Genomic DNA, 144,179 nt, shown 5'->3' with positions numbered 1-144,179 from the left:
CAAATACTACTACAGTTCCAAGTGTACACTGGGGCTTTTGGACATCTCCCCATAGCCTCAGCAGCCATTACTTCTTCCTCATTTCTTGGGACCATTTTCTCTTTTTCCATCACACAACCATCCTTAACTTCATATGCTCTACCATTGGTGTCAACTGCATGCAACAAACTATTACTTTGAAGATAACTCTCTTTATTAGAAAATGGTTCAGTACTTGAACTGTGCTTCCATTCTCCCAAGAACACTTTACAAAAGTTACTTTTTTCACTTCTCTTTTCCTTTTGCTTTGTGACTTCAGTGCATTGACTAATTTATCTAATCTACGCATCCTATTCAAAATTAGAATAAAAAGTTTTCTTTTTATTTCCAAAGCCTTACTTACAATATTTTCTATACATTTTTTTTTCTTAATGAATTTAGATGTTTTCTTATATTTTTTCACATCCTTTAGCAAATTTAACATCACTCTTCTCTGAAACATTTTTCGACGAATGTTTTTAAAATCTAATTTTCGTGTTAAATCAGTTTTACATACTTCTGATTGTACATTAGCTTTTGTTTTTTGCTGTTGACTCTGTTGTTGCTTTGTACATAAAACACTGTTTGTTTTACATTTATTTTTGCCATTTTCTTTTTTTTGAAGATATTTTTAAAGAAAACTTTTGTTTTCTTACCAGTAGAGTTTTTCTTTTTTCCATCACAAGCTTCTCCTCCTATTTTTTTTTTCCCAGTTTTGTCCGGATATACTTGTTGTTGCTTTTCTTTCCTCTTTGTCCTTAAAGGCATTTTTTTTTTCACTGTTGCTCAGCAATACCTGCAAGAAACTTTAAAAAAAATCTTTTTTGTAATTATAATTCATTAAAATATTTTTTAAGCTTTTCATTAATTTCAAATGTTTTACCATTTGCCTCTCATTTGTGATTTACTAATTTGTGCAGAGTGCTAACCACCACAGTTGAAAAAAAACAAGCTGCCCCTTTCCTGCAACTGCAAGTCTTTCAGAACAACTGCAACAGACTTTAAATCTCTGCCCACAATTCCTGTGCGCACACAGCCTCATGGTGTGATTCTAGGCAGAAAACAATATTTGATTGGCGATTTCAAAGCACATTTACTACTGTGGTAGAGCAAGTGATAATTGCTGTTACAGCCCGACACATTTTCCTTATAGTTTACAGAGACAGAAAAGAGCACATTTCCTAACAGCTACTTCATACCATGAGCATCTGCAACCTGGGTGAGTGATTAGACTAGAGCAAAGAAAATGAGGCCTTGATGATGTTTTTATATGTTTGCGTTATACACTGCTATCTGAAACATCACACAGAGCTTAGTACTACGCATGGGAGTGTTGGAGAAGCTGCTGCATGTGTGCCAAGAGTGTGTTTCTTGAGACTGTGTATTCTCTGGTGCAAGAGAGATGAGCAAGGAGACTTCCAGAACTACATGAAGACTGCAGGGATGTATGTAACAGTGCATGTGTGCTAAGGGATAATTTGAGTTTAGAAAACAGGCTGCCCCTTTCCTAGGACTGCAATTCTTTCACAACAACAACTTCACAAATTAAATCTCTGCCCACAATTCCTGTGCGCACACAGACTCATGCCGTCATTTTAGGCACATAACACAGGCTGCCCCTTTCCTGGGACTGCAATTCTTTCAGAACAACAACTTCACAAATTAAATCTATGCCCACAATTCCTGTATACACACAGACTCATGCTGTGATTTTAGGCACAAAACAGTGTTCCTGGATAGTACCAAATTACTGTTACAGCCTGACACATTTTCCTTATCATTTAGAGAGGCAGAAAAGAGCACATTTCCTAACAGCTACTTCATACCATGAGCATGTGCAACATGGGTGAGTGATTAGACTAGAGCAAAGAAAATGAGGCCTTGATGATGTTTTTATGTGTTTGCATTACACACTGCTATCTGAAACATCACACAGAACTGAGTACTACGCATGGGAGTGTTGGAGAAGCTGCTGCGTGTGTGCCAAGAGTGTGTTTCTGGAGACTGTGTATTCTCTGGGGCAAGAGAGATGAGCAAGGAGACTTCCAGAACTGCATGAAGACTGCAGGGATGTATGTAACAGTGCATGTGTGCTAAGGGATAATTTGTGTAAAGACAACAGGCTGCCCCTTTCCTGGGACTGCAATTCTTACTGAACAACAACTTCACAAATTAAATCTCTGCCCACAATTCCTGTGCGCACACAGACTCATGCCATCATTTTAGGCACATAACACAGGCTGCCCCTTTCCTGGGACTGCAATTCTTACTGAACAACAACTTCATAAATTAAATTTCTGCCCACAATTCCTGTGCGCACACAGACTCATATCGTCATTTTAGGCACATAACACAGGCTGCCCCTTTCCTGGGACTGCATTTCTTTCAGAACAACAACTTCACAAATTAAATCTCTGCCCACAATTCCTGTATACACAGAGACTCATGCTGTGTTTTCTGGCACAAAACAGTGTTCCTGGATAGTACCAAATTACTGTAACAGCCTGACACATTTTCCTTATCATTTAGAGAGGCAGAAAAGAGGACATTTCCTAACAGCTACTTCATACCATGAGCATGTGCAACCTGGGTGAGTGATTAGACTAGAGCAAAGAAAATCAGGCCTTGATGATGTTTTTATGTGTTTGCATTACACACTGCTATCTGAAACATCACACAGAACTGAGTACTACGCATGGGAGTGTTGGAGAAGCTGCTGCGTGTGTGCCAAGAGTGTGTTTCTGGAGACTGTGTATTCTCTGGTGCAAGAGAGATGAGCAAGGAGACTTCCAGAACTGCATGAAGACTGCAGGGATGTATGTAACAGTGCATGTGTGCTAAGGGATAATTTGTGTAAAGACAACAGGCTGCCCCTTTCCTGGGACTGCAATTCTTACTGAACAACAACTTCATAAATTAAATCTCTGCCCACAATTCCTGTGCGCACACAGACTCATATCGTCATTTTAGGCACATAACACAGGCTGCCCCTTTCCTGGGACTGCATTTCTTTCAGAACAACAACTTCACAAATTAAATCTCTGCCCACAATTCCTGTATACACACAGACTCATGCTGTGTTTTTTGGCACAAAACAGTGTTCCTGGATAGTACCAAATTACTGTTACAGCCTGACACATTTTCCTTATCATTTACAGAGGCAGAAAACAGCACATGTCCTAACAGCTCCTTGAGACCATGACCATGTGTTACAGGGTGAGTGATTAGACTAGATCAAAGAAAATGAGGCCTTGGTGACGTTGAATGTGTTTGCGTTACACACTGCTATCTGAAACATCACACAGAGCTGAGTACTACGCATGGGAGTGTTGGAGAAGCTGCTGCGTGTGTGCCAAGAGTGTGTTTCTGGAGACTGTGTATTGTCTGGTGCAAAACAGATGAGCAAAGAGACTTCCAAAACTGCATGAAGACTGCTGGGATGTATGTAACAGTGCATGTGTGCTAAAGGTTAGTTTCAGTTTTGAACATATGGCAACTACCTGTGCCTTTGCTATTTTGAAAGGGAAATCTACCCTGTTGGTTTCAAATGTTTTAGCTTTTGCCTCTCATTTGCGATTTAGTGATTTCTGCTGACTGCTAACCACCACATTTCAAGAAAACAAGCTGCCCCTTTCCTGCAAGTGCATGTTTTACAGAACAACTGCAACACAAATTACATCTCTGGCCACAATTCCTGTGCGCACACAGCCTCATGGTGTGCTTCTAAGCAGAAAACAGAATTTGATTTGCAATTTCAAAGCACATTTACTACTGTGGTAGAGCAAGTGATATTTACTGTTACAGCCTGACACATTTTCCTTGTAGATCACAGAGGCAGAAAAGTGCACATGTCCTAACAGCTACTTCATACCATGAGCATGTGCAATCTGGGTGAGTGACTACACTAGAGCAAAGGAAATGTGCCTTGGTGACGTTGAATGTGTTTGCGTTACACAGTGCTATCTGAAACACCACACAGAGACTGTTTTTTGTCTGGTGCAAGAGAAATGCATGAAGACTGCTGGGATGTATGTAACAGTGCATAGTTTCAGCACACCTTTGAAACATCTCTGTCAACAATTCTTCTCTGCACACAGACTCATGGTTTAATGGTAGGCACAAAACAGTATTCCTCATTGTTACCAGAACATATGGCAACTACCTGTGCCTTTGCTATTTTGAAAGGGAAATCTACCCTGTTGGTTTCAAATGTTTTAGCTTTTACCTCTCATTTGCGTTTTAGTGTTTTCTGCTGAGTGCTAACCACCACATTTGAAGAAAACAAACTGTCCCTTTCCTGCAAGTACATGTTTTACAGAACAACTGCAACACAAATTACATCTCAGACAACAATTCCTATATGCACACAGACTCATGCTGTGTTGGTAGGCACAAAACAGAGGCTGCCCCTTTCCTGGGTCTGCAATCCTTACAGAACAACAACTTCACAAATTAAATCTCAGACAACAATTCCTATATGCACACAGACTCATGCTGTGTTGGTAGGCACAAAACACAGGCTGCCCCTTTCTTGGGACTGCAATTCTGACAGAACTACTGCTAATTTCAAATGTGTTGCCATTTTCCTCTCTTTTCTTTCAAAGTGATTTCTGCTAAATCCTAACCATCACAATTAAAAAGAAGCTGTCCTTTCCTTTCAACTGCAAGTCTTACTTTTCAACAGCAACACAAATTAAATCTCTGTCAACAATTCTTCTCTGCACACAGACTCATGGTTTGATGGTAGGCACAAAACAGTATTCCTCATTCTTACCAGTACACATTAACTTATGGTGAAAACATACTCCAAAATATCTTACAAGTTCAAAACAGTTAAATATCTCCCAAACCTCAAAATGTAAAACATAACTTTTGAAGAAGATTCACAATTCTAATATTTATCTCAAAAATCACCACATACATCCTCTCTCAAACTCATAACTCACCTTTAAAAATAGTTAGTTGAGAAAGAAATGTGCCACTCAAACAGCAGACTATCAGAGTCAGAATATCAGAGCTCCACACCTCTCTCCTCTCTCCAGAACCAGTAAATGGCAATGTTTCCCTCTCTTTTTTCACACATATACATGTTAATTTCAAATCTCAGTGCTTCCCACTTTTTTCAAATGAAATCACACATTTCTATTGGTTGAAAACTTCAACCCCTTTCCAAATGTACCCTTCCCCCAACTTGACTTCTGCCTGCTTCCATAGCAACAGCTCATGGAACACTGCTGTGAGGAGAGAGGTCAGAAGTTCAGCAGACAATGTTTCATATCCAAAGAGCAAGAGTGCTTGACTTTTCAAACCTAACAGCAAATCCATAGAAATGTTCTGTGGTAACACATTTTTCTGAACCAATACAAAACATGCTTTTAAAAATTTAAACATACAGCCTAGTTTTAACTGTAAAATGGTTTGAATCTGCCAATGAGTTCTTTTTATAAAAAAAAGTATGTGTGCCTCCATATTTCAACTGTCTTTCATTTCATATTGCCTTTCTACTGAAAGACACCTCCTGAGTGCATCCAGATGTCCTTGGAAGATGTTCACAGTGTGGATTGTAGGTCACAGCTATGTCTTCTGGAGTGAAATGTTTGCAGAAAAAAGAGGTATGGTGAGAGACCTTGCTTTGCCAAATGTAGACATTAAATGGATTGGTCAGAGAGGGTTAAAGTGGCACCAATTAATGCCTTTGGTGAAAACCTTTCTACATCTCCCACAGCCTAACCTTTTTATTGTGCACTGTGGTGGTAATGACCTAGGCACTTTAACTGGGGTAGGTCTGGAAATGCTTATTAAGGACACCTTTGTGCAATTGATGTCGCTTTTTCCACAAACTGCCTTTGTATATTCAAATATATGCCAAAGGCAAAAGTGGAACTGGTCCAACCAATTTTGTCCACAGATTGACAAAGCAAGGAAGCACGTCAACAAATCTATTTCTGCTTTCCTCAGAGACTATGGTATAGGTTCTATATACCACAACAACTTGCGTTACAACATGCAAGACATTTATAGAGGAGATGGTGTACATTTCACTGATGAAGGCAACAGAGTCTTCCTCTTGAACTTTAGACTCTGCATCGGTACTCACTTGTAGGTACCAAAAAACATACAATAAACACAAGGGCTCTTTTTAGAGCCACCTTATATCTAATCACTTAAATGCGATTTTTAAATTCTTTTTTAAAAAAAAAAATTCGGGTGCGCGCTGGGTGCGCGCACTCGGCGATATTTAAAAAAAAAATATAAATCTATTTTTTTGCCCTACAAGGTCCTACTGTGACCCCCTTACAATGCCTAGTGGGTCAATATCTCCCCACTCTGCCCCCTTTTCACGTTCTCCCCCTTTGTTTATCACCCCCTCTTTATGCGAGAGACAAAATGGCGGCCGCCGCTTCCTGACTTCCACCAATTCGAATGTTTACTGACATCTAACAACCAATCAGAAGTGCGCTCGCGCACGGCAGGGTGCGCGCACAGGACTTGCTCAGTGCGCGCACGCTGCACGCATATAGATATATATATTGCTTTAAATGCTATTTTCTCTGGAAATACTGAACACATTTACACCAAACCTGCAAAAGGCACTTCATGGACCTTATGGCTACCTCTCTGCCAAATTTCACATAATTCTATTCAGCCGTTCGGGCTGTAGCTGCGACTAAAGTCCCTATGGAAAAATCCATGGGGAAAACGTGTTTTGGGACCCCCCCTTTTTCTCTGCCCCCACTTGACGAATCACCCCGAAACTTTCAGGGTAGGAGCTGAGCGGAGCGCCCCATTAGTTTTGAAAATTTTGCAAGGATTCGTCAACCGGCGCCAAAGTTATTCAAAATAGAATTTTGAGATTTCCTATGGAAACACGGTCCTAATTATAACTACCTACTGGCGGTAATATATATATATATATTCACTGAAAAAACCATAGGTTTCAGACATGTTATAGTTAGCGGAAATTTTACTGATAAAAAACCAATGAAATTCCCCCGTTATAGTTAGTGCAGGCAACTATAACTCACGCGACCGCAAACTTCTGCTGATGACATATGTGTCTTTCTGAAAAAAAAATATTTGTAATATATGTATAGCTAAAAATTTATGGAAGAAGACATGGGCAAATAAGTGTCTAAATACAGTATTAGCATCAGCAGAGGATTGCGGTCGCGTGAGTTATAGTTGCCTGCACTAACTATAACGGGGGAATTTCATTGGTTTTTTATCAGTAAAATTTCCGCTAACTATAACATGTCTGAAACCTATGGTTTTTTCAGTGAATTTGCAAGGTTTTTTAAATGCTAATTCCTAACTATAACGTGTGTGAAACCTATGGTTTTTTCAGTGAATTTGTACGGTTTTTTAAATGCTAAGTTACTTTACGCCATTCGTGGCGTGCACGCCCACTTAACGCAGTTCGTTCCGTGCGCGCACGGTGCGCTTCGCGCACCGTGCGCGCACAGTGAGCACGCGGTGCGCTTCGCGCACCACGCGCCCACTTTACGCAGTTAGTGCCGTACACGCAAGGTACGTTACGCACCGTGCGCACATGGAGGACATATTATGCGCTTCCTTGTGATAGGTAATCTGTTAAATTTAATTTGTAAGTGATGACAATAATATGCCATGCACAGAGAGTGTTTTTTTTTTTTTTATTAAAATTTTTAGCGTAAGCGCACCGTACGCGTACGGTAAGCGTAATCGGCGAAATTTTCAAAAAATAAAAATTTACCGTTTTTGGCCTTGGGGGATCTTTGAGGACTCAACTAACATGGCTATGTGCATGGGCGCTGTCTAAACAGCCCCTTTATATGTTTTTTGCCTTTGTTTACAGCCCCCCCCTCAGAGTGCGAGAGAGAAAATGGCGGCCGCCGCTTCCTGGTTTCGGCCGATTCGAATGTTTACTAAGATCTAACAGCCAATCAGAATCGCGCTCGTGCACGCCACCGTACGCGTACGGTAAGCTTACGGTACGCGTACCGTAAGCTGGCTCAGATATATATATTGAGTTAAAGGCTATTTTCTCAGAATCTACTGAACAGATTTACACCAAACCTACAAAAGGCACTTCCTTGACCTAGGGACTACCTCTCTACCAAATTTCTAGTAATTCTGTTCAGCCGTTCGGGCTGTAGCCCTGTCTAAAGGTCCTATGGAAAAATGCATGGGAAAAACGCGTTTTGGGACCCCCCTTTTATCTCAGCCCCCGCTTGACGAATCCCCCCGAGACTTTCAGGGTAGGAGCGGAGCGTAGCGCCCCACCTATTTTGAGAAATTCGCGAGGATTCGTCGACCGGCGCCAAAGTTATTCAAAATAGAATGTTGCGGATTTCCTATGGAAAAGGGGTCCTAACTATAACTACCTACTGGCGACCGCCAGTAGGTAATATATATATATATATCGAAAACTTTTCAACTCCTGCAACTTCCAGCCTCCAGGAGGCGAAGAAGGAGACCAGACCCCGCAGTATTTCAGGCAAGATGTTTTTTAGTTTTAAAATCTCCAACCCACGCACGACGCGTTTCGGGCTTCAAGAGCCCTTGTTCACATGCGGATTAGCAGATCGCCATTACATTTTTAAAGTGCTTGCTTAGTATCCACCCACATCCACTGCTCCGTGTCACATGATTGCTACCTTAGAAGAAAGACTTATGTTTCAAAATGCTTCTCTGTGGGGCTATGCTTTGTTCATTGTTTTGACTGGATATTGATAAAAACCAGTTAAAAACCAGAGGGCAACACAAACTTTTTGTGTAAATACACGCTATTAAATGTCACATAGCAAAATATTTAAGAAAAAATGCATCATATTTATACAAAGCATGTTTCTTATGGGATAATCCCTATACATAAAATACATATGATGGAAAAGCAATTGAAATTGGTCCTCTTCATAAAGAAAAAATTATTTTCTGGATAAATCCAGTGAGACATTGGAGTAAAGTGCATATGTGTTTTAGCAGCAAGAAAAAATTATTATTGACGTGCAAAATGGTGCAATGTGCAAAAAAAAAATATATATATATATAAAGTGCAATCGAGTATATATCTAAAAACAGTTTTTAGTATAATTTAAATACATATCTTATAAATATTAATAATTGTAAAATCCAATAATGGAAAATACCACTAAAACGCATATAAATAAAATCTGTTATCTAAAAGTCATTATACTAGAAAAAATTGGTTGGACTTGGGAAACATGATGATTATCTTGGTAGCAGCTGCTGCAATTATTGTACACACAGTTTTCTGTTGCCATTCATTGCTATCATTATACATTTCATTATTTCTTATTTTAGCCAAGTACACAATGGGTAACAAAGAGGATTTAGTTTTGTAGATCTTACTTAACAACTCCAGAATACTGCTGTCATACTTTACTATCTGTTTAAAGAAAGTTATACATGTCTTCCGTGTTGTTTAACCCATTGGGCTACTTACTGTCGAATTCCAGAATAATTTTTGTTTCTAATTTTCTAAGTTGACGTTCCCTATTGCCTCCCCTTCTTGGTTTTGGGATGGCATTAATCACAGAATAGGTAAGACAATTTACATCATTATCATGGATTCTTTTGAAGTGTCTTGCCACTGGGTAGGCTGAGTCGCTATGAATAATGGCTCTTATATGCTGCAATATTCTGACATGCACCTGTAGCTTCGTACTACCAATGTAGTTAAGGCCACAGGTGCACGTCAGAACATAAACAGCATATTCTGTTTTACAGTTGTAATTGCCATAAATGGGGATTTGAGATTCACCAAAAGGGGTAGAATAATGTGTCATATTACGGCCAAATTTACACGCTCTACAGGAAGAACATTTCTTAAAACCACGTGCTGGTTGTAACCAATTTGCAGCTTTTCTGATCTCCGGAGAGTTCTTATCAAGGATAGACCCCATTGTCTTCGCTCTTCTAAAAGTAATCATTGGGATTTCTGCTATTTTATTTCGAAACACGCTGTCCGTTAGCACGGTGGGCCAATGTTTTTTTATGATTGATCTAATTTTACGTTCTTCATTACTATATGTAGTGATCAATCTAGGAGTATCCAACTTATTTGGCCTGGATACTGTTCCTTGTTCTTGCTCCTGAGAGTCAATGTTATCACTTTTAAATAAGCTGTCTCTAGGTCGTAAACTAGCCTTTTTCATTGCTTCACTGATGATTTTCTCGCTATACCCTCTAGCCTTCAGCCTGGTAGACAGATCAAATACGCATTCATTAAAATCTGTAACATCACTACAAATGCGCTTGAGTCTTAATATTTCTCCATAGGGTATAATTGAACTTAGATGTCTGGGATGCGCACTATTTGCATGCAGCGTGATGTTCCCAGATGTCGGCTTTCTATACAAAGTAGTTTCAAGCCTACCCTCTTTGATGTGAAGCCTCACATCGAGAAATTCAATTTGGGTTTTGTGAATGTGAGACGTGAAGGCTAGGTTCATGGTATTATCATTGATGATTTCAATGAATTGTAGGGCTTCTTTCTCATTGCCCGTCCACAGGATAAAAAGATCATCAATGTATCTGAGATAGCTAAGAACGTGTGACTCAAATGATGCCTGATGTGTCTTCTTAAGAACCTGTTCCTCCCACCATCCAACATGCAAGCATGCGTAGCTGGGGGAGAAACAGGCTCCCATAGCTACTCCTCTCTGTTGTTTAAAAACATCCTTATTAAAAAGGAAAAAATTGTTATTAGGGCACCATGTGATAAGCTCAAGAATTACCTTGTTTTGTTCGTAAAATTCACACAATCTTGTGTCTAAAAAGTGTTTGACTGCTCTCAGACCTAAGCTATGATCTATGCTAGTATAAAGTGACTCTATGTCCAACGTGATTAAGTATAAGTCATCAGTCCACACTAGCCCGTCCACTTTCGTTAAAAAGTCACCAGTGTCTCTAACATAACTGGGCAAATCCTTGACCAAGTCCTGTAAAAAATAATCAATATATTGACCTAATTTTTCTCCTACACTGTTTATGGCAGAAATAATAGGCCTTACAGGAACGGGCATAACATTTTTATGTATTTTTGGGATCAAGTATAGTACAGGTAACACTGGGAATTCGTGATACATAAACTTGTACTCTTCAGTCGATATAATATATATATATAACCAGCTTCGCCTCCTGATATCCAATTTCGCTGGAACAGACGAACGCGGACCCAAAGATATGGTGCAAAATAATTTTATTTACTGCCCTGCACTAATGCCATAACGCGTTTTGGCCTCCCAAAGTCCTTGATCACATGACGCGTTGCGAAGTGCCTTCAAATATTCAAAGTGCCAGTGCAAAAACTTGTTATCACACAGGTGACTGGATTGTAGACATAGAAGAATCATAAGAGGATTCCATAAGAATGCAGAGCAGTTACAATATACAGGTAAAATCAATTATTATTTCCTAATCAAAAAAATATGAACATAGATAAAATACCGATGCTTTTGACAACTTAATTTCTGTCGTATAAATGCAACAATCCGCTATGACCTGCATAGTTAAAAACTGTGTAAAAAGATTGTTATACAAGTGGTCACGTGAGCGGAGCAGAGCGAGCGCAGAGCGGAACGGAGGAGAGGAGAGGAGAGCTGCCGCGAGCTGGGACTGAACCGCGGAACGGAGGAGAGCTGCCGCGAGCTGGGACCGAACCGCGGTACTGGATCTGAGCCATGAGAGCCACGAGAGTGGAGCGGAGCGTGGAGTAGAGCGGTAGCGGCAGCGGAGCAGGGGAGAGCTACCGCGAGCTGGGACTGAGCTGTGAGAGCGTGTGTCTTCGCCGACAAACACCGGCAAGTACACCCGACGCCAGAGCCGAGCTGAGCTGAAATCTGCAGTAACTGCGTGTGCCCCCAATTGCCGGTACCGTAGGTGGCGGCTAGGTGCAGAGGTTGCCATGGACAGTCATTCAGCGGTGGGGGAGTGGCGGTCGGGTGGTCCTATCCCACAGCTTGTCCCTCCCCCCCCGCAGGAAGAGCTTTTGCAGCGCGAAGACAGCACGTTGTTTCAAATCAGTAAAAAACTTTACCACAGAGCCTTACAGAGTCCCTCGTTGCTGCATTCCGGACCAGTTGACCTGGTCCTGTGGACCTATTGACCTGTGGACCTGTTAATGATAATTACCAGCTATTTACCAAGCTACAGTGTGCTGAACCACTGTCTAATGCTTTATGCTGTAGTGGGAAAATAGCCACCAATTTGCTGATAACCTCTAAGGCGAGACCGAGCACTTGGGTCTCAACAGAGTGAAACGCAGAATGGCGGCGGCCGCAGCGGCGAATACGGCCTGACCAGCTAAAGGCCTGCCGTCGACCAGCGGTGCAGAGGAGATCAGGGAACAGTCTGAGGCGGACTAGAGTGTGAGCAGAGGACCAGAGTCGCCAACGGAGCCCCAGCACCAGAGTGGCTAGAGGCGTCGGTGAGGAGCCTTGGGAACTGGTGTACTCAGAGGAAGGAGGCGGTCAGCTTGAGTGGAGGCCTCCGGCAGTGAGACGGTGAGAGGGGTGCCTGGGTTTTGGGGAAGGGGGTTGAGGTTCTGGACTTTTTAAGAGTCCAGAGGTGTCAGGGAAACAACACCCGAAGACCCCTGAGTTCCTCCTGTCTCGGTGCACAAATAAACAGAGACACGGGCTTCCCGATGGCGGCGTCAAAGACCAAGGTTTATTTACTGCAGGGATACAGAAATCATAGGAACCACACAGAGGCAGAATCTACGAGGCTGTTCAAATTGCATTAAGTGGGTTGCTTCTTAAATACAAGAAAAATGTCTTGGGGCAACATTACACGAATATTTCTCATGCCTAACCCGGTATCCCAAACAGACAATAAATAAATATCAAACAATGATTAGTTGTGGGTTTTCGGTGTTCAATCAGATCCTCTCGACAGTTTTTCATTCTCTACTTGATCCTCCCCATCATAAAAATCGTAACCTCCCCATTGTAAAAGCCCAGAAAGAAAGGAGCAGAGCCAGGTGCAAAGGATTGAAATGTAGGATAAGAGGTGTTTATGGATCATAAACGGGCAGGGCAATCGTCTTCGGCCTTTCAGTCAGGACAACGGACACGAGAACTAGTATAGCAGGACTGGCCTCAGGCAAGGGAGGCAGCTTGATTCTGCCTAGTCATGTAGCTTCAGCCTTTCTCGGGGCTCGAGCTTACGTGTCCTTAACAAGGTGACTCTGCCGGGGTCATCGTCCGTTCATTGACTATGTGAGGGCAAGAAACAAGATGGATGCCGTAACTAAAATGGATGCCGTGACTTTTAGAGAGAATGCCCTAGTTTCCAGTGAATTCGTGCTAGTTGCGCAGCGAAAACACTGTCACGTACACAATGGATCGTTTGCGGTTCATTGGTACCAAAATCGTGTCAGTACTATGATATCGAATTCACAGGTTCGAATCGCTACAGAACCTCAGACCGTCCTTTTGCCCTTACATAGGCAACAACTCACTCTATGTCAATGTCAGAGTCCAGTTCTATGTTCATCAGGTCACTGATATGTTGTTGTAGCATTACTCTATCCTGTGGCGTATCTCTGAAAACAGGTGGTCTTCTTACGCATGATGAAACACAAACGCTACATAAGGCAGGGCCACACTGAATAATGAGACAGCACGAGAATAAGAATACTAACGTAACACCAATGACCATGAGAACCTTCCACCCCATGCAGATAACAGGTTCCAGAACCATCCCATTAGTGACCAGTCACCTTCCTCTATGTGGATGGAGTCGGAGATTTTGTGTAACTTAGAGATGGCCTTGTATACTGTTGGCGCATTATCTGGGATAAAAATGCAGCAACTTGATTGGATCATTTTGCATACCCCACCTCGATCTGCAAGTAACACGTCAAGAACCATACGGTTCTGTAACGTCATGAGGCGATCCGCTTGAAGCTCAGCTGTCAGGTTACTAAGGGCACCTGTAGTTTCAATAATGGTGGATTCAACTACTCGTGTTAGTTGACGCAGGTTTCTACTGTTGACCATAGGCCCCCAGAACGGGAGGAAACCTTTGAAAAAGTCTCCTGCTTCTTGGCCAGCAGTATCCTCTTTACTGAATACACCTCTCACAACTCTCGTTTTGTGATAATCCGGTGCAGCAGTGTATGTCGGAGGTAACAGTTGAGCGATATAACATGAGCCTGAGAAGTCAGCGGGCAGCCATGTATATGCTCTGTCTTGACAAACAAAATAAGTACCCTTAGCGGCTAAGAATGCAGGGGAAGATTGTGACGGGAACACGTATGTTTCAATGCAGTCACTCTTCCCCAGTTGATCCTTCGGATTCCTCCCATTCCCTTGCAAACAGACCTGACCTTGGTGGGGTACGACCCAGATCGGAGTTGAGCTCTTACGTTTGTTCTCACCCAGAGTAATGCCATATTCTGTAATGTTCCACCCCATGTAAACTCGCAACTCATCCTTGGGAATGTACGGAGTATTAGTGACATCTCTCACCATATCAGTGATTCCTTTTACCAAGGCTCTATTAGCAGAGTTATACCGGGTGGAACGCGGAGGTCGTGGAGGGTAGGTCTCTAGAGCATAGGCGAACATGGTCTGAAATGCCCAGAATGATCCATTATAACTGAAAGGCAGAACCAAATAAGGGATGCCCTTGTCCATGGTATGTGGTATCTGTCAAGAATTCCTGTCATACAAGGGAAACACGCCCTTATGTAAACAGGAGAGCTGTTACATAACTCAAGGGAAACACGCCCTTATGTAAACAGGAGAGCTGTTACATAACTCAAGGGAAACACGCCCTTATGTAAACAGGAGAGCTGTTACATAACTCAAGGGAAACACGCCCTTATGTAAACAGGAGAGCTGTTACATAACTCAAGGAAAACACGCCCTATAAAGGGAGGAACCGGGAGGTACAAGGCGGTCGGATATTGTGTTTACACCGACGTACCTGCTTCGTGAAGAGCAGTGTTCCGGAGTGGTGCTCCAGTAAGGCAAGAACGGAGGTAGGTCGAGTCGTTACTCCCTGGGCCGTGTCTTGCCCCATCGTCACCTGTGAAGGACCCGGAAGCTCTACCGGTCAACCATTGAGCTTCGCTTTTTGACTCGGCTGAGTCCAAGCGCAGTGGCGCTTTTGCTGGTTGGAGTCGTAACTCCCAGCCCGACCAGAGACACAGGGACTGCCAGCTGTAACGCACACCAGGAGGTGTTTGCCGCGTTACAGACTCGGAAGTCCACAGGATCGATCGAGCGGCTGCTCTCGGTTCAGTCTTCTTGCTTGTGATTGGGGTATCGGTGACGCATCACCAGGAGGTGACTCCGCGTCCCGGTGCAGTCTGAGGAAGAGGTTGAGCGGCTGCTCCCTTCAGGTAGAGACCCCGGCTGGGTGTTTCCCTGACTCCTCGATTCTCCCCAACACTCTTCGTGCCCCTCACAGCCTACCGATTGGCATTGTCGGCCATTTCATTTCTGCCCTCTGTTGGCATACGCCGGGATCGGCGTACATGCAGAGGACGGTTAGGACCATCCGTGCTGTGGGCTGGTAACGTACTTAGCCTGGAGGATTCCAGTGACTATAACTTTTGTTTGTTCTTTGTATTTTATTTGCCTTCATTAAAAGAACTCACCCTTCACAAGTGGTTGCGTCCTCATTGTCGTGTCTGTTAAACGATCCTGAGACGTTCAGGGCGTTACAGTATCAGGCCACATACCCAGCAGTTTGTTGTGTTAACCACTAGTTGATGTTGGTGCAAGAGCTGAATGAAAGTGTTATTTATAAACTCAGAGCGTCGAGCTTGCTCGTGAGCAGGAAAAGGGTGGAAAGAGTGAATAGTACCAATAGTTGGGGAAACAGAAATATGGGGAGATACTGTGGACGTAACAGGTGCAAAGATCAATTGAATACCAAAAATAATTCCGCCTACTAGAGTTATAAAAACAATCAGAAGTGTTAGGGCACATTGCATTAGGAAACATTTACTATACAATATGTCATATAATTTTGTCTTGTGCACATTTATGACTTTAACCCGTCGTAATTCAGGAAGCTCCATCTTCTACAACCGTTCGCAACGGATGGTTTGTACCTGTTAGAAACTTACCTCTGTTTATCCTGGGAGTTCCCAAGACAAACAGAAGAAACCGACCTAATGTCTGATTCCCTGTAAATTAAAACAAGGCACACGTTACGACCCTACGGTAACCCAGATGGCAAGGTGAAAGAAACAGAAATAAAAAAATAAAAATTCTAGCAAACTTCCTGATTGACTGGAATGCAGTATGATCAAAACAGTTTTATAGTCTTTAAACAGAAGGGCAATAATGCAATGTCATTAGTTCATAACATGAGAACGTAGATTATATCTGTACTTTCCGGGTCTTGTTTGGTCTTGAAATAGCTGGTCCACAGGTGCAGAAATGTTCGATTCCACAGGAGACAAGTGTTCACTTAGTGCAATACTTGGTTCAGGATTCAAAGGAGCGGTTTCTGCTGAGGTGCCAAAGTTCTGCGTTTCGGTTCGTGGATGGTCCGTTAGGTACTCTGCATCACTGAAAGGGATGTGCCTAGGAACAGGTTCTGTTTCGGACACACCAATTCCTCGTCTAACCCAGTTGTCATAGGGGAGTGGAAGAGGGACACGCTTTGTGTGGCTGGCGTGCACCCAATTCTTCCTTCCAGCTAGCCGTACTGCAGTTCTGGTTACGAGGAGGACCTGAAACGGGCCCACGAATCTTGGCTGAAGGTTTCGGGTGCGTTCAAAGTTCCGCACCACAACCTGGTCGCCGGGTTTCAACGTATGACCTGGACTCTCCAGCAGTTTAGGCAAGGATTCGAATACCTGTTGATGAATAAGGCTTAGTTTAGCAGTCAAGTCATAAAGGTAATCAATCAACATTGGGTATTCGATCTGTTTAAATTCCTTTGGCCTAGGGACTCCCCAAACATTAGCAGGACGACCGAACACAATCTCATATGGGCTAAGCCCTACTCGAGAGTGTACAGTCGCTCTGGTGGACAGTAAAGCTAGAGGCAGTGCGTCTGGCCAAGAGAGGCCAGTGGAAGCTTGAATTTTCGCAAGCTTCAGTTTCAGGGTACCATTGTATCCTTCCACCAAACCTGCTGACTGTGGATGATTCGCACTGTGGAATTTTTGTACAATTCCTAGACCTGCACACACAATCTTCATAACTTTCCCTACAAACTCACTCCCGTTGTCTGACCAAACAATCCGTGGCATACCATACCTAGGGAAGTACTCTTTGAGGAGGATTTTGGCAGTGGACATGGCAGTGTTATCCTTTAATGGGTATGCCTCAATCCATCTTGAAAAGGCACATACTACCACTAGGACATACTTAAGATTGTTACACCTGTCCATGTGGATATAGTCTAATTGAATCACTTCAAAGGGACAAGAAGGGGGAGCAAAATGACCAGTTGGGGTTGGGGTTCCCTTACCAGGATTATGCATCAGGCATACCATGCAGTTTTTCACCACTCTTTCCGCACACTTAGTAATTCCATCGTTCTTCCATACTGGAGCTAACATTTTACAGATCCCTTTCGAACTGATGTGCGCCGCTCCATGTGCCATCGTGACTACCGCAAGTACATACGCGTCAGGTAACATCCAACGTTGCTGCTCAGACAGATCAATCCAACATCCACTTGGATCCATTTTACCCGTTTTCTCCTTCCATTCATTCTTCTCATTTTCAGTTGCCTCATTTTGGATTGCTTTCACACTGTCAATCGTATTCTCACACATTCCTGATTCAGCAATCCATATTGCAGACGTTGCAACATACATTCGGCTCGTCATGTTCTTGGCCGTCTCTTTGGCAACCTCATCGGCAAATGCATTCCCTCGGCCAACATCATCCGTAATCTTTCGATGAGCACTGCACTTCACAATCGCAACTTCATTCGGTAGGGTCAGGGATTCCAATAGATCGCTGACTAGCTGTCCATGTTGGATCTTAGTTCCATGGGACGTGAGAAAACCTCTTTCTTTCCAGAGACGCCCAAAATTGTGTGCGACGCCAAAGGCGTACTGGCTATCAGTAAACACATTCACTCTCTTTCCCTCAGCTAAAACACACGCTCTTGTCAATGCAATTAATTCTGCTGCTTGGGCAGAATTCTGACTCACTCTTGCAGCCTCAACAATCGTACTCAAAGTCGTAACTGCATACGCGGCCGTCACATCACCATTCTGGAGTTTAAAGCAGGACCCATCGACATATAACGTGCCGTCTGGGTCTGATAATGGAGTATCCTTTAAATCAATTCTACCTTTTGTCTCTTCTTGAGTTCTGAAACAACAATCATGGGGTGTCAGGGTTCACGGGAGGTTTCCTCCGCGTAATTCGGAACCCACCACTGTGAATACCATCTCCTCGGTTAAACCGAGTGATGGAATTCATGGGGCTCTCAGTTGGCGTATTTGTTGGCGCCGCTGGATTTCCAATATGGCCGCTGACGCATTCATGGGTCGGCGTTCTAGTCTTTACTGAATTCTAATGCAGCAGGTGAGGCGCGCCTGCCAACGTTCTCGAGCGCACTTCACCAGAGAAATTATCGAAGCAACACGTACCTCACCGTCGTGGAAGTTAGGGTAGGTCGCGTCGAAGAATTTCGTCGTGCTATCCTTCGACGGTCACCTTACATACTCAGGTTAGTGTATCTCGTTGTAACTTGAATAGTATGTAGAACCTATTCCTGACAAGTAGGAAGCCCGAATTCTAGTCACGAGAGACAATGAGTAGTTCGGAGTCCGGTGACAATTCTGAGTTTATTCCGCAGAAGGAATAAGACTCTCTCAGAGCATTCATTAAGACTCTCTTAGAGTATTCATAGTTTAAACCTGAACAACGCGAATCCCTCCTCGCACTGTTCTTGTTTAATTCCATTGGGACAAGACAGATAGTGCATTAGTCTTAGAGTTTCCGAGTAAATCTACCATAGTACCCAAGCAGCGGAAAGTACCTCAGACATTATAGATAAATAGGTTATCAAAACTAGGAAGTCTATTTACACCTAGCTTACGGTGCCCTGTTCCTAAGGCTGTAGCTCAACGAAAAAGTACAACATGCTCACGGCTAGAAGATGAAGTAAGTTATCAGTTTCACAACAGCAGTGTAGTTATACTCGACAGAGAAGATTCACGTTACTCAACTGTTTAATTCTATTTCCAAGACCCGACACCACCTTCACTCCAGTAAGAAAAGAAGCAGAAGAAAGGGTTAGCAAGAGCCAGAGCAAGTCAGTTGTTACACACTCAAGCAACTGAGAAATAGAAGAGAGGTTTGGCCCTGAATACTTCCTGGTAAGACAAGCTAATTCATTACCTCATATACAGTAAGTTAATGCTTAAGGAATTGTGTAGTGAACAAATGCTAATTGTTGCAGAATCGTTTCTCTACAATGACGAAGATATCCAGGGCTGTCTCTTCTCTGTCCAATTCCCCTTTCCCCCGTCGACACTTGCCCGTAGAGAGTTATACCTATTCTCGCGGAAACGTTCCGATGGGGGCATTGGGAAATTAGCATCATTCTGCTCCCGTGTTAGTTGAAGACAGTAAACGCCTCTGACAGAGTGAAGTGCCCACGTTGTCATCAACACCTGAGCAGAATGGCGGAAGGGTTAGATCTAAAAGATTTGAGTGAAATACTTGGAAATATACAAAGGGATCTAGGAGCTGTTAGAGAGGAGAATCAAATCTTAAGACAGGAGATACTGGTTATCAAGGGAAGGGAGACCATTTCTGGAACAAATGTAAAATCCACAGCCTTTGAAACTCTAGGACAAAACATAAGTTCAAGCTCTGTACCCTTGGGTACCACTCAGGTGGTGCACTCCTTGTCCCCAGTAATTCCCCTTGCTCCTCCGGAGCGATTTAATGGAGACACCCAAAAGGCCCAGATTTTTCTGACTCAATGCTCCCTACATTTTATGTGCCGTCCGGCGATTTTCCCTGATGCTCAATCTCGGGTAGCGTTCATTTTATCTTATCTTAGTGGGGATGCTGCCTCCTGGTCTATGCCCTTAGTAACACAAGATGATCCAATCCTTTACAATCTTGAAGATTTTAAGAAAGAATTTCTTCGTATATTCGATAGGAGGAAAGCTTCACAGGCCACGGATAATGAATTGCTAGAGCTTCGTCAGGGTAATAGAGAGTTGGTAGCTTATTTGGCTCAATTTAATAAGTTGGTAGTGGAGACAAATTGGCCAATGAGTAAAAGAGCAGCAGTGTTTTACAGGGGATTGAAAGATGAACTAAAAGATGCCCTGTCTCAGGTTCCAAATCGACCCTCTGAAATCTCAGCCTTAATAGACCTGGTGTTAGAGATTGATTATCGCCTAAATGAAAGAAAGGGAGAAAGAAGAAGGGATTTTAGATCAAGTGTCCCTCGGTTTGATCGAATCAAGTCAGAATCAACACGAACTGTTGAGCAAACCACTCGAGAGGAACCTATGCAGATAGGTGCCATTAGAGGCCCATTGTCGCAGGAAGAAAAAGAAAAAAGACGTCAGAACAAGCTTTGTATGTACTGTGGAGGAAGTGGTCACTTTGTTAAGGCCTGTCTGAAGAGACCTAAGTTACAAAACAAGGAGAAGGAAAACTCTCAGCACCACCAGTAGGCGGAGTTGGACTGGTGGATGCAAGTAAAGACACAACTCCAGTGTTTCATCAACTGGCGAACACCCAGAAAGTCTCCACACCTCACCTGACCTTAGCTGTTACTTTGAAATTTCAAACAGTGATCTTGCAGGAAATCGCAATCATGATAGACTCTGGGGCAACTGGTAATTTTTGCGATCAAAAATTTGCAGTTCAGATAGGTTTACTGGCAATCAAAAAGGAGAAGAGCGAAAAGGTTAAGGCAGTTGATGGGTCGGACTTAACTTCAGGACCAATAACCAGCCACACTGAATCTGTACAGATAATTACCAAGGAGGGTCATCAAGAACTAATGCAGTTTGATCTAATAGATGCTCCTCAATTTCAATTCATTTTAGGAATTCCATGGCTCACAGAACACAATCCGTCAATTGATTGGGAGGCCAGAACCATAGCCTTAGATTCAAAATATTGTGCCCAACATTGTTTCTCTGAACCAGACACACTAGCTGAAAAAAGCGTGGCTGCGCAACTTTGTGACAATGGACAGACAGTATGCGTAATTCAAACTACTGAAATTCCTAAAAACCTTCAGGATTTCAAGGATGTTTTTGGCGAAGCTGAAGCAGAAAGATTACCTCCACATCGGTCTTATGACTGCAAGATAGACCTGGAACCGGGGGCGAATTTACCATGCAGCCGAGTTTACGCCCTCACTGAAAAGGAGAATCTTCATCTAAAGGAATACTTAACGAAAAATCTGGATAATGGTTTCATTAGACCTTCCCAGTCACCAGTATCCTCCCCTCTCTTCTTTGTGCCCAAGAAAGGAGGGGACCTTCGAACCTGTATAGATTTTCGAGCAATCAATAGAATAACAACAAAGAATCGTTATCCTTTGCCTCTGATCTCTGTGTTGATTGACCAAGTTAAAGAAGCCAAGATTTACACCCGTCTTGATCTTCGGGGAGCCTATCACCTAATCAGAGTGCGAGAAGGTGACGAATGGAAGACAGCCTTCAGGACTAAATGCGGTCTTTACGAATATCAGGTGATGCCGTACGGCCTATGCAATGCGCCAGCGGCATTTCAGTACTTCATAAACGATGTTCTGAAGGACTTCATTGATCTATGTGTGATAGTATACATAGATGACATCTTGATTTATTCTAAGTCTGAAGAGGAACATCACGGACAGGTCCGAGCTGTTTTACAACGTCTCAGAGAAAATTCCTTATATGTGAAGCTAGAAAAATGTCTGTTCAACACCACCACAGTAGAGTTCCTGGGATTCGTGTTGTCACCTTCTGGAATCACCATGGATGAACACAAGGTAAAGGCAGTTGCGGACTGGCAATCTCCAACCACCATCAAGGAAGTCCAGAGTTTTATAGGCTTTGCTAACTTCTATAGAAGATTTATCCATGGTTTTTCTCAAAAGATTCTACCTTTAACCAGATTATTGAGAAAAGGAGTTCCTTTTAATTGGTCAGAGGAAGCTGAGCAAGCATTCACCTTATTAAAGAAAAGTTTTACTTCGGCACCTATTCTTCTACATGCTGACCCCACAGAGCCATTTTATCTAGAGACTGATGCCTCCGACTTTGCCATAGGAGGCATTTTATCTCAAAGGCACAAAAACACCGGCCAGCTGCACCCTGTGGCGTATCGTTCTCGTAAACTCAGCCCAGCGGAATGCAACTACACCATCACAGAGAAGGAGCTTTTAGCCATTAAGGATGCTTTTAAAGAATGGAGGCATTACCTTCTGGGTGCTGAGCATACGGTGACGATATTCACTGACCACAGAAATCTGAAGTTTTTACGTTCTGCAAGAACTCTTACACCACGCCAGCTTCGATGGTCCCTCTATTTTGCGGAATTCGACTTCGTCATCACATACAGGCCTGGTTCCCAAAATGGGAAGGCGGACGCCTTGTCCAGATTGGATACTGACCATCAGAGTATCAAGGTCGAAAATCAGCAAATAATTCCGGCTGACAGAATCATTGGAACCATTTCCTTGGAACCTTTTGAAGATCAAATTCGAGAACACATGACCACTGCTCTTATCCACGACTGGGCCGCTGAAGACCCTTTACGAACTGTCCAGAATGGATTACCCTATCACGGACAAGCACTATTCCTACCCACCACAGACCTTCAAACTAAAGCCTTACGTGAATGTCACGATCACCCTCTAGCAGGTCATAAAGGTGTCCACAAGACAGATGAATTAGTTAAACGAAATTTCTGGTGGCCACACATGACAAGTGACATTCGACAATATGTTTTGGGATGTGAGATTTGCACTCGGGGAAAATCGGACAGGCAAGCACCAAAAGGCCTTTTACAACCTTTACCAACTCCCCCATATCCCTGGCACACAGTATCTTTAGACTTAATTGTCGATCTCCCATCCTCTCATGGTTTTGACACTATCCTAGTCTGTGTGGACACTTTTAGTAAAATGACACATTTTGTACCTATTAAAGGCACACCAACATCACTACAGTTATCACAGTTCTTTAACCAACATGTCATTCGCCTTCATGGCATTCCTAAGGTGTTAATCACTGACAGGGGGTCCCAATTCCTATCTCGATTTTGGAAAGCTTACATAAAAGGGTTAGGTATCGACCACCGCTATTCCACTAGTTTCCATCCAGAAACGGATGGACAAACTGAACGCACAAACCAAGAGTTAGAACAATACCTACGGCTTTATTTGCTTGATGAGGAAGCAGATTGGCCTGATTACTTGTGGTCTGCTGAATTTGCTCACAATAATGCTCAAAATGTTTCCACTGGGTACTCCCCCTTTTTCATAACTTCTGGCAGGCATCCTAATGCACATATTCATTTGTCTAACATCGAAGTCCCTGTAGTTCAGGATTTTGCCCAACGCCTAGTCAACATCCATCAATCGGCTACACGAAATTTGACTGCTGCTAAGGCATCTTATAAACGTGGTGCTGATCGGAAAAGACGACCTACGCCCATGCTTAATGTAGGAGACCTTGTTTGGTTGTCTACGAAGAATTTACGCCTTAAGGGCACCCGTAAATTCCAACCACGTTTTATGGGTCCTTTTCCTATTGAAAAAATCATAAATTCTGTCACCTATCGTTTGACATTGCCAGCTACTACTAAAATTCACCCGGTTTTTCATGTTTCCCTACTAAAAAAGGTGCAACCCACTTTACGTCAAACATCTCCCCCTGCTCCCATTATTGTTGAGGGAGACCCTGAATATGAAGTAAAGAGAATTTTGGACTCAAAATGGAGTCGCAATCACCTTTTTTATCTCATTGATTGGAAAGGTTTTGGACCTGAAGAGCGATCCTGGGAGAAAAGCTCGGATGTCCACGCGCCACATTTGATCCAGACCTTTCATGCCAAGTATCCTAATAAACCTCGCTTGGAGGAAACCCCGTTGAGAGGGGGTACTGTCAGGGTTCACGGGAGGTTTCCTCCGCGTAATTCGGACCCCACCACTGTGAATACCATCTCCTCGGTTAAACCGAGTGATGGAATTCATGGGGCTCTCAGTTGGCGTATTTGTTGGCGCCGCTGGATTTCCAATATGGCCGCTGACGCATTCATGGGTCGGCGTTCTAGTCTTTACTGAATTCTAACGCAGCAGGTGAGGCGCGCCTGCCAACGTTCTCGAGCGCACTTCACCAGAGAAATTATCGAAGCAACACGTACCTCACCGTCGTGGAAGTTAGGGTAGGTCGCGTCGAAGAATTTCGTCGTGCTATCCTTCGACGGTCACCTTACATACTCAGGTTAGTGTATCTCGTTGTAAGTTGAATAGTATGTAGAACCTATTCCTGACAAGTAGGAAGCCCGAATTCTAGTCACGAGAGACAATGAGTAGTTCGGAGTCCGGTGACAATTCTGAGTTTATTCCGCAGAAGGAATAAGACTCTCTCAGAGCATTCATTAAGACTCTCTTAGAGTATTCATAGTTTAAACCTGAACAACGCGAATCCCTCCTCGCACTGTTCTTGTTTAATTCCATTGGGACAAGACAGATAGTGCATTAGTCTTAGAGTTTCCGAGTAAATCTACCATAGTACCCAAGCAGCGGAAAGTACCTCAGACATTATAGATAAATAGGTTATCAAAACTAGGAAGTCTATTTACACCTAGCTTACGGTTCCCTGTTCCTAAGGCTGTAGCTCAACGAAAAAGTACAACATGCTCACGGCTAGAAGATGAAGTAAGTTATCAGTTTCACAACAGCAGTGTAGTTATACTCTACAGAGAAGATTCACGTTACTCAACTGTTTAATTCTATTTCCAAGTCCCGACACCACCTTCACTCCATTAAGAAAAGAAGCAGAAAAAAGGGTTAGCAAGAGCCAGAGCAAGTCAGTTGTTACACACTCAAGCAACTGAGAAATAGAAGAGAGGTTTGGCCCTGAATACTTCCTGGTAAGACAAGCTAATTCATTACCTCATATACAGTAAGTTAATGCTTAAGGAATTGTGTAGTGAACAAATGCTAATTGTTGCAGAATCGTTTCTCTACAACGACGAAGATATCCAGGGCTGTCTCTTCTCTGTCCAATTCCCCTTTCCCCCGTCGACACTTGCCTGTAGAGAGTTATACCTATTCTCGCGGAAACGTTCCGATGGGGGCATTGGGAAATTAGCATCATTCTGCTCCCGTGTTAGTTGAAGACAGTAAACGCCTCTGACATGGGGCTCTGAATCACTCGACTCTTGAGTAGTCGGCAACAGTGTTGCTGGATTCAATATGTTGCATCGCTTGATCTGAATGTGACTTGCCAACAGTGTCAGCTCGTAGCCTGATAATCTAGCACTGGTGAGGTGCTGAGTTTTCGTTCGATTCATGAGTGTATCCACAGCATGTGGAACCATGACTACTAGCATGTTGTTCATGACTAATCCGGCAGACTGTCGAATAGACACTGCGGCTGCTGCCGTGGCTCTCAAACAACTTGGCAATGCTCTGGCTACCGGATCTAACGTGGATGAAAAATATGCACAAGGCCGCTGTTTGTCGCCAAATTAATACACTCAATGCACAACCTTCTCTTTCGTGGACATATAGAGTAAACGGCTTACTGTAGTCAGGAGTACCCAACACAGGAGCTGAACACAGCGCATTACGCAAGTCGGAGAAGCTCTGTTGACATTCATCAGACCATGGCAAAGGGCTTGGGACACCTTTTCCAGTCAGGGCTACCAGTGGTTTCGCCATGAGAGAAAAATTTGGGATCCATTGCCTACAGTAGGACGTAATACCCAAAAACGCACGCACTTCTCTTTGTGTGCTTGGTACAGTCATCTGTGAAATTGCTTTGATTCTCTCTGGGGTCAACCTTCTTCCCTCCTTTGACAAAAGATGACCTAAGTAGGTCACTTCTTGGCAACAATATTGTAGTTTAGAAGGTGACACCTTGTGATGTAAGTCTGACAAGTGACGCAATAAAGAAATTGTAGCCGCTTTGCAAGTTTCCTTGTCGTCAGCGGCTAATAAAAGATCGTCTACGTATTGGATCAGAGCAACACCATGAGGAAGTACAAGAGCGTCTAATTGACTTTTTAATGCTTGGCTATAAATTGAAGGGCTTTCACAATAACCTTGTGGAGCGCGTTTGAATCTGAAACTGCGTCCTCCTAAGGAGAAACCAAAAATGTCTCTACTTTCTTCTGCTATGGGAATGCTGAAAAAGGCATTTTTCAAGTCGATCACTGTAAACCATGATGCCGATGCGGGAATCAACGTTAACAATGCGGTGATATCTGGTACCACTGGGAACTGTGGAATCACAATTTTATTTACCTCTCTGAGGTCAATCACAAATCTGTAGATTGGAGGTTTGGAAGGGTCAGTGCGTTTCAAAATCGGCAGGACAGGACTATTGCAGACGTTTCCTCTAGTTTCCTCAATCACGTCTTTCTGTATCAAGTCTTTCACAATCAGCAAGAGTGCTTGTTCACCTTCGTTTGAAATCCGATACTGTGGGATTCGTGGAAATTTAACATTAGCTTTCAGACTTACCACGTAAGGGGGAATTTCCAAGAGGCCTACATCGTTTGGACCAGTTGCCCAAAGAGTATCAGGGAGAGAACGTAGCTCCGGTGGGAGCTTGTCCATCGACATGTACATCGGAGAGATTACTCTTTTTCCTAATGTGAGTTGTACTCCCAAAGGAGAACAGTACAGTGTCGCATGCAGGCATTTCAACAGGTCTAAACCAAGGAGATTCTCATTACAACCAGTAGTTAGGATAAGGGGTGCTTCTAACTTGCATGGCCCAACAGAGATAGATAAAGGATTGGACACAGGATTGTGAACAGGGGCGCCTGAGAAACCTACTGAAGTGTTCGTTAAGCCGGAAAAAGGTGCGCCAGGGAGTTTCGCATGCATGATTGAGCTTTTTGCCGCACCAGTATCCAACAGAAACGGTTCGACCACGCCTGAGGTAGCTACTGCGACATAAGGTCCACTCTGATCAACTGGAACTGATACTACTCCCTCTCTCTGCCTGCGGCTGTCCTATTGCTCGCTTTTATGAATCTCTGCATTATGATCGTAGTAATCTTCAACATGGTACTGCAGAGATCTACCTGGCTGCGTAGGTTGTACATTTCGCTGGTCGAAATAATTCGATTGGCGATCAGCCTGTGGTGTCATTGTACCACGTCCTCTACCTCTAGGAGCTTGCATAAACCCAACATGACCTCTCTGTGCTGGGACACCACTAGTTTGTGGGTGTAGTACTGGACACTCATTCTTATAATGACCCTCCTTTTTACAATAGGCACACTGATTCCATGCTAACTGTTGTCGGGGTAAACTATAATTAAATCTCTGGGCCGTCCCTTGCTGGAATTGTGGCTGCTGTTGAAACTGGGGTCGTTGCTGTGAATCTGACTGATTTGAACGAGGCGGATATGCCTGTTGCAAAAGGACTTTGGTTTTTAAATCTTTCGTTTTCTTTTCTGACTTTTCCTTTTCTTCTTTCTCTCTATTCTCATAATACTGTGCAGTTGCAAGTATCTGTGCTGTCGTCGACACTGCCCATGCACTTTCAGAATCCTTTAACTTGTTACTAAGCTCAGGTAGTAAATTAAACACGAACTTGTCAACAAACAATCTCTGACCTCCCTCGGTACTCATATCTTGCCCACTGTGGTCTACGAAAGTCTCTTCAAATCTAGTGAAGAAGTCAGAGACGCTTTCGTCCTTCTTTTGCTTGCATGCTGATAGTTTATCTCAATTTACTCGTAACGCTGGCATCAGCGTTTTCATCAGGTTAATTATTCTGCCAGGTAAGTCAGCAATCAGAGGTTCGGGTTTAGCTCCGCCAACCTGCTGTGCGTCTGCCGCTACGATAGCTGCCCAATCACCTCCTAAGGCGACTGGGTGGTTCTCTTGTCGAATCTTACCCCATAGAGGCTGTGGTACTACATTACCAAATAGCATTTCAATGTCTGCCAAATTCATGATACACGCTTGGACTGTCTGCGTTAATTCTTTGTAATAACCAGCAGGATTCTTACGAGGGTCTGGTAATGCTTGTTTTACTGCTAATACTTCAGCCCGTTTCCAAGGAATGTGTATCCACACTCTCTGGAATTGTGCCGGAGCAGCCAAAATACCCAGAGCCGCATCAGCTTGGACTGCATCACGCCATATCGGTGGAACTTCCCTCATCGGATATTGACCTCGTCTTTTCCTAGTTATCGGTGTACCATCAGGGTCTCTTGTCGCCCTAAAAGGGGACTCATCCCGATAGGCTAAAATCAATTCTATCGCTCTCCCTACTTCTGAACCTATCACCATTCCTGCGGCGAATTTCTGCTGAATATTTATTAAATCCGAGGGGACGGAATCTAATTCATCATCTTCCCATTCTTCACGCACAAGAGAACACATCACGTCAAAAACATAACGTTGAGTCGGTTCATTCCATTGCATAAATGTGTCTAATACTCTTCGTGCATCATACTTCGCAGCTTTCGACATCCACCTAAGAGCTGTCGAATCTAACGTGTCTCGTTCCTCGGGACCAGGAAGCTGGCTACGTCTCTGTATAGAGTCAGAAACGGGGGTCCCAATTAAAGACCTGTAGAGAGGAGTTAAGATATTAGTTACAGAGTCGGTTATCTTCCGACGAACGGAAAGCAGAGTCAGAATGACAGGGCTCGGGGACAGGGCAGCTGAAGCAGATGAAGTAGTAAGGGTAGGAGTAGTAGGTAAAGCAGTTTGCGAAACGATAGGCAAAGGCGGAATAGGCGACCCAGGGAGAGGGGGTGCCGTAGGATCATTGATCACGGGAAAGACAGGAGCTGGATTCAAAGGAAGTGGAGCACCTATTCCATGCTGACCAGCAGCTGGCTGTACAACAGGTAGTAACTGTGGTGCTGTAATACCCTGTGCATACGGTGGAGGTGAACTCAACAGATAAGATAACAGAGGGTCCTTTTCAGAGTCCTCTATCGGCTTAGCAGGACAAGATGGCAATACAGGGTAACATTTATCAATCGCCAAATTGTGTTTTCTATTTTCTATCTCTATTGCTTTCTCGGTCTCGTTGACATGCAGCTGCCTAGCAGACTCCATCAAGGTCAACCCTTTCTCTTTCTGTTCTTTCTTCGTTTTCCTAATTTCTCTCTGTTTGGCTTCTTTGCGCCATACGCGAAAAGAATCAAACATTGCCGGCCGGGCTTTTCTCTTAAACAACTTTGTTTCTAAATTATCTAGAATTTCTGTTTCGAAACTACCATGCGGTGGCCAACTAAGGACACCATCTTTCTTGGTATAACGGACCCATACTTCATTATACGTAATAGGACCCACACCATGTTTACAATAGAGCTCATATGTAGGAGTCCCAATCGGAGGAACCAAACACGAGTCCTCCAACCGTGAATCCCCGTTGCAACGTAACCAGGTCAAAAAACAATTGTTACCCTTAGTCATGACTACAAGGACAAATTCCAACCAAAAATGCGCAGAGAACTTAGGCCTACCAAAATGAACCAATACCAAATACAAAGATTATCTTACCAAGAGCAACCAATGATAATCTACAAATCCAAAACAAACGTATCCAAATAACCAAACTGAGCACAACCCACTTAATACTTAACTGAAATGTGGAAGACGTCACCAAGGAGAACCCGTCTACGTCTCGCCGTACTAAGGTCTGCACCTCGGGTCCAAGACAGGGCGACAGTCAAGGCAGCGGTCCTCTGTAGCCGTCTGGGAACGGGAACCCTCGTGGAAGAGATCGTCGGGCCACTTTTACGACATGCAGGGATTGATGAAGCGGGGTACCTCCCTCCGGAATCTTCACACGAAACTTCTCGAACTTTTCAGGCTTTGGACCGGTACCGGATGACGTCGCCCTACGTTGGGCGCCAATTTGAGGTTCTGGACTTTTTAAGAGTCCAGAGGTGTCAGGGAAACAACACCCGAAGACCCCTGAGTTCCTCCTGTCTCGGTGCACAAATAAACAGAGACACGGGCTTCCCGATGGCGGCGTCAAAGACCAAGGTTTATTTACTGCAGGGATACAGAAATCATAGGAACCACACAGAGGCAGAATCTACGAGGCTGTTCAAATTGCATTAAGTGGGTTGCTTCTTAAATACAAGAAAAATGTCTTGGGGCAACATTACACGAATATTTCTCATGCCTAACCCGGTATCCCAAACAGACAATAAATAAATATCAAACAATGATTAGTTGTGGGTTTTCGGTGTTCAATCAGATCCTCTCGACAGTTTTTCATTCTCTACTTGATCCTCCCCATCATAAAAATCGTAACCTCCCCATTGTAAAAGCCCAGAAAGAAAGGAGCAGAGCCAGGTGCAAAGGATTGAAATGTAGGATAAGAGGTGTTTATGGATCATAAACGGGCAGGGCAATCGTCTTTGGCCTTTCAGTCAGGACAACGGACACGAGAACTAGTATAGCAGGACTGGCCTCAGGCAAGGGAGGCAGCTTGATTCTGCCTAGTCATGTAGCGTCAGCCTTTCTCGGGGCTCGAGCTTACGTGTCCTTAACAAGGTGACTCTGCCGGGGTCATCGTCCGTTCATTGACTATGTGAGGGCAAGAAACAAGATGGATGCCGTAACTAAAATGGATGCCGTGACTTTTAGAGAGAATGCCCTAGTTTCCAGTGAATTCGTGCTAGTTGCGCAGCGAAAACACTGTCACGTATACAATGGATCGTTTGCGGTTCATTGGTACCAAAATCGTGTCAGTACTATGATACCGAATTCACAGGTTCGAATCGCTACAGAACCTCAGGGTGGTGGTGATTTGAGCGGTCAGCGCTGCCATTCCCCACCCCAGTGCCCCCCAAAACGTCCTGTGCCCTCGATAGAGAGTCCATCCAACAATTTGTCTTGCGCCAAGAGGGATTTTGACGCCTCCTCACAGCCCGCACTTCGCCTCGTAACACGTGGGGAAGCCCAAAATAACCATCCCCCCGGGAAGGCGGAATAATCTACCGCCCCAGGATAAGGATATGGCTTTTAAGAAACTGAGGTCGCGAACCATTTTTATGAAACGAATGGGAACTGAAGAGGCAACCAGGAAGTCCTCCAATAAAGCGGTGAAAAGTGGACGGATAACAAGGACTCCCTAATTATTTTTCCACACTCACCAACAAAGACCAAATAGAAAGTCAACTGCAAAATAAAGGAACTAAACCCGAACTTAAGGAGGGTGGTAAAGACATATCCGGAGTATTACATGACCAATCAAGTGAACAAAACCTAACAAACCCTGAATTTGACCCAGAACAAAATTTTAGCCCTCCTGTTATAGAGGAATCCCCTCTGGAATTAGACTTATCTGGTCTAATCATTCCGAATCTATTAAACATCCAACGCAGTACTGATTGTAACAACTTATGCCCAGAAACAATTGTCAAGGAGGACGATAAGAAGCTCGAACCGCAAATAAGGCCAGAGGAGATACTTACTAGTACACTACAAAAAGCCCCGGACCGAATAGTTGAACTCGAATACTCACTAGGGGCCTCATGTAGGTAGCGAAATACCGGTCGGTAACGGCCGATTTTCGGTAAATATGCCGTTACCGACCGGTATTCAGACAAGTGAGATGTAGGAGTCCAAAAACCACTTTTCGGTAAATATGAGGCGGTAAATACCGATTCATAGTTACCGAATTCTAAAATACCGATTCATATTTACCGAATACATAATTAACGAATCGGTAAATATGAAGTGGTAAATATGAAGTGGTAAAAATTTAAAATGACATGTAGGAGCAGTCGGTAATTAAGAAATCCAGGAAAATCGGTAAATAAGAGTCGGTAATTAACACGGATTGAAAGCAGGTGGTAACCATCAACAATGCACATAAGCAATCCCAAAATGCAACAGCGTGGACAACATGGCCGCCATGTACGTCATTGCAAGGCGCCTACGTCTACAGGCAGCAGGACTGAGGGTGTGGCGACGGGAGGAACAAATCTACAGACAGCGCATCACACTATTACAGCTGACTGATGCAGAGATACATGAGAGGTACAGGCTACACCCCGAAACCATCATGGACTTAATCAGGGACCTACACCCACTCCTGGACCAGCCAATAAGAAGGGCGCACGCCATACCCCCACATGTGCAGGTGCTCTGCAGCCTACATCTGTTGGCATCCGGCAGTTATCAGGTGGTGATAGCTGCGGTGGGTGGTGTATCCCAGAGTTGCCTGTCCCGTTTCTTCAGGAAGTTCCTGGATGCCATGATGCAGAGAATGCACCACTACATAAGCTTCCCGAACACACAGGCTGCACTGCAGAAAACAAAAACAGACTTTTATCACATGGCACAGTTCCCCCATGTCATCGGCTGTATTGATGGTACACACATCCCAATCTGTCCACCAGCTGATACAGAGCACATCTACAGGAACAGGAAGTCCACCCACTCCATCAATGTGCAGGTGATCTGTGATGCAGGGAACATCATCACAGATATTGTTGCAAAGTTTCCTGGGAGCACCCACGACTCTTACATCTTCCAGAATAGTGGGATCTACACACGACTGAGTGCCGGCGAATTCGGAGAGGGATACCTGCTGGGTAAGTAACAGTGACGCCCCTTGAAACCTGCAAATCAGAGTGTATAGAGGCATGTAACTGATGGTTCCCTTTTACTCATCCAGGCGACAGTGCATATGCATGCCGTTCATTCATCCTCACTCCCTACCTACACCCAGCAACCCAGAGTGAGAGACGATACAACGTGGCCCACAAAACAACACGCAATGTGGTGGAGCGCACGTTTGGACTACTGAAGAGCAGGTTCCGCTGCCTCCACAAGAGCGGAGGCGCACGCCAGTACAAACCCATCACCTGCTGCAAGATTATTGCCACTTGTGCAATGCTGCACAACCTTGCCACGAAAAAAGGTACAGATGTGGAACTAACATATTTTGAGGACAACGAGGATGAGTCAGGCCAGCCAGAGGGCAGCGCAGCTAGAGTGCCAACTGCAATCGATGGGAGAGAGAGACGGGCAGAGATCACATGCAACTATTTCTGAGTAAGTGAGGGGACACAGCGAGTTATGAGAAGTCATGACGTAGTTTAATGTGGCACCACGCCATGAACACATGAACAGGCCTATCTGGCAATATACCATCTATACAAGGAGTATGTCCAGGGTTACGTCACCCAATGGGAAGTGGCTAAGCAGGGCCACATCAATGTTTGCGCATACGCGCTGCAGTGGTGGATTGCACGGCCTGTGCATCCTCACTAGAGCCAACCCCAAGCCGCCTGCTGCTCCTGCGTGCTTCGGGGACGGGGGGTGTGATGCTGCTGCTGGTGTCGATGCTCTCCGCAGCATCCCCTGCAGCAGTTGTCGACGCCTGACTAGTCAATAGCACCCCTAGTGCACTTGTCACCTGCACCATCCCCCGAGACAGGTCGCTGCAGCACTGTGTTAGGCCCTCCTGCATCGTCACAGAGCACCGGCAAAGTAGGGAAGTCGCAGTTGCCAGACGGTTTAGTGCCCTGCTGGTAGTGTCCCTTCTCTGGCGTTCCCGGCGCCGTGCTTCGATGTCAGCATCTAATTTGCTGCACAACTGCTGGATTGACTGGGACATGTCCCAAATGCCCGCAGCCATGCCGCCAATGTTTGTGTCCATGTTGACTAAGCTTGTCTTCATCACCCGCATGTGCCTCTGGACTGACATAACTGCCTTTGATTGCAGGCGCTGTTGCTTCAACATTTGGCCCTCGAGCCCCAAGAAGACACCATGGCCGTCAGTGGGTGCTGGTGGACTCTGGACACGCGACCTGCGGCGCCCTCTTGCTCCCGTCTGTGCTGCCTGTGAGGTGTGGGGCACAGTGGGATGGCTCCCTTCCTGGGGCCCGGTGCGGTCTTCTGGGCCCATGCTGTCGTCTGACGAGGTGTCGAAGGCTCGTAGCCTGGCTGCTGGACGCCTCCTCATTCTCACACCTGCAAGCGGAGATGTGGCCGGTGATTCGAACAGGAGTGGCGATGCTGGCTGTGGTTGTGGTGATGCTGGCTCTCGGTGAGGTGATGCTGGCTCTGTGTGCGGCGCGGCTGGCTGTGTTGGTGGTGCGGCTGCCAGTGGGCCTGCTCCCTGGTCTGAACTCGTGCTGGCTAGAGGTGATTTTTGTGGCCGGTGTGCCGTCTCCCCTGCAGCATGCCCTGTACTGCATGATGTCACATCTGTGGACAGAAAAACAACATTGGCTCAGTGTCCCCGAAGGGCTGCATTGCAAGCGTCACAATAAATCATTTCACATTCCAATCTGTCCTCTGTCTCCTTGTGCCTCGAGTGCGTGACATGCCTTGTTGCCCTGTGACATTTACGTCATGGTTAGTGTTGCCCTGACTACATCTCCCGGAATGCATTGCCTGTCTGCACTGGCACGTGTGGACTGCAGTGTGATTCTCGTTTCACAATGGGGGATGTGGGATAGGGGTAGGGGAGGCTACATTGCTGTGCTTTCGTCTTACCTTGCTGTGTTGCGGCTCTGGCAGAGCTGTCGGCGTCCCCAAGACCCACGACGCTCTCTTGCTCGATTGTGGCCGCCACCAGCTCCTCCAGTTCGGTGAGGGCAGGTGCCCTGTTGGTTCCACCTCCGGTCTGGCTGGCCTCCTTCTGGATGTCGCCCATCTTCCTCTTGGTCACAATCCTCAGGTCATACCAGCGCTTTTTGAGGACCTCAATGTCCCTGTGGGTCACTCCCACAGCATTGACCTGCGCCTGGATGGCCAGCCATATGTTGCGCTTTTCGGCCTCAGGCACTTGCAGGGATTGCCTCCCAAACAGCTTCTGGTGCTGCTTCACCACCTCCTCCACCAGCACCTGGAGTTCCTTGGGGCTGAATTTGAGCTTCCTCCTCCTTTCCCCTCCGTCTTTCTGTGTTCTCTGGCTGGACATGCTGTTCGTTTCCCGCTCGCACATGCAACTGCTCCCTGCCTCTCCTCTGCACTCCAAGCCTCTCCAGGGTCGGCTAATTATGTACACCTGCCTGGGTGTGGCCACTTCGGCTAATTGTGTACACCTGCCTGGGTGTGGGCAGTTCCTGGTTGGGTGGGCTGTCGTTGCACAGGATTAGCTGTTTCGTCAAGTCATGTGATGTTATTTACCGAATCCGTACATACCGATTCGGTATTTTCCGATTCGGTAGATACCACCTCGGTATTTTCCGATTCGGTAGATACCACCTCGGTATTTTCCGATTCGGTAATTATCACCTCGGTATTTACCGAATCGGTGATTTCCGATTCGTATTTACCGAATGTTACCGAATCGGTAACTGTTACCGAATTTTTACCTACATATAACTTACCGATTCTAATTTACCGATTCGGTACGGCTCGGTATTTAAGAACCGGTAAAATTTATTTACCTACATGAGGCCCCAGATCTTTATATGTTTAAATCCTCCAGCATAACTAATCACAACACTCCTGTGTCCACATCACTCTTTATCTTGCAAGAAATTTTAGAATCAGTCCTCTCACTCTTAGGCCATATTCTGGAGAACTCAGACCAAACCCTTGACGCTCAAATAGGAATACTAAAATTCCTAGTAGAAGAAAAAAGAAAAAAAGATCACTCCGAGTCAACAAAAACACAAGAAAAGCCAGTAAACCCTCAAGAGTCAACAGGTAATAATAATAATATCACCAACATGCTGCAAGCTCAGGAAAAAAGCGACACCGGTACTCAAACGAAAGGTACTCAAACGAAAGGAAGACCAAATAAGGGAACCCAGAATAACCACCAGGAACCAACTATATATTCCCTAAAGAAACTCTTCAGAGAAGACACAATTGACGCTCACAACCTATATCCTATTTTCACAAACACCAAAAATAAATCATCAACGCCCGGTTCGGTGAACGACCAAGGAAAGAAGGCAAACATCATCCCCGACGGTGAACAAGCGGGAGGCACACAAGAAATCAAGAAGAACCAAGAAGGAGCTAGGAAAAAAAGAGGAAAACCACAACGTAGAATTAAAAAGAAGAAAGTGCGTAGACTCAAATTCCAGAAAGTAATAACTCCCCCGCATCCCAGTACGAGCATGAAGAAAGCACAAAAACACCTACTCCCACAAAGGGAATACACCGAAACGCGGCGGAAAACACAGACAATAAAATTCCTCGACAACATATCACTTTAAATCCAAGAGCTGAAGAATTTCACCTCAATCTAACAACTACAGGGTCAAGGGAGCGCTTTAAAGGGCCAGCTGATTACGACAAAAAAGCCCCTTTAGGGGAAGAAACATCGTCAAAACTTGTACAAATAACAGAGCTTTTTCCTACAGACAGTATTCCCCTAAATCGAGGCAGAATAGTCAACCTTCTTCAACGCATAACTCCGTTACAAACTCTAACAAGAAAAGAGATCGACTTAGTAATATTCCCAGACAAAGAAAATACCAAAATAGCGGTGGTAGCATTTCGGTCACCGGTGTTACCAGGGATCATCCTAAGAGAACAAGAGACCTTACAAAAATGTGGCTATGATCTTGTTCCCTACACAGGAAACCACAGTCAACGACCCGAAAAAATTGTCCAAAGGACCCTTACGGGAAAACCCCCAAATTCAATACAAAACTTCCTACAGCATTGAAGACTCAGAAACAAACTCAAATTCAGACAAAAGTTTAAGGATCTAAGTAAAGAACGGAGAAAGAGAAGTTTGGAGCCATGATGCAGAAGCAAAGAAAGAAGCAAACTCGTTCCAGTCATGGTCATGGATTTCAGAGTCACTTAACGGTAGGAAAATCGCAAAGTACCCGACTCAACCCATTTAGCAACGGCCTTTCGATAATATCCTGGAATATGGCAGGGAAAACCACAGAAAAAATGACGGAAGCCCTAAAAAATCGACCGGACATACTGGCATTACAGGAAACTTGGTCCATAAAAACTTTTTACCAGGACGGATATTCCGTTTATGACACCCCTGCGCAGGAAGCTAAACGGGGACACGCAAAGGGAGGGATAGCTATCCTACTAAGGGAAGAGTATCTCTGGGCTCAAGAGATCATTGACACCAATTCTAAGCTATTCCAGTGTATAAAAATCAGGTTGGAGATTCACTCCTCAGACCCTCAAAAAGGTTTATTACTCTTCAATGTATATGTCCCTCCCGGACCAAAGAACGATGTCCAATTTGAGGAAACCTTTGAAACTATTCAACAAATAATCGAAGCTCAATCTTACACGCCATTCCTGATAATGGGTGATCTCAACGGAAAAATATCAAACAACGAAATCTCCAACTGGGCGAACTGGTACAAAGATGAAGTTCTAGAAATACCGGCGCCGACATTCCCGATTAGAAGCAGGGCTGATAAAAGGGGGAAAATGCTATTAGCGTCACTCCCAATACTAAATGGAATTATTTTGAATGGGAACGTGGAAGGTGACATTCCAGCATCGCATACCAGACGGGTAAATAGTACCCTCTCAATCCTAGATTATATGATCAGTAGTATGGAGTTATTTGAGTCCGCCTCACATCTACGCATCTACTTCACTGAAGAGAGTGACCACGCAATCCTGCTATTACATACGCAATGGAAGATAAGCACCTGCTCTCCTAGTCAAATCATGTATAAACATAGCACTGTGGAGGCAAAAACAAACCAAAGGAGGCTCTACTGGAATTCATCTGTGTTAGATAAAATAACTACTCTAATCGATACAAATCATCTCCTAACTACAGAATTCTCCGCTGATGTAATAACAAACTTTGAATCCATTATCGAGATCCTAAAGCAATTTTTTCGAAACAAATTGCAACAAGTCGTACCAGTAATGAATAAAAACAAAAATAAAACTTCAAATTCCGTAACTGCAAAAAGATTAAACAAACTCATCAGAGCGCAATATGTGGACCGCTCAATCACAAGACAGGCAGAAATTAACAAACTGAAAAATCAACTTAAATGAGAAAAGTGTCGCTTAAAAAGAATAACACAGGACAAAAACTGGGTCGATCTACAAATTGCGGCAAAACAGCGCAACCAACGATCATACTGGTCATTAATCGCAAAGGAAACCGGAACAAAAAAGGCCCTGTATCCCATTCCAGTTCCACCCCAAGAATGGGAAATCTACCTGACAGCTTTGTACAGAGCAAACACGAGTAATGAAGAGGCTGTAAATCCTGGGAATAACAGCGAAGGTAACAACGTTCTGATCGGAACCGCCTCCCCGTTCTCAATAGAAATGCACATCCGAAAGGCGAGATCCACAGGAGCCTCCGGCCCAGACCAAATTCCACTCAAGGTCTTGCAGGCAGATCCTAAGGGTTGGAGTAAGATGCTCTCTCCCCTCTTTAACTTCATTTTCAAAACAGGATCAGTGCCAAAATCCTGGAAGGGGAGTATCATAATACCGATCTTCAAAAAAGGGTCAAGACATCAGGCTGGCAACTATCGCCAAATAGCATTACTAGATGCCACGGGGAAAATCTTCGCTACCGAAGTGTTGGACCAACTTAAAAATTGGGCATTTTCTCAGGATTTAATCCCCTTATATCAGGCCGGCTTCAGGCCTAACCATTCGGTTATCGATAACATCGCGACACTACAAACAATCCTCGACAAATACGTTGTAGGAAAATCCCAACCAGTATACGCAGCATTCATCGATTTCTCTACCGCATTTGATCGAGTAGACAGACCATCACTCTGGAAAAAACTGAGGAAGTTAAAAATCCCTGAACAATTATTACAAATTATAATTACACTGCATTCGCACACGTGGTGCAAATGGGGAGTGAAAAGGGCCTGACCAATATAATTCCAACAGCAAATGGTCTTAAACAGGGGTGTCTCTTAGCCCCCTTGTTATTTTCACTATATCTTAGTGATTTGCCTCAGCACTTGCAACAAACGCCAAGTCTGCCTCCAAAGATCGCAGCCCATAAAATTCACGCCCTCTTATATGCAGACGATATCGTAATGTTAGATCTTACGCCCTTTGGCCTGCAAAGACTTCTAGACACTCTGAACAAATATAGCGAGGAAAACTTCTTAATCCCGAATCTTACCAAAACAAAAATAGTCTCCTTCTCAGGAAGAAAAAGAAGCACCAAATTTTGTTGGAGACTCGGCGCTGGAACAATAGAAGAGACAGAGGAATACACATACCTGGGTAGGATTTTTACTAAGACATTAAAAAACAATTTACAGGTTAATAACCTGACTAGGAAATCCGAGGTGCATGCCGGTGCCCTTCAAAGACTATACGTGGCTTCAGGCAACAGGCATTTTTCATCCCTTCTCAAAGTATATAGCACAAAGATACCTCCAGTTTTATCATTTGCTTTGGAATATATTCCAATAAAACAGTGGTCATTCCTGGATCAAAAAGAAGGGAAGATATTGAGAAAAATGCTGAAGGTATCACATTCCACCCCGGTGCAAGCTCTTCGCCTTGAATTCTCTATCACGAGCTCCTATTCAAGAGCTATTGCAAACGTCATCAGGTGGGCATATAATCTGCTGCACGCAAAGGCTGGAACTCTTCGTTCACTACTTAAAATCGAGACCTTTGACTGTGACGCTCCGAAACAAGTATTCTTCAGCAACATGTCCACTGTATTTAAACTAGCTGAGAATCTGAGATTAATGTTAACCTGTTGCTCACGTGGACTTCGTCACAATTGAAACTCTTTTTAAAATGTTTCACCCCCAGACTCAGTTATGACCTTGATTTTTCACACTGTGCGAAATTGACTCTGTATAAAAGTTTCACGGAAACAATCGCACCTAAGCGGGGAACAACCTTTACAACGCAACTTTTACAACGCACTACCTTTACAACGCATTTTTTACAACGCATAATCCATTACAACGCATGACATTACAACGCATGACACTACAACGCATTTTTAAAAACTACCTTTACAACGCATTCCATTACAACGCATACTACCATTACAACGCATACCATTACAACGCATAATATTTCACTACACTATCCAACACTTACCCTACTGTTGCACCCCCTGGAGTTAGAATAGTAATTTTTACCCCTATACTATCCAACACTTACCCTACTGATGCACCCCCTGGAGTTAGAATAGTAATTTTTACCCCTATACTATCCAACACTTACACTACTGATGCACCCCCTGGAGTTAGAATAGTAATTTTTACCCCTATACTATCCAACACTTACCCTACTGATGCACCCCCTGGAGTTAGAATAGTAATTTTTACCCCTATACTATCCAACACTTACCCTACTGATGCACCCCCTGGAGTTAGAATAGTAATTTTTACCCCTATACTATCCAACACTTACCCTACTGATGCACCCCCTGGAGTTAGAATAGTAATTTTTACCCCTATACTATCCAACACTTACCCTACTGATGCACCCCCTGGAGTTAGAATAGTAATTTTTACCCCTATACTATCCAACACTTACCCTACTGATGCACCCCCTGGAGTTAGAATAGTAATTTTTACCCCTATACTATCCAACACTTACCCTACTGATGCACCCCCTGGAGTTAGAATAGTAATTTTTACCCCTATACTATCCAACACTTACCCTACTGTTGCACCCCCTGGAGTTAGAATAGTAATTTTTACCCCTACACTATCCAACACTTACCCTACTGTTGCACCCCCTGGAGTTAGAATAGTAATTTTTACCCCTATACTATCCAACACTTACCCTACTGTTGCACCCCCTGGAGTTAGAATAGTAATTTTTACCCCTATACTATCCAACACTTACCCTACTGTTGCACCCCCTGGAGTTAGAATAGTAATTTTTACCCCTATACTATCTAATACTTACCTTAAATGTAATTTAATATAATGCGTTGTAATGGTATGCGTTGTAAAGGTAGTATGCGTTGTAATGGCAATGCGTTGTAAAGGTATTTTTTTAAAATGCGTTGTAGTGTCATGCGTTGTAATGTCATGCGTTGTAATGGATTATGCGTTGTAAAAAATGCGTTGTAAGTGCATGCGTTGTAAAAGTGTGCGTTGTAACGTCATACATCCACCTAAGCAAGTGCAACAATACACATACTTCAATCTCTCGCACGGAGCAAGGAGATCAATTATCCTGTTAAGGCTCGGCATTTTACCAGTGCTAACCACAACATCAAGATGGCACCCAAACGGATCTTCATTATGTAACTTCTGCCACGGAGGGGAGCAGGATGTATAACATCTTTTATTCATATGCCCTAACCCAAAAGTAGTGGCAGCTAGGACAAAACATCTGTATCCTATTTACATTAACTGCCGTATCACCACCGTAAAGGATTTGATCACAGTATGCAAATTTCCTCCTAATGAATTAGTTTGTTATAACTTTTATACATTTTTAAAACCTTTTTTAGCTTTGTATTAATATGAAATTCTAAAAGTATATGTAACTGAATTTTATTGTATAAAATTTGTGGTCCTCAGTAGAATAACAAATAAAATAAAATAAACTAGTGACTATACAAGTGTTAAAATATTGAAATTGTAAAAACATAGCTCAATGTCAGTACATCTTGTTTACCTTAGATATCAATATCATACATTCTTTCACTGTTTCCTGATATTATGCTCTAAACACATTAAGCTGGTGCTTGTTGTTATGTCCTAAGTGGGCCTAGAATCTCCTCCAGGTCTTACTGTGATAGAGTGTAAATGCATTTCGGTGTCACCCTATTGAATCCACAAGGCTTCTGAAAGTGCAAAGTGCTATTTCTATGAAGACAAAGAAATATGTGACTGAAGGGCTGAGTAGTTTAAATAGGATGTTAAAACCAGAATGTGAAAATTTGCTAAAGGAGAATCTAATCACAGGCAAGTGAAGAAATCTTCACTTGCATTGAGCCCAAATGGTGTTTTTGTATTGAGCTCTAGAATGTACCTTGTTTCCAATAGGTGTAGTTGGGCCTCGCGGTTGCCTCCCCTTCTAAGTGATGGAATTATGTCTATGACAAAGTAATTAAGATGTTCCAGGCTGCCGCCCTGAGTTTCCCCAAAATGTCTAGCCACTGAGTATGCTGGATCGCTATTAGAAATAGCCCTTATGTGCTGGAGTATCCTCTTGTGTACCGGCAGTTTGATACTGCCTATGTAGCGTAGGCCACAAGGACACTCCAGAACATAAACCGCTAATTCTGTCTTACAGGTCATCCTTTTCTTGATGGGTACAGGGTCTGGTTTAAATGGGCTGCTATAGCATGATTTGCTGTTGGCAAATCTACATGCTTTACATGTGGGACATTTAACAAACCCCTTGCATGAGTTAAGACAATTCTTAGTTGTTCTCAATTCAGGGCTGCTCTTTACCAGGCTATTGTTCATGGATCCTGCCTTTCTGAAGGTTAAGTCAGGTGTTTTGGGTAATCGATCTCCCAAGATTGGATCACTTTGCACTTATCCCCAATTTCTGTTGAATATTATACGCAAAGCTTTATGTTGTCAGTTGTAAGTGAGGATCATTCTGATGGGTTGAGATACTTGATCAGAGATTGTAGGTTGTGGACTAGGTTTGTAGGGAAGAGCCTCTTCTCTGACAAAAGCCTTGGTTTTGCTGATAGGTTTGTCGACAATATTAGCAGCATAGCCCCTAACCAGGGACCTATCTCTGCTTGCTAGCTGCGCGATGATAAAGTCTTCCTCCATGCTGCAAATACGTTGGATACGCATCATTTACCCGTACAGAATGCTTTATATCAAATGTCTGGGGTGATGACTCTTTGCTTGGAGCACTGTGTTTCCTGCAGTAGGCTTCCTATACATCCTAGTCTCAAGTTTGTCTGGTTTTATAAATACCTCAGCATCAAGACAACATACTGCTGCTCTGCTGATGTTTGTAGTAAAGTGGAGATTTAGATCATTATTATTGATCTGTTTTATGAATTGAAGGGCCTGTTCCTCTGGGTGTCTCCAAATCAAGAACAGATAGTCAATGTAACAAAACCAGTAAGGCACATGTTGTTTCATTATGCCTGCAAATTTCATCCTAAGGACCTGCTCTTCCCATAGACCCATGTGCAAACAAGCATAACTAGGGGAAAATCAGGCCCCCATAGCAACACCTATGGTTTGCTGGTATACTTGATTTTCAAAGCGGAAAAAGTTTTGTCCAGACATGTCAACACCATTCTGACAAGCATTCTGTTGTGCATGTATAAACACATTGGCCTTCTGTTTAAGTAGTGTTCAATAGCCTTAATACCACCATGATGGCGAATGGAGGTATAGAGCGAAGTCACGTCCAAAGTTAATTAATAGTGAATCTGGGTCCCATGTGACCTCACTGATCTCACCGGTATCCTGCAGATATGAAGGCAAGTATTTTACGTGTTCTTGAAGAAAATAATCCACGTATCGTGACGTATTCTCCATAAAGCTATTGCACACAGAAATTATCGGCCTGCATGGAGGTTTGGTTGCATTTTTGTGGATCTTTGATATAAAGTAAATTGCAGGAATGACTGGATGTTCTTCTTTAGAGAAACACAATTCTTCCTCACTCAAAAGCCCCCCACTTTTCCAAGCAAGTAGTTTAGAATAGTGTTCATTCCATGCCAACTTGACACTGTCCATATTGCTCCGCTTGTAGCACTCAATGTCATTCAGTTGGGTTTGCGCTTCTTCCATGTATAAGTTTCAAGTCCACAACACCACATTGCCCCCTTTATCCGATTGTCTCACAATGATGTTATCATTGCTTTGTAGCTTTTTCATTAATTGTACATAGCAGGAGTTCTGCCGATTGCGAGTATGCCGGGCACATGTGGTGGATCTATAAAGTTGTTTAAGTTCCACCATGACTTGCTCATGATATACATCCAGATTGTCATGAAGCATCACCAGTTGAAAAGTGGACCGTGGTTTGGATGGTGTCCTTATTATTCCACTGATGTCAAGTGTGGACATACTTATTCCTGTTTCCCCAGTTATTTGGTCATTGTGCAGATGGTACAGATGTTGTAATAAGTCAACATCCCCTGCTACTAATAAATATAGACTTTGAATAATAGTCTGTGGTTCTGGCTGTTTTTTGGCCTGCAAGAGATGGAACGTGAGCAATTTCAATTTCCGTATGAATCCATAAACATCCAAATGAGTTTCTGCATAATTAAAACTGCTCTCTGGGCTGTATGATAGTCCAAGTGCCAAGATCTGTTTTTCAGCCATGCTTAGGTTGGTATCAATCAAATGGGTTCCAGTGTTGAAAACACATTTTTGTCCTGGCTTGGTTACTTTCGATTCCATCTGCCCCTGATCGGTTTTCTGGTGGTCTATTGTTTGCTGTTGGCTGCATTTGCATCTTTCACAGCATTTCTTGTTGTCTCTTTGTCACTTTGGCCGCTCCGCACCCGAGGTCGCAGTGTTTGCCTCCTGTCTTGGTGCAGGCAATCCACCTCCTGCGCGAGGGAAAGTTTGGTAAACCCCAATCCTGGAGTAGCTCGTGGTGTTTCGCCCTCGGATTCACTCTCCTGGGCGGAGTTTAATTCTGATGCTAATGCTGACGCAGTAACAGTGTCACTTGTACTTGCTTGATTTAATGGCGGATTATCTTTGCCAGCTCTTGCCTTTACAGCATCATATTTCCGGGCAAATGTAAACACCTGGCCGTTCCGATAATCCAGTTTGTCTCTTTGAAATTGATACGCTTTGCGTTTTTTTATCACTTCTTCATCTTTTTGTAAATGCATTAGCATGTCTTCACGAAATTTTTAATGCCATCTATTATGTCTAATTTGCCAATTTCCTTATTTAATCCATCTATTTTCAGCTGTAGCACAGAGCAATCACTTTCTGCATATTTTACGAGAATCTGTACTAATTTGAGCAAAGATTCTAGATTACAATCTGCCCATTCTGCAAAAATGTTTGGGTTTGGATTCTCATAACTCGGTGCCAGTGCAGCCCTCTAGGGATTCTGACCACCTCCAAATAGCAAAAATCCGATTGGCCGCACTCTGCTAGTCCTACCAGCGTGTTACCCCAAAGAATTGTGGTCCATGAAGTAGCGTCGGCGGGTACGCCTATGCCAAAAGTTTAAAATGAAAATGAGTGTCGCGTTAGCCATTCCTGGACACGTGTTTCGAGGTAGTTGCCTCTCGTCAGCAGGGAGTAGGTATGTGTGTAGGGTTGCTGCGTAGGCTGCCAAAAAATATTCTCAGGTAAAGTACCACTCAAGGCGCGCAGGTGCGTAGCCATGGGCTCGTCAGCCCCACCGGCTCAAGGGAGCCTGAATATAAACAAAAATCCGATTGGCCGCACTCTGCTAGTCCTACCAGCGTGTTACCCCAAAGAATTGTGGTCCATGAAGTAGCGTCGGCGGGTACGCCTATGCCAAAAGTTTAAAATGAAAATGAGTGTCGCGTTAGCCATCCCTGGACACGTGTTTTGAGGTAGTTGCCTCTCGTCAGCAGGGAGTAGGTATGTGTGTAGGGTTGCTGCGTAGGCTGCTAAAAAATATTCTCAGGTAAAGTACCACTCAAGGCGCGCAGGTGCGTAGCCATGGGCTCGTCAGCCCCACCGGCTCAAGGGAGCCTGAATATAAACAAAAATCCGATTGGCCGCACTCTGCTAGTCCTACCAGCGTGTTACTCCAAAGAATTGTGGTCCATGAAGTAGCGTCGGCGGGTACGCCTATGCCAAAAGTTTAAAATGAAAATGAGTGTCGCGTTAGCCATCCCTGGACACGTGTTTTTGAGGTAGTTGCCTTTCCTCAGCAGGGAGTAGGTATGTGTGTAGGGTTGCTGCGTAGGCTGCCAAAAAATATTCTCAGGTAAAGTACCACTCAAGGCGCGCAGGTGCGTAGCCATGGGCTCGTCAGCCCCACCGGCTCAAGGGAGCCTGAATATAAACAAAAGTCCGATTGGCCGCACTCTGCTAGTCCTACCAGCGTGTTACCCCAAAGAATTGTGGTCCATGAAGTAGCATCGGCGGGTACGCCTATGCCAAAAGTTTAAAATTAAAATGAGTGTCGCGTTAGCCATCCCTGGACACGTGTTTCGAGGTAGTTGCCTCTCGTCAGCAGGGAGTAGGTATGTGTGTAGGGTTGCTGCGTAGGCTGCCAAAAAATATTCTCAGGTAAAGTACCACTCAAGGCGCGCAGGTGCGTAGCCACGGGCTCGTCAGCCCCACTGGCTCAAGGGAGCCTGAATATAAACACAAATCCGATTGGCCGCACACTGCTAGTCCTACCAGCGTGTTACCCCAAAGAATTGTGGGCCATGAAGTAGCGTCAGAGGGTACGCCTATGCCAAAAGTTTAAAATGAAAATGAGTGTCGCGTTAGCCATCCCTGGACACGTGTTTCGAGGTAGTTGCCTCTCGTCAGCAGGGAGTAGGTATGTGTGTAGGGTTGCTACGTAGGCTGCCAAAAAATATTCTCAGGTAAAGTACCACTCAAGGCGCGCAGGTGCGTAGCCATGGGCTTGTCAGCCCCACCGGCTCAAGGGAGCCTGAATATAAACAAAAATCCGATTGGCCGCACTCTGCTAGTCCTACCAGCGTGTTACCCCAAAGAATTGTGGTCCATGAAGTAGCGTCGGCGGGTACGCCTATGCCAAAAGTTTAAAATGAAAAAGAGTGTTGCGTTAGCCATCCCTGGACACGTGTTTCGAGGTAGTTGCCTCTCGTCAGCAGAGAGTAGGTATGTGTGTAGGGTTGCTGCGTAGGCTGCGAAAAAATATTCTCAGGTAAATTACCACTCAAGGCGCGCAGGTGCGTAGCCATGGGCTCGTCAGCCCCACCGGCTCAAGGGAGCCTGAATATAAACAAAAATCCGATTGGCCGCACTCTGCTAGTCCTACCAGCGTGTTACCCCAAAGAATTGTGGTCCATGATGTAGCATCGGCGGGTACGCCTATGCCAAAAGTTTAAAATGAAAATGAGTGTCGCGTTAGCCATCCCTGGACACGTGTTTCGAGGTAGTTGCCTCTCGTCAGCAGGGAGTAGGTATGTGTGTAGGGTTGCTGCGTAGGCTGCCAAAAAATATTCTCAGGTAAAGTACCACTCAAGGCGTGCAGGTGCGTAGCCATGGGCTAGTCAGCCCCACCGGCTCAACGGAGCCTGAATATAAACAAAAATCCGATTGGCCGCACTCTGCTAGTCCTACCAGCGTGTTACCCCAAAGAATTGTGGTCCATGAAGTAGCGTCGGGGGCTACGCCTATGCCCTAAGTTTAAAATGAAAATGAGTGTCGCGTTAGCCATCCCTGGACACGTGTTTCGAGGTAGTTGCCTCTCGTCAGCAGGGAGTAGGTATGTGTGTAGGGTTGCTGCGTAGGCTGCCGAAAAATATTCTCAGGTAAAGTACCACTCAAGGCGCGCAGGTGCGTAGCCATGGGCTCGTCAGCCCCACCGGCTCAAGGGAGCCTGAATATAAACAAAAATCCGATTGGCCGCACTCTGCTAGTCCTACCAGCGTGTTACCCCAAAGAATTGTTGTCCATGAAGTAGCGTCGGCGGGTACGCCTATGCCAAAAGTTTAAAATGAAAATGAGTGTCGCGTTAGCCATCCCTGGACACGTGTTTCGAGGTAGTTGCCTCTCGTCAGCAGGGAGTAGGTATGTGTGTAGGGTTGCTGCGTAGGCTGCCAAAAAATATTCTCAGGTAAAGTACCACTCAAGGCGCGCAGGTGCGTAGCCATGGGCTCGTCAGCCCCACCGGCTCAAGGGAGCCTGAATATAAACAAAAATCCGATTGGCCGCACTCTGCTAGTCCTACCAGCGTGTTACCCCAAAGAATTGTGGTCCATGAAGTAGCGTCGGCGGGTACGCCTATGCCAAAAGTTTAAAATGAAAATGAGTGTCGCGTTAGCCATCCCTGGACACGTGTTTCGAGGTAGTTGCCTCTCATCAGCAGGGAGTAGGTATGTGTGTAGGGTTGCTGCGTAGGCTGCCAAAAAATATTCTCAGGTACAGTACCACTCAAGGCGCGCAGGTGCGTAGCCATGGGCTCGTCAGCCCTACCGGCTCAAGGGAGCCTGAATATAAACAAAAATCCGATTGGCCGCACTCTGCTAGTCCTACCAGCGTGTTACCCCAAAGAATTGTGGTCCATGAAGTAGCGTCGGCGGGTACGCCTATGCCAAAAGTTTAAAATGAAAATGAGTGTCGCGTTAGCCATCCCTGGACACGTGTTTCGAGGTAGTTGCCTCTCGTCAGCAGGGAGTAGGTATGTGTGTAGGGTTGCTGCGTAGGCTGCCAAAAAATATTCTCAGGTAAAGTACCACTCAAGGCGCGCAGGTGCGTAGCCATGGGCTCGTCAGCCCCACCGGCTCAAGGGAGCCTGAATATAAACAAAAATCCGATTGGCCGCACTCTGCTAGTCCTACCAGCGTGTTACCCCAAAGAATTGTGGTCCATGAAGTAGCGTCGGCGGGTACGCCTATGCCAAAAGTTTAAAATGAAAATGAGTGTCGCGTTAGCCATCCCTGGACACGTGTTTCGAGGAAGTTGCCTCTCATCAGCAGGGAGTAGGTATGTGTGTAGGGTTGCTGCGTAGGCTGCCAAAAAATATTCTCAGGTAAAGTACCACTCAAGGCGCGCAGGTGCGTAGCCATGGGCTCGTCAGCCCTACCGGCTCAAGGGAGCCTGAATATAAACAAAAATCCGATTGGCCGCACTCTGCTAGTCCTACCAGCGTGTTACCCCAAAGAATTTTGGTCCATGAAGTAGCGTCAGCGGGTGCGCCTATGCCAAAAGTTTAAAATGAAAATGAGTGACGCGTTAGCCATCCCTGGACACATGTTTCGAGGTAGTTGCCTCTCTTCAGCAGGGAGTAGGTATGTGTGTAGGGTTGCTGCGTAGGCTGCCAAAAAATATTCTCAGGTAAAGTACCACTCAAGGCGCGCAGGTGCGTAGCCATGGGCTCGTCAGCCCCACCGGCTCAAGGGAGCCTGAATATAAACAAAAATCCGATTGGCCGCACTCTGCTAGTCCTACCAGAATTGTGGTCCATGAAGTAGCGTCGGCGGGTACGCCTATGCCAAAAGTTTAAAATGAAAATGAGTGTCGCGTTAGCGTGTCAGGGATTTATGCTCCCACCATTTAGATTGCTCAGAGTGCATTAGTTTCTCCAGCTTTTTGAACAGGTCTCTTGCATTGGAACTCCCTGTTTGTATTAAACTTATTTCCACATTAGTTACTGATTCCCCAGCCGGGAAATCGTTGAACATCTCATTCGCCGCCTCCTCACGATGCCGCAACACGTCTGCGGACATGGTGCATGTGTATTGGCAAAATTAGTCTTTAAACAACCATGTGCACAACAATAAGTATCTATGTCCCTGTTGTGCACACTGCTCAACTGTACTTTCTGAGAGCCCCTAACTTGATGAGTTGCCTGACGTCGATCCGGTCCTTCGACTCGGGTTCCACCGACCTCGTCCTGCAGGCAGGAAAATTGACAGCGTCCAGGGGCTGCCGCGGCTTGTTCCTTGCTGGAGTAATTGATTCCTGTTCTGGTCAATGACAAAACCTGCTGCTTCCTGCCGCACTGCCCAACTTGGAGGAGGAGTTACCGCTAGTACCGAAGAAGCAACTCAGTACAATTCATATCGCCAGCTTCGCCTCCTGACATCCAGTTTCCCTGGAACAGACGAACGCGGACCCAAAGATATGGGGCAAAATAATTTTATTTACTGCCTTGCACCACCGCCATAACGCGTTTCGGCCTCCCAAAGGCCTTGATCACATGACGCGTTGCGAAGTGCCTTCGAATATTTAAAGTGCCAGTGCAAAAACTTGTTATCACACAGGTGACTGGATCATAGACATAGAAGAATCATAAGAGGATTCCAGCAGAATGCAGAGCAGTTACAATATACAGGTAAAATCAATTATTATTTCCTAATCAAAAAAATATGAAAATAGATAAAATACCAACTTAATTTCTGTCGTATAAATGCAACAATCCGCTATGACCTGCATTGTTAACAACAGTGTAAAAAGAGTGTTACACAAGTGTTAAAATATTGAAATGGTAAAAACATAGCTCAATGTCAGTACAGCTTGTTTACCTTAGATATCAATATCATACACTCTTTCACTTATTCCTGATATTATGCTCTATAATCACATCAAGCTGGTGCCTGTTGTTATATATATACATACATACATACACACACATACATACTCATCTTCATTGTGCCTGGGCCATTCTGATCCTAATTTTATTCTGGAATGCTCTTGTGATGAACACTCTTTGCAAACTTTGGCACTACTCAAAGGTGTCTCGATTAACACATAACTCTCTGGAGGGTTGTCTATGTGTGGTTACCATCTTGAAGTGTGTCCTCCAGCGTAGACAATCTCTATTGCTGCAGTTGTCCTGATTTCATTTCGGGAGCTAGCTGGACTGTTTTTTTCAAAATAATGTTTGTTTTTATTATCTTGTTTGCACTCTGCACTTTGGTCAATGACCTTGGCTTTTAGACTTCGAACCTGGACCTCACTCAGAAACAAGGTCACGGACTGGCTTACTAAACACAAACATTTTCACCCAATTCACTCTAATCAGATTTTGATGGTCAGGAGAGTAGGCTGGTTAGGTTACTCTAAAAAAAACACCACAGGAGACTGCTTAGTAGTGAATTTTAAATCACCGAGACTAGTGCGATCTTTACTGGCGGCCAAAAGGGAACAAACAAACTCAAAAACAGCAATTAACATGGTACCGCTCAACTTTTTTTTTATAACACAGTATCAAATCACGACAAGAAACGAAACGGCTGTATTCTATTACAAAACAGGTTTGAACAGTTAACAACATTAGAGGAGGTGGACTGACAACTAACACCGCCAGATAACGCTACTCCCCATAACGTAACTTGGACAGACAGGGGAGTAGAAAACTCCTTTGATTCAAATCACAGCCAAGATAACAGCACGGCTCACCCCATTGCTCACCACTCTTTGCTAATAGTGCAACCTAAGCACATTTCTAGCACAAAGTCCAATGATGTGCACGAAATTCTACTACCTACCACAGATAGACTACATAACTACGGCAGAATTTCTCTTTTCACGGATTCTTCCGAATTCAAACCAACAATTCGAAATGTCCCTAATGATACAAACAGTAACCCCTTGATGGAGATGGACTCACACCTAAAAATAACTTTTTGGAATGTCTCGGGCCTCCGCTCGAAGGTTAACAACGAAGGGTGGCTGACATTCATAAAAGAAAACAACATCGTTCGTATGCAGGAGACATGGGCAACCACCCCTATTCACTTAAATGGCTATACAACTTTCTTTAGCCCAGCATTGGCTTCAACATCAGGCAGAGCAAAGGGTGGCTTAGCGATTTACATCTCAAATTTAACTCCAACCCTAGAGGCTCAAGCCCTAATATCAGATATTAAAAATAACCATCACGAAATCACCACCCATCCTGATAGTTAATATATATAACAACCTTACAGATATCAAGTTTATGGAGGTCCTAAAAGAAATACGCTATTTCCTACTGTATCACATTAACGTTAAATCAGGGAAAGAACCATCAATCATATGGGGAGGTGATTTTAATCTTACACTGTGCGAGAATAGCCACAATAATAAATGTGGCTATACAGATTATCAAAATAATAACATCACGCACTTCTTGCACACACAAAAAGGGTCTCTCATGAACGAGACCATGACCCTTCTCTAACTAGCCTTCGCAAATGAACTGCTTGAGCCTGCTGTTGCTTTTGATCCAACGTTCAATGGCAGAGGTTTGTTTTCCTGCATTGACTTCATCCTAATGGGAAACAGTGCTATGGAAGCGATCACCACGTTTACCACTCACGTATGTGCCTTTAGTGATCACTATCCAATATCTATCACGATTCGAATTGCTGGCCCACAAAAAAAGACACAAACACTATATCATGAAAATAATATATCGATGCCCAGATCAAACTCAAACGGCTATACCTTAAAATGGTCCCATATTGATCCCACTGCTATCCTAGAGACCATACTAAGAGGGGCATACCCAGCATTCTTAGCGTGTTTGACAGAGACCTCGTCCGCTCACGAGATCGTAGTAAACTACAATAAAATAATTACTGAAGTTAAGAGGGCCCTGACAGTGAAATTTAGAGGGGAGAAAACATCAAGGAAAAAACCCAAGTTTGGGTGGTTTAATTCAACCTGTACTAAAGCACATAAAATCCTTAAAAAAGCTTTAAAAAATATCCCCAAGAGATCTAGCAGAGGTCACTTACGCAAGGAAACTATATAATAACACCTTAACCTCCCGCAAAAAAGAACTAAAAGAGGCTCCTTGGGCCGCCCTACACGATAGCTGCAAAAACAACGACTCTGCCGCTTTCTGGGAGATAGTTAATTCTTCTTTCCTTTCAGGCCCAAAAGACCATGACCTAATCGAAACAGCCATCACAGAACAAGACTGGATCACACACTTTTCAGACATATTCTCAATTCCTGCAGGGACAAACCAACAGAAATCCACCCATCCAACCGACTCGATCACTCCATTAGACCTAGATTTCAATGTTCTTGAGGTCAAGTCAGCCCTGAACGCAAGCAGATCTGGAAAAGCCCCGGGCCCCGATGGGGTCCCTATGGACCTTTATAAATCGAATATTGATCTTTGGGCCCCCCTACTACACAAGGTCCTAGAAGCCGTGGGAAAGGTGGGACTACCCGAATCTTGGTCCAATTCCATCTTAGTCCCTATCTTCAAAAAGGGTAATAGAAACATCCTCACGTGTTATCGACCTATATCCCTATTGGATTCGCTCGGTAAAATAGTACGAAGAATCCTCCTGGAACGCCTACAAGGTTGGGCGGAAACAAACAACATAATTTCCGACCTCCAGTATGGCTTCAGGGAGGGAAAAGGCACCATTGAACAGGTCCTAAACCTTACATTGCTGAGAGGAAAATATGTCCAAGCAAAGGGTGGCAGCCTTTGCATGGCATACGTAGATCTCTCCGCAGCCTTTGACTGCGTGGCTCACAAGAAACTGTGGAGCATACTGACGGATATGGGAGTAGACATTAATTTGGTCAATTACATCAGAGAAATTTATTCTAATGCAACTGCAAAAGTAAGATATGGTTCGGGGGGGCAGCTAACTTCATCTTTTGGGGTAGAGCGGGGAGTCAGGCAAGACTGTGTCCTCGCCCCCTTCCTCTTTACCTTATACACCAATGGTTTAGAAGCAGCTATGCTGAAGGGTGGCCAGGACCTACCCCGAATTCACGAACGCCCGATCCCCGCTCTCCTCTATGCGGACGACGCAGTCATAATTGCCCGCACCCCTCTTGAATTACAATGTTCTTTGGACAGATATAAAAAGTTTATGACTCAACTGGATTTAAACATTAATGTCAAAAAGACATTCACAATGACCTCAGGGAAACAAATCAGCAAAGGAAAAGGTACCTACTTAAATAAGACAAGAGTAGAAAATACAACCACCTATCCATACCTGGGAGTAATAATAGATCACAAAGGTACTTGGAAAAGGGCAATCGAGATGAGAAAGCTTCAATTCCAAAACTCAACGATGGCCTTGGTTGCTTTCGCACGGAGACTCGGGAAGAGACCACCAAAAGAATTGCTAGACATCTATCATTCAAGATGCGTCAGCACGGCTACTTATGGGGCAGGGATCTGGGGAAATGCACAAGTGGACTCGATTCAACTAACAGAGAATATCTTCCTGAAATTTTTACTGGCTGCTCCGTCCTCTACCTCTACATATAACACCCACAGTGAACTGGGCCTCCCATACATTACAGATGTAATCCGGATGCAGCCATTTCTTCTCTGGCATCGTATCTGGACCACAAGAGAGTTAAAACTTACACAGGAACTTATCACTGATTGCATGAATTTAGATTATGGGCTTCACATTACCTGGCTATCTTATGTTAAAAAAATCCTTTCTGATCTGGGATATGAGCATCTGTATTTTAACCCACAAGAATTAAATTCTATCCCCAGAAAGAAATTACGAGACGAGTGTCTAAGCCATCTCGCTGATTTACGCCTGGCCCTAGAATCAAACAAACCCTCTGTACAGTATTCCCTTACCATTCAAACAACAGTTAAAATCGAGCCATATTTGACCTTTAACTCAAGCACTTACAACAAATTCTTACTAACTGGATTACGTTTGAACATTTTTCACCGCTTAACCACCTTTCCGGTGACTAACGACTGGTCAAACCAACTGGCTCATTGTCCCTGTGACGATATTTCAGCTCAGTCTACTTTGCACGTAATCATGTTCTGCAAATTTTATACTGTACCAAGAAAGCTATACCTGATTCCTCTGCTGAAACTGATGGGTCTAAAACAATGTCGACCTGCCCTTATGGCTCTTCAAATGTTAGATACAGAACCGTTGGCGATAAATATGATCAAGTTTTTAAAATTTTGTGTACGGCATAGAACAAATCTTTAGACTGTACATTGTCTTTCGGAAAGCTTCCTGTCACGCCATAAACTATAACATATAATTATCTGACCCCAAGGTGGATTGCATAAAATAAATAATTGTACCCTACGTTGAACTGGGATTATCCCCCTATGCATCCTAATCCTGCTGTCTGGGGTGCCTATCTTTTCCGTCTTAAAGTGATGTAGCCTATACAAAACTTAATCATGTAAAGTAAAGCGACAATTAATTGAACATTTTTGCACTTAAAACTGCTATTTTGCACAGTTTTTTAATCTTGTTGGCAATTATAAAAGCCTTTTTAAACTTATGATCATTAATTGTTGTGATGTACAGTGTCGATGCTTAATGTAAAATGTATATGCTTTTATGGTTTGTGAATATCTTACAGAATAAAGCTTTTTCTGATCTGACTTCGAACCAGATTTTAGCAAGAAGCATTTAGATGTTAAATTTGTGATTCGGAATATTTCTTTTTTTTACAACACTTTTAAATACTTTTATATGTATGTGCTTCTATAGTTCTGTATCTACAAACCAAATAAAGATATATTATTTCCGATATTTTTGTATGTACTATTATAAGTATAGGGACAAAATATTTTGGTTAATGATATGTTTTGACACTATATTTGTGTCAAACAATGTTCTTTATCTCAATATAGTGTCAGTGCTCCTAATAGACTCTAAGGATGCAGATGTGCTTATGCATGTGAAGTTTCATGTGAAGTTTCATTGATCAAAGTAAAACACTTGTTTGTCAAAGCTGTGTCAGTCTTCACCTAGGGGCCAATTCCGAGTTCCCGGGGCCTTGGGACCTCCGTACTTGCGGTGGTGGTCCAACTACCACCACCTCTTTAGGCACACCCACTGTATTCTGAGGGTGGCGGTCGCACAGGGCCGATGCCTCCACTGGGATCCAGGATCCTGCAGTGGTGGTGGTGGTGTTGAATGGGGCAGGAATATGCTGGTGGTGCCGATTCCGTCACCGCCAAGCATATTCCAACGTGCATACCCACTGCCCATTTCATGGCGGCCATGCGAAGGGTGGCAGAGATGCAGTCAAGGGGGCCCTAACAGCTCCCCAGACGATTCTGGGCCTGGGAGTACATGGGGGCAGGGGCAAATGTTGTGCCGCCCTGGAATTGCACCCTTGTTCCTGCACGGTGTGGCATGCACAACATGAGGCATGCCACACCGTGCAAGAACGTGCTACATCGCGGTCTGCCATATTTTTTTAGTTTGACCCAGTCTTATGCAAATAGATGTCTGCAGTTGGTGCTTTGATCTTTTAGGTGCTAGTTTTTACCTTAAAATTAAAAAACATCATAACTCCAATTTTACTTATTTGAGTTTTGTCATTTTGGTGTCAAATAATTTATTGAGATTTACTCTATGTTTCTAAATTGGTGTGGGAGTTTTCTTGTGTTGTATTTTCACTTTATTATTTTTTGGTTTGAGTGCTGCCTAAATACTTTACATATGCCTCTAAGTTAAGTGTGACTGAATTTATCCCAAGCTACCAGAGTGTTAAGCACAGGTTAATTTAGTGACTTTAGTGGTACATTCTGACCGGGATTGTAGCTTTTGCTTAAGCAGGGTTTCCACACCACTCCGCCAACAACCCAATTTCTCACACTGCTGTTTATCAATCATGCCTTAGATGTGTTCATGTTTTCTTTATATCCTGATACCTGTGAGAAGAATAATTTCAAATACTGTTTTGAAGCTTCATTGCTTCTGCTTCTGGTGCAACAGTAAGAGCCACATCATATGATATAGCCACATTTTGGTTGTGCCAGGCATTTCAAGTGCTATTTTAATTGAATTACTGCAATTTATATAACATGATAGGGGTCCAATTAATAAAGCAAATAATGGAAGTGAAAGTGAGCTCCCTGATGAGTACCTTCCTCTATTGGTGTTAGCATCGCCCACTCACGTTAGGCAGCCTTGAATCCATTATATAAGGACCTTGTTAACCTGATGGAATGCAAAGGTAAGTTAAGTGCCCCTAAGATCTGTTCTAAGAATCTCCAGGTCACCAGGTCAAATGGTGTTTCTGCACGACAAAATCAGACCAAGACAAGTAAGCCTAAACGTCTCGAACAAAACCTATTACCTCCCATATTCAATGTGAATTGGAGGCAGACAGTCTTATAAGGATAAATCTTGTTTCATTTCCGTTAACAATTTTGTTTAGCAGACTGGCTTGTTTATGGAAACACTTTTTGTTAGATTATTATAATCAATGTTTAGAGGTGTTATAATGCAATATGAGTCCCATAATTCTGTGTGCCTGCCTAGTTTAAAAATATTACTTTTCCCTGCTGAAAGGACTGAGGCATATTGTAATTCCAAAGTACAGTATTTGTTGTGCCATTAACAGAGAAAATAGTTCCTTCTGGAATGATGTATTAATTAGGGGTGGGCAGAGCTCGCGGAATACATGAAGTAGAATTCCACGGAGTTGCATAAAAACTCAGTGGAATTCCCCAGAGTTCCACAAGCGAGGGGAGTTGCTCCACTCACCCACCCCTAATCCTAACTGCAGTGCCTGACCTGGTGAGTAGTGAAAAAGATACACCATAAGAGAGAGAACAGTCAATAAGAGACATTCTAACTGCTGTGCCTGACATGGTGTGAAGTAGAACAGGAGCAGTCATTCAGAGGCATCTTAGATGGAGTGGATGAGCTGTTGAGCAGTGAATCAGAGACAGACTGGGTCTACCATGCAGCAGCCATTCAGAAACATCTTGGCAGGAGTGCATGAGCAATGACTCAGAGACACACTGGGTCTGTTAAGGACTAGTAAATCAGAGACAACCTGGCAATAATTCACAAACTGGCTTTGCACAGACCGGGGAGCAGCAGACCACCGGGCTTCTGAAGGAGAGCACGAGGCTGTTGACATTAAGCAATGACTAGGAGCCATGTGAGACACCTGAGTGCATAGTGCACAGCACCTGAATGCATAGTGCAGATTGGGGACTCTGCATGGTCTGCAGTATTTGACCCTAAGCATAGCACTCCACAGTGACAAGACCAAGCGGATATAGTGCAGTTGCTATCAGGCCCAGGTGAGGGTGCAGCTCCTTGCACCAGTCTTTGGATAATGCTCATTGGTTGAGGGAGGCTCCTGCATGTGGTCCACTCCTCCCTCTGTATGACACAGGACTACACAGCTACCCTGGACAACAATGAGTCTGTGCTCTGCAACCAGTCTCACCACTGTACTCGTACAACTGTGGGATCTATGGCGTGCGCTGTCGAGGCACTACAGCAAGCTCATTCCAAAGGGATATGGGCCAAGGACACTCAGATACAGCTGCCATTGAGCACCTGCATAAGGATACAGCAGTGATCGGACCTTGTGCACAAGGATACAGCAGTAAATAAAAACCTTTTGCAGGAGTATACAGCAGTGATCAGACTTGTGCTCGAGGAATCCTCAGCAATCGGTTTACATGCAAGAGAATAAATCAGTGACAAGACCACATGGTTGAAATGATAGCAGCGCCTGGTTTTATGCACTAGGACTCAGAAGTCATCAGATCTTCTTCATGAGGGTACAGTGGTAATGGGCTTGAGTGCATAAGGTACAGGAGTGATCGGACCTCAGGAAGCAGACTTTCTGCACGAAGTATCTCTAGTACTCCACCAACAATGCCTGCAATCCTCCAGTGCAGGGAAGACTTCTAGGGTGGTCAGAAGGCCCACCTATAAAGCTCCAAACTGCTGCGCTGACAGCACCATCACCGGCGAGGGCAGTCGCCTCATGAGCTGCTGCACCACTGTGTGACACTGCAAAGCAAACAGGGAAGCATAAAGCCGTTGTCAGGCAATTATCTGTATAGCTCACCTGCCTCATCCTCCGTTGCTCCATTCCTCAGGCTCCGAGCCTGTCACCTGCACCGGCTTAATTGCACAGTGTTGCGGCAGCCGAGCCAGCAGCCTCTACTTCTGCCTCCTCGAATCCTAATGCTCACGTCCATGTCAGCTCAGCCGGCCCCCATTTGAACATGTTGGTGCTTAGTCTCGCATTTAATACATATGCGCAGTAGTAGGACACCTACCGTGCTGTTTTCACACTATCTGGGCATGCCCTTGTGAATAATATCTCCTCTTCTGGCATGCGCAGTGCTACCATACAGTAGCCGCGTTCTCTTCTTAGCAGTCTGAGACTACTTGGGTGCCAGTAAACTCCGCTACGTGATGTGGAGGGAGTTTTTTCCAAACTCCGCCCTCCAAGCGGAGTGCAGAGTGACAAAAAACTCAGTGAACTCCACCCTGCAGAATGGAGTTGACTGCCCACCCCTAGTATTGATCTCAGCAGGTATTCTGTTAAGTCCCTTAGTCTTAGCCTTCTCTTATTCTTCATTGATAATTGATCCACTTAGTATATTTTATTACATTTAAGTTATTGTTTCAAGACTAGCTTCCTGTAGAAATGTATTATTTGCTATAGGTGTAGGTGTCACTTACTCTTTTGTAAATTTTAAAAACACTGAGACAAACTCTTTCTGAATCTTCCAAGACAAGTTGCCTTTAGCAGTTTCAGATTTGCCCAGTGTGATTCTTCTCCTGTTTGGATTTTAACCTAAATTCTAAAAATGTACCTCCTTTATTATCTCTTTCATACATCAGTGGAAACATGCTGTTTTTATTTGCTATTTCCTTTTCCATCAAGTAATGTTTTACTTCTTTCTTGCACTCCTTATATTTTGGCTGTATTTTCTTTACTGAGATTAATTATTACTTCTTGTGGAACCAATTTGAATTGTTCTTATTTTTCCTGCATAATATTGTCCATCCTTTTTTTTACTTTGCCTTTGCATATCAGATGTCCTTTGAAGTTTTCAGGGTCACCGTACTAAACTTATCTTAGTTCAATTTAAACGTATATAAAAAAAATCTTTAATGTGCTCTTTGATTTGTCTATCAAAGCAAGTTTATAATCAGACTGAAACTTTTCTGCTTGTGTATTCGATCTGACTGAAATAAACTGATTTGCAGAGGGAGATTTCTGACAATACTGGGGTAGAATTTCTATTCTTTCTAGCTTAAGGTCATAAGAGCAGAGAAAATCATCCAATCTTGCTTGACATTTAAGCCCAAAGTGTGTATAACCCGGATCATTAAATAAATGTTTTTTCCCAAAATCGTCTAGCCCAAAACTCTTCTGAAGCAGTTGTATGGTCTCTCTCCTACAGGGATTCATTTAATGCATATTCGTTGTCCTTCTTTTATTGAGTAATTTTAATGGAAAATTAAAATCACCTCTTATTAACATTAACATTGAAAAAAAGCAGACATTGTTAGCAACAAATCCTCAATAGGATATGGGTCATCAACTACTGGAATAATATGTGCAAACTGAACTTTTTTCTGATTCCAATTAAATTACATCATCCACCTTCCTGCTTTATTCTGTTCTTTGATGATATGTTATGCTTTATGTTTTTTTCTGGTCAGTAGTGTGATAGCTCATACAGTTGCTATTGACTGCCTGCTTTCTTGTACCCCAGAATATTTATTTTGCATTTCATAATTTCTACCTGCAAATTATATTTCTTAAAGTAAAATTATGTCTGAACTAGATTGTCAGAAAATGTTGTAGACTCTCTCCATAATCTTTTCCTTTTTTCGTATAAAACTTCTCAGTATTTTCCTACTGCTTGCCCAGTTACTACCTGCTCTCTCCTATTTTATCCTACCTTTAATTATTCCTTCCTGACTGGAGATTAAAAACAGCTGCTGCTCCTGGGTGAGAAGAGCTTGTGTTTCTCCACATCCTCTTTGGGATGCTACCATGCATTGCTAGAATATGGGGTGCAGAAGAGGTCTCAAATTAAGTATATTCATTCATTATCTACCTGATCATTATGTTGAGTGACATTCAGACAGTTTCCCTAGAGTCTTACTTTCTGCTTAGAGTTGAATCTAATTGAAAAATTTGCCAGAACATAGTAAGCTTTCTTCTTTCCCCACTACCCAATTCAATATTGTACCAACAGACAACTTAAGAGTAACTAATTCATTGTTTTTTTCAGCGTGAATTTTCCTTAAGAATTCCTCTGAACCTTTTGTCTCCTGTAAGATAATGAATTTTTTGTTCCAAAGAATTCTCACCCTACATTGCTACGCAAGTTGAGCTTGAGCACACACCTGCCTAATCGCAGGTCTCATATCTCTAAATTGTTTTGTCACACTGAGCTGATTCAAATGAATGTCAGGAATATTTTAAAGGTATATCCTGCTCATGCTACCGCTACCTTGCTTTTCTTCAGTAGTTTTTCAAAGTACTTTATTTTGTTCTTACGTCTTGAAAATATTCAATGTTAGTTCAGGGTGAGTCTCGTTAATTGTTTCTTGGGATGGGTGATTTATGTGCTCAGGCGATTGTTAGATCATTTGGGTTATCTGTAGGGCTGAACAGTGATGATTCTTTAATTAAATTAGTCAGGGTCTCTTCCATAGTTATTTTATATTTTACCCCCCTTCTGTGATGCCTATAAACCGCATGTCTCACTTGTGGGATGTGTTCTCCAAAGCATAAAGCCTTATTTCGACTATAGCGGTCCATAAGACCACCATAGTTGCAGTGGCGATCCAACTGAGGGACCACCCGCGGTATTACAACAGCGGGGTTGGCTAACCCTAGCCCATGCCAACTGCTGGGGGTCTGTGATCCTGCAGCAGTGCCGCAGCGGTCTGAGGCAGCAATATGCCAGGTGGTGCCGCTGCAGCACAGCCAAGCATATTACGAGTTGCCTCACCACCCTCCTTTTCATGGTGGTGATCCCGCCATGAAAAGGGTGGCCATGAGGAAAGGCCCCCTGTTGCCTCTGGGCCATGGGGTGCATGCAGGGGGCACCTGGTGTGCCCTCCCATCTGTATGCATCACCTGTTCCTGCACGGCATGGACTGCACAGTGCATGCCTTGCTGGAATGTGCTATGGTGCTCCCATTGCGGTGTCTTTTTAAGGCTCAGATAGTAGCCTTAGAAAGGCACCGCTGTGGGACCACCAAAGCACCACCCACCTGACCAGGATTAAACTCCTAATCTGGCGGGCGGTATGCGGATGGCTTTGGCGGTCTCACAGCAGGGCACTGGCGAGGCGGCACGCTGCAAGACCGCAAAAGTTGAAATCAGCCCCTTAGTTCCCTTATATTAATTTATTGTGACTGTTCCAGTATTTTTGTTTTTCATATACTGAATGTTTTTTCCACTGTGTCCAATTGCTTTTCAACAGTAGCCTTTTTCTGAGTTATTAATTCTAATTTTTTATTTAGAATTTGTGATTTAGATGTGTTTTGCGAATACCAAACTATTGACTGATTTGATTGGTTCAACTAATTCTTTGAGGTATGTTATCTTCAGATCCATCACCTATTTCATCTGAAGTTGGTAAATCTTCTTTCGATGTATCCATTCCTGTTTGATATCGTTCATTAAATTCTTTGGGTTCAGTCATCTGCCTTGATTCTTTTTGCGAGTTGCTTAAGTATTCCAGTCTTCTTTTGGCCATCCTATTCTCCCTCAGATCTTTCTATCCCAAAAGATTTTCTTCCCCTGTGTATTGACTTGTGGTTCAAAAGAAAATCCTCAGCACATGTAAATAATGTTACAGTAATTATCAAAGTGCGTAGTTAAGCACAAATTTAACACAGGTAAGTGAATTCTTGTTCTTTTCTTTATTCTCTGGGTCTTCAAACAGCCGTAGGTGAAAGAAAACAAAATAATTTTGTTTTAGAATCTGAGACTGTGGGACGCAATAGGATCCCTTGGATATATGCATTGCTTTATTTGACGTCACGAGAAACTGAACCCCTTTGTGGGTTGGAATTATAACCGCAAAAGAAGTAGGTGGTGAGACTAATTAAATGTTTCTAGACATCAGTGAGTTTGAGACTGGCTAGACGTTGTACTTACTATTGGGCCTCTATTCATGTTTTTCTACAGGGATTCCCAAAAAGAGGACATAGGTATTTATTGTGCTCTCTTATAACCACGATTTGGGCTATATAGGGTTTGGTTACAGGCATATCTTCATCACTACCCCCCAGCCGCCCCTGGAATCCTCACCTAAGAAGTTTTAATGGAGATCCCAGACTTGCCTGTTTCACAATCTTAATGATCAGTTTTCCTCACAGATTTGTTATTCATCACATTTGTCTTATACGTTTCTCACTCCATCTTTGCTTTTGGTAATTTGGATATAAATTTGTATCCTTTGCTACAAACGGGACATTTCTAAATTGTATCTTGGTTCTTACGCCTTGTGCATGTGAGAACAGATCTACCAATAGTTCTCTTTCACCTACCACTTGGTGCGACTTCAGGAATGTTATGTACACCTAATAGTATATCAGGTGATACATTGCTTATCCTGTTTGTTTTTCTGCAGCCTTGATAAAGTCGCGGGACGATTTCCCTTGTAAGCGACGAAACACGTGTTGGCTGTTTGAAGACCCAGAAAATAAAGAAAAGAACAAGAATTCACTTACCTGTGTTCAGTTTGTGCTTACACTACACACTTTGATAATTACTGTGACATTATTTAAGTGTGCTGAGGATTTTCTTTTGTATGTTTAGTTGGCTCATGCTACTACCTTTTGGGAGATCGGTAGTTCTCCTCACCTTACAGCACCGAGACAACTATAGGTATCTTCCCACCAATACTTGTGCCATTCTCCTAAGTGGTGCCATTTTTCCTAAATACAATACCACTGTCCAGTAGCTTTTGACTTGTGGTTCCATCAGTGGGGTAAAGTGATTTGCTAATAGCAACTTCATAATTTGTTCTAGCGGAGCTTTATCTTTATCCATTATACCACCAATTTAATTTTGTTGCAAGAAGCAGAGGTACACTTCTTATATTCATATGTTTTGTTTGTTCTCTAGGATCTGTCTTCTATATTGGGTGTTCTTTTTTACTCCCATTTGCTTATCAGTGCTTCTTTTTACAGCATGTGATCCTTAAGCACTTCTAGAGCTTCAATTTCTTTCCCATATTTTTGTGCACAAATCTTTTGCTTGGTTGTGGTGTCCTAAATTCTGACTCCGGTCACTTTTTGGTCAGACGATTCTAATTATGTAGCCTCTACCATCTGCGAGTTCAGGTTTTTTTGTCTAATTTTGCCCCATTCACACAATTGAGGTTGAGCTTCTTTTTTTACAGCAATATTCTTTAGTCTGGTGTCAGACACTTTTCTTAATACACTATTAATTATTTCCTGATATTGTCCCTTCAGGTGAATTATCTATGTTCTTCAATACTTCTTCTATATCTGTTTTTCTTCTTCTCTGGGGGAGATTTACCTTACAAGATTGCTTGTATTTTTGTAGACAAAAGGAGCAACTGTCTTACCTGGAAATTTTAATAAATCACGTTCAATGTTTCCAAATAAACTAGTGGATTTTGGAGACAGCATTTAAGTTTGTCCTGAAAATGTTTGTCTGTTGGATTGGCTCTCATATTTGCCTCTCTGGCTAAAGAGGCTAAGGGCCTCATTATGATGTCAGGTGGAAGGCCATCTGACAGTTCATTGGTGATGGTCTGCCCGACATCTGAGGCATCGCTCCAACTGCTGTATAACAATACAGGCGGCCCGACTGATGCCTGTGTGGGGAATCTGCCATTGATTCTGACAGCATCAAGGAGCCCGTTGGGCAGTGGGTGGATCAATCTCCCCAAAATGGAGGCGGTGCATGCTCAGGCACTGCCGTGTGGATTACAATTAATGCTCCCGGTTTTCCGTTTAAACGGATTTTTACATAAAAATACAGACGGAAAAATATTTTTCCTGTGTCTGTATTTATATGTAAAAACGGAAACATGCCAATAAATATGTTTAACCTTGTTGTAGTCTTCGAGGAGAAGACTAGTCTGCCCGAGCGCAGGCGGGGGAGAGGGCTTATCTGATTTCAGCTGAGCCAATACAAAGGTCAATGTTAAGGGGCCATTAGGTTTCCTTTTGTTTCAGTATCCTGGCTTGGAGCAGAGGTGCGGCAGGATGCACTCTGTGTGGCCTCCTCTTTAACTTATAGGGGAGGCCACACAGAGTTACCTTGAAGTGCTAAAAATGGGGCACCTGTTGCGCTTTCAGTCCGTTGATTACATGTCCCCCAGGAGATAAAGGATGAAAGGGGCAGGGAACCCCTTCCTATGTTCGATATGTAGTGCTCCACCGATCTCTGTTAGTTAACAAGTGTTTCTCTAATTCAGTTTCATTCTGCAGTGTCGCCTTCTCTCGTCCCGGTTTTTCTATGGGGGTCTCAGACCAACATATCGTCAGTGACACTGAAACAGAGGCGCAACTAGAATGAAATTTCATTGGGGTGGGGGAGTAATTCTCCCTGTAATCAAATTAAATCGGCAGAGTGAAGATGCAGGGGCTCTAAGGGGTTAAAGTAACAACAAAGCCTCCTGAGTTAGTAAATGGTCTTTTAAAGACCTGTGAAGTACTCAGGTGCTGCTGTGCGTGTGCCAGGGAAACTGTCTCAGTCCAGACTCACAAACACGATGGGGAGGGAGGAGGGTGTGTAAATCAATGCATAGGATGCGTTACATAAGACAGCGGGGCTTACAAGGCCCTCCATAGCTCACTGTCTTATATTAGAAGGTTTGCAATTCATTAATAGCAAGTAACAAAATGATCTTTTTGTTAAAAGCAGTTACCTATCTGCATAAATCTATCTAAACCTATAACAACCAAGCGCGCATCGCCTTTTTAAATAAATGTGAATAAATACTAGCTACAGCGTCCTTTTTTTGCTCGCGACAAAATAAATATGGATAAATACAGAAAAAATGACCGAAAAAAAAATATGGATAAATACAGACGGAAATGTTAAAAAAATAAATACCATAAAACCGGGAGCCCTAATTACAATGCACCTATCCGACAACCTTTTTTCATGTCTGGCAGAAAGGATCTTGTGGGGCCCCAAGCAGGGTCCCTGTACCCCTTGGCCCTCTGCTATTGGCCCTGGGGTGCACCTGTGGTGTCCCCTTAAACATCCATGCATCATGTGGCAGGCTCTGCATGGTGCCTGCCACACAGTGCATGGATGTTTCAAAATTGTATTTCTCCTATTGCGGCTTGTGCTGCGACCCGCAGCACAAGCCGCAATAGGAGAAATACACTTTGAAGGCTGTCGCATCCAAATCATGGTGGCGGGACTGCCGACTCCTAGTCGGTCAGTCCCATTTCCACTATGATGCCGGTCGGGTGCTCATTTGGCTGGCATTGTAATGAGGCCCTAACTTTGAATCATTCAATGTCTTTTTCCAGAGGTTTTTCCATGCGTCCTCTTCCTCCCTTTTGCACTGGGAACTTATTTATTTTTGTTTCTCTCACGGTATCGGTCCACTAGATGGCTTTTTTTCTTTTTTTGACAGCTTTTCGAATGCAACTTCTCTCATGTGTCCTCTGTTTGTTACAGCAGTTCCATCTTCTTTAATTTTCCTGTAGCAGTCTTCCAAAGGGTGCATTTTATTGAGATGGTAGCTCTTATTTACCCCAGATCTAAGATTTTTTCTTTCCTTTTTCAATAAAAGGTCTTCCATTGAGGATTGAGGCTTCGGTTAAACAGATTGAAGTTCAAGCATGGTCCAATATGGGTTCAGGGAGGGCAAGTTGACCCAGGAACAGTGTCTTATCCTTAATCTATTGGTGGATAAATATAAAATAGCTAAGAAAGTGTCTCTTTACCTTGCCTTCATGCATTTGAGAAGTGCAGTTTGACCAAACTGATCCAAACTAAGGGCCTCATTACGATGGCGGTGGATCGCCACCGTCAGGCCGTCGGTGGCGGTCCCACCGGCATCAAACACCGCTTGACCGCCCGCCACATTACAATGGCAGACAGACGGTAAGCGGTTGGAGAGACCGACTGCCATGGATCCGATGGGCTTAAGGAGCCCGTTGTCTGTCGGAGGGACTTGTATCCCTACTCAGGCACCGTCGTAGGGATTACAATGCCTCTTTTCGCCGTCCGTTTCATGGCAGTTAACCTGTCATGAAAAGGCAGGCTGAAAAGGACTTTGGAGCTCCTAGCAGGCCCCCCCTTCCCTTCTTGCTCTAGGCCTTGGGTTCTGGCGGTCGGACGAAATTCTGATCACCATCATAAACAGGCCCTATGGCTCATCCTTCAATGGATGTGCATGCCACATACCTAGGTGGACTTTCTTAGAGCACTGCATCCTGAGGTTTCTGCCCTGGTTGGGGATGGCATAGATGGGGAATGTACTCCACTTTTATCCCTTACCAGAGGTGTTAGCCAAGATTGTGTCCTGGCCCTGATCTTGTTTTTGTTTTACATAAATGACTTAAACTCATTTTTCACTACTAACTGTTACTATATGCTGACAATGCTTCACTCCTGCACACCTAATGGCTTACAGGCTCTGGTTGTGAATTTTGGATCATTCATGGATAGCCTGGATTTAGACACCAACATTACTAAGATTCACTTCATGGTGAGCGGCTTGCAGAGCAGCAAAGTTGGAAACATTGCCATCAAGGGCAACCGTATTAATGAGTTCAAAGATCTCTCTTACCTAGGAGTAATATTTGATGCCCATAATAGTTTTCTGTCCTGCCTCTCTAATCGCTGCCTTCGCTTTAATCGTGCTATTGGGGCCCTGTTTGACGTATCCAATACTCTCCCGGCTGGAAATTTACAAACTGAAATGTCTACCAGTGCTCATATATGGGTCTGGAATATGGGGTTTTCGAGGTTGTATCATTCTACAGTCAACCATTTTTGCAAACGCTTGCCTTGTTTAGGCACAGGTAGCTTTCAGCATTTTTTGCACGAAGAAGTGGACCTTGCCTATGTGACTGACACGGTGGGACTTGCCACACTCTTCTCTGGCCCTCTATATGGAGCAATCATGAGGCAACTTTTAACCAAGAGGTCATTAAAAATTGTCTGGCATCTGACTCAGGATCCCGTGGCTCAATTACATCAAGAAAAGAGCGGAAGCCTTGGGCAGGCTTGAATTATTTACCACTCGCTGAGCCATCTGAAAAGGGGATTTGGGGAAGTTCAAGAAACTCTATTTAGTAGAGCGATGGCTAAAAGAGAGGGTAGGGAGCTATTGAACCCAAACAGGAGGCAGCTGGTTTGCCTCCAAACTGTTGTAGGTGCTGAGCCATATCACTCATCTGTAAAAAACGTTTGGGAAAGGGCACTTCTGACAAACCTCCGCTTGGGAACTATCAGAAGTTATCTGTGCTTCTCTACCGGTCAATTTGACTCTAAGTCTATTTTACTTTGCCCCTGCGATAAATCTTCACCCCAAACTTTGGAGCATTTGTTATTTTTATTTTTTTGCAAAGTCTATAAAACCCCCAGATGTAAGTTGTTTGCCCAATTCTTTAGTCCCAATTTTTAAAAACCATCAGCATAAGCCGCTCTTCTATATTTTCCATATGTTACCAGCTTAAGATGTGTCACTCAGTGGGTGCTTTCTTAAATAGTGCTCTGCACCGTGAAAGTCTACCGACTTTTACATATTTTCCAAGATTGATTGTACAGTACTCCATTGTGTATATTTATTGTCTGGAATGGAAGCGGGTCAGATTTCTATGGGGGAAGTAACATGGAACGGCCATGTTTCTAAGTTCTAATTTCTTTTATCTTCTTATTTTTTTAAATGTTTTTAATGAATTATTGTGAATTTTCAATATGAATTATCATGTTTGTTCCTACATTATATTTTATAATCGAATAAAATCAATCAATCAAGAGCTTTTTTTTTATAAACTGACTCTTCATAATTTGCTCTTGTATTTTGCTGCTAATATTTACCCTGACTATTTCCGAATGCTTGATTCTTTCCCTCTGAGGTAGTAAGTAGTACATTCGAGAGCAGAGTCTTTCATGTTTTCTGATGTCACCTCCTTCTCTAATGCTGCTCAGCAACACAGACATGCCAACCATCCCGATTCAGGCGGGAGACTACCGATTTCAAGGCTATTCTCCCGCCTCCCGATTCAAGCATCCAGAAACCCGATTCCTCGGGGTTTCGGCTGACAGGGCTTGGTATTGTATAACGTGCTAATTCTTCCAGCAATAGTCTGAGTGTCGATGCAGGGGCTCTAGATGGGGTGAAAAACCAACACAGCCTCATTAACAAGCGAATGGTCTTTAAAAGACCTGTAAAGTACCCGGGGGTGCTGTGTGGGTGCCCGGGAAGCTGTTGCTCTTCTGAAATGTTGGCATGTATGGCAACACATACCCCCCTTAAACCTTTAAGCTAGTGTTTGTTTCTATTGTAGCTGTTGGTTCCTGGATTAGCTTTGTCGTTAAATCGTACTGTTCACTATCTCCCTTTGGACACTGATCTCTTGTGTAATCAGTGTCTACCTCCTCCGAAGCCATAGGTGGTGAAAAGAGCACCTCTCCTTCCACCATGTCGCCCGTCTTTTATTCAATTTGTTGCTGGGTACCCAGCCAGTAAAACCACTGCTGCGCCTTTACTCCTAAAGTGGCAATCATTTCAGCATCCACAGTTTCAGGGGACTCAGATGTTTGATTACATATATAGTCATTTTCCCTCGTAATTGCTGCTTCCTTGCACCAGGATTCTTACACCCTCTAGTGAGCCTCCCTCCTTCCTTTCAGCCTGATATATTTGAGCGGCATGGTTCTTTTTCGGCAGTGTCTAAAGTCCCTTTGCTGATGTGGTACAATGCACTACATCTTGGGCTTGGCTGCTCAATTTTATTTTCAGCTTGTCTTTCTGAATGAGTCAGCTTTAGGTTGAAATGCAGAAGACATATCATGCATCCCGTGTCTTTAAATTATTTGCCAGCATGGTTGTGGTGTTGCAGATCAGAGCTTATAAATTCTCCCTACTTCCATGGTCAGAGTAATTCCACAGTCATACGCACATACACTCACCATACGCTAGGGCCCATCACACCAACATTCATTCTATTACTCTATCCACACTGAATATACGAGAGAACTCCTAAATCAATCTGCATCTAATCTGAGGTCAATGTAACCTAATTGATTTGTCTCGAGTCATGATTTAAACAATAAGAACACATTTGAAATCTCAATAAGAATGACAAAGAAATAACCACCCGACACTGTAATTCAAACAAGAAATTACTTTATCTAAATTAGTTCAAATGGAAAGTTATCCAATTGTGAAATCATTATTCTCATAATTACCTATTCTAGCTAAATGTCGTATTCAAATCAGGACAGGTCTTCCTTCCCAAGGATATCTGGCGATGAGCCTGGAGCTGCTGTCCTTTCATAACTTCTAGCTTCAGACAGAGGCCGAGGTCATGTTTTCAACCACATTCAACGAGGCCTCTTTCATATTCCATCTACTCAAATGCAGGCTGTAGATGTCGGCCATTTTTCAATAGGCCAAAATGGACAATCTTAATTAAAAGAAACACAAAACAACGTTACTACATTGTATTGATTATACAGTGTTAATTCCCACTAATACCCTTATGTGTATGTAATTATCTAGCCATTTGCGACATAAAGAAGCATTAAAGCATATTATTTTAAAGCGCAAACACATAACATGTAGCACTTTAGCCACACATATTTAATTAATTTGCACACCAACTTAGTTCACGTATTAATTAAGCCACACAAATGCATTCCCACATGTAATTCTTTCATTAGTAAGGTTGATTAGTCAAGACACTCGACAAAACTTAATAGCTAGTAATTAATTATTAGTAATTTTAATTACGACACATAAACATATAAGCTGATGTTCGGGTTTAAATAGAAAACCCTGCTCCAGCAATCCCCCCTTTGGTGATATATGATCACCACAAAAATCCAACCCAAAAAATTTAGTCCCCTTTCTTAGGAGAAAATCAAATGTCTTTTTGTGTTTACATTACACACCAGTTTCTTTTTCATCATCCCTCTTAGTTTCCAAATACATGCTCTCTCTAAATTCTTCTAATTCAATTTCCTGTGGGTCTCTTATTGACCTCTTTTGTCTCTTTTCAGTATTTTCTCTTACTATTTTCTTTTTACTCCTCCTATATCTACAACATAAACACCCTAATCTAAGAATCAATAAAGCAACAATCACACATGTCAAAGGCAATAATATCTTACCAAAAATGGTACTACCTATCTTAGCTATAAAATTCTTAACAGCAATTATCGTATTAGCCATTTTAGTCCAGATACTTTCAGCTTCCAGTGGTACTAATTCTTCATGCAAATCAGTAATATTTTTGATATAGACCTTTAGATCTTTGCTTTCATCAGGAATGTAAGTGCAACAATGTTGAACTTTCAGCATTCCACAGACTCCACCCTCTTTGGCCAATAGAATATCAAGGGCAAGTCGATTTTGCATAGACATGGCGCGTAAGGCAACCATTTCTGTACTTACCAATAGAAACCCTCCAGCGGTGCTTGTCGATAAGCGATCTACCACTGTTGACAGCTTCCGAATTCCATATGCATTTAATGAAATTCCCACTGCTGGAATCAAAGCTCCAAAAATATCTCCTACAATTTCTGACCAAGATTCTCTTTTAAAGCGAGTTAGTAAATTAATTTGTTCTGCATCTTCTATTCTATCTATATGGAAAATCTTTGGAAAGACCAGGCCAACATAACATGTGCCATACCAATGGTCAGGCAACCTGTAATAAGACTTATTCCCACAAATATAATACACTCCCGGGAAAACTGGATCTTCTCCTCCTTTGAATCCCCATCCTGTTGCAATAAAGTACGTATCATGGCACTCACTAGTCCCAACAAAATAAGTATCATATTGGGATTTCCTTCTGGTAATGCATAGTTTACCCTTCTGTGGTGCATCTAAAGCCAAAGTTGGACTGGCCCCATTCTTCAACTCCTTTCCCATCTCAATGTCCCACACCGTCTGACTCATTTTATATCCTCCTGCCTTTTCATGCATGCCCATTCTCCTTTTCTCTACCATGTCTAGGAACGCTTTTTCTTCTTCCTTCAAACTACAAGTTAAATTGTTTCTAAAAATGTAATCCAATGTTAATTCTTCTGTTTCAATAAAAATCTCACCTAAAATGTTAGCCTCTTTAGCAGGATTCAGTCTTTTATTCATAGGCAATTGCCCAAAAATGTTATTCTTATTAGACATCTCATAATCTATTTTCCCTAGCAGATAAAAAATACTAATCAACACACTACATGAAATTCCATACGTAGCTGGAAGATGATGATAAGTAACTCCCTCTGAAACAGATGCAGGCAATTGCATACAGACGTAGCAATCCCTTACCTCCATTGTCTTTACGTACTCATACAACAATTTTGAAAAAACATTACTAGAAAAATCATTAATTGACCTATCCTTATGTACGTATATATTACTAATTCTAGTTGATACTACTTTCTGTGAACTCTTCCCTATGTTAGTCATATTCTCAGTATGTATTCCAAAAGTGTCTATTGTAACTCTAAAAGTAACTAATAAAGCAAGTGCACTCCACAGTAGCATTAACAATCCTGTACAGCAGCAGCACATTCTGCACCATCTTTTCAGAAAGGTACATCTACTTTGGTTATTTTCTGTGTTAGCCATCTTATTACTTTGACAGTGTCTTTTGACTTAGCCTCTACTACTCCTCTACTGAATCTCTAGAATACTAGATTATTACAATCTGTTAATTTTTCAGAGCTCTTCTTCACTCTTCTCCAAGTGACTCTTTAGTTCACTCAATTTGGGTTTTCATCACTTTTCACTTCTTCTTCAGCAACATCAAATTGTATCAAATCCTCAACATCCTCAGCATCTGACTCTTCTCCAATGTCAGTCAAGATAACTTTCAGGATTCCAACAGATTTCTCCTCCTCAACCAACCTCCGTAAGGTCCCCTCTGGATTTCCTTGACTTTCTGCCTCTTCTTCTCCTTCAGACAGTGCCACATACGTCCATTCCGGTGACCTATACTTCTGGTTGGGCTTTCTGATTCTCTTGATCTCCTCTGGTTCCTTTGATTTCTTTTGTTTTTCCTCTTTTGCTTGATTTTGACTTGACACCTCGTTCACCTGTTCAGCTTTTGATGAATTCACTCGTGTCAGTCGATACCTCAGCCTCTTTATCTTGTTAGGCCATAGATCTCCTTTTACACTTCTTTTCTGTTTCACTTCTCTATTGTTTCTCTCTCCGATCCAAGTTCTCTTTCTCAGAACTCGACCCTCTGGTTTCTCATTCTCACTCTCATCCGATTCTGTCTCATTTGCCTCTTGTTCATCAACGATTTTCTCTTTTTCCACAGTCTTCCTCTCCACCGATTGAGATTTCCCTACTACTGTCCCTCCTCGGGTCTCCGACACGCAATCTTCTTGCTGTCTACTTGTCCCTTCACCTAGCTTATCAGAAATGTTCCCTACACCTCCTCGGGGGTCTTCCGCAATCTGTCCCTCTCTATCTTCTTCTGACCCAACTTTTTCAGAAGTAATCTCAGGTGGATCCTCAATCTCTTCATCTGACTCAGGTGTAGTCTCTGTGGAATCTCTCTTTCCTTTTCCTTTTCTTTTTCACTGCTCGTTGGAACTTCAGGCACTCTTACAGAATCTGAACTCTCCTCTGAGGTTCGCAATGTTCCTCTTGTAACTCTTGAAACTTCTTCTGGTAAGAAAAAAGAATCACCTGACTCTCTTTCTGACTCTCCTTCCCCCCTTTCAGGATTCTTTTTTCTTCTCACTGTTTCAGTATCTGCATCATCACTGGAATCTGACTCTTCAAAGTACTCCTTTCCAGTACCATCCTTTGGATTTGGAACTCTCAGAGTATGACTAGCATGAACCCAGTTCTTCACTCCAGCACACTTCACAGCAGTTGTCGTAGTCAGAATGACTTGTCTTGGCCTTCCCCACCTTGGAACCAAGCAATTTCTTCTCCTGTGCACTTTTATCCTCACCCAGTCCCCTGGACTCAGATCATGAGCTTGCTTCTTTTCAAGTGTGGTGGCGTCTTCTCCAACCTGGTGAAACACAGAATGAACTGCGTCAGCCAGGCCTTTACAGTAATCCAAAACCATGTCATCAGTTATTGTCATCAACTTGTTGACAGGCACGAATGCATGTCTCATTGCACGTCACATCAATATTTCATGTGGACTCAACCCTGTAGTTCTGTCTGGAGTAGATCTAATAGTCATTAGCACTAGAGGCAAGACATCAGGCCATTTCATTCCAGTGGCTATACACATCTTACCAATTTTGTTTTTGATTGTGCCGTTCATCTGTTCAACAACACCAGAAGCCTCTGGCCTGTATGCACAATGTAACTTCTGCTGTATGCTCAATGCTTCACAAATTAAACTCATGAGCTCATTGTAGAAGTGTCCCCTTCTGTCTGACTCAATCGTCACTGGGAACCCGTACCTAGGAATCAACTCTCTTAACAGCAACTTGGCCACTGTTATTCCATCATTTCTCCTAGTTGGATATGCTTCCACCCACCTTGAGAACAAACAGACTACCACTAGAACATACCTCAATCTATTGACTTGTGGCATTTCAATGAAATCAATCTGCATTCTGGTAAAAGGACCTCCTTCTCTGCCTATAGTTCCTAGGCTCACCACTGTTTTCTTTCCAGTATTGAATTGCTGACAAATCAAACATCTCTGACAGATGCTCTCTGCAATCAACCTGAACTTTGCATTGTACCAGGTTTGTTTGAAGGACCTAATCATAGCATCCCTCCCCAGGTGTCCCTGGCCATGATACATTCTTGCCATTGTTGACAACATGGAATTTGGCATTACTGGTCTTCCATCCCTATAGATCCAAACATGATCCTTTTCTCTTGGAGCACAACCTGCTTTGATCCAATCTCTCATTTCCTCATCTCCTGCTTCATCCTGCAACTGTTTCACTTCATCCCATGTTTCTAGGACATTAGTAAACATCACTGAACAAAAAGACATTTCCTTTTCTCTTCCCTTGTTAATCGAATTATTGTTCTTTGCACAATACTGTGCTATGTCATTTGCGAATCGATTACCAAGAGTAACAAAATAATTTCCCTGTCCATGAGCAGCACATTTTACAACTGCTAGTTATTTAGGCAGCTGTATCGCCTCAAGCAATTTCCCAATCACTTCAGCATTCTTTATAGGAGTTCCACTCGAGGTCAGAAAACCTCTCTGTAGCCAAAGCTGGCCAAAGTCGTGAACAACTCCAAATCCGTATTGACTATCAGTCATCACAGTCACTCTCATATTTTTCCCAATCTTGCAAGCTTTTGTCAATGCCACCAATTCAGCCACTTGAGCAGATTTTACTCCCTTCAAAGATGAAGCCTCCATAACTTCTGAGACTTTACACACCGCATATGCTGCACTCAGCACACCTTCTGTTCTCAGACATGATCCATCCACAAACAACACATGATCACTCTCAGGCAGTGGCAGATCTCTTATGTCTGGTCTCGGTTTTGTACAGTAATCAAGCACATCCAAACAATCATGATCAACATCGTCTCTCACACTCACATTTTCTGCATCTGGCAACAGTGTCGCTGGATTCACATTCACACATCTCTCAAGAGTCACATTTGATGCTCCCAGAATGATTTTCTCATATTTAGTCAGCCGACTATGTGACATATATTGAGTTCTGCTTCTTGTCAAAAGAATTGCCACATCATGAGGTACGAATACCCTTACAGGATATCCCATTATTATACCCTCACTCTGTTCCAAGCTTCTGCATGTAGCAGCTACTGCTTTCAGGCAACCTGGCAAACCCACAGCTACTGGGTCAAGTGTGGATGAGAAGTACGCAACTGGTCTCCTCAGACGTCCATGTTTCTGGATTAACACTGAAAGTGCACATCCATTCCTCTCACTACAGTACAATTCAAACTCCTTCTCATAGTCTGGCATTCCCAGAGCAGGAGCTTCACATAATCTGCTCTTTAATTCTTCGAATGCTGCCATTTGTTCTGCATTCAGTTCCAATGGATCTCTCACTTCACTTTTGGTCAATTTAATCAGTGGCTTTGCTATCAGGGAAAAGTTACTTATCCACTGACGACAATAACCCACCATTCTCAGAAACATTCTCACCTCTCTCTGGGTCATTGGGGCTCTCATTCCTCTGATAATCCTGATCCTGTCATTGGTCACTTTTCTCAGACCCTTCTCAATATTGTGTCCAAGATAATGTACTTCTTTCTTGCAAAACTGCAACTTGGCTGGAGATACCTTTAATCCTCCATCAGCCAGATGATTCAGTAAAGCTATGGTATCTACTTCACAGGCTTCACGTGTCTTCGATGCCACAAGTAGGTCATCGATATACTGCACCAGTACTGAGCTTTCAGGCATGATTAAACTCTCCAAAGACCTTTTCAGCAATTGATTAAAAATTGAAGGACTCTCGGTATACCCCTGTGGGATACGGCACCATGCCAAAATACGCAAAACTGCTGCAGATCAGAGCTTATAAATTCTCCCTACTTCCATGGTCAGAGTAATTCCACAGTCATACGCACATACACTCATTATACGCTAGGGCCCATCACACCAACATTCATTCTATTACTCTATCCACACTGAATATACGAGAGAACTCCTAAATCAATCTGCATCTAATCTGAGGTCAATGTAACCTAATTGATTTGTCTCGAGTCATGATTTAAACAATAAGAACACATTTGAAATCTCAATAAGAATGACAAAGAAATAACCACCCGACACTGTAATTCAAACAAGAAATTACTTTATCTAAATTAGTTCAAATGGAAAGTTATCCAATTGTGAAATCATTATTCTCATAATTACCTATTCTAGCTAAATGTCGTATTCAAATCAGGACAGGTCTCTCAGAAAAGTCCCCGAGTCGCCGTCCTCTCAATCAGCATCGATCCTCTCGAGCATAAGTTCAGGAATGAATGAACGAAGCTTGACATGGCCCTCTCTAGTCTAGTTGTATTTATACCAAAACTTACACATTAAAAGTTACAACAAGCTCTAAACGTCCGTTGTGCAGAGCGAGCAGGAAAGGATGTTGGCTCGCAACATTTAGAAAAAAAAAACCTCCGCTCTCGAATATCTCAAAAATAAAAACACGGAAAAGGAAGCACAAACTAAATCTGCAACATTCATAGATGCTCTTCTCCGGAATTGTAGTGAAGCCACCGCAAGCTTATCAAAGTGTTCATTGTGACAATTGTTCCTTCCCAAGGCTATCTGGCGATGAGCCTGGAGCTGCTGTCCTTTCATAACTTTTAGCTTCAGACAGAGGCCGAGGTCGTGTTTTCAACCATATTCAACGAGGCCTCTTTCATATTCCATCTACTCAAATGCAGGCTGTAGATGTCGGCCATTTTTCAATAGGCCAAAATGGACAATCTTATTTAAAAGAAACACAAAACAACGTTACTACATTGTATTGATTATACAGTGTTAATTCCCACTAATACCCTTATGTGTATGTAATTATCTAGCCATTTGCGACATAAAGAAGCATTAAAGCATATTATTTTAAAGCGCAAACACATAACATGTAGCACTTTAGCCACACATATTTAATTTGCTCACCAACTTAGTTCACGTATTAATTAAGCCACACAAATGCATTCCCACATGTAATTCTTTCATTAGTAAGGTTGATTAGTTAAGACACTCGAAAAAACTTAATATCTAGTAATTAATTATTAGTAATTTTAATTACGACACATAAACATATAAGCTGATGTTCGGGTTTAAATAGAAAACCCTGCTCCAGCAGTGGCACACACGTGTTGCTAATCCATGTCCACAGGTGCACACAGACTTTTCCTTAAGACATGGCAGTTTCTTTCAAACTCTTCCTATTGTACCAGCCAGTAATGAAGATACAGTTTGCTATTAAAACACCAAAGGGCTGCTTTTAGTAAAGTAAACAAAAACAGGTATGACATTGAAATACATGCCTTTACACATTAATTTACCTTTAATGGGTATCATAAAAAATAAAAGAATGAAAGCCTTGACATTTACATACCACCCCTGCTCCAGAAGCAAAAAACGAACAGACTAAGAGCGACTGTTATAACCTTGCTCGTTTGCGAATACCTGGAAATCTTCAGAGTGAAAAATTAACTGAAGGATTGCTATATGACCAAATGAGAGGGGTATGAGGGACATTTTCAGGGCATTTTCAGTCTGAAGTGGATACGAGGGGCTCAGTATCTTTCAAGAGTCCTTAGTAAGTGTTACTAGTTCACAATCCAACAGGGTCGCAGCTAAGGCTGATGGGTGCCTGACCCTAACATGGCCGCCAGTTGTGACTTTTTTCCCCCCAGCTGAAATCTTCCTTACATAATCCTACCAGGACTGTACCTGACCGCAAGATGGCGTCTGGAATTCATTCGGACCATGGTTTCTCCCCCCCACCACCCCCACACAAATGTGACAATCTCTGAGTACTCCTGATCTCCATCCTAACAGCGGAGTCCGAACACTATGTCTGACGCCCGGTGAAGCTGCTCTGTTCAGCTATTGAGGAGATCGACCTTGGTTCATCCCCTGACTGTCACCTATCCAGCCGGACTTTGGGCACATTTGTTTCTCCCTGTCTCGCCCACCCCCCTTTATCATATTTCTGTAACTTTGCTTTTTCCTTGTCTCCTATCTATCTATCTGTTCCCATTTAGCACTCTTTCTTTCTTTGTCTTTCTTCCTTTGCTCCTATCCCCTCTCACCTGAATCTTTCCCCTTGCCCGCTACACCACCTAGCCCCCTGTCCTTTTGTGCCCTTTGACCAAGCACTCCTTCTCCCCTTGTTGGGGACAGATCCAATATTTATACTCTGGAGTCTCAGCGAACCCGCTGAGAGAGTCCACAGCGCCTAGGGAGCCACTCACAGTTGAGGTATGGTATGGCATCCCTTGCCAAAGCACTCCCTCTCCCCTTTTTGGGGAAGGATCCAGTATGTAGGCCTTGGAGTCTCAGAGACCCCTCTGAGAGAGTCCACTGCGTATAGGGAGCCTCTCGCAACATAGATGGGGAAATGATACCACTTCCCCTGGGATCACAGCTTACTGGACTTTGGACGCAGCTTTGACTCGTCTACCGGTTTGTGTCCCCGTCACCCTCCCCTCCTCTTTCCATGCTGTGTCTCTCACCCACCCCTCCTCTTTCCCTCCTCCATTCTCTGTCTACTTCTACTTCTCCTGCTCCTACCCCCCTCCCCTGAATCTCTCCCCTTGCCTACTTTTTCCCTTACGTATATGTCCTTCTGGTTTGTCGCAACCTTACTTGTCACTATGTTGCCAGGCTCCAATAACTGTGTAAGCTTTGTAACGATGTAACCTGCAATTATGGTCTGATACTCATGTAAAACGCTCTGATACCTGCGGGTCTAGCCAGCGCTATATAAAACCTTTAAAATAAAATAAATAAAATAATAAACTGACAAGTATCATTAGCAAGGACCAGGCAGGCTACCTACTTTCTAAAATAATCTGGCCACCTAATCCCAAAGAGCATTCTACATGGCCACAACAAGTGTCAGAGTTTACTTTTATAGAGAGATCAGATTAGATTATAAGGATCAGTTGACCTCACTAGGAACATTGTAAGGATGTTTGGTGCTCCTACGAAACACAAAGTTTAGTTGCTAGAGTGCTCCTAACCTATTGCAATTTGGTGCCACTTAGTAGAGGTACCCTTGCTGAGTCTTATGCATGCACTAGACCTGCACCCGAGATCTTAAATTGACAGTAATTCAAATAGTATTCCCTTGCATTATATAGTGTTGGCCAACTAACTACCATTATGCTAGGAACTTTGTTCTACTTTTATAATATGTTGCATCAGAAACCCAAACAAGCCCTTTAGACCCCAGGGACTGTTAGCCTACACTTAGACTTTCCCATGTGGCCTTTAGACTTATCCAGTTGTCCCTCTAACTGCCTTGAGACAACACCATCCGCTATCTAAGCAACTCAAATATGCCCTTAGAGACCCAGGGGTGACCCACGTCACCATTAGCATGCCGCTAGAATCAATAAAAGTGCTCTCAGAGACGCACAGATTGACATTACCTTCCCAATAGGCAGTCAGAATCTGCTGATATGCTCTGAGATGCCTCTGACATTCCTGCAAGGTAACCTAAAATTGCTCACTTGCCCCCTATTTGTCACGACACCCCCATGTAGCTCTTAAAGATCTCAGTGTGTCCCCAGATACTTCCAATGGGTCCTCAAATGCCCTTGTTCAATCTGAACCTCAGAGACCACCTCCAGACTCAACCAGTTGCCCTTCAGAGAGTTTTATACAACATTCAGAAACTCATTAAGCCATTGGAAGACAGTTCAGATGGGCTGCATACATTTTCACAGATTAAGTACTAAACTGGCCAAAAATGTCCTGCTCCTCGATAACTGTGGTGACAAGTTGCCCACCAAGCCCACTGCTGCTAGTTCCCTGTACATGTCTATCATAGAGTCCAACAAGCTGTGAAACCCTAGATTATATTTTTAGATCTGCCAGTAAACATTGGCAAATGGTTCAAACCTATCTGGGTAAAACAATATTTTTGGATTAGCACTATACTGCAGTGGCTTACTGATAGGAGATGAGAAGCCTTTAAATCACATTGAGGCTCAATATTACCCTTATGGATGCTGTGAATAGTTTTTCAAAGGGGCATGCACAGGTTTTTCCCTTTGGCTCAAAACTTCACGAAAAATATAATTGGTCAATATTATTGTTTTTAAAATATTGTGGTGTCCAGAATATCATTGGACATATTATCACATGTAATAATATAGTCTTTGCGACTTAGTAAAAAATGTCAATGTTAATATAAATTTTCTTTAATATTGTTATAAGTAATGTTAGCTGTTTGCTTCATTTTGTCAGTTGTATTGATATAATGTTATATTTAATGTATTTAGTATTATATATAATTTCTAAGTTAAATTAAATATTTATTAAATTATTTAGAATTGATTTGATTAATCCTCTTTGTATTTATTGTTTTAGAATATGTATGTATGTAATTTGCATGATATGTAAGTTTTTAAAAAAATATTTTATGATTTATTTTATTTTTACCGGTTGTTAAGTTTTAGGGGAATAGTGTGGTAGGCATATCTATACAGAGCCACTGGAATTAGCAGCAAGGGAGGATCAAATTATGCATAAAAAAGTGTGAGAGACACTCCATGAAATGTAGATTGCTCAAAAATAGTCCAAATAATGTTTTAGGGGAGTTGATGTTCCACACCTGTATAATAAGGTGTGCAACAGTAATCAAAAACTGAGATGACAGGTCGTAGTTAAGATGATATTCTTTATTTCTTTGTTGAAATGTAATGAAGAACACAAACTATATGTTTTGCCCCTAAAACAACAGGACATCTTCAAGGCAATTATTCTGAGCAGGTCTTGTTCACAGTTTCATAAACAATACAGCATTCAGTATTCTTCAAACTACTTATCACCGTTCAAAATATGTAATTTTTCATCAATCCTTAAAGTACATAGAGTAATATCACTTGAGCAGTCCCCTGTAGCAATAACGCAGAGTAGTGTTAGGGCATCATGGTGGCCTGTCAAATTACTCAAACTATGCGGATGGATTGACCAAGTTATACAGCAAAGAAAGGCAAATTATGAAGCGTAATGCGACCCATTATGTGAGAGCATTGCTTCATTACTTTGCAATTTTTACATATGGCAACATTACCTATTTAAATATTTCACCTCTTTTGTACGACTTTATCAAACTGATACAGCAATAAAGAACACGAAGATGACAAGTCAATTTATATGAAGGGCCTTACACTATGCGGTAATCTGGATCACTAACGTTTTTGTAGGTTTTGATCCGACTGAGCTAGAAACTAATTTTCTTTTTGTTAAAAACTGCAGATTATGTAGCAGATAATTGGTTCAGTGGCAAATCCATAATTATGTGGAAGACACAGAGGCCGCAGAATCACATATTTCCAGTGGCCCTGTATATGTGTACCAATGGATATGGATTCATGTTGTGTAAGGTAACAATGTGCAGTCATGCTGAGCCTCTTCCCTGGATAAGACGTTGATTACACAATGAGTCATAAGAAATAATGGTACAAGAAAAGACCTACAGCTTTGAAGTCTTTGTTTTACGTCAGCTACTTAATGAGTTAAATTATTTGTATGCTTGTCTATTGCTTTGGAATTATGCCTCAAGACGCATGTTTGAAAAACATGACACAATGCAAGTAGATCTGATCTCTTCTCAGTGAAGAGGGATGAGCTGGACAGTAGTAATTATAGTAGAGCAGTCGAAAAGAGGGACTTATGTAGTTGCTTGCCTGTATTAAAGATCTGATTGGCAAATATGCAGCAATTTCAAATCTGACCCAGTAGCTCTGTAAGACAATCAGCAGATGGGTTTCAATCCAATACGTCCATTGTGTGGACAACAGGTTCTTCTTTTAACATGGGAGAAAACTAGTAATGGTTTGTATTGGTTGGTGCTTCCACTCCCTCCCTCTCTGAACTACTTTCTGAATAACTGTTCCTTTTAGAGGTTGCAGATAATTTCTAGTCAGCACTAGCTAGAAGGGTGAAGGAATTGTCTCTGGATCAGAGAGGACAGAAGAGCCGCAGAGTGCCTATTGTATCATACTTGAATGATCGCATGTGCTTTTGGTAATTTGTTTTGGCTTGTCATTACCTGCAAGGAATTCACTTAAGATAAATCAACATTTTGCAGTGCTGAATAAGTGAATATTTTCGGGCCTAAATTCTAATATGTCAATGGGTCATCCTTACTTATGTAATTGTCCTGGGCACCCACAATTACCATTCGATAGACTACTGTTAAATGCCGAGTTCAAAGGATGCTACAAATATAAACCTTTGCAATCTTTAGTCCAGAGGATTCAACCACTCGACTCACGTGCTTAAGCTGCAGCTGGGCAGTCCTCTTGGCACACGCCCCGAACTCTAATTATGATGAAGTAGTTACGAATGAAACAGTGGTTATAGTCTGATCACTTGGCCTTCTAATGCTTGACTAAAATGTTCTGGCCATAGAGACACTCATTAGCACAATGGGATGAGAAATTTGGTCAAGCAAGTGATGCTCCATATTAATTGCAGTAGCCAGCAAAGGGTGAGGCAGTCCTACGATGAATCACCAAAGCCATAGGATTTCTCCCTGAAATAGAAATCAAAAGCTGGGAAAGGTTATACAGGCAGGTTTCTCCCAAGGTTGGTATGAAAAACAGACTCATTCTGCTCAGAGCTTTTTGCCACACTGAAAACAGGTTCAGTGAAACTTCTTGGTGAAGATATCTGGCCAATTGAATGATTATGAGAACTGAAAAGGTGGCTAAGTCTGACGGTAAAACCTTGGACCATGGTGGGGTGGCAAATCAATTCCATTAACGAAGAGAACTCAGTGGCTAAGAAATTCATCTCAGTCCTGCTCTGATCTTTTGGCCGCAAAATCATGGCTTCACTGGGAGCTCAACGACTATGTGTCCAAGTTTGAGCAACACTCAACAGCCTCAGCCTTGAAAACTTTGATTTCCATTTCGGAGATCTGATTTAGATTTTGACAAATGAAGTGGCATCCATCAGGAGTGTGGTGTCTTGTTTTAAGGACAATAAGTCCACATTCCCGGTGGCATTCTGTCCATCACATTTGGAAAACACCATTGATCCAGTAGTTGTAACTTTATTTCAGTTTTTTAGAAATGCTCCCAAAGCAGGATTTTGTTTCTGAAATATATAAAAACCAATGGAATAACCCGCACACTTTGGGAGATTTTTCTCATGACATGGGATTCGCTATTGTTTTTCGTTTCTGTCCTATGGTAAAAACTGTGACTGGCATGACATGCTGGGTGTATTCAACCTCCACTCCTTTGCAGTTGACCTGAAATCGAGCCTAGCCCTCAGTCATCCTCAAACTTTTGTTTTTCTTTTTCTAGGACATTTTTGCATTAAAACTTTTACTATACATGGTTTCTCTTATCTAATGATTCATGTATTTGTTTGCTCATAAAATTTCTCTTTTTCTAAATTGCTTTGGAAATGTTATTGTGTTGTTTTCTTGATTTTAAAATTGTTGGTACAGCTTTAACTTACACATTTCCTCATTGCCTGCTGCTTGTGCCATAGCGATTGAGTGGGTAATGGTGACAACCTCAGGGAGTCTGCGCTGCCCTACGGCAAAAGGAAAGGGCAGCGATGCACCGTATCTAATAGATACAGCACATTCCTATCCTTTTCCCTTGCACTGGTGCACAATGGGCTGCCGTGCGCCAATGCAGACACCTTTGCACCATGGTGCAAGGGTGTCTGCATTGCGGGGATGATAATTTTTGTGCGGAAAGGGAAACCATCCTGCACTAAAACAATCAGAAGCGGCTTTTTCCTCTTTCTATGTGTGCTGCAGAAAGAGGAGAAATAAAGATATTAATCCTCGTTGTGATTCACTTACACCTCTCCTGGGGAGGCGTAAGTTTTTGGCGCTGCCTCAGACTTACGATTTCTTGTAAAGCTGGGGCAATGTCAAAAGCCATGGATGTTGCTGGGAACGCCCCCAGCAACACCCATGGAACATCCCTTTCACACAGTTGTTGTGGCCTTATAAATATGCCAGTGGCACATTGCACCCCCGTAACGTCAAAAAAGCGGCGCATGTGAAAATGTATACATTGTAATGTTGCACATCTCCCTCATATTAGGTTCATCATGTATGTATAGCGGCTTATTGCATGGTGTAATCATTATTAGTGTGTGCAGTGTGCGCACTGAACTTTCACATTCTCTGTACTGCAGTGGGCACCGCATAGCGTGGGCATCTCTGGTGTGTATGGAAACACCATACTTTCTAGCATAATCACACCCGTGCAGTGCACACAGACATGAACGAAAACAAAGACAATGTTGTTTGACCTACGAGGCAACTTCAACATACGCCAACAGACCACTCACAAACAATCATATGAACTCGGTGAAATCAGGGTAAGTGTACTGAATTATCTAAGTGTGAGTTTAATATTTTTTTGTTATTTATTACTGAGAAAATAATTTGATGTATTTATGTTGTTGTGCTTTGCAGTGCAAAGTCACTGACAGATGTCACTTTACACTGCCTCGTGATTTGTTTCGAACCGTAACACATAATTAGATTTCAACAACACTTACGTGGTAGTAATGTATAGGGGAATGCACCTCAAAAAAGTCTGTAATCAGATTGGGTAGTCAAATAGTATTTTCAATTTGGTAATTTAAAAAGAACAGAACAACAATTTATTGTGGTGCCACACAGGATAAAAATGCACCTTACTACCTAGATGCCAAACTACACAGATCATGCACCGCATTCACCGTGATGAACAATATTATATACAGACATCCTGGCACTCAGAAGTAACGACTCTTATTCGTATTTGTGTATGACCAAAATCCATTGAGCATTATCAAAATATCACTGGCAACAAAGCAGATTTGGATTCGTACACAATGCGTGAATTTTTTTTCAATTTAGGAAAACATCACAATTTTAAAACAAGACCAAAAAAGGATCAATGTCCAAATAAGCAACAGCCAACGCGGGTTTTGTCACGTCAAGTGACTTCCTCAGGGCTGAGAAGATAATGACATAGTCTCATTTACACTGAACACATATATATATAAACATGTCCCAATTATTTGGGATACGTTTTCCCTATGTCAAAAAAGGGAAGATAGCTAGAACCAGAAAAAGAAGGTGCTGCAGGATAATATAAGAAGAAAAGCAAATTTTTTGTTTTCCAAAGAATACCCTGAAGTGATGGTCACCTCAAAGGATAGGAACATAGTTTAAAGTGCGAGATAGACCCATTGCCACACCGTGCACCAAGTTGATATCAACTAAAAGTTGTGTTCAACAGTGGTCATAATTTCCTGACCGTAGTTGTCAATCAATCAATCAATCAATGAAACTTTATTCGGATCGTTGAGAATCCATAAAAGTACAAAAAGACAATTATAAAATCGTACAATAAAATAAAATACTATTTGCACATGAGAAATAGTCCATCTAAACTTTAAGACATAGTAGACCGTAGTTGTATCACTAACCTCTTTCAAATTTTAAAGGTTTCAATGTCTATTCATATATTTGATTCCCGATAGCTTCTCCAACAGTGGGCGAGAGTTTCCCCAAAAAATCTGTGAGAGAAATATGTATAGACACAATGTCTTATTATCAGAATTCCATAATGTCACTAGTCTGGGCATGAGAATATTTATTTTTTGTTAGTAATTAGAAATACCGGCACTCACTTCCAGGTTTTTATAGACATCGTCCACCTATTTCTTAAATTCAAATTATGGGAGAGCTGCCAGCCCAGGTAGTTCAAGAAGTATATCTCATAAAATGTTCTAGTAGGACAAAACAAGATGGAGGAAAGAGTGTCCATTAGATAGCTCATCCCATCACTCCAATAAATGATGGCATTGTTTTCATTAATCTAATATACCTATGTTGTATCGCAAATTATACGTATTCCCACCGTACGTTCGGCCCAAAAGGTATATGGTATGTTGTATTAGTTCCCGTTGTTAGAATCTTCATTCCATCATGTGAGTACTTATTCATAAGAAGTAAACGATAGTGCTGCAAAGAGATCATCTATCAGATATTCATTTAGGACGGATTATCAATAATCATATCTATTATGGCAATTTCTGTCCTCTTTTTAATTTAAAGCTATACTTACTCCTTGTAATCTCTAGTATCACCATCACAATCATCGAAATCCCGACAGGCTATGATAGGCTCTAAAAGTTTACAAAATTTTGAATTTTTTTTCATTTTTCGTTTGTTGAGAAACATAAAGTTTTAGTTTCTCTAAAATAATGTCCATGATGATTGTGATGGTGATACAAAGTGGCCAACGTTGGATGGGCCGTTTGCAAGATCAGTTCTTGATACATCACTTTATGTTATTCACTGCCTGTGACATTAATTCATGTGACGTCACTGCATGTAATGAGATCGGGGGCCAGAGGTCATGTGTTGCCACTTCCTGTGATGTAATGTGGGTCAGAAGTTGTGCTGCCACTTCATATGATGTCAGCAAATATGCAAATTAATAATTCTAGAATTTTTTTAAAATGAGAGCTCTGCAATATATGACTTGAGATTGTTTTCTTCCATTTGTTTCTGTAATTGAAGATTGTCGATGGAGTGGGAATACAATTGGACTCCCAGTTGAATTATTAACAAATCTATAGTTGAGAAGCAAACGGAATACTTCGATCCGTGATGACATGGGAAGGAAGAGCATGAAGTCAAAAACGTGAGTTATGAAGATTTTATCTAGCATAGTTTTAGAACAAAGGGGGTCACACATTTCACTATTCTGTTGAACTCTGCAAGTAAGTAATGCATAAATGTCCTATGCCAGTTGGTACCTGCCTCAGACTTAACTTTCGCTTCCGTTGGGAAACACTGACCTCACACCTAGACACAATAAATTCAGTAGATCACTGATGTGACTTGCCAACCGTGGGAAGAAAATCAGAAACACTACTTTGTGCAATGGCTACCCTAATTAATCAATGGCAATTCTTCTGTATTCAAAATCTGCACTCACTTGCAATGGCACAGCCTCACTGCAGGGCACGCATTGACACATTGGTGCATGTGAAAGGATGGAGAGCAGAGTGGTCCTGCTGCTGAGAGCACAATGTTGCACAGAAGAGGGCGAGAAGCATTGTGATTGCTGCAAGGCCCCTGCGGAAAGGGCTCTTACACCAGAGAAAGGGGAAATGCAGTCATGGTGTGCTCAAGTGATCATGAGCCTGCTGCAGGGAGGGACATGTTGCACTTGAGGGATGGGGCCACAGGAAGGATGAAACCAGAAAGCATGTGCATATGCCCAGCAAAATGAGTAGGCAGAAGAAGGGTAGGTCGGAACAGCTGCGGCCGGGGCAGGGCGCAGCAGGGGGGAAACCGACAGACAGAATAGGTATTTATTTATTTAATTATACCTATTCTGTTGACTTCTCCAATGCTCAAGCCCTTCCCACAGCGTTTAACTGTGCCTGCCGCCGCTGGGTCTGAAGATAGAGACATGCTGCATGGAGCACTGTTCCACACCAGATTAGGAGGAAAGCACAAGTTACTTACCTTCGGTAACCATATATCGGTAAGAAACATTAGTTAGTTATAGATTCCTTACCTTAGAATTACCACCAGGCGTCAGACTGGATCCGGAATTTTTTTTTTTTGGTAGCAGTACCTCTGCGCGTTGGAAGGTGGCGTCGGTCGGCTCCGGGTCCGTCGTCGGCGTCGTGGTCGGCTACTTAGACGTCGCCCTCGCGCGCTGATGTCACTTCTGTACATGACTTTACGCACCAGAAATGCAGAGCCAATCAAGACACTGACCACTGGTGCACAAAACTAGGGCCCTGAAAGGATGTCCTCAACCCTAGAAATCAGTTCGTAGAATGGGGAGGATGGGTGGGGCGGTAAGGAATCTATAACTAACTAATGTTTCTTACAGATATATCCTTACCGAAGGTAAGTAACTTGTGCATCTGAAAGAAACACGTTAGTTATAGAATCCTAACCAAGATCACACCAGAAAATCCTGGAGAACAGAACGGCCAAAGAAGCAGTCTCTCTAGACTTGGCTGTCCAGGCAGTAATGTTTGGTGAACGTGTGCAGGGATGCTGACGTGGCCGCCTGACAGATGTCAGTCAGAGGAACTCGTCTTCCCACGGCAGTAGTGACTGGTGGTGGAATGTTATGTTATGTTATGTTATGTTATGTTATTGTAGTTTGTAACGCGCACAGCTACTCCTGGGAGTGTCCCGGCGCGAGCTCAGAGGAAAGAGACACAGAGGTAGTTAAAACAGGAAAGTTTTCAGGTGTTTCCTGAACAGCAGTGAATCCTGAGTAGCACGCAAGGATAAAGGCAGCGCATTCCACAGCAAAGCAGCCTTGGAAGAAAGATCTGCCCCCCATGCGATGAAGACGAACGCGTGGAGTCTTCGCAAGGAGCTGGGATGATGATCTCAAAAGCCTGGTTGGTCTGTAGAAAGAGAAACGCTTCCTAAGATAGAGAGGCCCGCCATCATATAGAGCACAATGAGCGAGAATCAAAGCCTTGAATACAACGCGTTTCTTGACTGGCAGCCAATGCAGCAGGTGGAGCGTAGGCGTGATGCAGTTTCTGATGGGCAGATTTACCACCAGCCGGGCAGCTGCATTTTGGATAATCTGTAATCTTTTAAGTAGATAATCAGGAAGGCCAACGTAAAGACCGTTAGCATAATCAAGGCGGGATAGAATCAGAGCCCTGACCACTGTTTCCTTAGCAGATTTTGGAAGTAAAGGCAAGAACTTTCGCAGGGATCTGAGAATACCGAAACAGCAGCCAGTACGTTTTTTAATCTGAGTCTGAAAAGACAGCTGCTCGTCAAACCAGACCCCCAAGTTCTTTGCAGGGAGCCCCGTGCAGGAAGGAGAAGGATAGGCAGAGGGCCAGAGAGAGTCTCTGAAATCTGGAGGAAATTTGCCGTAAAGTAAAATTTCCGTCTTATCCTCATTGCACTTCAGTTGGGCGCCGGATAGCCAGTGAAAAACTGCTGACAAACAGCCTTGTACTCTGGCAGTGGAGATATCAGATTTACCCCATGTGAATAGGAGCTGAGTGTCGTCGGCGTAGGCCACAACTTTAGCCCCACATTCCTCAGCCAGTTGAACTAGAGGTGTGACATAGATGTTAAAAAGCAGGGGACTTAATGAAGATCCCTGAGGCACACCAGTAGTAACAGGCTGAGGGGGGGACGCAAAAGGCGGGAGCCAGACCTGTTGGGACCGTAGAGAGAGAAAGGATTTCAGCCACTTCCAGGCGTGACCAGTAATGCCGATATCGGCCAACCGAGACAGTAGCATCACATGCGGCACGGTGTCGAATGCAGCCGACAGATCTAAAAGGATAAGGGCTGCACTTCCACCTCCATCCAGACACTCGCGAATCGCCTCAGAGACCTCAACCAAAGCAGACTCCGTGCTGTGTGCGGCTCTAAAACCCGATTGAGCCGGATGAAGAAGCCCTGATTTCTCAACAAAAGTGGTGAGCTGCCTGTTGACTACTTTTTCGCAAATTTTTGCCAAGCAGGGAAGAAGCGAAATCGGGCGATAGTTGGCAGGATTATCAGAGTCAAGGGAGGGCTTTTTTAACAACGGGATGATTTTAGCTTGTTTCCATTCCCGTGGAACTTCCGCCTCTGTGAGGGACAAATTGACAAGCGAATTTACCTCGAGATTGACTGTCTCAGCAATGGAGGCCAGCAGCCTGGCCGGGCATGGATCAGACGGGGACCCTGACTTTAAGGATTGCAATAGTTTCAGGGACTCGGAGGGGTCCACAGGGGAAAATGTGGAAAATCCCACCGTTGGAGGGCGACCTCCAGTTAGAGGCACACTATTGCCGGAAAACGTCGCCTGAATGGACCGAATTTTGGCAGCAAAAAAGTCCGAAAGTTTTCCGCACCAGGATGCAGAGACCGGGAGTTTGGAAGCCATGGCTTCCGGGGCCATAAAGCTCTGAACAATTGAAAAGATTTCTTTTGAGTTATTACTAGCTGCCACAATCCGCTGAGTATAGTAAAGGCTCTTCGCCTGGCGGATGGCCTGGTAGTAAGTCTTCTGTGCGTCTCTCATGGGCGCGTAGCCTCACTGGAGGCTCCTTTTTAGCCAGAGAATAACAAGCCTTAATACACAACACAACCCACCGAGAAATGGTGTGTTTATGTACGGCCTGACCCTTCTTTGCACCCACGTAGCCAACAAAAAGTTGATCATCCACCCGGAACTGTTTTGTGCGATCCAGATAGAAGGAGAGCGCATGTTAAGGGTCCAGACGGTGGAGCCTCTCTTCCTCCTTCGGAGGATGTGGAGGCGGAGAGAAGGTGGGCAAAGTAATGGTCTGCCCGATGTGGAATGCTGTGACCACCTTAGGCAGGAAAGATGGACGGGTCCGGAGAACCACCTTGTCCGGATGAACAGACAGGAAAGGAGGCTTTGAAGAAAGAGCCTGGAGCTCATTCACCCTTCTAGCAGAAGTGATGGCTACCAGGAAAGCAGTCTTAAGAGTCAAGAGACATAAGGGACAGTTATGAAGCGGCTCAAAGGGAGTGCACATTAAATAAGTTAGGACAAGATTCAAGTCCCACTGAGGCACCACAAAGGAGATTGAAGGAAAAAGATGTGTTAAGCCTTTTTAGAAATGGTTAACTGCTAGGGACTTGAAAAGAGAAAGCTGATCTAGCAGCTGAAGGAAGGCGGAGATGGCTGAAAGATAGCCCTTGATAGTGTCCAGAGCAGAGCCCTGCTGGGCTAAAGAGAGAAGGAACCAGAGTACTTCACAAAAAGGGGAAGAAAGGGGATCCACAGACTTTGCTGTGCACCATGCCACAAATTTGTTCCACCGGCAGGCATATACCGTCTTAGTGGAGGGACGCCTGGTTGCCAAGATTACATCACAGACTTCAAGACATCAACTGCCGCCACTCAATCTCCACACAAGGAGGTGGAGACTGGATGATTCGGGTGGAGGACCGTCCCCTGCTGCTGCGACAGAAGATCCTCCTGAATAGGCAGTCATATTCAGATGATCGATGGCCATGTTGAGCATCTCGGGATACCAGACTCTTTGTGCCCAATCCGGAGCCACAATAATGACTTTATTCAGGTCATGCTTGATCTTCTTCAGCACTCTTGTCAGAAGTGGTATAGGCGGAAAGGCGTACAACAAACCACAAATCAACTCGCAACAAAAAGCGTCACCGAGCGAGTGCCGCCTTGGAAATTCCAACGCGCAGAATTGCTGCCATTGCGCGTTCTCTTCGGTGGCGAATTGATCTAACCAAGGCTCTCCCCACTGTCGAAAGAGACCTTGCACCACCTCCAAGTGAAGACGCCATTCGTGATCCATCATGCACTTGCGGCTGAGTTCGTCTGCCCTGGCATTCAAAGATCCTGCCAGGTGTTGAACCACCAGGGATATGCCCTGATGTTCCAGCCATGTCCAGCGGCGGAGGGCCTCCTGACATATGGTCCACGACCCCACCCCACCTTGTTTGTTGCAGTACCAGATGGCGGTGGTGTCCGTGAACACCTGCACTACTCTTCCCCGGACTGAGGGAAGGAATGCTTTCAGTGCAAAATGAATCACCCAGAGCTCCAGAAGGTTGTTGTGAAGCCCATACTCCGCCAGAGACCAGAGGCCTCTGATCTCCGCCTCCCCTGGGTAGCCACCCCGTCCCAGAAGAGGTGCATCCGTCACCACAGTGTGGTCTGGTTGGGGAAGGGAAAGGGATCTGCCATCGACCCAATCCTGGTTCATGAGCCACCACTGCAGTTGTTGTGCAATGCCCTCCGAGATCTGAATGAAATCGGACAGATTCCCCTGATGCTGCGCCCACTGGAACCTCAGGTCCCACTGTAGAGCCCGCATATGCCACCTGTCATGATCGATCAGCAGTATGCAGGAGGCCATGAGGCCCAGCAGCCTCAGGGTTATTCTGACTGAAACCCAGGACAGAGGCTGAAAGATCAGAATCATAGCCCGAATATCCTGGACTCGCTGTTCGGGAGGATAGACCCGAAAGCGTGTCATGTCCAGAACCGCTCCGATGAAGAGGATCTTCTGAGGGAATCAGGTGCGACTTCGGCACATTGATGGAGAACCCCAGCCAATGCAGGAGATCGGCCGTAGTCTGGAGGTGGGAAACGACTGCCTGGGGAGAACCTGTCTTCAACAGCCAGTCGCCGAGAGAGGGGAAGACTGAAACTCCTGATCTGCGCAGATGAGCCGCGACCACGGCCATCACTTTCGTGAACACCCGAGGGGCACTGCTAAGGCCAAAGGGGAGCACGTAAAACTGAAAGGGCTATTGGCTTACTGTGAACCGGAGGTAACGCCGGTGGGCGGGCAGGCCGGGGATGTGAAAATAAGCGTCCTGCAAGTCCAATGTTACTATCCAGTCTACCGGGTCGAGACCTGAGCAAGCGTCAACATCTTGAACTTCTCCTTCCGGAGGAAGCGATTGATGTCCCTGAGGTCCAAGATAGGATGCAGGCCCTTGCCCTTCTTGGGGACCAGAAAGTAGTGGGAGTAACAACCACAACCTACTTCTGGGACAGGAACACGTTCGATGGCTCTCTCGGCCAAGAGAGCCATAACTTCCTGCTGGAGAAGGGCCATATAATCCTCCGACATGGGGTGGTATTGCGGTGGCATGGTAGGAGGGGTACCCTTGAAGGGGAAGAAGTAGCCCCTTCAGACTATTTGCAAAACCCACATGTCCGATGTGATGGTGCGCCACTGGGGGAGGTGATGGCGAATCCTGCCGCCCACTGGTGTTTGATAGTCCTGAAAGGTCAGACTAGGAGGGTTTGGAGGCTGCAGCAGAGGGGGGGTTGGTGGACTGGCCCACCCGCTGGCCCCCGGAATCACGCCGGTTGTTTCCACATCCCCAGCGGCGTGAAAGTTGGGTAACTTGCTACGGCCTGTGGCTCTGGGTGGGACGTAGCAGGGCACCCCTTCCGTAGCCACGAAAGGGGCGAAAAGCAGACTGCCCCGGATAAGTGGAGAGGCCCAAGGACTTGACCGTAGTCGTGAGTCCTTGAAGTGGTCTAGGGCATTGTCTACTTTGTCGCCAAAAAGGCGTCGGCCATGAAAAGGCATGTCCATCAAGGTGTTCTGGACATCCCTATAAAAGCCAGTGGACCTCATCCAGGTGTAGCAACAAAGCGCTACCGATGTTGAAATGGTCCTGCCCAGAGAGTCGGCGGTGTCCAGCCCACAACGTATTGTAAACTTTGCTGCATCCCTCCAGGTGAAAAAGCCTGGGAGAGCACTGCCCGGGCCTCCTCCGGAAACTGAGGCAGCAATTGCGCCACCGTATCCCACACTAAGTGCAAATGACGGCCCAAGAGACATGCAGTGTTTACGGACCACAATCCTAAGCTTGCAGAAGGGAAAATGTTCTTACCAAGGTGGTCCAGCTTCTTGGATTCCCTTTCCAGTGGAGCAGTAAGGAAGGCGCTCTTGGAAGTGGAGGCTTGAACCACCAAGCTCTCTTGGGTGGGGTGTTGGGAGAGGAAAATGGGGTCACCTGGAGCCGGGTGGTGGTTTTGGGCAACCATCCTGTCCACGGGAGCCTCCGTGTTGGGCCTTGACCACATGCCCAAAAGGACGGCTGTGAGGGCCTCATTAAATGGCAGCAGGGGCTTTGAAGAGCTCGCAGCTGGTTGAAGCACCTCAGTCAGGAGGTTAGTCCTGACCGCCACTGTATGAAGTTCAAGGTTGAGGGCCTCGGTCACCCTATGCAACATCACTGCGTATGACGCTCCCTCCTCCGTAGCCACGGTAGGAGGAGACAAAATGCCATGGTCAGGGGAGGTGTCCAAACAACTGACATCCCCCAGGTCCTCTCTCCAGTCCTGCTCAGTGTCCAACTGGTCAGTCAAAGGGTCACCTGACCCCTCCCAGTCCTCCTCTTCATCCTCTGGGTGCCATTGTGGTTGAAAAGGGACCCCAGGAGAAACCAGAGGCAGAAAAACACCCGGCCCCGGATCCATTGTCGGACGACGCCGGTCCGGCTGCGTGTCCATGTCGGGATAGAGGCCGGGGTCAACGCCGGCCGGGGGCTTACCGGCATCGGACATAGTAGTGGTGCCATCAGAAGCAGCGTCAGTGGAGGCGAAACGAGGTCAAATGACACCAATCCAGATCCAGGCCTGCATCCAAGGGGGGTCTGTTGCGCCAGAGCCGCTGGCTGCGAAGACCTAGGCCCCCCAACCGGGTCCGTGGGGCCCGAAGGCGCGCCGGCAGGGTCAGTCTGCTCAAAGATGGCATGCATCGCCTCGTAGAACGTACAAAGCTGGGCGAGAGTCGCTCCGGGTCCCGGAAAGGGAGGGAAACTCGGAGTCGACCATTCGGGCTCTGCATGTGGAGCCATGGGAGGGGCACCTCCCGCGTGTGTGCCCGGATCGGCCGACTGACGAGGAGAAGTCGAAGAACGACAATGCTTTTTTGACTTCTTCTTATGCTTTGACTTACCCGACCCTGAGTGCGAAGACTTCGATGATTTCGAATCGGAATGGTGGTGGCTCCAGGACCGGTCCCTCGACCCACCTCTCGACCAGAACCTCGAACGGCGTGGAGCATGACTTGGGGTCGGGGTCATGCTCCAGGCAAAAGAGGCACACGCGGTGCGGATCCGTCACTGACATCAGTCGTTGACAGAAACCGCAGGCCTTGAAGCCGGGCATCCCTCGTGCACCTTTTCGGAGTCGGAGACTCGAAACAAGAAGTCGAGAAAAGTCGAGAAAAAGTTATTCAAAAATTGACTGAGGTACCACACTTGCCGGATCTGCGCTGGCTGGCGTGGAAAAAGAAAGAATTTAAGTCAGCGCGTGAGGGAGGCGTCTAAGTAGCTGGCGCAACGTCATCCCGGGGACCAGGAGGCTGACGACGGATGCGGAGCCGACCGACGCCACCTTCCGACGTGCCGAGGTACTCCTGATGAAAAAAAAAACTTTCCGGATCCAGTCTGATGCCTGGGGGTAATTCTAAGGTAAGGAATCCATAGCTAACGTGTTTCTTTCAGATCAATGGTTTTATTCATGGAGCACATACTATAAACCAGCTGCAGGAAGTACTAAGCATAACTGCCAAGTTTTCAAATTGCTCATGTGCAATATTTCTATGGTTTCAGTGCGCATATGAGTGACATTCGAATTTCAAATATGTGACACTTTGAGTGACACTTTCTCATGTGTAAATCAAAGCGTTGGTGTGAATAATTAGAAATTAAAATGTTTCAGTAAATAGAGCAGTTTTTTGGCAGCTGTATACCTCCTTTACACTCCTTCACATAAAATGTCACATGTGTAATTATTGGTCCACATGCTCTTTATGGAGGCTATGGATTGGATGAGCATGTAGTTGAAACAGCTTTAAGACCCACAGAGAGGCATTGTGAGACACTTTCACTAATGTAAGCCTAAAATCCAGTTTACCAGTCAGGCACAGTCATGCACACCCACTCATAAACCAAAGTTATTCAGATACCTAGAGACAATTCCGTTCACAGTATGCACTATTCAAGAGTCAGATTTTGCAGGGGAAAAAAACTACAGAGACACAACATCTGGAAACAGAATGAACTCTTAGGAAATGCAAGCAGATTGAGCATCAATAACATAGATTACTGTAGGGGAAGGTTTTACTGTCATTCTGTGTGTTCTGTACAGAGTTCAATAAATGGATGAGCATATGGTCTGAACACCTTTATGAGACACCTATATGCAATGTGAGGATCTCTCACTGCCTTAATCCACACTCAAGAGCTTTCAATGATGACCATAATGCACATCCACCAATAATGTGAATTTATGCAGACATTTAGAGGCAACTCTGTTTACTTTTCATGCAATATACAAGAGTCATACAATGAATTGAAATATACTGTAGAAACACACCTGGTAAAAGAATATGTTCATACACAATACAAGATTCAGAAAAACAGCGTTGAAATGGGGCAAAAAATGAGTCGGACACTAAAATAAAAGTGTCACCCACTAGTAAATCATTTAGCAAAAAAGTGACCCAAATTGAAAACAGGGGTAGTTTTGAACTTGGAGGGACATGCAGTTTGGCTGTTTTGCATGGTATGGGACACTGCGTGTATTTGTGCTTGCTGCAGGCAATGTTTGTGGTAATATCAGGGAAATGAACAGTAAAAAATATAGCCTGCCAGTCCATGAAATAGGCCCACAAGCAGGCAAAAACAGTGTACACACTGACCTATCAGACCAGTCCTAGCATTGCCATATTATCGTAACAGCCAGTATGTCCCTGGAGAAAAAGGCATAACAAAGCCTCTGGGGGCCCTGCAAGGTAAGGTGAGGGGCCCCCATGCGTTCTGCTTCTGAGTGTTTTATTTGTTTGTAGCTGGCCAGCCCAAGGGGGCCACCTTTGGGGTGAACGGTGTGGGGTCTGCCCACACTGCAGCGGCTGCAGGGGCCTCCATTAAGCTCCTGCCTGGAGATGAGAACAGAGAGCAGAGCACCTGCTTAGAGTCTGTGAGTGTTTGTGTATCTCTCTGGGGTTATGTTGATTATTGTATCCAAACCTGTGCTGCAGAAACATTGCACATGCATTGGGCCCAGGGGAGGTTTCTATGGCAATCCCACACACCTCTCCTCTGAGTCCAGCTCATGTTGCAAAAAAAAGTAAACAAATGAGCGCTGGCAGCAATCAAGCCTTCTTGGAATCAAAGCTCCTTTAGCATTGCTCAGAGGAGCTTAATATGTGGGACAAATGCGTTTTACTATGGGAACAAGAGCATATTCACTAAAATGCATTAGTATAACCTCTAATTAATGCTTCTTGGCAGAGCTGAGAATGTTATACTGGAGCACAGTAAGATATGTGCAAGGTTGGTCAGACAGCAAAGCAAGTCATCTGCAAGAAGTACCATATCACACTAAAGCTAATAGAGCCAGATTCTGAGAGAGGATGAATTCCAAGACAACAAACTGGAAAGTCAGTAGTTGGATGAGGGGTAGGAACAAACTTTATACCTTACAATTCTCAGTTCTGATTGCAAAACATATGGCTGACCAGTAATTCAGGCTTGTAAACTTCCCAATATGGTAACATATGGTGGAAATATAAACTAAGGGACATATTTAGGAAAGGATAAAACATGATATCTGCCAATTTTGACCTTCTTTGGTATCAGATTAAATACAATACAATACAATCTATGGAATCCATAGAACTGCTGGATCATATTTTTGGAGTTTTGGGCTTTTTTTCTGCGCTACAACCTCCTCAAAAGGAGTTCCATAATTCAGTATATTTATTAATGGATTTTGCTCTGAGAATTTCTCCTAACATCAGCATGTGCTTCGATTGACAACCTTAAATATTCACACCTCATATCAGTGAGTAACCTAGACCGATCTTCCTTTGCATGCCTCCTTCATAACTGTTGATCTGCCAGTGCACATAGAATAGAGCTAGCCGATCTGATTACAAATACTAATATAGACCTCCTGTTACCAATAGAAACCTTGGCTCAATTGTCATCTCCCCAGTAAGAAATACTTACACCTACAGATCACTCAACCAGTTGTCTAAACCAATTTGAGAATGAAGGTGGTGGAGTGGTAATCATCCATAAAGTTTCAATATAGTATAAAAGTCCTTTTCTCCAATGCCTATCTATTGATCTTAAAATAGTTGCCCCAATCCCTACAAAATTCAGTTTAAATATCATCCTGCAGGAAACAAACATAGCTTTGTCGAACAGTTCACTGAACATATCCTGGAGAAACAGACATCCTTGCCCAACCACATTGTTCTTTATTATTTCAACCTTCTCTGAGACTAAAATGGCCCATGAGTACTCCAAGGACAACATCTTCCCCAACAGTAAACTAGCATAACATTTTAAAATGCCCGCACATGAAAAAGACTTGATAACAGACGTCAGAATTTTCAGTAAAGAATCAGTCAAGGCTAATGGCCTGATTCAGAGTTTTGCAGATGGGATAGTGCCATAGTATATAATGCACTTGTAATAAGGTGGACGGATATCTGTCACATTAGTGATGGAGTATCCCAACCACCTAACTTTAAATCAGGCCCTAAGTCTCCAACCCCTGTTTGGTCGAATCGCCTCATAGTCCCTGTTTCCATCACCTCTTCTATATAAATACCACAAGGTCAAAAGTAGAAGCCCAGATATTGAATAAGAGAGTATAAGGACAATACCTCTTTGATAAAATATTCTCAACAATCTGAAATATTGCAACTATGGAAAGAGTTTTCAGAATGACTGACCAACACACAAATACCTGCATGCCGATCATGGACGAGCTTGCTTCCTGTAATCTGAAAATAAAGTAATCTAAGCCGTCAGCTCATTGTTTCACAAAATAATGTTCCCACGACACAATAACTTTCAGAGCAATAGAACCAAGGCTAAACTCCTTGATGGATAACCTCACCATACCATGAATGGAAGGAAAATAGTACAAGAAGCTATTATTTAAAGTCAGCGATTTTTTATCTAGGCAAAATTAGAAAAGATTGTCTTAAAAATGATTTGATTAAATAAGCATCAAATCAAGCTTAGTAGGACTAAATAAAATCAAATCGAAACTTATGGCTTAATTATGAGTTTGGTGGTCTTAGGACCACCGTGTTGTCAGATTTACCGCTGGCTGTCTGATTGCCCTATTACGACACATGCGGTTACATAGATGAAAGACTTCCACAGTCCCACCACCAACAGGAAATCCCAACAACAGCAGTGGCAGGATAGGCCAATACATCTGTCAAAGGGTGGACAACCAGTGTTACCACTGGTCCAATTACGAGGTGCCTTACACCCAATGTGAATGTGGTGTTCCGACCACCACATCTGAGCGGGCCGAAAGGGAGGGATATAAGGCCGAATCTCATCTGTAATAATCTCCATACGCCCTGTGCTGCCATGGAGCAAATTGGACATGTCCTGCCTCTGCTGCTTGATGACATCCAAATGGTGATAATGTCGTGGACGCAACCGATGATAAGCTATACTCTTACATGTTTCCATCGCCTCCTCAGAAAATAAATGTATCACCATGGACCTGGTAAGGGGTTTAGGGTCCCTGGGCCAAACATATTTTATGTTCCCATGTTCGTGATTGATTTCAATGATTGACCCAATTATAGCTCTATGATGCTCTCTTTGGCAAGGGCACTGACACTGCATGGGCACACTCTACACAAATAGACACATGTTTACATCTCATAATCAGTGATAGGGATGTGTGCATTAAATTGTATCACACAACAGCACCTCTTCATCAATATCACACCTATCAATCTCTGTGACGCCCTAATATCAAAGATACATCTGTATGGATTTGTCATGAAAATGTAACAAACCTTTCCTGCTACAACTTTGTATTGGACTCTCACACATTACCCACATTAAAAGGTAATGTTAGCAAATGAGACTACAAATAATTAGTGTGAGAAGCCTTAAAAGAGCACAATGTAAAGACTCTCGGCAGAATAGGTATGCCTCTACTGGGAGAACCCTAAAAGGCTGGGGCCCCTGCCCACAGTCCACTTTGCACATGCCTTAAAACATCTATGTGCACAAGACCCGTGGATTGAAGAATATCAGGGATAATCAATAGTATAACCAAATGCCATGCATGTGTAGGAAATGTGTAAGTGCAAGTCAAAAAAGCAAACACATTACTACCAGCATTTGTCACACATTCAGATAAATTAGGTGTAACGGACACACAGGAAAATGGACACGTCCATAGAAATGTCTACGAAGGTATGACAATTTAACAATCTCCATGTGTGGATAAACAAATTCTAATTTGAAACATCAAACACATATTCAGCCTACATCATAGGGAGAAGTGCAACCTAAATGATGTTGACATTGGCCAGGCCAAGCTGAAATACTTACCATGATTCACTGATAAAATATCACCTCTCGTAATATCGGCATACCGAAATATCAGCACATAAATATCGTCAAAAATATCGTTATGCTATCTTTATAATGTAAATAACAAAAATATTGAATTAAAAATATCACTGAGATTAATATCATTGTATACAAATTTCGTTTTTTTGTAATTACATTTATAAAATTTAGAATATTATTAAACCAATATTTTCAATTTGAATTTTAAAATGTATATACAATGTAATAGTTTAATAATTAAACAGATCGATAGATCGATAGATAGATAGATAGATAGATAGAACCTACTGGCGGTTGCCAGAAGGTAGTTATAGTTATAGGACCTTGTTTCTATTCAAAAAGCGTTTTTTCTTTTGCCAATATCTTTGGCGCCGTTTGACGAATCTTCGTGAAATTTTCAAAACTAATTGTTCACTCAGATCAGCTCCTGTCTTGAAAGTTTCGGGTGATTCATCAAGCGGGGGCCCGAGAAAAAAGGGGGTCCCAAAACGTGTTTTTCCCATGTTAATTTCCATTGGAACTTTAGACACGGCTACAGCCTGAACTACTGAACGGAATTACACCAAATTTAGCAAAAAGGTAGCTCTTGGTCCAGAAAGCAACCTTTTTTTAAAATGGTGTAAATCCGTTCAGTAGTTGCTGAAAATTCCAATAATTAATTATTTTATGTATCTCAGCACCAAGGGAGAGCCGCAAACCCTCCCGAGCACGAGCTTCATTTTGATTGGCTGCCAACACTCCAAACCAGAATGTGTTGGCAGCTATCTTGTGACTTGGCAACCGTGTCACAAGAAAAAGGGAAAAAAAAGTTAAAAATGAAGAAAAGGTGGCAGGGTAGAAACACCCTGACCCCCCAGGCCCAAAAAAGCATTTTTTGTTTTTGAATTTATGGCCGGAGTCACCCTGGGTGCGCAAATCGGGAAGAAATATTTTTTTTAAACGAAGTGCGGTCTCCCGCACTTCGTTTTTTTTTTAAAATCCCCGGATGGGCCAGGTCCCGGGGGCAATATTTAATAATGGTGTGGGGGCCTGTGGGACCCCCGCAGCCACAGGGACCACCATCTCCCAGGGCCGATCCTTAATTCAAATGCGGGGGGTTGCAGCCCCCCCGCAGCCCCAGGGACCGCAACCTCCCCGGGCTTTATTAATAAAAATAAAATAAAAAGCATGGGGGGAGCTCTTGTCCCCATGCAGCCCTGGGGACCACCACCTCCCAGGGCTTAAATCATTAAGTGCAGGGGGCATCGTGGCAACCCTAGAGCCCCAGGGACTTCCACCTACCGGGAGCTTTTAAAAAAATAAATTAAATGCATGTGGGCTCCTGCCCCCCCACGCTGACCCAAGGACCACTACCTCTATGTTTATATTGGGAGGGGGGCCATGGTGCCCCTCTCCTGGAGCCCTTTATGGCCTTGGGGACTGCCACCCCCCAGGGCCTGTTCCTGCAATGTCCCAGGGTGCCCACCCCTGGACATTGCCATTTGTCATTTGCTATGGCAGGGCGTCCATAGCAAACAATGCTTTGCTTCTTGGAATCGAGAGCAGGAAACCTGCTCTCGCTTCCAAGAAGCAAAGCAAAATTGTTTTTGGACAAGGGGAGCTGCATATTAGCAGCTCTCCTTGCCCAAAAGCAATGCTGGCTCCCTCAGGAGGTGGGAAGCCAGCAGGGACTGTGGGGGCATTGGGGCTCCCCGCGCAGTCCCCTACTTGAGGCCCTGCCCCGGGGGATGGGGTCCCCAGGGCCAGAAGTGGCCCGGGGGAGGAACACGGCCCCTCCCTTTTGTAATTTAAATACAAATACATAAAAATAAATAAGTCCGGGCCCCTGGGGATGGGGTCCCCGGGCCAAAAGTGGCCTGGTAGGGTAGCCATGTGGTGCCCCTCCAATTAAAAAAAAAAATCGGGAAAAAGAGGCAAAGTCCCGGGGCCGAATTTCCCTGGTTTTGTACGAGTGAAATGTCCAACTAACTATAACGTCCCTGAAACCTGTTTTTTTTCCAGTGAATTTCAAAGGTTTTTCAAATGCTCATTTCTAACTATATAAGGTCCCTAAAACCCATGGTTTTTTTTGTGAATGTCAAAGGTTTTTCAAATGAAAATTTCTAACTTTAACATCCCTGAAACCTATGGTTTTTCCAATGAATTTCAAAAGCTTTTCAAATGAAAATTTCAAACTTTAACATCCCTGAAACCTTTGTTTTTTTCAGTGAATATATAAATAATATGTCCCATAACAATTAAAAACAGCAATTTAATAACAATGAAAAAAAGCAAACCCCATACAAAATTATACATTAACTAAAAATATATTAAATATAAAAAATATTAATAATTATGAACATTAGTTATTTACATACACAAAAACATAATTTAATTTTAAATAAAGTAAAGTATAACATTCTGTAAATAATACATATACAATTCCCTCTCCAATGTATACAACAGTAGGAAAAATGTTGGACTGGGTAGGGGTAAAAATATACTACTCCCACTCCATGCAGTACAACAGTATGGAAATTGTTTAATTGCACAGGGGTAAACATTTCTATTCCCACTCCAGTCAGTGTAAGAGTAGGGAAATTGTTAGAATTGTAAGAGGTAAATTTAACTATTTGCCCTGCACACAGTGCAACTCTAGGAGCATTGTGGGTTGTAGAGGGGCAAAATTTACTATTCCTACTCCAGTCAGTGCAACAGTAGTGAAAGTGTTAGATTAAGGAGGGGTAACATTTACTATTCCCACTTCAGTGATTGCAACAGTAGTGAAAGTGCGGGATTGCGGAGGAGTTGAAAATGTACTATTGCCACTCAAGTGAGTGCAACAGTAGGGAAAGTGTTGGTGTTGCGGAAGGGAAACATGTACTATCCCCACACCAATCAGTGAAACAGTAGGGAAAGTGTGAGATTGCAGAGGGGTACATTTATAATTCTCACTCCAGTCTATGCAGCAGAAGGGAAAGTGTTTGATTGCGGAGGGACAATTTATTATTCCCACTCTAGTCTATACAGCAGTAGGGAAAGTGTTGGATTGCTGAGAGATAACATTTATTATTACCACTCCAGTCAGTGCAACAGTAGGGAAAGTGTTGTATTGGGAAGGGGTAACATTTACTATTCCCGCTCCAGTAAGTGAAATATTAGGGACAGTGTTGGATTGCGAAGCGGTATCATTTACTATTACCACTCGAGTCTATGCTAAAGTATGGAAAGTGTTGGATTGGGGAGAAGAAAACTAATTATTCCCACTCCAGTGTATGCAACAGTAGGGAAAGTGTTGGATTGTGCAGGGTAACATTTACTATACCCTCTCCACTCAGTGCAACCCACATACGTCTATAAAACCTACAACCCGCACCTAAAACATAATATTTAAAAACATGAATTATGCAATTAGCATAACTAACAATCAATTACCTGATTAATATTAATCTAAAAATAAATATGAATTAGGTATTATTAATTTACTTTCCAACCTATACCCCTACAAAACCCACAACCCGCACCTGAAACGTATCTTTAAAAAAAGTGTTACTCAATTAACATAATTATTATCAATTGAATAATTCATATTCATTAACAATTAATTATTAATTAATCATAATTAATTTACTTCCCTCCCTATATACCCACAAAACCCACAACCCGTACCTAAAATGTAATGTAAAAAAGATGTAATTACACAGTTAACATATTTGATGATCAATTAAATAATTAATATCAATAAACAATTATTTAATCATCAACTATAATTAATTTACTTCCCACCCTGTACCCCTGTAAACCCCACAACTCTCTACAGCACTAAAAATCACAAAAATGTAATAAACTAAATTTAATAACTACTACAAATGTAACAACTATATTAAAAAACATGAACAATAAGTATACAAAACATTTATACCATACATTTAAAATATATACTAAAATACAGGACAATAATTATAAAACTATATTATAAACAACTATATTTAATGACAACAATATTCTTGCAGACGATATTTCTATTTTGGACACAAAATTTTGGTATGAAGATATTTTTTAAAATATTTTGTCTAAATACCACTTACAATATAATATAAAACTCAATGCAATGTCAGCCCCAATTGGATTTCATTACACATAAACATCCATTCAACATTTCCCCTTGCCCTGTGTAACTCCAGCACTTCGTCCAAGGTCAGATCATACTAACCACTTCAACTGGATCAGCAATCAGGAATGAAACAAACTCAACTGTAGTCACACATCACAAACTATCCAATAACATCAAATAATTAGAAAAGCAATGGCAGCACTCATTTGTTTTATGTCAATTGTATTTATGTGAACTTTTATAGCAGCATTTGCCGAATAAGAATTAATTTTATGGGTTGCATGCACACAAAAATGGTCAAGCATTATCATGTATTGAGAGTTGCCAGGAAAGATTGTGGTTGGTCAGGAATCTCAGGATGCATCTGTTAGATACCCTGCCTAATTCCCTCCTGGCTGACTCTTTAAAGCTTCCCCCTAATGTTTTGCTCTCCCTTCCCAGTTTAGGCTCGTGCTCCGAGACTCACTGTGTTCGTACTTCTTATCCTTTGTTGTTGCTATCTGATATTTGACAACATTATCCTTATCAGTGGTTGATGCTGTATCCCTCTGTGCAGACCAGTGCTTCTACAGTGCAGACACCGACCGGGTTGATAGGGCCCAAAATCACCAAGCAAATCATCTAAGATAGATGCTGCCACGATCGAGAACCTGTGTTTGGATCAACCCCACAAAAGGGTCCTCCTATAGGGAGTTGTCCCTGCAAAGCGATCACAGAACTTTTTGGTGGTGCCTAAAAAACTTTGAAAGGGGCCGGGTGGCCCATAGATCTTACTCCAAGTCTGCCTCTGTCCCCGATGCGGCTCATACGAGCACAAACCAAGGAACAATGACCTCAGCCTAGCTGTGAGTCTCCTGTGAGGGGTGAAAGAGATACTAAAGCAGGAGGCAGAAGACATTCCTTTGAAGGGTACGGAGAAGATGTAGGTAGATGATTCAGTGCAGTTGCATAACAAAACATGAGGAGTTCCCCTGCAAGATATGCTGAAGGGGCCCCTAAAGCTCACATCAGTGGGGTCTGAGGGGGCCCCCTCCAGTATGAGTAAGCCTGTTATGCCCCTGATTCAGCACCACAACACTCTCTTTGGAAAGATCGTTACCCCTACCTCCGCTGTGAGCTATAACAATGAGCAGATTTAAGTGAGGGATCAAGGTCACTGTTATACCTGCTGCTCAGCCAGTGTGACTGTGGTGGTGGAATGTTTGTGTGTGAGGTGGTTGTGGAATGTTGGTGAGTGAGAGAGTCAGTTGGAGGATGGGCTGAGCAGCAGGAAGGCTGCTCCTCGTGGGGCTCCACATGATAACATATCTTGAATAAACCTACTCAATACCTACATTGACTACGAGGCATCTTTCTTCTACAACATATTTTGGCAACGATTTTAAAGGAACTTAACAGGAATCTACACATGTGAACCATATGCAAGAAGTAACTATGGATACTTCTTAGTGTGAACTCATTGGAAGAAGAAATGAGACTTACAACACAAACCCGATGAAACTAGAAAAAAAAACAAAGAAGAATTTTAATGGATATGGAAACATGATGTACGAGAAATTTGTACCTGAAGTAAGTGCAAAGGACAGTTTGCCCTCTAGCGCCACCAGTGTCCTATTCTACTGGACAGCCTACCAGCCAGGGCATGCTGGAACCATATACATCCTCACAGGTGCTTTACACTGGTGTTATTCCCAACTTTCATCTACGTGTCTCCCTACGGGCTGCTGGGTTGTTTTGTGTGTGCTGGAAATGTCATTAGCACACTAGAAGCAGATTGGATTGCCGAGCTTTCCGTAGTAATCTAAAGTGCCAGAATTACGGACTTGCTGTGGAGTTGAGCATAAATAAGGGGATGTTGAGTACCACACTTTGGTGAGAAAATGTTTGCTGTTGTATTATGTGGCTTTTGTATGGGCAGCCACATAATTTATTGAGGGAGCTGTTGCTGTTATGGTACGCGGCATTCGAAAGAGCTGCGACATACCATTAAGTTGCCTCGCACACACCTCACCTGCCACTGGTGTCGCGTGATAGGGCTGCGCAGATGTCCATAGTTCTGTTGCTTTTAGCGCGAACCCGGCCTTTGAGTCCTGGTGCTTTGGTGAGGTGCTCTGGAACCTGATGCTATGCAGCACGCACGTGCCCAGAGCCACCTGGCGCACCCCTAGCATACATGTGCTGAGTTCTGGTCAGCTGGTTCAGCCCTGGAAGTTTGGTTTCCTGCATCTGCACTTTCACCCGAGAAACACTCCCTTCAAGCTTAAAGCTGCAGCAAGACCGGAATCGGGAATCTTCAATGTTGCCATGGAGATCAATCCAGGGTTGTGCGTCCCTGTCTTCTTCAAGCCTTCCTGCCATTGATCTCATCAGGTCGGCAACGAGTACGTGTGCTAGGACACAGATGGAGAGCGACAGTTAAAGCAGTAAGACTTTGTGAAGTCGCTATTTATCTGCTCATTGGATCATGGATATCGCTATTTAAAATTCTTTGTGGTCCCATAGCTACTTCATCATAGCTGCTGCGTATAGGGACTGTGCTGTACTTGGGGTGAAAGGTCGCTCACCATAGTTTCATTTTTTTCTCTCTCTTCTTGTTTATTCCTTTTGTGGTTTTTTTACTGCATCCTGTCTTTACAGTTGCCCTTAAAATGTTTGTTGCCTTGTGAATAACATTTTACATGTTAGTTTATAGACTTTATTCATTGCCTAATAACTTGCTTACTGTATGGTTTAATGGTGGTATTTATTTCTTATGCTCTGGTGATATGCATAGTGGTTTTTTTTCTTTTCTGTTTTCTACTTCTTGATGTGCTGTGTATTCCATTGCCGTCTGCTAGTGTGGCAGAGGTCTTTTACACGGTTTATGTGCTCTGTGTTTACCGTGGTCTTTCTTGGTGAAACTAATGGTTGGTGATACCTTGCGGAGTTGTTTTTGTGGGGTGTGTTGTGGTGATAGGTACTACTATAGTCTTAGTCCGGTGCAGGGATTGTTTGGTTGTGTGAGTGAAATTTTATTCCATGTGAGTGAAATTTTATTCCACCCTCACTACGGGCTTGGATGAAGGGCAGGGTGAAGCTACAGTACGTGTGTTCGCAGTGTTCGTGTGAAGCTTTGGAACGTGTGTTTGCAGTGTTTTTCCACTCTTACTACGGGTAAGTGTGAAGGCCAGCGGAGATGTCAAATTTGTTAGTGTTGTGTGGCAGTGTGAAGCAACAGTACAGGGGATTGTAGTGTTTTTCTACCCCACCTACGGGCTTAGGGTGAACAGCAGAGAGTAAGCTAGATTTTTGGAGTGTGAGCGTTTTATCACTTGTGATTGCTGTTTCAACCTTTCTACAAGATTGGTGTGGAGCAGGTTTCCACAATTACTACCCTTACTACGGGTTTGGGTGAAGGGCAGTTAGATGCCACATTGTTTGGTGTGGAGTGGTGTTGCACACTTACCACCCTTACTTCGGGTTTGGGTGAAGAGCAGTGTTAATGCTTTATGCTTGGTGTGGAGTGGTGTTCCACACTTTCCACCCTTACTTCGGGTCTGCGTGAAGGGCAGTTTAGATGTCATACGGTTCGTGTGGGGGATGGTGTTCCACACTTTCTAAGTTTTTGATTGTTCCCTACAGTGCCCTACGTACAACTTTTATGTTAACCTGGCCAGCTGGCATGTTTATAGTATCGGGGTTCTATTTGAGGTTTCGTAGTGTGATAGTGTGGGTGTCTTTTGGTTTGTTACAAAGGGAGATGATGTGAGGGTAATTTCATTACCTTTCACTGTGTTTTCATTGCTTGTTTCATTTTAATATTTGTTGTGCGTGAATTGTTTCCATCTGTTAGTTTCATGCATTTGCATTAGTCCTTTGCTACATTGCTTATGTACTTGCAATTGTTCTAATGCTATTATTTTGCATGCATTAGTTCATATGTCATTCTTTTACATGCATTAGTTTTATTGTCATTCTTCCTAGAGTTCCAATGAGATTTGTGTGAAGAAATGAGATGTGTTATACATGCTGCTCAGCCAGTGTGACTGTGGTGGTGGAATATTGGTGTGTGAGGTGGCTATGGAATGTTGGTGAGTGAGAGAGTCAGTTGGAGCACGGCTAAGCAGCAGGAAGGCTGCCTCTGGTGGGGCTCTACATGATAACATCTATCTTGAATCAACCTACTTAATACCTACATGGACTACGAGGCCTCTTTCTTCTACAACAGTCGCTTCAAGGATCAAACACAGACACTCTCAGACAAGACTACCAGACACGACCCTGCAAACTGTAAGTAGAGATAAATATGTCTTTTGTAGACCCTTCATCCTTCTCTGGCTTAATGGGTCAGGTAAAAATAACAAGGGAGCAAGATCATAATGGAAACTGAGGGCTGTATGGGTGACTTCCCCTAGAACAACCAGGTTTAAGTTCTATGCATGGTATTACTACAAAGAGTACACTACTGACTGCTGAACCATCAAATATGGGTCTGGGTCTATTTCCATACATTAATGTTGAAAATGATAGTTTCAGCAACAAGCTTTACACTCAATCTGTCAATAATAATCCATCTGCTGAAATGTTGGCCTCTTCTGACCTACTCAAACACATCCCAAAAGAGGCGGAGACAAATAATGAACCTTTTAATGGATTCAAGCATGATGATTCAGAAGTGCCTCCGATGGAAAACCTTTTTGAGGAGGAGCAGGGGCTCCGTAAGTAGGTAATCCAATAACCAGACAATCTTAAACAACTTTTTTATTGGATTCATCTGTTGAAGAATTGTTGAACAAATAAACTAGTGGAAATAGAAACGCCTCAGACACAGACTTAGACACAGAAGAGGACTCACTGGAATGGACCAGATAGTTATGTGATTTTTCCCCCTTTGAAAAATGCAAAGAGCAGGAACATGCCTTGCATAGTATCAATACAAAAAGAACAATTGATGGACAAAATGCAGAACAGTGTCATACAATCACCCCAGTAGAGATATCTGGGCCTAAATCCATCATTGTTTTGCTTAACATGCCATTCCCGTTTGAACCCAGCCATATGCAAATCAGACTTGACCCTGTGCCTCATGGGAACAGTCCGGCCCAAACTGCCAGGCCAGGTCCTCCCTGGACTGGAAACAAGCATCCTAGGACCAGTTTCGGGGTTTCACCCCTCATCAGCCCGACTAGCTTGGATCCAGTGGCACAGTGAGCAAGGGACCCACTTCTGGGCATACCCATCCCACTTATGGTGAAGAGTGCTACGCAAACAAATGATGGATGGAATTCTGAATAAATCATACATTCACCCCCAGTAAAGAGATCTGAGTTAAATCCATCTTTCTTTTGCTCACCATGCCACCCCAGTTTAGACCCAGTCATATGCAAATCAGTCTTGACCCTGTGCCTCATGGGAACAGTCCAGGCCAAACTGCCAAGCCAAGTCCTCCCTGGACCGGAAGCAAGCATCCAAACTGGAATGGCATGGTGAGCACAAAAATGATGGATTTAGTCCCAGATCTCTGTACTGGGGTGAATGTATGACATTGTTCTGCATTCTGTCCATCAATTGTTCTTTTTGCATTGTCACCCCAAGTGGGACGGGTATGCCCAGACGTTGTTCACGTGCTCTCTATGCCACTGGAGTCAAGGATCCTGGCTGATGAGGGGTGAAACCTCGAAACCGGTCCTAGGATGCTTGTTTTCAGTCCAGGGAGGACACGGCCTGGCAGTTCGGGCCGGACTGTTCCCATTGGGCGCAGGGTCAAGACTGATTTGCATATGGCTGGGTCCAAAGTGGAATGGAATGGTGAGCAAAAACACAATGGATTTAGACCCAGGTCTCTGAACTGGGGTGAATGTATGACTTTGTTCTGCATTCTGTCCATTAATTGTTCTTTTTGCATTGTCACCCCGAGTGGGACGGGTATGCCCAGTCATGGGTCCCGTGCTCTCCATGCCACTGGAGTCAAGCTATCCTGGCTGATGAGGGGTGAAACCCCAAAACCAGTCCTAGGATGCTAGTTTCCTGTCCAGGGAGGATCTGGCCTGGCAGTTTGGGCTGAACTGTTCCCATTGGGGTCAGGGTCATGACTGATTTGCATATGGCTGGGTCCAAACTAGAATGGCATGGTGAGCAAAAAAACGATGGATGACTTTGTTTTGCATTCTGTCCATCAATTGTTCTTTTTACATGTGTGCCAGGCACCAGAATCTGGATGGGAGTGACTCCTGGCCTCTTCATAACCAAAAGGGTAAAGGTTCCCAGGGGCAACACTGCCCACTTGTGCAGCATGTCCTTTGTGCCCTACTGCAAACAATTCCACAGTGCCCCTACCTGCCTAACTCCACGATTGAGAAACCCTTCTCCCCTTGTGCAGAGCCAGGTATCCACCCTAGAGGTGTGGCCAGGGAAATGAGTATCCTCTCCTTAGTTGTCTCTCTAAACCAGCTCCTCTCCCACTGGTTTTGATGTCTGCCTGACTATGGGGGCGAAGAAGTGCCTTGCCAGATGTTAGCTACCATTTGCCAGTGACAGGGTAGACCAAGTTCCTGGGCACATCCCAGATGGTCATCCTGCTAGAGGAAGAGAACACTTCGTGCCCCCAAGGTTTTTCCACTCTGGGTGCAAAATCTTCACCAGTGATTTGGGCTTGTAATAAATATTTCAAAACCTTAACGAGTGACATTTTTAGCTGACTCCTATAGAGAGTACATTTCTAAATGTAATATTATATCCCAATGGTTTCCCATGGAACAGCCAATCCACTACAGTGAAGATACCTTTTGGTGCCTTTTCACTTTAATGGTATGTTTAACATAAACATTTTACACATCCTAATTTTAAAGACCATGCTCCTAGTCTTATGGGCAGTAACACCAAATTAGGGGTGACATTACAATTTAAAAGGAATATGTGGACCTGTCAACAGGGGTTATTTTAACAGGTCGAATTGGCAGTTTTAAAACTGCACAGCCAGGCTACAATATAGCAGGCCTGCAGTCATTATTACACTCTCACTGTAGTGGAGGGCACAATGGGCGCTGCAGTCCCCTTTTGACATTTAACTTAGATTCCACGTATACACTTTCAAATTCATAATAATAAAAGGATGAGCACAACCACTTTACCACTGGTTTGTAGGGGTTATGTGTAAAGAGTTCAGCCAGCAAAAACAGTCACATCAATAATCTTGGGGCACACCACTCAAAAGACTGTCATTTCCAACATCTATTAACAACAAGGACTAAATAAAAAAGATATTGGCATATGCAGATGATATTGCAATTTTCTATGCTGAAACTGATCGGACACTGAAAATCATCAAATAAAGTATGACTTCTGGGAACATTTTACGGTATTTTTTAAATAAAAATAAAACAGATTATCCGCCATAGATGAGATCAACAATTGGTTTAAATAGGGGTAAACCTCATAGGTTATGTGAATAACCTAGCTCACTTAAACCATGAGCTGTTAGTGCAGAAAGTGAAAACTAATTTATAGAACTGGCATTATATACTGATTTGATCTAAGGACGATGCAATATGGTCAAAACTTCAGTTTTCAAAAAATAACAGCTAATCTATTCTATCAAATATATTCAGTTATCAGTCAATCAATCAAGCAATCATGGCATTTATATTGCGCACTACTCACCCAGAAGGGTCTCAAGGCGCTTGGGGAGGGGGGTCTGCTACTGCTCGAACAGCCAGGTCTTGAGCTGTTTCCTGAAGACGAGGTGGTCCTGGGTCAGCCGCAGGTGGACGGGCAGGGAGTTCCATGTCTTAGCCGCAAGGTAGGAGAAGAATCTTCCTCCGGCGGTGGCTCTCTGGATGCGAGGCACGACGGCGAGGGCGAGGTTCGCCGATCGTAGCTGGCGGGTGGGCGTGTAGAAGGTCAGGCGGTCATTGAGGTACCTTGGGCCCAGGTCATGGAGGGATTTGTGTGCGTGGGTGAGGAGTCTGAACGTGATCCTCTTGTTGACAGGAAGCCAGTGTAGGTCTCTCAGGTGGCTCGAGATGTGGCTGCATCGGGGGACATCCAGGATGATTCGGACGGAGGCGTTCTGGATGCGCTGGAGTCTCTTCTGAAGCTTGGCTGTTGTTCCGGCGTAGAGGGTGTTTCCATAGTCCAGTCTGCTGGTGATGAGGGCCTGGGTGACCGTCTTCCTCGTCTCAGTCGGAATCCATTGGAAGATCTTGCGGAGCATGCGGAGTGTGTGGAAGCAAGATGAGGAGATGGCGTTGACTTGTCTGGTCATCGATAGGGAGGAGTCCAGGATGACGCCCAAGTTGCGTGCGTGGTCTGTTGGCTTGGGTGCAGTGCCTAGGGCTGGGGGCCACCAGGAGTCGTCCCATGCGGAGGGCGATGGTCCCAGGATGAGGACTTCTGTCTTGTCCGTGTTCAACTTTAGGCGGCTGTTGTTCATCCATTCGGCGATGTCTTTCATCCCTTCGTGGAGGCTCGCTTTGGTGGTGTCGGGGTCTTTGGTGAGGGAGAGGATCAGCTGGGTGTCATCGGCGTAGGAAATGATGTTCAGGTTGTGATTGCGAGCGATGGCAGCTAGTGGTTTCATGTAGATGTTGAAGAGAGTGGGGCTGAGCGATGATCCTTGCGGGACGCCGCAGATGACTTCGGTGGCCTCCGAGCGGAACGGCGGGAGGCGTACTCTCCGTGTTCTTCCGGGGAGGTATGAGGTGATCCAGTCCAGGGCCTTCCCTTGGATGCCGGTGTCGTTGAGGCGTTGGACTAGGGTGCGGTGGCAGACAGTATCAAATCCAGCGGAGAGGTCTAGGAGGATGAGTGCCGCTGTTTCACCGTTGTCGAGCAGGGCTCGGATGTCGTCAGTGGCTGCGATGAGGGCGGTCTCGGTGCTGTGATTGGCTCTGAATCCGGACTGCGATGGGTCGGGGGATCCGTTTGTCTCGAGGAAGGCGGCCAGTTGCTTGTTGACGACCTTTTCGATGACTTTGGCCGGGAAGGGAAGGAGCGAGATGGGGCGGAAGTTCTTGAGGTCGGTCGGGTCCGCTGTTGGTTTCTTCAGTAGTGCGCTGAGCTCGGCGTGCTTCCAGCTCTCCGGGAAGGTGGCTGTGTTGAAGGAGGTGTTGATGATGTCTCGGAGGTGGGGTGCGATGGTGGGGGCCGCTTTGTTGAAGACGTGGTGGGGGCACGGGTCGGTCGGAGATCCGGAGTGGATGGTGTTCATCATGCTTGTCGTGTCTTCGGGGGTCACCTCGGTCCATGTCTGGAGGATGGCGGCTGGGTGCGTAGGTTCGATCGATGGGTGCGGGGGTTGAGCGCCGAAACTGTTGTGGATGTCGGCGATCTTGCGGTGGAAGTATGAGGCGAGGGAGTTGCAGAGGTCCTGTGAGGGGGTGATGTCGTTGTTGCCGGTGCTGGGGTTGGAGAATTCCTTGACGATGTTGAAGAGCTCCTTGCTGTCATGGGAGTTCTTGTCCAGTCGTTCCTTCAGAGATTTCTTCTTTGTGGTGCGGATGAGCTGGTGATGTCTGCGGGTGGCGAGTTTCAGGGCGGTCATGTTGTCGGCGGTCTTGTCGAGGAGCCAGTCCTTCTCGAGGGTGCGGCAGGCCTTCTTGGAGTCCTTGAGTTCGTTGGTGAACCAGGGAGCCTTCTTGCTTCTGGGCCTGGTGAGTGGGTCCTTCAGTGGGGCGAGGTCGTCAGCACTTGTGGTCAGCCACTGCGTGAGGTTGCAGGCTGCTGTGTTAGGGACCGTTGTCCTGACGGGTGGGTTCTGGCTGAGGGAGGTGGTGAGCTGGTCAGCGGTGATCTTGCTCCAGTTCCTGTGGAGAACCTGCTTCGGGTGGTGGTGGACCGTGTTCTTTGCGAAGCTGAAATGGACGCGGTCCAGTGGAGTGGTGGAGTGACTGAAGGAGACGTGCTTGCTGGAGGAGAAGATAGGATCGAGCGTGTGGCCGGCGTAGTGGGTGGGGGTGTTGACCAGCTGCTTGAGTCCGAGGTTGGCGAGGTTGTCCAGCAGGACGGTGGTGTTGCGGTCGTTGTTGTTCTCCAGGTGGAAGTTGAGGTCCCCGAGGAGGATGTAGTCGGTGGAGGGGAGGGCGTGTGGGCTGATGAAGTCCGCGATGTCATCGCAGAACTGTGCGCGCGGTCCCGGGGGTCTGTAGATGAGGGTGCCTCTGAGGGTCGTCTTGGGGTCGGTGTGGATCTGGAAGTGGAGGTATTCGGCGGCGCTGAATGTGTTGATGGAGTCAGTCGAGATGCGAATGGTGCTCTTGTGTACGATGGCGATGCCTCCTCTGGTCTGGTTGATGCGGTCCCTCATGATGATCTTGTAGCCGTCCGGGATGGCTATGGCGATGTCGGGGGCTGAGGAGGCGTTCATCCAGGTTTCCGTGAGGAAGGCGACGTCTGGAGATGCGGTGTCGAGGAGGTTCCAGAGTTCCACGGCGTGGCGGTGGATGGAGCGGGTGTTGAGCATGATGCACTTGAGGTGGTTGTTGCTTCCAGTCTTGGCGGGTGCGGTGCAGGTTCGGAGGCAGGAGAAGTTGCAGGATCGGCAGACGAAGGGTCCATGGGTGCATCGCGGGGCTGCTCGGTAGCATCCGGGGGCTCGGGCGGTGTTGAGTGCGATGAGTGCGGCGAAGTTGTAGGTCCTGCGGGGGGGCTAGCGGGCGTGGGGGCCAGGGGGTCTGGCGCTGGGCGCGGTCCAGGCGCGGACGGGCGCAGACGGGCTTACCTTTGGCGCACCTTCGGCGCACATAAGGCGCGCCCGCTGCGCGCGTCCGCAGCGCGGTCGCTCAGGGGGCGTCATAAATAAGGAGCCGGGAGGGAGGGTCAGCTGGGAGGCGGGAGCGGGGTGGCCAATGGGCAGGGAGGGGAGGCGCGACTGCAGGCGGAGGCGGGAGCAGGAAGGAGGAGACCGGGGCAGCGGCGGCGGGAAAAACGGAGGGGAAGTGACCGGGACAGCGGCGGCGGTCAGCGGGCGAGGAAGGGGCAGCAGCGGCAGGCAAAGAGCGGCAGGCGGTACCTACAAGGCAGCAGGCAGCAGGCAGAAGGCAGCGGCGTGGAGGAGGTAAGTGGCGTCAGTCAGCAGTCACAGCGGTAGGCAGGCGCCAGGCAGCGGCAGGCAGGCTGGCGGCAGAGCAGTGGAGGAGGAGCGACCGGCTGTGGGGGCACAGGGGGTCACACTGACCAGCCCGCGACGGTCCCCTTAAATAAGGAGCTGGGAGGGAGGGTCAGCTGGGAGGCGGGAGCGGGGTGGCCAATGGGCAGGGACGGGAGGCGCGACTACAGGCGGAGGCAGGAGCAGGAAGGAGGAGACCGGGGCAGCGGCGGCGGGAAAAACGGAGGGGAAGTGACCGGGAAAGCGGCGGCGGTCAGCGGGCGAGGAAGGGGCAGCAGCAGCAGGCAAAGAGCGGCAGGCGGTACCTACGAGGCAGCAGGCAGCAGGCAGAAGGCAGCGGCGTGGAGGAGGTAAGTGGCGTCAGTCAGCAGTCACAGCGGTAGGCAGGCGCCAGGCAGCGGCAGGCAGGCAGGCGGCAGAGCAGTGGAGGAGGAGCGACCGGCTGTGGGGGCATCAGTAGCTTTATTGGGAGATATAGGAGATCAAGGCATGCTTTAAAATATCATAAGCTCCCTTTTTTGGACAGAAGTGGATGGGTTCTGCCAATCTTAAATTATAGTATTCGGCAGCCAGGTCGAAATAAACAGGTTTTTTTGCTAATACCTCTGGCATTACTACTCCTGCATTTTTGGATTGTGCAATCTCATTGTTAGGGTTGGAACAACAAGTTATTTCCTTCAGTTAAGGAGCCACAAGAGACAATGAGACCTTTAGTGAGTCTATAGGAAGCCTGGTATCATTATTTATGAAATCATAAAGATTATTAGATAAACATTTAGTTGGCACTGGTCCCCTGATAGGTGATGATATACCTTGTTAGTATAGCACTACCTGATTCTAGGTGTTAGTATGCCTCTATTCTTGTTTAATGGTAGTGCTCCAAGGGAGGGGAGAATCACCCAGCCCCCTGATTGAGACCACTAGTAATCCCTCAGAAAAAACAAAGCAATGCTCGAGCACACATCCAATTCTTTTAACCAAATCACAATATATGACACATAATTCTGGTCTATCTCTTGTTCTTTATTTTTTCTTTCTTTCTGTCTTTTTTGCCCAGCCAGCCAACATGTGTTTCGTTGTTCAGAGTGTTCTCCACGACTTCATTAGGGCTGGAAAAAAAATAAGTACCATAGTAGTGTACAACACCACACACAATTATTATATGTGTTTGTCTTTGTGGAAACCCAAACCTTCCTTAACAATTTCTTTAACCAATGTACTTGTGCAAATCGCTATTTATACATTTGTAGCCATACACGATATTGTATCCACTTTAAATGACTATAGATTGTCATGCAGAAGACGGGTATATAGTAGAATGGATGTATGATGTTACAACGCATGCTTTTACACCGCATGCTGTTACAACGATTTTTTTACAACGCAAATGCTGTGACAACGCAAGTCTTTACAACGCAAGTCTTTACATCGACTTGCAGTAGATGGCGTGCTAACATTAAAAAAGGGTAATTTACTATTCTAACTCCAGTCCACGTTGCAGTAGGGAAGGTGTTTGGATAGTAAACTACACTATTTTTAATGTTAGCACGCCATCTAGTGCAAGTCGATGTAAAGACTTGCGTTGTAATGGCATGCGTTGTCACAGCATTTGCGTTGTAACAGTTTCGTTGTAATGGCAGTGCGTTGTAAAAGTTGCGTTGTAATGGTTGTTCACCTAGTAGAATATTTGCATATTGATATATCACAAGACGTGAGGAGGGACATGATGCAGTGAAATAAAAAACTGTCATAGTCTTAATGGGTGAAAACTTCCATTTAAATAGGACTGCTGCAAGGTACCTAGAACAAACCGCCAGTAGCCCTAGTGTCAGCTATGTAACCATAAGTATATATGAAGTATACCTGTGTTCCTTGAAAATTCTCTATTTTCTATCTAAATAAAGCAACATGCACTCCACATCAGTATTAAATATTCCAAGCGGTGCCATACAACCAGGCGTCTTCCTTATTCCACACTATCAGTCAGTCAACAATAGCTTTATTCGGTTAATAATTAAAACCATCAAAGCATACAGACAATTTCATTTGCAAAAAGTTACATATAAAGATAATTAACAAAGAAAATTCAGACAATACAAAGTACACAAATATACATAAGCATATGTTTACACAAATAATTGGCGAAAGTGTTAAAAGATTTAAAACAGGCCAAAATTTAAGAACCTATTACATGATTTCAAAAGAAAGAAGATAAAAAAGGCCTGATCTCGGACTCTCACACATTATAAAAAGACTAGAGCTAAAATATATTAACCTACATTCGATTTCTACATCTAATAGCCCCTGAAAGATAACTGGCAACTCCAAAACAGACAAAGGGAGAGCCCAGCATTTGCAGAAATACCAAAGCGGGCCTTACTTGGTCAAAGTGACAGTTCTTAAAAATTGGGCAAATAAATTTCTTACGTAACAAAGTGTAGAATTTGCAGAAAAAAATCATGTGCAGCGTATTTTGTATGGAGGAGTTGTCACATGGACAGGGGCCCAAAGTGCCCTCTTTAAAAAAGCCCTTCGGGTGTGCTAGGAGCCAGGGTAACATGTCATGTTTAAACCTAATCAATAAAAACAAATGAAAAGGGTTATTAATATAAGTCAGGTATGGCTGCATCACATAGCCCATACTTAACATGACAAATCTCCTAACAGACGGTTTACACACTTCCTCACCTTCCCTCTGCAACTTTGCCCTGCACATGAACTGAAACTTTAAGTCTTTTATTTGCGATTTGGACAGCTCACAGGGTCTCTCAAATAATTCTGGGCAGCCAAGAGTCTCCATCTTAGATTTAATATATCGTAGCCAGGGAATGCACATGGCTTTGTCAAGTGCCAGACAATCTTGTATAATGAGCTGGTTTAGGGTTGGTGGGTGCTGCGCCCAAACCCTTAGCCAGCCCATTAAAGGGGCAACGGCAATCTGGTCCACTAAATATTCAGCCCCCAGATCTTCATGAATATTAAAAATTGAAGTAGAAACAGGCAATGACAAAAGTTTCCGGAAAAAGGCATTCTCAATTGGTTGAATCTCCACTGCAGATGCATAGCCCCAGACCTCACTACCATACAGGGCCATAGGCACGCACTTAGCGTTATATATTTTCAAGATCGCGGGCAAGGGCTTGCAACCCAGACGTTTTGCAAAACCCAACAACGCTCCGGTTGCCCTGGCGAGGATATTCTGTTTCAGCGCGCGTTGCGCGACCCATGAACCTCGGTCATCAAAAGTGACCCCTAAATATGGAAAGGTCTGGACTTTTGTTAGCACCTGCTTATTGCAGAAGAATTTTACCTTTTTTGCAGCTCCATCTCCTATTGTCATAGAATGAGATTTCTTAAAATTTATTACTAAATCCAGAGAGACCATAAAATCGTTAAAACCATTTAAAAGGGCTTGAAGGCCTCTAGCAGTTCTCGCCAATAAGACAGTGTCATCCGCGTACAACAACGCGGGAATCAACTTATTACCTACTCTTGGGATGTCTTTACAAGATGAAGACAAAACGTCCCCCAGGTTATTAATATAGAGTGAGAAGAGCAGGGGGGCAAGAATGCACCCCTGTCTCACCCCACGCTTCACCTGCCAGGCATCAGTTAGATTCCCGTCCTTATTATAACGGACCGCCGCTGTAGTACCTTCATGTATAAGTGCCAAAAAGGAAATCAGCACGGGGTCAAGACCCATAGTTGCCAGGGAAGCCCATAGTTTTTGGCGATTAACCAAATCAAAAGCAGTCGATAGGTCCATGAATGCTAAATGTAAGACCCCCTGCTTCGCAATCGTATACTTCCCAATGATAAGATGCAAGTTAAGGCATTGGCCTACCGTGCTCATTCCCTTTCTGAAACCGTACTGTAAGTCCGAAATAATGGAGTTATCCTCCAGCCAAGATGTTAACCGTGCTAGGACGACTTTACCCATTATTTTTGTTGCGGAGTCAAGAAGAGAAATAGGCCGATAACATGCCGGATCCTCTCTTGCACCTTTTTTAAATATTGGTACTATCACGGCCTTACCCCAAGAACGGGGAACACCCTCCTTTGCTGCCGCATTAAAAACTGAAGTTAGAATTTTCGCCCAGTACTTAGAATCTGCCTTGTACAAATCCGCCGGGACGCCATCGGGGCCGGGTGCTTTGCCCTTTGCCATTGATTCAATGGCGTCCTGAACTTCAGTCTGAGTAAAATTAATTGTCGATGACAGATTTGTATCCCCAAAATTCACAAGATTCTGGTCAGGAATCTCGGAATAAAGCCCACTAAAATGAGACACCCATTTATCTGGGGCAATGAGACACTCATTAATAGTATTTTCCAATTCATTAAAAAGTGGGCTGTTAATTACTTTCCAAAATTGGGAACTACTTTTTAAGACACTAGCGTCTGACAGTTCTTCCCACGCCAAATCTTTCAAGCAAGATTTCCTTGCCTTTAGGGCTTTCTTGAAGGATCTTCTTGCCTCCACAATCCTACTGGTGTCTTTCGCGCCGTCTTTTAAGGCCAGCAAGAGAGTAGAGTGCGCGCTACTACATGCCTGATCAAACCAGTTTTTATGCTTCTTAGGTCTTGGTTTCCCAACGAGAGTTAACTTATCCATAACCTGGCTGGTTATTCGCTCAAAGGCACCAAGGATATCCCCTGATTTAGATTCAGTCGCTAGGCAAATATTAAAATCCTCCAAATTACTATGATACAATTTCTCAAGAAAATCACTAGGGGTAATAACCTCCCATCTCAAACGAGTTCCCTGTTTAGTGGGGACTATGTTAGAATTAGAAATTGTAGACATATGAATAGGCCTAAGGACATTCTTAATGTTTAATTCCAACGATAGTGGGTTGTGGTCACTAAGAACATTAGCCGTGACACAAAAAGGTCCTATCAGTCCCTTCATAGTGCAGGAAATTAATATATGATCAATAATACTGTTGTTACCCTGACCAGTAAATGTGGGCACAGGAGATACTAAATTCTGCAATGGCATGAATAAGTTGAAAGCAGATACAATACTGTCTAGAAACATCCCACCTTTTGACAAATCAAAAAGGGCTTCCACCTGCGGACAGTAAGCCTGCTCAAAATTTTCAAAACAATTAGATTGTCTTAAATGAATATTAAAATCGCCAAACAGTAACAAATAATAAGGGGTAACATTATTTGCATCGAAATCCTCTAAAAAAGTAAATAAAGCCTTTAAATGCTCCAATTCATCCGTCCTCGTAAATGAATTATAAAAGTTCACAACTAACAATGATGGGAGGTTGACACCTACAACCTTAACCGCCAATATATTGGGTGAACTAGTCTTAACAAGTTCTGTGCTATACAATAGCTTAAGACTAAATAATAACAAGAGGCCACCACTGGGTCTCCCCGAGGAAGAAGGGACAGCATATTTAATAAAAGACTGGAACCCATCCAAGTAAAAGGGATCTCTGGCCTCCCACGTCTCTTGTAATGCAATTATATGGTAGGAGGCGAGAAATGTCTTCCAAACTGTATCCTCTCTTTTTGTTCTCAACCCCGCTATATTCCATGACAGAGCAATAACCCTATTTACTAATACATTGGCCACACTATTACCCATAGCCAAGGGATGGGGGGAGGAGTCCGTAACCACCTCCCTAGCTAAAGCCCTTACAGGCGGATAATTAGGTGTGCCAACGGAAGCATTAACCTTGTTATCTGGGGTGAACTTAATTTTTAGCCGATTAATACCCTTATCCCGATCAGTGAATCGGGTAACGGAACTAACACCCGGACCGTAAGGACCAGTGTTGTCATTTGCAGGCAACACACTTCCCTCGTTTTCCATACACACTCCACTGACTTCAATGTCCCAAGACTGGCTGTGCGCTACATGAAGTCAGTCATTTGTGTCCAGAGAACTAAGGACCTCGTATCTGTTACTCAAGGCCAGTGGTCTAAACACAGGGACAGGTTGGGCGTTATAGCCAGTATTCCCGCCCCGTCTCTGAAAGTGAGGTGGATAGAAAAACCCCAATGGGAGGATATTCACATAATCATCGTGTAATCTAGACGTTCCTGCCTGTCTAAAGATGTTAGCTACCAATTCCGGAGAGCTAAAACTCACGACTACACAGTCGCCCTTAAGTGTCTTATTTAGCTTCCCCACCCAGGGAACCCTTCTTACCATTTTAAAGCACTTAAAAAGGTGGCTCCCCAAAACTGTCTTTTCAGCTAAAAAATGTAGGGCTTTGTTCCTTAAAGAAGACCAATTTTCTTCCTTCCCATCAGTAGATGGAGGGACATTTGCCAAAATGACAGTATACGGACAAGCCTCTGGTGGCAAATGCAAAGGGAATTCTTTGATTACCTGTGTGGGGGGCAGGCTTACTCTCCTTGGGACATCCCGAGAGCTCAAGTTAGCACCTCCAGGTGGTTCAACAGGTGGTGCAACAGCCACTGCAGCTAGGTTAGTAACACCTACAGTGGAAGATATCATGGAATCAGCTAGGTCGGATACTCTGGAAATAACTCCTGCTAGGGTGGGTTTCTCCAATGAGTTGCGAGTGTTTAAGATTGTTTCCTGACCAGCTATATGGCGCTCAATCGAAGTAAGTCTATTCTCAATGTTCTCAAGTCTATTCAAAACCGGAGTCAAAGAGACCTTCAATTGCTCATCCATACGCCTTAAAAAATCAAGCAAGTTAAAACCAACAGAAACATCAGGAATCTGAGCAACATTTGCGCCTGCCCCAATCGTCTTGTTCCCCTGTACCAAAGGGGGCAATATGGAATCCTGTGGAGCTAACTCAGTAGCAGACTTTACAGTCCTAGATTGTTTTACTTTTTGACGCGTTCCAATTGGGCCCTTGGACGCTTTTCTTTTACCAATTTTTAAGTTAGTTGGGGCAGACATTGATACTCGAGATTGACCAGAACGAGTAGTTCGAGGTGAGAGATGAAGATCGTCAATACCATCTACTACAGAAGGAACAACAATGTCACTCACTTCTAGTGCAGTCTCTACAATAGATGGACAACTAGGCAAGCTCACATCAGTGACATTAATAGGGGCATTCAGCTGCAATCCGTGGTTAGCCGATAGTCCTGGTTCCAGGGAAAGCCTCCTCTCAACACTTGCAATTTCTCTGGCAACCACAGTTTCAGCTTTCTTCAAAAAGGCGTCCAAAGTCCCTGTGCCCCCCTTGGCCACAGCTTTGTTAATATTTTTAGCCATAGAAGCAGACTAGTCGGACCAAGTAACAGAAAGAACTTTTAAAGCAGTAGAACACACAGAAACTACTGAAGATGTCGTCACAATCCTTATCAGCTAAACGAACACCGCAGTGCTCCCAATTACCTTCAGAGTAGCAACCCCAGTTGGTAACGATCTCCACGAAGGGTCCGATCGGTGGAAATTTCAGACCCAGGGTTAGGGGGGTGGCCCAGCCCGGCCTCCTTTGGCCCCTGACGGCCACAGACGGCCCGCCCTCTGCCCGGGCTCAGCCCGGCGTCGCCCGCGCGCGTCCCGCGACGCGGAGGGAGCCGCCGGTTTTCTAGCGCCTCAGGGCGCGCTGTTGCCGGAAGAGGCGTGCCAAGGAGCAAGGGCTCATGGGGGATGTAGTCCCCTCGCGCTACTCGGTCGCGGTAGCGGTACGTCGGTGTCTCTGCGCTGGGTCAGGGAAAAGCCCAGCAAACTCCCCCGTTTCTCCTGTTGTGCTCGGACAGTGCTTTCGGTAAGTCTGGCGTCTCAGGAGCCTCCCCCGCTCCACCGAGGGAGCCGCCGGTTTTCTAGCGCCTCAGGGCGCGCTGTTGCCGGAAGAGGCGTGCCAAGGAGCAAGGGCTCATGGGGGATGTAGTCCCCTCGCGCTACTCGGTCGCGGTAGCGGTACGTCGGTGTCTCTGCGCTGGGTCAGGGAAAAGCCCAGCAAACTCCCCCGTTTCTCCTGCTGTGCTCGGACAGTGCTTTCGGTAAGTCTGGCGTCTCAGGAGCCTCCCCCGCTCCACCGAGGGAGCCGCCGGTTTTCTAGCGCCTCAGGGCGCGCTGTTGCCGGAAGAGGCGTGCCAAGGAGCAAGGGCTCATGGGGGATGTAGTCCCCTCGCGCTACTCGGTCGCGGTAGCGGTACGTCGGTGTCTCTGCGCTGGGTCAGGGAAAAGCCCAGCAAACTCCCCCGTTTCTCCTGCTGTGCTCGGACAGTGCTTTCGGTAAGTCTGGCGTCTCAGGAGCCTCCCCCGCTCCACCGAGGGAGCCGCCGGTTTTCTAGCGCCTCAGGGCGCGCTGTTGCCGGAAGAGGCGTGCCAAGGAGCAAGGGCTCATGGGGGATGTAGTCCCCTCGCGCTACTCGGTCGCGGTAGCGGTACGTCGGTGTCTCTGCGCTGGGTCAGGGAAAAGCCCAGCAAACTCCCCCGTTTCTCCTGCTGTGCTCGGACAGTGCTTTCGGTAAGTCTGGCGTCTCAGGAGCCTCCCCCGCTCCACCGAGGGAGCCGCCGGTTTTCTAGCGCCTCAGGGCGCGCTGTTGCCGGAAGAGGCGTGCCAAGGAGCAAGGGCTCATGGGGGATGTAGTCCCCTCGCGCTACTCGGTCGCGGTAGCGGTACGTCGGTGTCTCTGCGCTGGGTCAGGGAAAAGCCCAGCAAACTCCCCCGCTTCTCCTGCTGTGCTCGGACAGTGCTTTCGGTAAGTCTGGCGTCTCAGGAGCCTCCACACTATCAAAATGTACACTTTCCTACCTCCATGCCAGTTCTACTTCCGTCTCGGCAGACAAATGGATGAATATTTTGTAAAAGTAGTTCTTAAACACTATATGACCCTAGTAATACAAACGCATCACAATTATAAAATCATAATGATTTCTTTCTATGTCCGATTATATATGTCAGCTATGACGCATGCCTCTTAATGCTACTAAGTCAGCCTCTTTTGAGCCAAACTCGATTTCTCCTATCGTATTTGCTTCAAATAACTACTTCCATGTGGCCTGTACAATTGCCTCCTAAAATGCAATTTCAATACCACTATGTTAATATAATCTATACCATAATCCTATATCCATATCAAAGTTGAATCTCCCCTTCCGAAATTCCCAATTATCTGATGTTGATTCTTACCTCCAACGTGGACTCCATTACTGAGTACTGCTTTTGCACTGGAAATGTAAATCCGGGTTCCAGTTCCCCTTCATGCCTCCCTCATGAAGCTGCAAATAAAGCAAGCTTCCATATGCGACTATAACTGGCGCCATCTTAGAATAGTGTCCATCGCCTAGTTCGCTCATATGAAATCATTGATCAAAAAACAACATCAGGGTGTATGTGTTAGAATACCCATGTTTATAGAATAAGAATATCATTCTAAATAAAGAAAGACCAATGTCATGCCTCCCATTGGGATCAATGCCATCCTTATGTGTATTGCCCATGACATCTGTTCACAGCATTTGAAGTCCTTGCAGCCCGTTCTAATACAAACATTATCATTAACTATGTCATTACATATGATAAGCAAATATTATATCAGACTTATCCAAAACAAGTACAATTCCATATGACATCATTAACATTATTAGTTCTTCACTGTTTCTTTTGTCCCATATTGTCTTAGGACTTAAGGAATGACTCTGGCTCATAATTTAAGACATTATATAATTAAGACATTACCTTCCAACATTCATATTTTTCCATGTTGACATCTATTCACCCAAGAAATACTGTAATTGCTCATCAGTATTTAGGCCAAGCTATCCTGTTCTTAGGCGCATGATCCAAGTGGCTTCTCTACGTCTCGGAGTCAAATTTCTATTCCCCCCTCTCGGGTCCAGCTCAACATGATCCATGCCAAAGAAAGTGAATTGTTTGTGTCTGCCTTGTGCATTACACTCCAAAATATGCGTCGCCATTGGATATCTAGGGTCATCATATTTCACGGTCCTGATGTGTTAGTTAATTCGATCCTTTTATGATCTTATGGTACTGCCTATATCGATTCTTTTGCAAGCTCATTCCAAGACGTATATGACATATTTTGTATTACAATTAATACCATATCTGATATCATATAACCTCACATCTGCGCCTTGGAATTTATTTTTCTTGTCATCCGCCCATCTGCAGGTCCAACAATTTCCACATTTGTGAAATCCTACCGTCGCTCGGGTCAACCAATTAGACATCTATCTCAAACCGGTATAGCTTGGACTTAAAAGTGATTTCTGTATGGTACCCCGTTTATAGGTCATGCTAGGTGAATCAGTAGTGGATTCATCGAATGTCTTATCTGATCTTAGAATATGTCAGTGCTTATAAATACTCTACCTCAGTATCTTTGATACACCATTGAAGCCTGTGATCATTCTGATTCTTTTTGCCTCCCTGTCCCTCTTTTTCTTCTCCTTTAAAGTATCTGATCTTTGTATTTTCAGGATCTGGTTCTCTGCATTTAAAACCACATGTCTGTTATAACCTCTAGCCATGAAATGTGTTCCATTGTTTCCATGCATGTCAAAAAATCACTGTCACTACTACAATTCCTTCTTGCCCTGACTAGTTCACCAAAGGGCATTGCCTGAATCTGGTGTCTGGGATGCACACTCCTTGCATGCAGTGGGGCATTACATGATGTGGGTTTTCTATGTAGTTTACTCTGTACCCGATCCTTTTCAATTAACAATTCAACATCAGTGAAGTTGATTCCCATGTCATTACTGTTTAGGTATTTGCAAAACAATTCCAGATCTACAGTGCTCCCTGAACAGATCCTAATACAGTTGTCTATGAATCTGCCCCAGTAAACAATCGAGTCACATAATTTTTCCCCTCCTGGGCCCCAGATCCACTCTCCCTCAGATCACCCCATAAAGAGATTGGCGTAGGATGGTGAAAATCTGGGGCCCATAGCTACTCCTTGTTTCTGTCTGTACCAATCCTTACCACTTAGAAAGACATTATTGGAGAGAATTTGATCTATCATACTGATTACCATATATGTATGTTCCCACTGTGACTTTGGTCTAGTGTTCAAGAACTGTGTGATAGCTCGTATTCCCAATTCAGTCCTGATGCTCGTATACAGTGCTGTCACATCTAATGTAGCCAAAATCATTCTATTCTCCCACGGTACATCAGACATTCTGCTCACAATGTGTTTAGTGTCTTTTCTGTATGACTGAAGATTCTGTACCAGTGTGTCGGGTGTGTCACTAACCTGGGGATGAGCCCGATCCACAGGAACGAAGAGAAACTCCCCACACTCCCAGAGACAGCCCTAGTTATGGAGCTTCTTATTACTGCATACACAAGGCTAACTGAAGGAGATGTGGGTAATTGACTCTGGACCAACAGCCACCTCTTGATAGCCCCAACAATTCAGGAACCTCGCATCTGAAGGAATACCATAAATTATAACCTAGGAAAAGGAAGAGAAGACAACTCTTACAAATATTCTACTCAAATATGCTATACTGGCCTTATAAGAGCATTATCGACCTATTCTGCAGAAATGAAGAATTCCACTTACCAGCTGCGTATATCCGGAAGAAAGGAATATAAATAATCCAGCTATATACAGAACAACTTCTGTGCTCCTTCACACGTTACTTTGTGTGATAAACAAAACGTTCATGGATATCCAATGTCCAGATAAATTATGGTACAAAAATAACAGTAGTTAGTTTCAATCAAGTCCAAATGAAAGACACTCTCCACTCGAGAGAGACGACGCGCTCTGCGTATTTCCTTTACTTATTCCAAGAAACAAAAAAAAAAACAGGAGCAAACAGCTGAGAAAGCGGTGGCGAGTTAATTTTCTGCAGAGACGTGTAGAAACTGAGGGAGAAGATTTGAAAATAATTGGACACGATCAAGCGTCAGCAGCTTATGGGGATATAACTTCTTCTTTACGCGGTCGCAGTAAAGGCAACCAAGTGTGACCGCAAGCTAATATATGCGCGGCCGCTGAGACAACAGCCGCGTTGTAGATATAATAGATGCGGCCGCGAGTCAAACAAGGGAGACGCGGCCGCGAGTCAAATACGAAGGGAACTCTGCCGCAAGTCAGGCGAGAAAGACGTGGCTGAGCTTGCGTCAAAGAGACACGACCGCAAGTTTTAAAAAAAATAATAACCGCGGCCGCATGTCAGCTGACACTGTCATAAAAGAATAAGAAAAGGAACGCACAGCATTGACAACACGAAGTAAATACCCGCTTGTAGGGAGCTGGAACAGGAACTGCACACGGAATCTCAGGATGTGGGCGTTAACACAGGTCAGGGTTCCGAAGCCAAGCAAGGGCGCACTCCGCTGACTCGAGTTTTAACAGCTAAGGGAGCGTGTATAAAATCCCTCCCCTCCTTCCAACAGCGTGGTAAGGGAATCTCTATAAAGAGCTGTTCATTTCGGCAGAATATGCCCCTCTCTCTCATTTATTACACAGTATTGGGGGTCATGTGATTATGCAGGAAGCGTGGGCTCTGACACAGTGGCTATAAAAATAGATCTACATACTGTGCTAGCCTCTCTGTTGGTCCACCTATGGTGGAGATAATTCGCCTACCCGGCAGAAATGGCATATTCTTGTGAACTTTCGGTAATGTATAAATGAATGGAAATCTCGGCTTCACTACTTTTAAATACAAGTATTCATCATTATTAAGTAGACATCTGTCACACCAGGTTTTAAGGTGACTATTGATAAGGTTCATTAGTGAACCGATAGGATTACCGCTCAGTGTCTCATAACTTGTGGTATCAGATAATTGAGACAATATTTCCTGATTGTACTCACTGGAATTCATAACCACTATGTTGCCCCCTTTGTCTGCCTCTTTTATGATAATACTATTAATTTTTTTCAACTGCTCAAGGGCAGATCGTTATTCCCTAGTCAGGTTGCCATATCCTTTCTGTTTGTGTGTCATTCTTTTTACATAGTATTTGTTCCGGTCGTTAAGAACTAACTTGTAGAATATGTCAATGGAATTCCAACTCGGTAGAGTCGGGGTCCATTTGGATTTACTCTTGAGTCCAATAGTAATGATCAGGTCAGTGTTAATGTTAAGTTTTTCTAATAGCTGTTTCATGTTCATAGGATCATGCTCAGCCTCAGTAATGGAGAGTAATAACCCTGTATCATGTACATCTTGTATGGTTAATGTGCTTCAAATATAGTATACAGGTTTGCTCATGAAAGTTTTATTTGTCACAGGATTCAATTTGAAATATTTCTTCAATTTCAACTTTCTCACAAATTTGTACAAATCCACTTTGAACTTACAAAGATCACCAACATCACTTGGGCAAAAACCCATTCCTTTAGGTAGTAGGGTGACCATTCCTTGTGTGAGCATTTTGTCTCATGAATTCCTCACCTCAATGCCCTGATCTTGGGTCTCCCCTAATTTCCTTTGTCCCATGTCCTCAGTTTCATTCCTCTCCTTTCTTCTTCTTGAGCCGCCTCTCTTCCCTCTCCAGGTCTTTTTGTTATATTTGCCATGCATTTTGGCTGTTCCCTCTCTTGATCCTGCGAACCTCTTGTATAAAACGATTATCCTTGGCATTCTGTACTGCTGTATCATACCTTGTTACAGCTTCACTTTCACCAGTAGGGACAGTTCTCATTTAGGTGGAGCTTGTGCTCACCGGGGTAATGTTCTGTCTATTGCTTCCTCAGTCTCTTTAATTTTTTATTTTTCATTCTTCAATTTTTAGGTCTCGCCTGACCAGCGCTTTAGCGCTGCTCTGGCGAGACTTATAGTAAGCGCGTTTTGGAAGTGCAAACAGTGGCTTTGCAGGCCTCCAACTACAGTGCATGTGACCCGTCCGGGCGCGCGCACCATTTGGCAGCCTGAAAAGCACTGCCTGATCACTTCGCGGCCCCTTTGATGTCCGTCAGTGAGCCGCGCGGCCACTGAGGACATCAAAGGGCACACCATTTGCACTGTGCCCGCCCCCACTCCCCCCTCCCACTCCCTCCTCGTCAACTTCAGTGCGCGCTTGTTTGCCTCGTTACTTGTTAGGAACTCCACGTACATTTTTCGTTCTCAATTAATATAATTTGATTTTGCTTCCAATAAAAAAAAACACACATTGCTGTATCTAATGATCCCACTGTATTTACACTGGAGAAATGCCAGAGAATTTTTGTGGGAAATTATATACATGCTTTGCGTTAAGAGAATATTTAGCCCTGCTAGCTTTTTGCTAAAGGAAAAAAAAAGGTTTTCGCATAGTTATTCCCAGACGATACCCTCACCAATATAAAAGCAACACATGGCAGTGTTCTGGCATTCCACTGTGTTCTGTCAATAATTACATCGGAAACCTTTGAAAGAAACAAGTGAAGCTTACCCGTGAAGGGTGGCATTCAGCATGCAAGCTCGGATAAACTCAGCCAGGTTTGCAGTGTCAGTGTGGATATATCGCTGGCCTGCCCCCTTGTTTGAACGCTGCCACTTTCAGGGAATGCCACCTAATATTGAAGTGAATAATGACTCCATGCCTTTTATAGTACTTTTATTTTAGTATTAACCAGTTGTATAGCGCTTAATGGCACTCTGAATTGGTTCTTATATCACACGCGTCCATGGCAAATTTCACTGACCTTGTTTTAGTAACTTAGGGATAAAATGATGTCTAGACACGGTTGTGGCCTCCATATTGCACTGCAGCTTCGGCAGCAGTGGAGTTACCCAACTGACCTACAATGTTTCTTTACTTTAACCTTCTTTGTTCATGGATGTTTTTATGTGTTCACTCCCTATGTTGGGTCAAGTACCTACGTTATTTGCTCATAGATTGGCGAGTTTGCGATTAATTGACCTCGAAAATTAGTTTCATTATTCACTGATATAGCTTTTAAATTTTGTTGCTATGTAGCCCAATAAGCATGTTTAATGATTTCTCTCTTGGTTTCTGTATGTTCGAAAGCCCTTTGGTGTAGAGTCCCACGTGACAATGCTGTTTAGGTCTCGCGGGAGAGATTTTGTAAGAGCGAATTTCAGAAGCGGACTTTAAGCCCCTTCCCTCATTTCCATTGGCCGGCGTCACCGTTTATGCTAAACGGTGGCCAGCCATTGGAAATGAGGGTTTTCTGTTAACACCCTTTCTCTCCGAGCCGGATTGGCTGGCCTGCTTCATGGCTGACGTGCAGCACTTTCTTATCTTTATGGGGCCAAACACATGGCCCCATAAAGATAAGAGATCGATGCTTGTTCAGCATAGCAGTGATGGCAGGACTGTACGGAAGTCAAGGGAGCCTTGGACATAGACGACCTTTCATTTCTTACATGTGTCTGGCTTTCGTGCGTCTATGCTACATGCTTTAGCACAATAAACCCAGACCTGCTGGCTTTGCCAATGCTTGTTTTCTACGCCTGTCCCTCTTAGTTGTTCCCAGATGTGTTCGGGTATACAGTAGTATCTTGGAGGGCATGTAACCTTTTAATTTAAATGAGAAATCGTGTGTTTTCATATGGCGCTTCTTATAGCGGATTTCAGCATTGTATAGCCCTGCATATCACAGATGTTACTAATGTACTGACCTCCAAATGCTATTCATGTTTTGGACCTCAGAGGATAAAAGGAGGAGTCATTATCCGACGTAACTTTTTTTTTCCGCTCTGCATCAAGTGGAACCTTTCACACTCACTCATTCATACTCATTCGCAGTGCTACTCACTGACCCAAACGCATCACATTCATTTGCTCACTCACTCACAATCGGACACTTACTCACCTTTCCAGCTAAGTGCCCAAAAGCACATGCCTTCGGACACTCGTTCAGTCGCCCGCACACAGTCACTCGCGGCTCACCCAGTCACTTGCGTGCAGGATGCATTTTTTTTTATAAATGCATCCTGTAGACGTCTCAACAGGCGTTCGATAATTTAAAATAATTAAAACATGTATCCTTTACCAAACGCGTCACTCGGCCTTCTCACGGCACCTTTGTCTCGTGCATAATGAGGCTCACGCACGCACAGGAATGTGCTCCTGAGTGATGAAGTGCTTTGAAGGTCTGCGAGTCTGTGATGCAGCACTATTCGTAGCTCAGCAGCAATGAGCGGGCCAGCCTCAACAGGGAGGGGGGGAATGACTAGTGACTAGTATAATGATGAATGCTTTATCTTTATACAACACCTCGACTACATGGACTTATTACAGACTGCCTTGCCACGGAGGGTGCGGGGGGAGGGGCGGGGTGGGACTGCCTCGACACGGGGGGGGGGAGTGACTCCGACATACGACAGTCACCTTCACTTCCAGAAACACTATATAACAAGCATTGGCAATTCCAACAGGTCTTTGCAATGTTGCTGTTAGAAAGGCTTCCAAATGCTAACAAAGTATTTAAAAAGAGTTCAAAGATGGCCAGTGGTTCTCGCTGTTTTATAAATAAAATAACTTCTGGGTTACAGAATGCAGAACACATTCGTGCATCAAAGCCAAACGTATTAGCTGTGCCAATGATTGTTTTAGGGAATGTTAATAAAGGGAACCTGTTAGTATAGACACAGTCAACTTACATGTGTACAAAGGTCATGGAGGAGAGGCGAGACAGCAGTGGAAATCGTCTTTTCACTGATTCGCGAGTCTGTGGTGGGGGCGGGGACAAGTTGGGGGGGGTAGTGATAACGTGTAAATTGATATGACTCCGTCCAGTTATTCATCATCCATCCACACACTCAGTCACTCAACACCTATAAACTCGAATACTCCTCCAGGTACTCATGCATCCATCCATCCATTCATTCATTCATCTACCTGTCGACTCATTCTTGCATTCACCTATTCACACGTACAACACCATACACACAGCGTCCGTAAAGACGCGTTTCCTTATATCAGCCAGAGCCACTGGCTTTGGAGAATGTGTTTTGTGTTTGTTTTACTTTGCATGAATATTCGTTTAACTTTGAGGCTCGAGAACACAGCTACACCAGAGCTGCAAGTAGGCACATCTCAATCTGTTTGTAGGGCATCTGTAATGCAGACGCATATCCCCCCACGGACCTCTTACAATACAAGTGTTTATGGAACAGATCATTACAGTGATGTAATTGTGCTGCATTGCACCGCTCCAAGCAATCTCTGCAGAGACATGCACATATTTATATTACAAATATATTCAACCACGGCCTGTGATTCACCTGCTGTTGGAATAGTCTATTTCCGTCCTTTATTTACCGCTCAACATTTTCTAGCTGTGAGGCCCCTGGAAGCACATCACTGCGGTGTCAAAGGTCACACATAGCCAATGCAATGCATTGTAATGAATATTGTTCTGGGTCCCAAGAAGAACAAGAATCCTCATTGGTTTCTTTGCAGCGTCCATGACACACAGAGCTTGGCTATCCCTCTGTCTGGTGTCTGATGACGGGAGGATAACAGAAGAGCCGTTCACTGCTCGAGACCCCCAGCAAAGTCTTCCAGATAAGGGAACATCACGGGATGGTCCAGGGGGACAGAAATGTTCTTCAGACACCCCTCAAGCACAGCTTGTCAATTTTAAATGCATTTAAAGTCCTCATCAGGATGTGCACTTAATGGTTACCTCCAATGACAACTGCCACCTCCTGCCCCAACTGCCGCCCACCGCTCCGCCTCCCGCCCCAACTGCCGCCTCCCGCCCCAACTGCCGCCGTCCGCCCCAACTGCCGCCCTCCGCTCCGCCTCCCGCCCCAACTGCCGCCTCCCGCCCCAACTGCCACCTCCCACCCCAACTGCCGCCGCCCGCCCCAACTGCCGCCTCCCGCCCCATCTGCCCCCTTCCATCCCAATAGCCACCTCCCATCCCAACCACCTTCTCCTTTCTATTCCAACCGCCGCCTTTCGTTCCCATCGCCGCCTCCCAGTCCTGTCCTGCCTCCTGTTCTAGTCCTGCCTCCCATTCTAAACACCACTTATGCCATCTCCCATTCCAACTGCCGTCACCCATTCCAACTGCCGTCACCCATTCCAACTGCCGCCACCCATTCCAACTGCCGCCACCCATTCCAACTGCCGCCACCCATTCCAACTGCCGCCACCCATTCCAACTGCCGCCACCCATTCCTACTGCCGCCACCCATTCCTACTGCCGCCACCCATTCCTACTGCCGCCACCCATTCCAACTGCCGCCTCCCATTCCTACTGCCGCCACCCATTCAGATAATCCTGAATGCACATGTGACTGCTACCTCACCTTCAGAGACTCCTGCAAAATTAGAGCAGTACACAAGATCTTCCTGTTCTATTGTTCAGTGACTTAGCAAATTAGTAGGCATTAGTCCATCCACATGGGGCGGTCCCCTGTCGCTGCCCACACTAACTGGGGCAGCAGTGCATGCAATGAGTCACAAGTGGTTGAATATATATGTGGTCTGGCAATGAACGGTCTCTAAAGATCTTTTCTGGTGTCAAAGGAGGGACATGTTCTCAAAGATCCAGTATCTTCTTAGTAAAAATAAAAAGGTTTGACGTATATTTTGGGGAAAAAAACACTACTGACCTGTCTCTCACATTGAACATTACAAAATACTTTTTGAGCTGTTGTGTGTGGCCTGTGATCCGTCTTATCGCAACTGCCCCCAAGTACTTCACAGGTCTTTAAAAGACCATTTACTTGTGAACGGGGCTTTGTTGTTGTTTCACCCCTTCTTAGAGGCCCCGCACCATCACTCTTCTTATTGCTGGAAGAATTAGCACAGCCCCCCCCCCTTCCCATAGAACGCATGTACTGCCAGGACCACTTTGGAATCATAGGAATCTTTCAATGAGAAAAGGGGAAGGAGCAAAGTCAGTGACAAGGTAAAATTGTGCTTTTCTGACTGCCGAGTGCAGACTTTGACATTGTTGGAATATTTCATGGCTGTTGCTGATGTTAATCGACCTTTGCCTTGAGCAAATTTTGTAATTTCAATATTTGTGTGACTGAAGTTGGTGTCTAAACATGCTATAACTTTTCACTTAATGAACTGTAAATACATGAACATTCATAAAGCAGCTCCAACAATATTACATAAAAAAGCTATTGGCATTGTAAATGACAATGCCTTTTGTTTATGTGTTTTAAAAACCTGCACGCAGCACTGCGTAAACACGCACTCTGTACTTTTAGGGTTTGCTTAGCACATAAATAAAAGGCATTGGCATTTACAATGCCAATAGCTCAAACTCAAGCAAATGCGAGACCTATTGCATTGCAAATGCTTGTTCTGTACTAGCATCCTGTTTGACCATCCAGGACCTTCTTTAACCCCTTCTCCGAAAACTCCGATTAAGATCCTGAGCCTCTAAATAATCTCTAACAGGTGAAGTCTTGTTACTTGATTACGACGTTCCTGATAGCTTTGTGTGATATAAATTGAGTTTGTCGCTTAACGAGCCCCCTATTTGGCCTTCATATTCTTTTTAGCATATTCGCGCCATCGGCGCTTTATAACATGTTTTTTAACTACCACACCTGAGCTGTATCTGTGCAACTGTTTCAGCCATTGCCCCTATTCTCGGGCTTTTGCATAGATCCGTCCTAATCTCTTGTGGGATACTTGACTTATTAAAAGCCTTCCGTTATCACCTTACCTATGCTCCTGTTAGATGTTTATAATTTATCCACCTTCTATCTTTATTGTCCCCTTTAGAGCTTGAGTTTCTATTCACTTAGAAGACTTTTGTCTTGGTACGCTTCTACCATCAGTCTGTGACCAGTTTGTCCTTGCCGCCACTTCGCCTGCTTGACTCGATAGCTATAGTTATAGCCGATATAGGTAAGCTGGAAGGAAAACCTCCATTACTTCGGCCATTCGTTTTACGCCTTCAGCGACTTTAGAATCCCTTTAGGCGCAATTGACATGCTCTTCTTCTTTTTCTTCCTTCCTTCTTTCTTCTTTCTTTCTTTTTCCTCTTCTTTCTTCTTTCCCTTCCCCTTCTTTTGTCTTTTAGTTCTTTTTTCTCTCTTTCTCTTTTTGTTTCTTCTCTTTTTGTTTGTTTTTTCCTTCCTTTTTTCTCTTTTTCTTTCTTTTTCTTTTTCTTTTTCCCAATTCTCTCCCTTTTTTCTTTTTCCCTTCTCCCGCCTTTTTATCAGGACATTCTAGCTTTTCTCTGCGTTTTATAAAGAAAAAACAAAAAAAAAAAATGAATGCTTAGCTTTTGACACCTGTAACTAATGGTCTGTTCTTAAATATATTCTTAGTAGACAAATCAAGTGGTTTTTTGTTATTGATCAATACGTGGTTTATAATTTGATGTATAATTTTTTTGCCAGGTCCCAGAAAAATATACTCAAATTCCCTACTGTTTTGCCCTGAGGAAGGTGGCACCCATTGTTCGGTGCGTTCACCGAAACGCGCGTCAGCGCTTCTTTGAAGTCCACCCGAGCCCCAATTCCTTAGATGCAATTTGGACCTCTCAACATTGTTACAAATGATGATTCTATTTATATATTGTTTATTGTGGCCATTTTGAGCCGTTCACATTTGGGTCATTTTTTGACCAATTTTGTATCTCTGTATCTTTTATAGCATGAAGTTTGATTTTTGCGTGTTGTGATACCGGTATAAGTGTGTGAATTTGTGTGTAGTGGATGATGTCTGGGACCTTTTGAATTTTTGGTTTTTGTGTATCTTTTGATGTCCACTTTATTGAATTATGAATCAGTACATGTATTGAATACGCTTGCCTGAACATCTATCATTTTTGAGAAATAAAAACATTCATTAATTGATTTTGTTTTCTTACCTTGAAATTGTTTTTTGTTTTTTCATGACCAGCCTTAGTTTGAGTGTCAGCTTTTTTATTAAATGATACACTGTACATTTTGGAAGAAATAGGTAGAGTATTTTCCCTTCATTATTCCTCAGTCTCTAGTGTCTGATGTGATCATATGATCATATTTTCGCACAAAAGTAAAGATTCAACCTTGCTTATAATATACCTCATCTCTTTTAAATTTGCATGCCTTCCTTTGCTTAATCTCCTCATGTTGTTTCTGGATAAGGCAATATAGAATTCCATAGTTTTTTTCTGTTGCTTCTCTCAAATTAAAATCTCTAATTTATGATTCCAAAGTCACTATTTCAGCCTGCAAACTCCTCACAATGAGATAGGCATTTTCTATCAAAATTTACATCAGTTTATTAGAGTTTGATGTTCATTTTTTCCCCCAGATGAGACGGAGGTCCTCATTAAGGTCATTATATGTAGGCAGGATTTGTGATCTTAAACCCCTTGGTATTCTGCTCAGTTTCATATACTGTTTCAGTTTTACACCATCCCAACATTTAGAGTTCTCATTGTTTTTAAGTTTATCTAATCGTATACATTTCTAAGTCCCTCATTTTGTTGCGGTTTTCCACTCTGTAATGACGTTCCTACAGTATTCCCCTTTGCCAAACTGCTGAATAGCTCGTCTGCTGCTCTATCCCGTATTCGTACTGTATTCATCCTTGGGAGGTGCCCAACTCGATTTGCAAATAATGCCCCCCGATAGGTGATGATATACCGTGTTAATATGGCGCTCCCTGATTCCAGGTGTTAGTATGCCTCTATTCTTGTTTAGTGGTAGTGCTCCATGGGAGGGGGGAATCACCCAACCCCCTGATTGAGACCACTAGTGATCCCTCAGAAAATACAGAACAATGCCAGAACACACACCCAATTCTTTTAACCAAATCACATTATATGACACATAAAGTCTTTCTCTTCTTCTTTATTTTTTCTTTCTTTTTTTTTGACCAGCCAGCCAACATGTGTTTCGTCATTTAGGGTGTTCCCCACGACTTCATCAGGGCTGGAAAACAACATAAGTACCATTGTAGTGTACAACGACACACACAATTATTATATGTGTGGGTCTTTGTGGGAACCCAAACATTCCCTAATGATCTTTTTAACCAGCGTACTTGTGCAAATCGCTATTTATATATTTGTTGTCATACACAATATTGGATCCACTTCAAAGGACTATAGTTTGTCATGCAGAAGAAGGGTATACAGTAGAATATTTGCAGATTGGTATATCACAAGAAGTGAGGAGGGACGTGATGCAGTGAAATTAAAAACTGTCATAGTTTTAATGGGTGAAAAATCCCATTTCTAAATAGGACTGGTGCAAGGATCCTAGAACAAACCGCCCATAGCCCTAGTGTCAGGTATTTAAGTAACCTTGTAAGCTATTTAGTTGGCACCGCATGGCCTTCCCTGATATTTTGCGCTCGTTTCACTGTCAAATGTAGGAGAAACCGCTACCATATAGGTCACACAGGTGTTACAAAGTGACATTAGATTGTCCTTTTCTCAGATTCAAGAGATATTTAAATTGCCTAAACACACTTTTTCAAATATCTGCAATTAAAGAACTATTTCAGAATGTCAGGAGATGTCTAATCTGTCTCGGGGGAAATGATTTGCTTCAAACTCTTTTTAAGGCAAATACAATTCTCAGATTTTTTTTTTTTTTTTAAAACCTTTATTTCTACAAGACTCTGGACACAGCTATTCAGCCGACAACCCGGAGGTTCGGCAGCTTCGGTAGAGGAGGAGAAAGAAGCGTCCACATTGCAGTAAAGGAGCAGTGAAAAGGTTCCATTTTTAAATAAACACAAACACACAACAAACCCCAGCAAGGCAGAATCACTGAATGACCATGGTGGTTGCCCCTCAGGGGAGGCCGGACCCCAATCGTCTAACAGTCACAGTACTATGATAAGAGGAAAAAGGGGGAAAAGCAGAGGCCCAAGAAGTCAATTAACAATCACATCTGTATACAGAGCTGGAAAGAATGTCAAGAAGAAAGCTGTTCCTCGGGTGATCCAAATCAGGGGCAAGACATATTCCCCCTCTGTATTGATTCCACCGCCCCCAGATGGCATGCCACTTCCGAGGGCGGCCTCTAGCGCAATATACTGTCTTTTCCCTGAGCATACTCCAGTCCATATTTTCTTTCCACGCGGTCAATGTGGGGGGCCCCACGGAGCCCCACAAGTGCGCTATGTCCCTCTTAGCGACCATGTTACCCAGAGTCACCCACTGGGTCTGTGCCTCATCGTGATCAGTGGGCCCCCAGACATTCAGGAGACAACACCGCGCTTCCGGCTGCATAACAATGCCCGTCACCTCCCCCATCACTGCATGGACTCTCCTCCAAAATTCCATGATGACACCACATTCCCAAATGATATGCAGGAAAGTACCCACCATACCACAGCCCCTCCTACATAGGCCTTCCTCAGAGAATCCCATATGAACCAGCCTTGGCCCCATCACATACACTCGATGCAGTATTTTGAGCTGCACCAGCCTCAGACGCGACGGGATCGCAACCTCCTTAGGAGAGGAAACAGCAGACTGCCAATCCTCGTCATCCAGCTCGAGTCCGTCACTAGTCCACTGGTCCCTCAGCCCCAGAAGCATATCCGCCCGAACATTTATCAATTTCTTGTAGATGAGCGAGATCGTGCTCTCTGGCATATGGCCATCAAGGATCCGGTCCTCCAACGGAGAGGACTCAGGCACCTTCTCACCCTCCACGAGGACTGACCGCAGGGCATGACGCACCTGAACATAGCGGAAAAACTCGGATGTCCCCAACTCATACTCCTTCTGCAACTCTTCAAAGGACTTCACCCTCCCCTTAATCAGCACATCTCCAACCCTGGAGATGCCGATCAAGTCCCATTTATCAAAACCTTTCGTATGCCAAAGCCTACCCAATTTTTCAGATTCAAACAGCGGGGTAGCAAGGGTGAGCCTATCCTTCCAGCCCAGCGAGTCAGTTGCCATCTTCCACACACGCACCGCCACCCCAGTGGGCCCCGTGAGGGACGAGTCCAGGGACCGCGAGTACAACGCTCTATGATAGTTACCGCCGCGCAGCAACCATCTGTCCATGGCATAACCGGGGCTGAGGGCCGGGCCATAGAAACCATGATTAATCGCGCTCAACTGGGTGGCCCAATAATAGCGTCGGATGTCTGGAAGCGCAATACCCCCGTCATACCATGGAAGCGTCAACTTAGCAATCGCTATTCGCGGCCGCCCATCCCACAACAACGTTCGTTGGAGGCTTTCGACCTCCCGAAAGTAATTGGCCGGTACCCAATCTAGAGTATTCTGCAATGCGTAGAGGAACCGGGGAAGAGACATCATTTTGAACAAGGCAGCGCGCCCGACGAGGGAGAGCGGCAGCCTCCGCCAGCCCTCAACATCCCGCCGCAAAGCGGAGTCCGTGGAGATAAAGATCCCCAAATACACGAAGCCCTGCTGAGCGATCTGGATCGAACAAGTTTGCGGGACCGTTGCAGAGTAGAGCGCAGAGCGTCCAGAGGATAATAAAGCAGCCAAGAGCACTCCCGGGGCAGGGCAAACAAAGGGCGAGAAAGTGAAAGTGAAAGGACGGGGACCTCCGTCCGATAGTTCACACCTCGCCTGGCCGCTGTTGTTCAATTAGAGGTCGGGCATCCTGCCAACTCTAGCCCCTGGCATCCCTCGGAGATAGGCCTCAATTTTCCGCCATGCATAACTCCGGTTCCCGGTGGGCGATCCGACCTCGGGTAGCATCAATCGCCTCCCTGACGAATCATCTGCACGATGCCATGCATACAGACAGGATTAGAGACAGGATAGTCGACGGAGGGTGCGAGGGTCTCGGGAGCTCAAAGCTCACGTGGCCATCTTGGTCAAGCGCTAGGCTCCTCCTCCGAATTCTCAGATTTTTGAACTGCATACACCCACTTCAAAGAAGCTCACCCCGATGACAAAGAGGCCCAAGCAAGTTATTGGTGTGTGGAGTTGAGTAATTAGGTACCCTTCTGGGGTCACCAACTGCTGATTCTGGCGCACTTACGTTGCAGCATTATAGGACATTCCTATGCATGTAATTTATTTCTGTGGGACTGTTTAGGTGGGGCTGCAACAATTAATCAAATTGTCTGAGGGGCCAGTGGGAGAGTGCTCATCTTGCCCATGTTTGCAAGCTGCCCTGAGTGAAGAGAATTCTGGAGACTAGTGTTTTTCAAAATAAACTGCATATTAACATTCATAAATATATCCATTTCAAAAGTTAATGTCAATAATCTATCCCCATAGATTTCCCGGCTGCCATATTGGTTGCAGGCACATTTGCAAGGCTATGCATCACAGCTGAATAGATGAACTCAAGCTCTCCGTTAGCAAGGCATTGGTATAGACAAAATATATAGACCTAGCTATTATCTGTATAGTGTAAAAGATAGAGTAAGCTATGAAATCTTAAAGAATATGCAATGCTTTACAGCACTGGATAAGCCTTCATTGTAGAAAATGAGGACCCAATATTGGTAGTGAGGGTACTCTGTTGCAACAGCGATGGAGTACTCTCCCTACCAAACTCTTGATCCGCCCACTTGATTTAGGGCATGGATGATTGATTGTATATTGATGATGGAACCTACTCTGATGCTGTTGCCGACATACTATTCCTACAGCCTGGTGGAGTGTGGGCCATCACAGGCAATCCATTCTACTATCAGCCCAATTTAGAGTGGGTGATCGGATGGCTATTTTTGCTGTCCATCACTGCCAACCTGGTGGTGAGTCACAGTAAAAATAAAATAATTTCTCACAGACCATGTGAGAAAAGTCCATGGTGTGTGCACCATTCATTTAGCATTTTTTCTAAAACCAACTCCCGCCTTCGAAGTTTGTATTTGAAAAACATAAAACTTTTAAAAGAATGGTGTAAGCATCTAACAGCAATGACAGATGCCCACTAAACTTTTCAATGTCTTTGTATAAAATACTGTGATGGCAGTTCATTCAAATCCATAGAGTTCACCACCTTGTCGGCCACTGTAACTACTGTTAATCATCTGCCAAATTCTAAATCGGGCTCAGAGAATCATAGCTCCATTTCTTATGCTATCTAATCTCAAATAATCAGGAATGCTACTGATAATCAGTTTGGATCCATAACGTATGTGGTTTTGTGCCATTTCACTGTATCAACTTAATGGAACATTTAAATTCTTTATATTGATGTTTTTTTCACTTTTATATAGAATAGAGATTTGAGAGTGCTGAATCTGTTTTTTAGAAAGGTAAGGCTTAAGAAAGTGCCTGCTGAGAGAATTTTGTTGAACAAGTAGTTATGTTAGAAAGATGCATATTCTCTTTGCAAAACAGTTAGCTTTTAAATGAAGACAAATGGGGTCATTTATAATATGTTGGGTAAGTGGCATCAGCTGAGGCCATTGCTTCTGCCTTCCTAGTAGTAGAAAACCAAAAAATCAATGTGCAACAAAATGTTCTCCTGCTATTGAGGGCTATTTGGTGGTCGTTTAGACAGAATATCGGAACCAAAAATATTGTGGGACAAAACATTGTGTGAAGAATATTGTTGCAAAAAATATAGTGAAGGTTCTATGGGTAAGCAAAGTTTTACTATATATAAGTCCACATATATGTACTTGATGATATCTACTTCTTCAAGATACATAGGTGTGGAGTTAAGAATAGTAAATCTATCGATAGTTTGGTTCTCAATATTTTTGACATGATATTCTTTCCACCCCATATTATTGGTTCTGATATTCTGGCAGTGATCCCAGTGACATCCCTACCCAGGACCCTGAAGGTAGTCTTCATAAGGTGGGATTGATGTCACTATGATCTGAAAGCCCTTTGGCGGACAGGCTATAAGATCAGAAGTTACTAATGGGAGAGCCAGCAGAAGCCCCAAGTCTGAAACCAAGCAATCCCCCCAACTAATTAGGGAGGGTAAATCATGAGTTTGGTGGGAGGGAGAAGCCCTGATTTAAGGCGGTCCTCCTTGTCTACCACACTCGAGTTGCCCCCACCATTTTGTGGACTATTGACTCTCAGTTTAAACAAACCTGCTTTATTGGTCATACATTTGCAAAGATAATAACGAATCATGAGACATTGAGTGTCATAGTTGTTTTGTCTAAACACGCCTTTGGAGAGAGCTAAAGCAAGGCTCCCTAGGCGTCACTGCTTTCTTTATGTCTATTTTTACCAAAGGAAGACCACCTCTTAAAACTACAAATGAATATTGAAAATACATTTTCAAACACATTGTTTCAGAAATTATTATGCACGCAGGTGACACAGAGCTGAAAGCGGTAATGGCAGAGCATTTTAAGAGAACCTTAAAATATAAACTATGCTGATATTTCATGGCTTACAACTCCTGTCGCTACCTTGATATGTTGCAGTCATTAGTGTATTATTTTTTGCATTAATTTTAGATGCTCATGATAATAGTTATCATTGGGCCATCAAAATGCCCCCAACTTGTCCACTGCACAGAACTATTTATCTGTTTGGAGAGCCCTGTCCAATGATCAGTTCATAGCAAAAGTCTGAGCGTAGAAGCTGAAAGGTAAGATGCTTTAATGAAAAGCTGTCTGCAGATTCTATTTAAGAACTATTTATAGTGGCGGTGGCAGAGCCTAAAGAAGACTGTTTGCATTTACAGTCGAAAAGATTATGATGGAGAAGATGTTGCTTTTCCAGCAAGGGGTTTCAAAAAGTCCCAACTGATGTGCATAGGGCCTACACTGCCTAAATCAATTTTAAAACGGAAAGCCAAAGGTGCAAAGAAAAAATCTTTATTCAAATGGGTGGACTGGCCTGAGATATTTAACAGCTGGATTGTGTCTAACTTTTTAAAGCACATAAAAGTTTAGGGTTCCTGTAAGAGAAATTTAAATATGGATGTTTTGTAATTTTAGATCACCATACCTTCTAACTCATCAATTAACATTCTCTGGAAATACAATTTTTAATTCTAATGAGAACATGGCAAACTGGTGGATCTCAAAGGGTTCTGTGGGCCTCCTTCACAGGAATCTATCTCTCTCACCTGAAACACCGTTACCAGAGCTGAGGTAAATTTGTAATCAAATGTAAACCTGATGCGTTACTCCATGCAAGGATTTCTACATGACTATTTCCTTACTGCTGCAGCAGTGGTTGAAACACCAACAAAGCCCTCTAAGACATCAAGAGGTTTTCAGATATTCAACTGCTTTTGCTTTTTTAGATAATATGTGAAGGAAAGTCGTTTCCTTTGAAATCTCTGCCTAAACCAGTGTTTATTTGTACTTCAAAGGTATGTATCAAGTTAGGAACAAATAAAAACAACTGTTCTGTTTGACCGAGCATGTCTTTTTCAGAGGCCTCTATAAGTTCTACCTACTTAGTCACACTGTAGAACCACAGAAAGGTGACAAAAGCTGCTCCCCTTAGTGAAGATATATACGAGTTACGAGGGTCACAGTAGTCTATATTTAGTATTTTATGGCTGATTACTTCCCAATAAGAGTCACTTTGATGCCTTATCAGTATTGCTGTGTGATGACCAGTCTCAGGAAATGACTTTTAAACAAGGAAATGTTAATATGAAGTAACATTAAAGCGCACAATGTGGAGTGAATGTTGAAAGGAAATCAACATGGTGTTCTTGAAAACTTACATGGACCCTTCCTGCTATGTGGAATACTATCACAACCAAGCCATATACGGTGGACATTTTTAGTTTTGAGGCACCTCTCTTATGTACAGCTCTGTGACATTTTTCTTAACTTGTTTAGAAAAGCCATCCAGTTTTAGAGAAAAGGATTTGAAATTTCCAAACCCAAGTCGAAAAAGCTACTGCAAACATTGTACAGGATGTGGGGCATGGCCGGCAGCTCATGGAGTCAGAGGCACTGTTCTCAGCTTCCTGCAGGCTTTTTGAATGCTTTGGCGTCCTGAGCTTGAGACAACCATTCTTCCTGCTTGAAACATCAACAAGAGCGTTGGAAAAGCCATAGTTACAGACATTGTTTTTTTATTTTTTATTTTTATTTTTAGGAAAGTCATCATTATACAAATTTCCTTGAGATATCATCAGCAAGTTCGGTAGAAT

At 44.0% G+C, this 144,179-nt stretch overlaps 1 long non-coding RNA gene across 2 annotated transcripts; it reads right to left on the bottom strand.

Annotated features, from left to right (window-relative positions):
- Positions 1-76,401: 76,401 nt before the first annotated feature.
- On the bottom strand, positions 76,402-127,549 carry LOC146798428 (uncharacterized). Of its 2 annotated transcripts, none has more exons than XR_014968690.1 (4): positions 127,471-127,549; positions 85,883-85,981; positions 85,679-85,768; positions 76,402-76,966 (listed from the first exon to the last, which is right to left on the bottom strand). It is a non-coding gene; the product is annotated as an uncharacterized LOC146798428 (long non-coding RNA). The 2 variants fall into 2 exon arrangements; XR_014968691.1 differs by lacking the exon at positions 127,471-127,549 and adding an exon at positions 126,500-126,763.
- Between the last annotated feature and the right edge of the window lie 16,630 nt (positions 127,550-144,179).

This window comes from Triturus cristatus, chromosome 9 (genome assembly GCF_964204655.1).
Source record: "Triturus cristatus chromosome 9, aTriCri1.1, whole genome shotgun sequence".
NCBI classification, from domain to species: Eukaryota; Metazoa; Chordata; class Amphibia; order Caudata; family Salamandridae; genus Triturus; species Triturus cristatus.
This window is presented reverse-complemented; position numbering and strand designations above follow the sequence as displayed.